Source organism: Neolamprologus multifasciatus, chromosome 6 (genome assembly GCF_963576455.1).
Source record: "Neolamprologus multifasciatus chromosome 6, fNeoMul1.2, whole genome shotgun sequence".
In the NCBI taxonomy this organism is placed as follows: Eukaryota; Metazoa; Chordata; class Actinopteri; order Cichliformes; family Cichlidae; genus Neolamprologus; species Neolamprologus multifasciatus.
Genome location: NC_140444.1, coordinates 30,836,029 through 30,980,207, shown reverse-complemented (window position 1 = coordinate 30,980,207; position 144,179 = coordinate 30,836,029). Strand labels below are relative to the sequence as shown.

Here is a 144,179-nt window from a genome sequence, read left to right as displayed (position 1 = left end):
GTGTGTGAGTGTGTCTGAGCTACACCAAGACCACATAAAGCCCGGTTTGCACCACATCTCACTTTAATTCAAGCTAATTCAAGTCGGTTGAAAGAAGCTTGATTGTCACAAAAATTTGCCAAATGATTAAATGCTTTGAGTTCTGAATCCAGATGTTTAGGTGCCAAACATTCACAAATCTTTGTCTCTGCTGATTTTCCCATTTTAGCCAGCATCTGTAAGTATTTGGACAATGACACATTTTGTGTAGTTTTGGTTCTCCACGCCACCACAGTGGATTTTAAATCAAGAAAACAAGAGCAGACTTTCAGCTTGAATTTAAGAGTTTTAAGAAAAGTACTCCGTCAGCTGTTTAGTACACTTAAAGTTTTTTGATGCTTCTCTCATAGGTTTAATATGTTTTTGCAGCCTAACGACGGCCTCCCTCTTTTGTATCGACATCTCTCTGGAGCTCACACAGAAAGTGAACAGCTGCCAAATGCAAGCTCGACACTTTGAATCGTCAGATCATTTCCATGTTTAATTTGTCTCAGCATAACCAGGGAAACCCGTCTCACCTGTCGTTTGTCACTCACTTGCCAGATTCCTTTTAACCATCTCACAAAAATGCTAATTCAATACTTTTGTTAAACCCCTCGAATTAAAGCTGAGCTCTGCACTTCGATCAAATCTTGTTTGTATGTTTTAAAATCCACTCTTGTTGGGTACGCAGGCAAAATTATAAAGGTATCTTAAGTTTATGGACAAATATTCTCCATTTTGGCTTTTAGGTTCTTTATTGTTTAAATGATCATCTTTTTGTATTTTCTTAGTATTCTGAGCCTTTAGTTCTTTTTTTCAGTTAGGGCTTGTATTTGAATTTACTGGTTCCTAAGTGTTTCCCTCTGTGTTCTGTCTTCTCCTTGTATTAAGTTTACTTTTGTGTCTGAGTTTCTTGGTTACGATATTCTTACCTACTTCCTGGTTTACTTTGCTAGTTACTTATCTTCTGTCTCTTGTACTCAGTTTTACTTCCTGCCCTGTGACTGTGATGATTGTGGGCACCATGTCTCATTTCCTTAAATAGCCCTTAGTGTGTGAGTATAAATAGTGCTGTCACCCCTCATTATGGTGGCCCTAAGAGGAGAAATGCACTGCAACATAAAGTAATAACCAATAGAAATATTTTACAAAAACACAAGTATTTTTGCAGAGACAATAACAGGACAGAACAGCTGCTGAAGTGACCAAAACCTAAACATGGGAAAGAGTCCACTGATAAAAAAATTCAGATAATATGTGCTATAATCTCACAACTCTGTAGATACATGTTAGCTATTAGCCATTTACTGTAAACATGTAACTTCTGCAACACGCCACTGTATCTTTATCCTCTGTTATGCCACCTGTTCACCCTAGTTATTTGTCCTTGTGTCACAACTACTGCTGGATTTATGTTATTTTATTTACTTAATAACTGGAAGTAAAAATCTTATTCCAAACTTATCACATATGGACACCTACAAACAAAATAAACAAACAAAATTTAACCATCTTTAAAAAAACTAAAAAACAAAAACTAGCCGAGTGGTTCTTGGAGCCTAAACGTAAGGCATGAGCTTCCAATCGGCAACAAAGGCTCTGCCTACAGCTACAACATGTCAGTGTGGGTTCTCTGTGGAGCACTAATGGAGTATCAATGCAGTACAATGCTTGGATCTGGAACTGTGTGCAGTCCTCCAAAAGGCCATCAGCATGTGACCAAACAGCAACGACACAATGGACAGACCGGTTGCTGATGGGGTGAAAAGTTTTCCTGAACACGAAAGTGAACCTCAAAAGACAAATTTAACAAGAGGAGAAATAAACCCAAGCAACAGTTCTACTACCATACAAAGAAGGTCTTTATAAATTATGACTTCTGTATAAATGAAGAAGCCTACATATTCCACATATTTTTGTAGCAACTGCTACTGCTGCTTTTTTAAAGGAAGTCTTTGAATGAGGATGTGCTGAATGCAGTAGCAGCAGAGGACGCCTTCTTTTTCTGTATTGATTTATCAAATTGTTTTCTATTTAATTCCTGTCTGATACTGTGATAATGCCACAAATAAAGAGGGTGAAGCACAGAGCAGAGAAGGTTAAAAAAAACCCTGCTTTAATCTAATCTGCTCTTTCAATCCCTTTTATTCTCTTATTGTAATTATGTGTGACAATTGGCCTTTAGGGACGAGACAAGTCTCCTTTAGTGACATTTGCTGTTTGGAAGGTGGCAGGGGAGGGTGACAGAGCAGAAAGACAGACATACAAACCACCGGGAAATCTCGGCAGGGAGAGAGAAAACGAAGTGTGTTTGAATGACATGCAGAAATGGATGTAAAAATGGGCTTTTGAGAGATTATGAATTTACATATCTTAATAGAGAAATGCATGGTGTGGCTTCTCACCCCCAAAAAGGGAAGAAGCTGAAAAGCTCATCTTTGTCGAATGTGTTTCACCCGTGTGTATTTGTGACAAATTTAGGGTGGTGCAACATGGACCCATGGCAGTTCTGTGTTTTAATGATCACTCTACTCTTCGGTTGTTATCCATGTTCAGAACTGTTTGGATGATTTCGCACTAAATGTCATTTTTCTTTCTAGCCTTTCTGAAGAGCTTTTCACTCAGAATTTGCAGCGGCTCACGGTGGAGGTGGGAGGGGAGGTTGCAGTTCAGCTCCGACCCAGCTTGTTTTTGCCCAAACTGAAGAGTTTTGTTCTGAAATATTCACAATTAATATTTAAAAGGTGACACACATTGTGGATTTCGAAAATATCACAATGCTTTTAGAGAGACCCGTGAGCACCTGGTTCCAGACCTCTCAACTGCCGCCTCCGCGTTTCAAATTTTGGAAGTGATTCAGAAAAGTTTGCCTTTGCTCCAGGCTGCGTCCCAGATTAGAGAAAGAATGAGCAGAACTTTAGCTTACAACTTTTTGGCAATATTACCGTGCTGTCACAAAGTCACCGAAGTTTAGATTAATTTTGTTCCAGATTTCTAGTTTGCACATCAATCTGTCACGTTACCATGGTTACACAAAAAACAGGGGTTAAAGTGTAGAGTGAAGGAATGTTAACTACAAGAGAATGTCTGTTAAGAAGTCTAGTCAATGATGACTTATTCTTTGACAAAATATTGTAGGTACGTTTTACTGTACAATCTAGGTAAAATGTCCCAAAACACTGGGAGTGTGTGTTGCTTTAAAACCAGTATATACCTTCAGTATTGATGGTGCCTTTTGAGATGTGGAAGCCGACAATTCCAGTGGCACTAATGCAACCATCAGAGACATGCAGGCTTTTGAACTGAGTCCTGATGACGTCCCCTTTCTCTTTATTTCAGAGAACAAAACATCCATTATCATTATAAAATAATAATAATTTATTTGTCTGATCAGAGAAGAGTGTTCCTTTGCCTCAGTCTTTTAAAATTTCTGGATCATCTTTATATATTTCTTATTTCCACAATAGTAGTTTAAACTTGCATTTGTGGATGGCACACTGAACTGTTCAGTTTCTGGAAGTGTTCCTGAGTGGATGCAATGGCTTCCATGATCCATGTTCCATCATACCTGGTTTTAATGCAATGCCCCCAAAGGACCTGAAAATCACAGACATCCGGTACTGATTTTCAGCTGATGAACATTATTCTGAAATTGTTCCACAGTTTGCAGATATATAGCTTCTGAGAAACTTTCTCTGTGATAGACATTTTCTTTTATACCCAGTCGTGTAAATGACCTGTTGCCAATTAACCAAATTAGTTATAAACTGTTCCTCCAGCTGTTTCTTTCAAGTACCACTTACTTTTCCAGCCTTTTGTTACCCTCATCCCAGCTTTTTAAGATGCGTTGCTGCCATCAAACTCAAAAGGATCGAATTTCTTTCGTGAAACAGTAAAATGCGTCAGTTTAAATGTTTTCTGCATTTATAAAGGAATAGATCTTTAAATCTTGCATGTAAAATATTACCACATTCTAGCAGTTCATTTTATTATTTATAGAAATTTGACAGTCATGTGACGGCTTTGACTAGGTGTTTTTTGTTTTCTTTGGAGGTGGCACTGTAGCCCAGCCTCTCTCCTGACATTTATGGTTTTGCCAGTTTTGTCTTGGTCTTTAAAATCTACTGAATCCCACTGTCATGTCACGTGAGCACGAAAGAAATGTCAGGTCTGGAAATCCAAACGCTCAAAACGTCTTTTCTCTTGTATATCTCACAGTTTTTATTTACAATTCCAAATCAAAAAAATTCCCTCACAAAATGATTTTGGCTCCTGTCTCTGCGGTTCAAAACAAATAAAACACAGAAAGTCAAACGTTTAATCCTATTCCTATTTTATTTTTCTTAAACTCATAATTCACTCTGAAAATAACTGCAGAACATCTAAAGATCGCATTTTTGTATCATCTAAAGCGACTGTTACGAGGTAATTTGACATCAGAGTGACCAACCTGAATTCTCTTTACCTGAAACATTAGCATGGATAAGATCAGTGCACTTTTAACAACTTCATAAAATTCATTTTATTCTTCCACTCCTCTTTACTCTATTAATTTGGAAAATACCACAATGAGGAGAGAAAATATGGCACCAAGAGCTGCAGGAAAAAGAGAAAAAAAAAGAGAAAAAAAAGCGATAAAGGGCAGTGAAGAGCCAGAGTTGAATGTCAGGAGGTTTTGGATGGATAATGGAGAAGTCAAAAGGAGAATAAAGTGTTGATGAGAAGAACAGAAAAAGACAGAGGAAAGACTCTTCTGCCAATCAGTACTATAATCACACTTTTCCAATTTCCTCTTTATGTTACAAAGACTACCACCCAGCTATAGGTAAGACTGCCTCAGTATTTAAGTGTGTGTGTGTGAGACAGAGAGTGAGAGTGTGTGTCAGTGTGAAGGGCAGCTAGGCGTAAAATTGAGTCCAGATTCATTAGGTTCTGTGAGCTGAGCTGCAGTTGGTTTAAGTGATACATTTCCTCTGGAAGTGGAGGTGTGGAGGTGTGTGGGTGGACGGGTGTGCGGCGGTGGGGTCAGTTATACGTCATGGGTCTCTCTCTCTTTCTGTCTCACACCTGTGCACAGACACACATAAACAGACCTGCGTATCCGCACACACAGACAGTTTAGAGGCCTTTATTCTATTTTCTCCCTCCTCTGTCTCAGCAGTGAGTGACACTGTAAATCTGAGCCAATTTCCTCCTCTAATCATCATTAAAAAGCGCAAATTACTCCACTCTCCATTAAACACTCCCACATGCCTGCTGCTATTACGAGCGGTGCAGCCTTTTCCATACGTGCCAGACTGAGGCCAGCCTTCTGCGTAGCTTCGTTCTAACCTCGCTTTATTCATGAGATAAGCACACCAGCATATGTCAAACAGAAAACATGCTGTACTGTGTTTTACCAAAACAGCAGGACTGAACATTTCAATCTCCCATCCATGCAAGCAAAATAATTTTGGAATAAAGATTGTTGTGCTTCTTCTAATGCAAAATAGTCCCTTGGCGCAGATGCAGAATGGGTACAATATTATAGAAGAAGATGAGAAAAGTTGTCCTAACAACTAGAGGCACATTCGTCTGAGGTGATGCTGTGGAGAAGCTAATCTCAAGACCTAACGTACCACACAATAGACCCTGATTCATCACAGGGCAAAATTTAAAGCAACGTGGAGCTTTGCAGTTCACGAGTGAGTCTTCTGAGTCATATGCACACTCAAAGCTGAAAACAAACAACAAACAAAACTTTGACTTCATGAATAGTTGCATGTACAAGCTGTTAAAGGGTGATATAAACAACTCTTAATTTAACTTGCACTTACTGACCATTTCAGTAGGTACACATATTCAACCGTTTGTGAATGCACATTGGCACATTGTTTCAAAAAATGTAAGTCTGCTGAAATTCAAATTGAGCATCTGAAAGGCTGCTTAGATCATCTGAGCATTTCTACTGGAATTTTCCTATATAACTATTTCTAAGATATAATGTAGTTGTCACGGTCTGCGAGGGCAGACCGCGAGGAGGGTGTTTGGAGGACACAGGTGCGGACACAGACGAAGGAGGCAAAAATGTTTACTGAACTTAAAGTGAGCCTTTATTAGGGCTGGTAAACAGTAAAGCAAAAAGAACCAAACATAAATTATGGTAATGACCTAAACAAAGGGCCTAAACTGGGAAACAACTAAAGACTAAGAAAAACTAAGACTCTGATTTAGACTGTAACTAAGAGCTATGCACACGACAAGAAAAAGCAAAGGACAGTCTTCTGGACTGGTACATGAAAGGCTATGAGAACATGACAGGAGCAGATTACTATGAACATGACCAGAACAGAGACTGAAAAACTATGACGTGTAGCTAGAATGACAGGAATGTTAACAGACGACACGACACTGACACAAAGACACACTGGGCTTAAATACACTGAGGAAGTCATCAAGGAATTAGAGAAGGGGAACACAGCTGGGAGGAATAAGACCTAATGAGACAGGGGGAACAAAGCTAGAAACACTGACATAAGACAGGAACATGAACCTTCAGAGTAAAACAGGAAACAAGACACCACCAAACAAAGACGCAGACACGACACTGAGAGACAGACTAGACACTGAACTAAACCTGCAATAAACATGAGAACAAAACCTACGAACTAATCCCTAGACAAGAATAACTGAAACATAGAGTCATAATCATCATTAACATCATAATAAGAAAAGAATCCAAAATGCAAAAACACACCAAAACATAACTCAAAACACTGGGTCAAACTGACCCAGAACCGTGACAGTAGTGGCATTTTGTCAGGCATGCAAGGAGTGCTTGTTTAGTAAAATCTAAAAATAGACATCAGTAGTTTCATTCTACATGTACAATGACAACAAAGCACTATTCTATTCAATAAAAATGCACCAATCTCTTTCTCTTTAATCTCACATAGCCTTCTATCATAAAGCGTATTACCTGCTTGCATTAGTTAACTAAATTATTGCCATCTTGTGGACATAGTTGGCAACTGTCTCTGGAAGCAGGATTAACTCTGCTTGACTCAACTCTCATTGGAAATCCTAGTAGATCTCAATTTCATGGACAGGTGTTTGTCTGCCTTGAGCTTGTTAATCTGAGAGGTCAGTAGCCTCTTTCTAGTTGTTTGTGCATGCACATTTTCTTTGGCAGGAAATTGATGGGAGACTAGCATGCTAGAAGAGCTGCAGCTGGCTCAGGTTTGAAAACTCTGAGCTCAGTTACCAGGAACCAGAGTTATTTTGCTCTAACGTGTTATGTACATTAGTCAAAGTTTTTATTCCTTCACATTAATGAGGAGAGAAAGAAAGCCTTGATAATGGTGAGGGGAGGTCGTCGCTTACAATGTGTGGATTAATAAAACATGCAAGTTGAACTCATACAGGCTGCACTGGCACTTTTAGATTAGTATCTCTGAGAAATCACTTGGTTAAATGAACATACAAAGATCAACCAGTTGTTTTGCTAATGCACTGCCTTCACTTTGTTTTAATATACTTTTTTTTAAATCAAGGTTTAGGCCTGTTTTTATGAGAACATTAAATGCTGTTTATTTAGAGCTCTGTGGTCCTTACTGAACAGCTACACTACAAACACACGATATGATGCATGGCTGTAGTATAACAGTTACACTGGTTAAAAATTAAACATCAACTGCAAATTCTCCTGCAGCAGCCAGAAATTTGGTGAGAACAGACAACCGTTGGTGTGATTATTCAGAAGTAGAAGAAATATAAAATGACCATCAGTTCCCCTCAGTCTGAGCGCCGTGCAAGAGCTTGCCCGAGAAAGGTGATGATCTTTGTACAGTCCCCAAGAATAACATTGTAACATACTGCGCCTTAATGGATTGAATGGACTAAAATCTTACAGCACCTGCAAAATCCCCCTGTTCAAGAACACACATGTATAGGCCTGTCTGAAGTTTGCCAGTGAACATCTAAACAATTCAGAGAACCTTTGGTACCCACTGAGTCTGCAGTGTTTTGAAAAAGAAAAATGGGACAATGGATGCGCCCATGTACCATGAAATCTTGGACAAGAACCTTCTTCCCTCAGCCAGAAGACTGAAGTAGGGTGGATGTGTCTTCCAGCATGACAATGACCCAAAACATCCCACCAAGGCAACAAAGGGGTGGCTAGAGATTAAACACATTAAGGTCATGGAGTGGCGTAGTTAGCCTCCAGACCTGAATCCTAAAGAAAATCTGTGGGAAAAGCTGAAGCTTCCTGAAATTGACAGGATTTAGGCAGTTTACATAAAGAGTGGGCCAAAATCCCTCCTGAAATGCGAGCTACAAGACCCATCTTCCCGCTGTGCTTGCCAAAAAGTGTTTCTCCATTAGGTACCAAGTCATGTTTTACTTGAGGATCAAATACTTACATTCTAATATATATACTAATACCTTCACTCAATGACACACAAATCAATTCATTAACTGTTTTGTTGAAATTCTTTGTTCAATTAAAATTAATGTACTGTAGAAATTGGAGACTGTTCATTTGTTTGTTAGTGAGCAAACAAATTTAGCAGGGAATCAAATAATTAATTTCTTCAGCTTTTCTGTGATTGTAAAGAAGAACAAAAGAAAGCAAAAAGAACGTCTCTATGAATGGGCAAGGTGTTTTGGTTCTTGGAAATGAGCAGTTGTATGTTGGCTTTGTCAAGGTAAACTTTCATACAACCATATGTACGAGTGTAACCTCCAAAGACACGTCAACAAGAAAGAATCACTACTGCTGCTAACAGACAAATTCAGGAAATTAACCTGATGCTTCTGTACAAAACAAAAAATATTTCACACTTTATTTTTTGAGTGTATATTTGGCCCTGTAATTATCATTTGTGTTTCCAAAAGCTTGTTTTCACTTGACGTGTCAAAAGGTCAAGGAGGAATTTAACAAGCAAGCCCTCACATGCTCTCAGCAGCAGTCACAACAAGATTATTGAAGTTTTGCTTAAAACCTCTAACATTTAACAGACCATGCAATCTAATTTGCCCCAGTGATATATCAGACTGATCTTCCAGTGGTTGACTGGCAATGCGTTACCTGCAGGGATCACATGGCAAAGTGTGCAAATTTTTCCCTTAATGAGAAAAATGTGTTGAAGAAATTTGCACTGTTTTAGATCACTTTTTCTTTTAGAAGATAAACACATGTTTTTTGTGCTATCTTGCAAATATGAAAACATGCTGAAAATAACTTGGATAATATTTGATCCCAAGCAGAGCACTACTGAGACTTCACTTCTGCAAATAATTTCTTCAACTCCAGGAAGTGCCCGTATCTCACTGGCATAGTTTTAGGGATAGCCTGCAGTTGAGGATGATGGGATTTCGTTATTGAATATTGTATGTATGACAGTCTCATTTCTTGCCTGTGGCCTGAGTACAGCGCTTGCAATATTCTCGCCCACAAAATTCATTTTAGTCTGACGTTTTAGGCCCAAATATAGCTTCTGTATTTTATTGGTGATCCTAGACTGAAATATTAACGTGCTAAAGGGTGCGCTGTTTTTGGACCATTAATAGAGGAAAAGGCGGCCCAGTGTAGGCGGTCTCTGTTTATATAAACCACAACTGTGTTATAATCAACTCCTCTCTCCTGATTCTGAACTGTGGGCTGTGGGCTCACTGTGCCACGGCCAAATGGCTTCTTTGGTCATGCTCTTCTGCTATGGGGGGGATTCAGTTTTGAGTTAGCCGGTGGCTGCAGACCTGTGCAGAATAACTTGCATATCGTTCTCTGAATGATTCAGTGTTTATTAAAAGCAGCAGGGAAAAGGAATCAAAATAAAAGACTTCATTTTTTTGCAAGTGCATACTGGTTAACAACTGTGCACTCTGTGTGCTTTTCCTTCTTTATGTGCAGGGCTAAATGAGTGAATCTATAGCCCTCTTAAAAAACAGATGACTCTGACATGTGCCATATTGAAGACTGAGGTGTTAAAGACACACCTCCACTCACCCCCTGACACATTAACTCCTCTCGGAGAGCCATAAAGGAGCATTTAACCCTTAATGGAGAGAACCCTGGTGAGCAGAGTCCAGCTGTCCCGTCATTAGCCCGTGTTTGTTTTCACAGTTTGTTTGTTTGTTTATTGCCGTGTTTTTGCACCTGCAGCACAGCCGTGCAGGGTCGTGAGAAAGGCTCACGGTGTCAGGAGAGTACACGGTCACGATGATGTGAAACAGGAGACTTTAGAGTCACCACTGACTAGATAACCTAGCATTTCAATCAGCGTCTTCTTGATTTTGCAATCTATGATGTGGAAAGGCCGCCACGGATCTCCGTATATTGGTTTCTGCGTTGTTGTGTTATAACAGTAAAAAAAAAAAGAAATAAAACATATTAAATCAACACAATATCATGGGAAAAACACAGCTCGGAAATGTGAAACAATACACTAAAGAAGGAATTTAGTTAAATAGAAAAAACAAGCACAAAAAAGTCAAGAGCTCAGTAATATGAATGAGGTTAAATGAAATGAATCGAATGGACGCGTTGTGGCGTGAAGGTCCAGTTGTTTTTGTTGTCGCTTCTTGAGGCAGCGGATGTTCAACAGATGTTAGATGTTAGTACGCCGGGTGGTCAGGATCTATTAATTATCCACTGAACACAGTCACAGTCATTCTGAGGACCTCTGCACCAGCTGATGGAGGGATCCAAATGGTGCATTGAGTCAAACTGGTTTCAAACAGCAACAAATCCCCTCAGTAAGTAATACTCAGGCAAAAGAAATCTTCCTTCCCAGTACCAAGTTTAAGATTACACCACTTCACAACTAGTGAAATCCTGTTGTGTTTTCTCATACTGGTTGGATTAAAGTCTCTGTTCGCCTAACCCACGTGATCTGGGAACTGAGTATGTTCACGTCTCACGACAACGCCGCATCGCTTCATGAAGTCAGTCAAATTGTACTCGCTGTGTTCTCTCATGTCTTCATCAGATCCACACTCGTCCATATTATTGTCCAAACACATCACATACCCGATGGTGAAAAGTGTGAGAGAAGAGCTACACAGCAACTTCAACTTTATGTCAAAAAAACGGAAAAAACAAGATGAACGACATAGTGACCGCTCTACATGAATTACGGGAGATTATACATTTGAGTGTAGTTATTTTACAAGCAGTGTTACTGTATGTGCTTTAATTATTCCCGTTCTCCGAGTTAAACAACCTCACAAGAGACAGAGAGGTCTGTCTTTTGAGACTTACAAAACAAACTTGATGCTTTAGTCAGTATGACCCTGGATCAGTGTCAGATTCCTGTAGACTCTGTAGGAGGAGTTGACCCCTGCTGGCCATTTCAAACAATGCAAAGTTTAAGGCACTTCTGCACTGGTTTCACTTTTCAGACCTGGAAGCTATGGTTATCTAAGATTCTCTCTCATCTCTCCATTGGGCACGATGCCTGTTCGGGCGTAATCCTGGCCATAGCTAACTGTGACATAAGTTATGAATAAAACTGTAGAAGAGCTTTATAAAGTCCATAACCTACTGCGAAGCTGTACTTATATTAACAATATTGCACAGCCACTAACATCAACATGCAAACTTCTCATTAGCACATGTATGCTCTGTGTGTGGATTTAATACTTTGCATGCGTTCTAAGACTGTTAAATTGATAACATTTGATAGTTGATACAATACAGGACACAGCTGAGACTGACAGTGAAGGTACGTGGTCACAAACCCAAATACCTAATGTAATGTCAAAGGATCCCACTATCCCAAGGGAAACATGAATCTACAAACTTCATAGTAACCCATCCAATCATTACTAGTTAGATATTTAGCCTTCAGACAAAAATCAGAGGAAATCATATATATTATGTTAGTCCTTCCTGAAGCGATTAAGATGTTTCTAAGACTACACAGGATATCCACATTGCTCGCCTATCGTTTTTGTGTTGACAGTATGATTATTAGCTCATTTTTACCGCCCTGGTTTGCACTCGCTCACTTCAAAACTGAGAAAATCTTAATTTGAGATCGTCCCACGTTGGGTTGCTTGTTGTTATCTCACCCGTCATCACTTGAAGCTTCTGAGATTCGCTGACTTTCGGTGGTCTCATAAATCACTTCTAAAGTGGATGTCCCTTTAAGGCATTGACCACCATTAAATTGCTGTTGACCAGTTTGTTAGCATGTGTAATACTAACCGTGTGGTGGCTTGCCTGCATTTAGGTTTTCTTGCACTGAAGTAAGAAGCGCTTAACTTTGTCAAATCCAAGAGGCAAAAGAACAAATAAACACTGCAGTGTGTATCCCTCCAGGTTGCAGGTCACGATGGTGCTTTGAGGGTCTCCCATTAAGAAACAGTACGTTCAGTGTGTGTGTGTGCGTGCATGTGTTTGTGCAACACAGGGAGGTTAGGTTAGAGAGAAGATTAAGAAGTTCTAATCTCTTCTAGGTTGGTGGCAAGGCACAGTGTGTGTGTTTGTGTGTGTGTGTGCATTGATAACAGCTACTACTGGATAAGGAGAAGCTCGTCCCTCTGGTATGTCTTGATGGGCTACGTGCATGTGTGAGTACTATAGCTAGGATCTGAAGCGCAGAACCGCAGGCTGACGGCGTGACAGAGAAGCAACATGACACGACAATAACGCGACGGGCAAAGGATGACTTGTTTCTCCCCCCTCCTCCCCAGCTCGCTCCCCGTCCTTACTCCTTACTCCCCTCCTCCCCCTGTAATCACTCCCCTCTGTATCCTCCGTATATAATTTAGTAGCAATTCTGCTCTTCTATTCCCTCTGTCGCCCCTCCTCATGGAGAGACACAATGAGATATGACATTTCATTTGAGTTTCCCACCCGCCCGGCACCCTCGCTCCAAGAAATAAATAAATATTTCATTAGCAGCCTGAGCGAGAGAGGAAATAAAGATGCGCATGCACGTGCGCAACGCGGGACAACACAAACACGCGGGCGGACAAAAAAAAAAACGGGGGAGGAAGAAAAGCAATATAAACGCATTTGCACATTCATGCTCACATACAGGCCTCGGTCATTACACAAGCGGCACCTCGACACCCCACTTGCACACACGTACGCACAAGCACATGGCTTTTGGTTCGTGGAGGACCAGTGCAAACATGCTTTATGTGGACTGCGATAATGCAATCTCTGGCTTGAAATAGACAAGATAGATAAGTAATGAAGATAATGTATCTCCCTCTGTACCTCCTATCATCCCGCCTCTCTCGTTAGACTTCTTTATCATCTCCCTCCCTCGCCCGCGTTCTCTCTCAATCTCTCTCAGGTCTTACCTAGAGACTCTTGGCTTTATTGTCTTAATTAAAACAGAGCCTGTTTAATTATTTTAATCCACACTACTGCACAACAGGGACTCCTGAGGAGAGGGAGTGCTGCAGAGAAGAAGGAGGTGGTGGAAAAAAGGAGGGGAGGGGGTAGCCCTGACATTTCAAATTAAGCTCTTCAAGTTCAAAAGCAAGAGTTCTTATCGCTTTTCCTCTCATTCATTTTCCCATTTCTGCCCTCCTCTCCCTCCATCTCTCCATGAGTCTGGCCTGTTCTTACTGATCTCCTCGTCCACCACCTCCGCTCTCCATCCTCCATCCTCCTTCCCTCTCTCTCTCTCCGTTGCCTTCCTCGTTCCTTTCGTCCTCCTCCTCCTCTTCACTACCTTTGAGAGATTAGCAGTTTGAAGAACAGCCTTGTTGAGAACCGTTTTCAAGTCCAGGACTTCAAACGAATCTGTGATTATTACAATACTGCGTGGAGTCACGTGTGCATCTTAAAAAAAACGCTTTTCTTATCTTAATACACACCCACACGCATGCAGATACCCTCACATACCAAAACCATAATTCACACTCGAGGGTGCAATCACACCGAGTGTGTTTTAAGTGGTTTATTTGAGCTCTAGAAGGTTTATGTGCCTACTTTGGTTTGCTTGGGTAAGTGAGAACAATACTGCGTGAGACCTGGGTCAAAACATGACAGCACTGTGGTCACAGTCATGTAAGCACATTTAAAGGGACACTTCACCTCAGAGTGAAATCTGTTTTTTCTGGCCAGTAAAACTGTTTAGGTGTGACTCGCCCAGTTTGCCGTTATCAGCAGTAGTAGATGTCGACCTTCCAAACCCAGTCACGGCATGGCTGCCTCTCCCTGAGCTCGGCTCTGCTGGAGGTTTTTTCATGTTAAAAGGGAGTTTTTCCTTCCCACTGTCACCCAGAGATTGCTCATGTGAGGGGTCGTTTGGTTGTTGGTGTTTCTTTGTAGTATTGTAGAGCATTATGGAATTTATGGAATAAAAGGAACTTAAGAAATAATTCATGTGAAAAACCAAATGAACTTCAACTATCACATTTGATTTGCTGTGTAAGTAATGAAGTCGCTAACCTCATTCTGAACAACACCTCATGATACCTCATCTGCAGCTACAACATGCTCTTCATTTTCTTATTTACATGTTTTATCGGCTGTTTGCTTTGTATGGAAAGCAAAGAAAGACTTTACCTTGCTTCTTCGTTTTGCCGTCCCAATCAGAAGCCTTTCTTGAGGCTGAAGATTTTGATGTTCAACTGATCAATATCCACATAACAGTTTCCTATCAAGTGGAAAAGATGTTTCACTGAGTGAAATCATTAGTCACCTGATTTATTTCATTATTAGAGTTATGTCATTATGATTGAAGGACACTGACTGGCTAAATTTAGTTGCACCTCAACATTGACTACAATTTTGTACTGAATTGTTATGTATGCTGGATATTTAAGATAAATATAAATAAGTAGCCATTACCTAGTTATTAGACAACTTATTAATTATAGCTAACAACTTGCAATTAGCTATATAATAAATTAGCTATATATTAAAAAAGCTAATAACCTCAGAGTAAAGCGTTGCATTATTATTAATCTCTGAATCTCTTCCACAGCCTGCCTCCCTCCCCTCACCCATAAGGCTGCCCCTGCCTGAGCCTGGTTCTGCCAGAGGTTTCTTCCTGTTAAAAGGGAGTTTTCTTTCCCACTTTTGCCATGCGGTCACCTGATTCTTGGGGTTTTCTCTCCATTGTTGTAGGACCTTTACCTTGCAATAATATGTTTCTTAAGGAAACTGTTGTTGTGATTTGTTGATATATAAAAAAGACTGAAAAACTCAACTAAATTACATGCAAAGTCTGCAAGGTGGCCACGTACATCTTTTAAATACAGTCTATGGTTTCACTGAGGCTTGGTTAGATTCATGTTAACAATCTCTCTTTGCTAGTAATTACAGGGGAATGCATTAGAACATTTCATCCTTATTTCAGGAAAGTAGTTTCTGGCAGGGAACTAGCTGCTTCATTCATGCTTCACCCTCACTATTCATCAGCTGTCTGCCTACCAGCTGGCTGGTCGTACAGCGGGGATTTTACTGTATAAGCATTAACTGTTATGACACAGTCATGCCAACTCCATTTGCTGCCACAGCTCAAAGCTGCTGCTCTCGCTGATTTCTAGTAATGTTCCCGTGTGTGTTTATACAAGACTGAATGTCTTCTGCCATTTACCATAATTCTGTGATGTAACAATCTGTCTCAGACTGAACTGTGGCTGTTATTCTGGGAATTTCCAATCAATTTGATAACTCAAATGTCAGTTAGACGATGTCCCAGGCAGTATGGTGAGCACATACTTTTTTTCCTTTTGGCTCTGCCCCAATAAAGAGGGTTTTTTTTCCACAGTATTACCTAATGTCTCGGAGAAACTGAGGATGTCCACCCACAGATATACAAACAAGCTTCATTATACTAAGCCGACTTTGTCAGTCTCCATCAGAGAGTGTGGGAGACAGTCTGAAGAGTTTTGTTCCCCGTGGACTGCAGAAAAGAGGGAGATGGAGAGGGTTGGGGGGGTGGAGCGGTGATGAAAACCAGCGACAAATAGGAAATGGCAAGGATGGAGGGGCAAGTGCAACGGAGAGGGTACATTACATAATTTGTGTTCCCTCTTCTGTCTTTCTCCCTATTCGCTGTCTGATTAGTGTGACCTTGGTGCAGCCGCAGCTCACCTGCTCCTGTTGAACTCTGGGTAATGAAGCCAGCGTTTACAAATTGAGAAATAAACACCTGGCTCCCTGGGAATGGTAATAAGCTCTCTCTCTTGCTCTCTATCTTTATCTCTGCTCCATGCCCATTCACATTTCTGTCCTCCTCCCTTTATCCTCCTCCTTTATCTCGCTCTCTCACTTACATTTCTCCCTCCTTTTCTCTTCCATTTCCTCTCCGCCTTCCTCCTCCTCCTCCCTCTCTCTATCTGATTCAGCAAGGAGTCTAAACTACCCAGATTTCCAGTTTACCTTCTGATTAAGGAGTGAGTTGAGCGTTTCTATTCCCTCTGTCTCCCTCCTCCGTTCCATCCCTCATTCATGTGCTGCCACGGTAACTAGCCTATTATCTGACAGTTCCACTCCACTGACCTGCCCAATAACAGCTTTCACATCCCTATAAATGCCCTGGAGAGAGCAGGAGAGAGAGGAAGACACAAGAAGGGGGAAAAGGTTGTGTGTGTGTGTGTGTGTGTGTGTGTGTGTGTGTGTGTGCGTGCGTGCGTGCGTGTGTGCGTGCGTGCGTGCGTGCATGCGTGCGTGCGTGTGTGTGCATCAACGTATAAACCCTGGAGATTGCTCCGTGTTATAAACATTTACACCGGGCTAACAGATCATCTCCGAGATCCGGGATTGGTCCAACTCCCCCCGCCCGCCCCCCCGGCGAATTGAAAGCCCAAGATTAGCGAGATGATAGCTTTTCAGATTGGTGAGGAAACAGAGAAATGAGTTTCACCAACTGAGTTTACGGAGGATAGATTGGGACAGTTAAACGGTGGATAAATTGATGGTTCCCTCATTGTCTCTCCGACAGTATAGTGGCTAAATCTATTAACCATCAGCAACCCATCTTGGCAGCGATAGAAAGGAGATACAACAGACGAGGAGAGCAGGGGACCATGAAGGAAAGGTTTGAACAGTAAAAGTAAAAATACTTGAGGAGGGATAAGGAAGGTTAGAATAATAGAAGGCATGCTGTTAAAAGATATTTGACACTATTATTTACTGTATTTTTTTTAATGCACATATAAATACAAATATATTCATGACACATATACACATTAAAATGTGTATGGCTCTGTGAGGCTGTACTACAGTTGTTTTTTGGGTTAAATATTACAGGTTATATAATTTAATACCTAAACAAATGTTAAAATACCTCAGATTTGTGGGAGATTTGTTGCATTGCATACATAAAAACTACACAACTACTGCATCACAAATACAATGGGTGAAAGAGAGATTTTTTCCCACCTCTGCATATCCCCAGTCTCTTGATCACTATGAAGCAGAGACTTCTGAGTTGAACCATACGGTGGCCCTGAAAGGTCAAACGCACTGTAACTTAAGAAAACGCCAGCAAATAGCACAAAACACAACTGAAGTTGAATAAAACAGAAGAGAAATAGAAACAATAAACCAAAAGCACACAAAAACACAACAGAAGTCATTATGCTACCAAATTTATGAACTACCATTCCCAGCACCACAGTGAACTGGATCACCAGTTTATGTGCGTGTACTCACCCACTACTTCATGTTACCTTCAGAACGGGCTCCATTCTTCATGGCACAGATTCAACAAGGTGCTGGAAACATGATTTTGGTCCATACTGAGGTCATAGCATCACACAGTTGCTGTGTTACAGTTAGCGTGAACTCATTCTCATGTTCAAGAAACCTGTTTGAAATTATTTGAGCTTTGTGGCATGTTATAATGCTGGAAGCAGCCATCAGAAGATCAGTACACAGTGGACATGGTCAGCAACAACACTCAGGTAGGTTGTGGTCTTTAAACGATGCTCAGTTGGTAATAAAGGGCTAAAATTGTCCAGAGAAACTATCCCCCACACCATTACACCACCACTGATCTAAAGCACGACGGATCCCTGCTTTTGTTTGTTTTTTCCCTCCAATTTTGATCCTACCATCCAAAAGTCAGAGTAGAAATCTCATGAGACTAGAGAACATTTCCAGTTTTCTTTTGTCCAGTTTTGGTGAGCTCTAAGCTGATTGTAAAGGAGCGTGTAGGAACTCTGATAAGGTCTTTTTCTCAGTAGCTAGAGTATGCTGTGATGTAATGGATTTCTGTTTGATAACAGTAATCTTTTAATTTAGGTTTATATTAAAAGTAATGTTATCCTACACTTATATATCACACAGTTTATATTTTACTAGCAGAGAGTAGAAAACAAGAGTTTGTCTTACACACTACTGCACATACAGTACTGTACTATTTAAACCCAACACGCACAACTAATCCTTCTAGGAAAATTAACTACATCAAGTCCTTGTCACATTAGAAAGCTGATAAATTACATTTGATAAAAGTCTTTTCTTTAGACTGGGTCAATACGCTGTCTGTGTATTTGAGTGTGTGTGTTTCTGTGCAACACATCAAAGTCAGGGAGTTTGAAAGGAAACACTAGAGGATGAATTTAATGAGTCCATTAAACAGAGTGATTAAATAGAGTGACAGTCAAATGAGGAGGATGGTTTTAATAAAAGTTATCTTCCTAATCCCACAATCTGTAACTATCTGCTCCAACTTGCTTAAGTCCACATAAGGTCTGGATTTATAGTTTTACTATGAATCTGCAGTAACATGAAAGAAGCCCCATCATGACTACCCCCACTGCCCTAAAGACACCGTGGAAAAACCAGAACTAGAACTACTGCCTTGCAGTCTCGTGACAACCAGTCAAACACAACTATCTGGATTTTAAAGGGGATTTAATAGGTGGTCACAAAAGATTAGTGTCACCGATTCAAAATCCAACCAAATATGGTCACAATTTCCCATTTTCTTACTGAGATATGGCATTTTTTTCACACCTATGTGTTGTTGTTTTTTTTACTTTTTATGTTTCCTATGATTTCAAAATTTATGATTAAAATGCCAAACACACATTTCATTTCTTCTCTCTGTGCCCTCTGTTATTAGATAACATAATGCATAAACATAATGGGACTGATTCGTTTTATCATTTTTAATGTAACTATTATTTAACCAAAGAGTTTCAAGGGAGACCTGCAACACCATTACAATGTTGCAAGATAAAAATCAATGATGTAACATATTTTACTTGATTTCCTTTGTGGAAATCGCAAATTTGTATTTGTAAATGGATGGAAAATCCTACCCACTCCATTGCAGTATCACTTTCTCCTGAGGGTTTCTGAAGACAGTGGTGTGTGTGTGTGTGTGTGTGTGTAGGTGTGTGTGTGTGTGTGTGTTAGTGTGGACCTGAGGAAGAGAAGGAGAGCAGAGATCACGATGTCTGGGATGTTTTTGAGACGCTCTGAAATGAAAAAGGTGAGAAGGGCCACAGGAATGGTTTCCCATGATCCCGCCTGACCTGACCTGGGCCGGCTAGACTGGTGGTGATGGTGCGTGTGTGAGTGTGTGAGCATGTTGGGTGGTGCTAGCTTTTCGTCTGGCTCACTACTGTAAACAGCGTTACTTCTGGGCAGAGGGTAGAATCCACTTTAAAAATAAAGTGTCTTTTCCCACATCTGCACACATTATGTGGACACCGCTGAGGCGACGTCTGTTTTTAGCTTCAGAGCATTAGAGCATCATCAGTCAAACACCAAAACATTCACAGTTCAGGAGCACCCAATCTAATCTGTGACCGTGTGCATGTGTGCGCATTTGAGTGTGTTAAAGAGGCAATGATAGCTCAGCGAGGATAATAAACCCTGAACCAATCACATATCGGTTTCATCAGGGGAGTTTCCAACATCCCTCGCTCTAATTGGTTATCATGTAATCCGGCATCCCTAAAGACCTGCCTGTCTTTCTAGCCATCCTTTGCTCCCTCTTTCTCATTCTCACCATCTCTCCTTCTGCTGAGCTGTCGGTGCAGCTCACTTCATCCCACTTTTCTAAACTATCCTCCACATTTCCCCAATTTCAGTTAAACTTTTACAGCGATTTAATTTCTCTTCTCCCATTCCAACCTTCTCGAGAGCGTGAGAGGAAAAAAACAGCACCCTTCACTTTTCTTTCCCATTTTTCTCCTCCTTGATGTCTCACACTTTCCGTGCATTGATCTGCTCCCATCAATGTTTCTCCCCCATCTTTTCCATATATCACGCTTCCTCACTTCTCCCCCCCCCCCTCCCTTTCTCTTTAGGGGGAGTCATTGAGTGTGTAATCGCTTGGTTACGGTGTGTCAGTCTGCGTCTGAACCCACCATCTGTCCTCTGGGCTTGCGTCTGGGGCTGCAGACGCACACTCTCTCTCTCACACACACACACGCACACACACACACACACACAAACAGTGCAAATATACAGACTCACACCGTCGAGCCAAGCTCATTCACACCACAATATGATGACAGCTGTATCACCCACCTATTGACATGAGCTGTCAGAGGGGCAGTGACTAACATAACACATTATGACATATCCCACACACCCAGGTGGCGACTCCAGTGTACACACATTGTGATGGGTTAGAATTGTTCTTCAGTTATGGCCTAACCTCATTTTGGTACATGGCTATAATTTGATTAAAGGATTAGGATATGTGAGGCATGAGGCCAGAAATATTTACATGTTCCCTGTTCTGAATAGGTGGTGTCCACCATTTGCTGACTTGCAGGTTAGGATATGAACACCATTAAAGTCAGCAGTGACCTTGGAAGCCATAGTTAAGCTTGAAACTTACATTTTTAATCAGTGAGACAGATTTTTTTTAGTTAGAGTTATATTTGGGCTGATCATTGAATCAGAGGGGGTTTCACTCCCATCCAGACTGTAAGTGCTCGAGCTTTGACGTAATAGTGGCAATAAAGATATGAATAATAATAACAACTGTTATAACAATAATGTGTTTTTAAGTTGTCTCTTCTTATGAACATTCAAAAAACTTCAGAATAAAAGCAAAGAGAGACTTATCATCACAAGTTAGATGCTGTTAGTTATTGTTCATCAATGTTTTATGTGTGGTGTGTGTGTCTTCATGTCTACATGGAAAAGAAGTACCAGGGGAATAAAAAATTCTCAATGTGTCATTTTAGAAAGATGAAAAATTGATGAGCAAACTAAAATCAGTGGAAATCCACCTGCAGCCGCAATCAAGCTGTATAGAAGAAGCAGTGGTACCAGTAAGCAGAGCTACAGAGGCGTCCTCCTTAAACGATGCCATAGACAGCCTAGCGCTAAAAAAAACAGATGGCCAAGCAGTTTGGATTTGGCCCAGTGTTTATCAATGGAAATCAGAGTATCTGTGAGAGCTCAGACGGTGTGAAGGACGTCGCGTAAGTGAAAAACCAAGGATTGCTCCACAGCACAACACTTATCACAACGGCAACATGAAGTTGGCTAAAGCAGCGGTCCCCAAACCCCGGGCCTCAGACCGGTACCGGTCCATGAGTCGTTTGGTACCGGGCCGCGAGAGTTGAGGCTCAGGTGTGAAATGTATGGTTTTCAGGGTTTTTATCGGTTTTCAGCGTTATTTTGTTAGCGTTTTTAGTGTAACTCGGTTTTCCTGGGTCTTTATGATGTTATGAATAAATCTTCTTTTTTTCGGTACCGGTACTAGTTTTATTTTGTAGTATTTATCTGCGACACCTTAAAGGCCGGTCCGTGAAAATATTGTCGGGCATAAACCGATCTGTGGCGCAAAAAAGGTTGGGGACCGCTGGGCTAAAGAACTTTAAAAGAAGACCATTTGTTTTTTAGAAGTAATGCAAATTCTGTAATGGGATATTACACAGAGTTGTAATCAACAACTGGTCCCATGAAACTACTTCATAGTTCAGTTTTTTAAGTAATAATTTACATTGTTTGCAGATAGAGTTTAAAATTTTAATAGATATCTCCTTGCTACTGCTAAATGGAAATGCTTAGGATCACTGGTTTACCCCCCATACTCGTATTAGTAGCAACACTGACTGGCAGTTTATTTTATGCATCTCCATACAAATCCTGGCATGGACCAGTAACCACTAACATACTGAGTCAGAGTCAGCCACAACACCACTCAAAGCTAATTCATAATTAGCTTATATTGTCTTATCTTGCTTCTCTGAACAGGAAGCCTGTTTTGTGGAGCAATTTATACTTCACCCAAACAATATTGTGAAACCTCCACCGGTTGTTGAGGTTACTATAATTAGTAATTAGTATATAAGGAGTAAGATAATTATTGATTTTTTTGTTTGTTTGTTTTATTTTGAAAAGAAACACAAATATTTTGCAACAATTTTTTTTTTGCAACAGGTCAGCAGTGTTGGTCAAGTTACTTGAAAAAAGTAATCAGTAACTAATTACTGATTACTTCCCCAAAAAAGTAATCCCGTTACTTTACTGATTACTTATTTTCAAAAGTAATTAATTACTTAGTTACTTAGTTACTTTTTAAAAACACAATTTACAACCTGAATAGGTGATAAAGTCATAGATCTTTCAGCCCAATTCTACTTTTTCTACAATCCATCATACAAAATGTAATCAAATGGAAAAGTCCCTTTTTAAAACTTGTTTTATTAGTTTTAACCTTTTAACTTTATGCATCAAACAAAAATTTAATTATATGCAACATTCTCTGACTGGAAGAAATTTGTTTAATATTTAAACCTATTTTCTGCACATTCCAGCACATAAAATATTTTTTTGTGTTTACACTCACTCTTTCATATAGATGCAAGTAAAACACAGCAGAAAATAAATAAAGTCAAAGACTAGTGGTCCTTTTTGTCGTAGGGCTGTTTTTGTTGACCCGCCTGTGCAACATTGTGTGGAAGTCATGGACAGCATCAAAAATGTATTTTGGTCTCAAACTATTCATTGATTTGTAAACCAACAGAGGAATTCAGGTCAGGAAAGCCAGGTCACTCAACACACCGGAAACTCATGTAAAGGTAAAGTGATCCAACTTCTGGTCTTCGTTTCTCTACAGATGAAAAAAAAGTCAGGCTGATTTAAGTATGCACAATGTGTCTGTGTGATCCTCGCTCATTATTTGCAGTCATTTCAATCGCTTTTTGAATAAGTGAGGCGTTACCAGGCTGTGGATTCCATCCTTTTGTGCATTTTCTGCAACTTATTCCTGCAGCCGATCCCAGGGCGAGAGGTGGAGTAGAGCCTGGACTGATCGACAGTCGGATGTTGGACAAGCATTCGCACTCACATCCAATTCACGATCATAAACATTCTTGTCCTTGGATTGCAGGAGGCTTCTAGAGTACTTAGAAAGAACCCACACAGGGCCAGTCAGAGCATGCACAGAAGGGCACCAGCCAGCAGATTTGAACCCAGGACATTCTTGCTGTGAGGCAACAGTGCCAACCACTGTGCTCTCTGCCTGCTAGAACCATCAGCAGACACCCCAGAGACATCATCTCACTGAACATGTGCGTGTGCTGACTTTGTGCTTCAGATTAGAAAAGGCTTGTCAGTATGTACTAGTGTGGTTATAGATATAGTGTTAAAGAAGTGGGCCAACACGGCTGTTTCAACAACAAAAACAGTGAAAGAACAAAAGAGAAGAAAAGATGAGAGAAAACACTATAAATTTCCATCCACTGCACAGTGAGGCAAGCTGAGAATATGTGCATAACAAACCAATTATACCTCATCACAGCTGCATGGAAGTAAAAAGGCATCAGTGCATGAAATAGTCTGTTATGATAAGAATTAAAATAGTTTATCACCATCAGATCTGGAATAGTGTGGTGTGATAAGAACTAAACAGCCAGAATATGAATGCGGTACACAACTGCATCCTTTGATACATGCCGCAGGTTTCACATCAGTGGAAACACCAGCCAGCGAGGCCCATTTAGAACACTTAAAACAGTGCTTTGATCACATTAGTTCAGAAGAAAAAGGCACAACTTTTACTGTTTAGTTTCCAAACTAATATCTCAGGCTGAAATTTGTCAGTGTTTAATTCAGCATTCAGCCCGAGTCCCTTTTTTAGTTGCACCAGAAAAGCAACAGAAACAGGAAACAGCGCGGGGACAGTGTGAACAATAAATCCTCATTCTCTGCAGGGTTTTCTAAATTTGACCCTCGTGGCAGTTCAAACGAGGTTTTTAGTATCACATACTCACTTTGGCTCGCATTTAGAGTCCACTGAAGCCACTGTTAGTCCGGTCTGATCAGAGTGGCCATTTGCTTTGGAGGTGAAAGCTACAACAACAACACAATTTTCCAGAGCCAAAATTCAAGCAGTTAAAGTCATATTTTAGAGAAAGATAATAAACCCTCAGCGTTATATTAAATAAATATATTTAATGTGAAGTACGTAGCTTGCTTTTTACAGCAGATAGTTTGATTTTAGTTCCTTGTTACTTATATTCAGAGTAATTGATACAAAATCTAACAAAAGAAGAATACTTGGAGGGATTTTAATCAGCCTGTGAAGAAATTACACAGAACAAAGGTCAAACGATCCACATCGAAACTTGAAGTATATTCACAACCCCACTACTTTTCTTATTTTTTATACTGGGACTTTCTGTTTTAGCTTCTTGTTCTTGTTCACCTTCTTTTTCTTCTGATTGGCTGCCCCTCCTAGCAAAAAGCAGGTGGGCGGGGCTTCTGCACTCACAGAACAGCAATATACTCACATCAATCTACAATCTACAATTAGACACTTCTGACACTTTAGGAACTTCATCTTTCTTTGGCATAAGCTGCTTGAACAGAAGACAAATAGTGACATCTTTCCTGAGAGGGCCGCCTCGTACAGGAGGTGCAAGAAGCACAGCGGTACAGAGGAGAGGGTGCTGGGTAATTTATGCTGACATCGAATCGCCGTCATACTGAAAATCAGTGTGAGAGACACATTAGATGTGTGTGTTTGTGTGCGACTGTGCGTGATAGATGGCTCCTCTCGTCCTGACAGATGCTGTAGAATCACTCAGCCACGCCAGCCCGGCTGGTTACCGGGGGCAACCCTGTAAATCTGACATTATGGGCTGTTGACAGGAGAAACGGTTGTTATCATAACCCGTAGTGAGTTACAGAAAGCACACATCCCTCAAGTTTTCAGTATGGTCGGGATATAGCGTTACGCACGCTCAAAGAGTCTGAAAATGAGAGAACGATGGAGAAATCATTTGAGTTTACGGCTCAGTAGCATATAAAGGTGCGCGAGGTGTAACAAGGTGTGCAAATGTGTGCGTGGAGGGGTTTGAAAGAAATTATGTCTGTATGTTTTATATCTAAGCAAGACCGCTTTGATAGAGTGAAGTGATGAGTGTGGGAAACCTTGAGACGAGCAGGTCACAGGAAACAAGATATCTTACCTGCCCCTCGCTAATCCTCACCATGAAATTACCTATACACACACTCATACATGCACACACACTCGTACATGCACACACACTCGTACAAGCATACACACAACAATCTCATCTGTTATGGATCTGGATTAATTTCACGATTACGCTTCTTTTAACTCAAATACTGTCTGCACGTTCGTCATTGTCTTTCTTTCCTTGAGTCCTGCCTCCCTTTCCTCCTCAGTCTGGGTGTTCCAGTAGTAATGGGGTGTGCTGTGGGAGCAGCAGGAATGGCCATTACCATCCACGGATCACTGGCAGAGGCCTGCACACAGCGGAATCAGAAGAGAAAAGGGAGAGGGAGGTCAAAAAGGTGCCACGAATGGGGGAGGGAGGGCAGAAGAAGGGAAGGAAGGGAAAAGATGGCTTCAGGAGCAGGATATAATTTCATGCAGTTATTATAATGAAGTCATTTCCAGTCGTCGCAGTGATGGAGGATTTCTAAGTAGTAGATAGATTAAACCACTTGATGGATTCAATGCAAATATAATCACACGGGCTGGGGTACTTTGTGCTGCATTTTTCTTGTTGTGACAGGATTTTGGGAGGAAATCGCGTTCAAACGCGCCTCAAACCCAAAGAATTACGAGAGCGAAAACAAGGAAAGATTTATCCCTCTCGGTAATTTTACATGTAATGTATCATATTTTATCTGTTCATCGCGTGACTGATGAAATCAGCAGATGGATGGAGGAAACATTTATAACAGGAGATAATAAAGAGTTATAAGAATTTCGCTCCAGATGGAGGGATGTTAGTGAATGATTAATAAAAGGCTCTTCCTCCACAATATTACAGTATTATCAAGCCTGCACAAGCAGATCTTTTTTTTTCTTTTTTTTCTACAGTGTAACATGGATACATTTATATTCTGTGTGCTATGAATATAGTTCCTATATTTATTCTGCAATGATGGCTGCAGACAAAATAAAGCACGATGAAGATTTTGTGGGAATTGTTTTGGTGCTTCAATGCAGTTAAAAAAAAACATCTGTGGATGTGGGGAAAATGACGAAAATGTCACAATCACTAACAAAAACCACAGTTCACTTGTACTCAGAGATGAATTGGTTATATTTTGGAGGTCAAAGGTCATGGACCCAAGACATGTTTTTGGTCACAACCTAAAAAATACAGGAGTAGAAATCATAATCACAAAGATGATGGACAAGAGAGTGGCTCCAGAAGTTGGTAAATCCCAACGGACTCCAGTGTCAAAACACCCAACTGTACAGCAAAAAGTCAACATTGCAGTACAACAAAAAATGGCTGTAAAGCTGTGTGGCCTTTGGTGGAGCCAGTAGCTGTATGCCAGTTATCACCTCAGCTTAGTTGAGTTACAGACATTATTTCACTGTTAATAGCCCACCTTCCACATTATTTCCACTCAATTTGCAAATATGACTTGCTGTGCAGTGAACTACCAATTCAATTCAATTCAATTCAATAAAACTTTATTGATCTTGAAGGTTGTCCCCGAAGGAAATTGGGAACCAACCCAACCAAGAGGTCTGCAGTCGAGTTTGGTGAAGGAAATTCTAAATATGTTCACACTAATTAGGCCCCAGTCTCACAAGCCTAGAAACCACTTGTTGACTGCTTAGCAAACCCTGGTCACAAGGGACACATGAGTAATTCCCCAATCAGGTTGCAAGTTGTTGCTGGAGGTTGCTTCCTGTCACTAGGTGAGATTAGTCACAACGAGAAAATCTGCTACGACTTGGTTTGGTCGCTGCAACCAAACCCAAAGTTTGCAATGCAAAGCAGGGGTGGAGAATTTTCACCTTCAACAAAAAAATTGGGCTTTTTGGTAATGTCTTGTTTTCAGCGGTAAGACGCCGATTTCACTTTGAAGACAAAAGCTCTTGATTTCTGGTTTGCGTTGCATTTCAGGAATCTGAAACTTCAGGTTTTGCTGCCACTGAGGGGTTAGTTAGCATGTGTTTGCAGTTTTTCATTTCCATGTGAACTATGGGCAACTGTGGCAATCTCCTAGCAACCAAAGGAAGGTTTTTGGTGTAGCATTGGTTTTTATGACTCACCATCGATCATCAACAGTCAGCAACCACTCACCAATTGATCAGGGAACACACATTTTCCAAGGGGCCACCAACCTGCCTGACTAGTATCTTAGCAAACATGCTCACCTCTGGCTCAAAACACCGACGTAACCGCCTCCAAAATGCTAAAACTTTCATATTCCACAGCCGATATAACTAACCAAGCTAAAATTTAACACAGATGTCTAGGAGGAAAAGATGAAGTACTGACTGTTTGAATATAAAGGTCAAAGGTCAAATCTGGACATGCATGGATGTGTCCTACAACCTGATTAGCTGACAGGGATATATAAACAAAAGGCAGTAATTCAATGGATGTCTTGTAAGAGCAGCAAAATAAACACATCACCAAATAATCCACTAAGAATGAGCATTACATGTGAGCGACTGGCCAAAGCAGCAGACAGATCGCAAGGTTTCATTTGGTTCAGTTTTGAAACTGCATTATGTAATACAAGGTAAATAAAGCCATTCAGCTAAGCCTCATAATCAGATGACCAGTGGCTGCAAGGATTTCTGTGAGATGCAAACAATATATTTATGATGTTTACCTCAGGAATATCTCAATAAAGGGTGAAAATAAAAATAAAAACAGACTTTGCAGATTACAGTCTGTCTCATTGTAACAGTTTTATTGAATGGATCAAAAGAATTCATCTGGTGTCAAAACATTGTGCTTTGTAAACTCCACCATCCATGCACTTAGCAAACTAAACTACTTTCTACATCTTTGGAAGATAGAGATCTCATTATTGGGGTCTTTCAAACAGTGCCCTTTTTTGGTCACTAATACTTATCTATAATGCAGTAATAAACTATTCATTAACACAGATGATGCAATTAGTTACGGATTCAAAAAGCAAACAATTAAGAAAGACAGACACAAGAACGTCAAAGTATCCGAACATTCCTTCTTCCAAAATCAGAACTGTTATGAGAGGACTATGCAGTCATTGATATTCTGGTTCTCGTGTGAGCCGCAGCCGTGTGGCAGGTTATACCGGTGCTGACCTTTCTGTTGTAACACCCCCAGTATAAAAGGAAGTGCCATACAAAGAGCTCTATTAACAGAGAAACCAGATATAATGGGGAAACAAGATGGGCCTTTAATGGGGACAGGCAGGGCTGTCAGCATGCATAATGTAACAGTCGTGTTAAAACAACACTGGGCTCTGTGTGCTCCCCCTTTAAACACACACACACACACACAAAGACATGGTAGGAACCCTATATGAGAAACCCAAGTTATTAATTCACACACTGGTCTTCATCTATGAAATATTCTCCATGCACAGCGCACATTTCTCTTGCAAGGATGGGAATCATTGTTGTGTGTAATTATGAAGACAATGTTGGGAGGGATTATCAAAGAAGTAAGGGGGAAGATAAGAAAGCGGCAGATGAAGAGGGTGCGGGGATGAGAAGAAAGGGAAGTAAAGACGGATAGAGAGAACGGAGGAGGTGGTGAGAACGGAGAGACGAGGATGGAGAGAGGAGGGGAAGATTACCCCTTCTTTCTGTTTGTCGAGCTATCGTTCCCTCTCCCGTCTCTCTCTTCGCCTCTCCCTCCTCCCTTGTTCCTTCTTTCTCTGTATTAGCATGATAAAGACGTGGTGAAATAGGGCAGCCGGCAGGTCTTTGGACATGGAGACAATGCTATCGCCAGAACAGGCGTCTATACAGCGGGGGGAACAGCCACCGAGGGACCATACACCAACACACACTCGCTAACTTATGGCTGCAGACACAAACGTGCGCGCACACACTCGTGATACAAGCCCATACAGATAGACAAACATGTAAACACACACAGAACAGTGGATTATAGCGCCCAGGAGGATTTAAACAATAAAGGTAACATACAACCAAAGACAGCAGTCTCCAAACTGGGATGTATAAACACAGGAAATACATGCAGCAGGATTGTCCCTCAAGTTGGTTTGCTAAGTTAAAAATTGTGCTAATTAAAGCTGCTGTCAGTGTTTTGGTGAGGAAAATTTCAGGCCCAAATACTTAATGTGAGTGGGAATCCCCAATAAATGTCTTTTAAACCAGATCTGTGGTTGTTGCTTCCTTTTACAAACTTTCTTTCAAAAAGTTACAGACAAATCAAATAAATGCATATATATATATATATATATATATATATATATATATATATATATATATATATATATATAAATCTAATGGACTTAGATGTATTTCGAGTTAAATTTATATTTATAAAAGGTCCCTGTAGTTTTGTAAGTTTTGCATACTAAAACACTGATTACCAAATGAATAAAATCATGAATTGAATCTCTCTGTTTTTGGACTTTTTTGGTGTAACACGAGAGAAAAATGACAGAATCAATAAAAAACAACTGATTTCAAAACAGCTCATTTACACAAAGGTTAAAAAGAAGTACACAAACAGCCATGGTGATTGTGACAAAAAAAAACAAGAAAAAAAAAACAAGTGATGCTTATTGGGAGTTATAAAATCCACATTCAGAGGAGGTTGGGGTAGATGGATGGGTAAAAATGAATTGACAATGCTAGGCTAACAAAGCATGTGTACATAAATAACTGTATGAAAGTGATTTTTGAACATTTGTAGATTTTCTTTGCAATAAACATGCTCTGACTGGCTTTTATGTTCATGAATAAATTAGCAATACGAGAAACCGCAAACCTTTTTTCACTGGATGTGTTTGGACGTGTCATAGCTGGAAACACACAGTTAGAACTAATGAAACTAACGAGCTTGGTACCAATAAAATATCCCAATAAGTATGCATGACACTGCATTTATGTGCTCCCCTGATGTTCCCATTTGTTGTTTTTCTGCCATTATTGTGTTCATTGCACCATTAACTAAATATTTAAATTCATCCACCATGTTTTCCTCTATTGTATCAACAAATTGCATTGTTTTTCTTAGTCTTGAAATAAATTTTTCCAATTATTCTGATGTTTTATTATTTGGGTGTTTTGTAGGATTTTTGTTAGGCTGTCAAAGTTTGTGCAATGTCACTGTTAACAACTTGGTTGAGGCTTATAATGACAAAATTGAGTGGCTAGTTAAAAAAAACCAATTACAACTAAGAAACTGTACATAACAAAATATACTTACATTTGTTGCCCTCTGTAGTAAATTATTACTCAGGAATGTCCACTTATTGGAACACTGTTTAATAGGCAGATTGTCAGGCTAATCACTGAGATGCACACAAACTTACTCACACACACACACAAACTTGTCTTCAGTGGAGGGTGCATTGTCACAGATCTAGAACGCTCTCCAGGTCAGACCCAGAGCCACAGCCCCCCTGGGATGCCCGGCCACCTCGGTAGCGGAGATCCAGGCCAAAGCACAGCTTTCCTTTCGCCTCCCCTTTTTTTTCTTGAGAAAAAAAAAACACATCATGGGTCATAACAAATCTGCACACACATTTACACTAAAATACACACAGTCACACTTGCATGCAGACACATAATGTACTATGTGTAAACATAGTGTACGCACCAGCATGGATCACAAGCAGTTCATGAACCTGTGACTGTCATCCAACCCTAACACACACACGCAGGCCACACGTGACACACACACACACACACACACACACACACACACACACTCGTACTGTCAAAACATACAGAACTGCACAAATGCTGCAATGATCACCACAAGTGATTCTCAGTCTGTAGCTACTCAGCGGTGAATCAGTAATAAACAAAACTAAAATAAGTATAAGACGTAAGAGGGCTAATCCAAATATACTGTAATGAAAGTGTATTTTTAGAGGGAATTCTCAGTATACAGACCAAACTGCTGCATTTACTGTGTTGTTTAAAACATTAAAACAAACAACAGTAAATTACATTAGAAATTAAACACGAAAATCATATGGTGCAGGCCATCAGGTAGGAGCCGGAATCCCGAATTAAAAGTGCCACTTGATTTTAACACATGTATTGTCAGCTGACTCTAAATCAGACAGCTAGCACTTTGTCTTAGCTGTCCCACAGTCTTTCATCCTATCGTCCTATCTTATCGTTTTAACAACACTTCCTCTTTAAGAGGTCAAATAATTAGCATAAAATAATGCAGCAACTAAAACAAGGCTGGAGCAAAAATGTCAAAGAGAGGCAACAGACCAGAGAACAGCGAATACTGCAATGCGCTCTCATTTTCAAAGTTTAAAGGGTGATGCTGGAAAAGTTAAGATGAAAAACAAAACTGCACTAAAATGACAAACACAGAGAATAATTATTAAGTAGCCTATGTGCTGATAATGAGCACTTAAAACTTTGATAACAAAAGTTCAGTTTCAGTAGCCAAAACAGCAAGTTTGTCTCCAGTGTGTCGAAACATGGAAAATCAACTAAAATACCAAATAATACATGTTTTTAATGCATCTAAAATTGCACTAACAGGGATGATTTTTAATTGTAATTTTCTTTTAAATGTAGGTTTCGTGACCAGAATTAATCTAAAAGACAGTTTTACAATTATTACCAGTTTGGCTGATTAAAAGACATCAACTCGTATTTTAAATTCTTGTAGCTTTGTAATAATATGGTAGTTATTTTTAGGTTATACTAAATTAAATTCAGATGAAATGAAAGCAGTAGTTGTAGATGAACACAAACTCCATGACATAATTTTGCAGTCCAAAGTAAGTTAAATAGTCTGTTTACCTTAACCAACAAATTATTACCAGTTTGGCTGATTAAGGGTTGCAGAATGTGGCTTTAAATTTGAGTGAAAAGCAGGTGTGTGTGTGTGTGTGTGTGTGTGTGTGTGTGTGTGTGTGTGTGTGTGTGTGTGTGTGTGTGTGTGTGTGTGTGTGTGTGAGAAGGTGCACACACACTGTCACTCAGTCAGTCACAGCTACAGATAAACACAGCCATAGAGGGCAGTGATGATGACTGACAGGCAGAGGATAGTGTCAGTCATCCCACGCTGTCATTGTGCTGCCTGGCACCTTGCTGATGCCGCAGATACAGAGCGATCAAAGGAAGAGGAGTGAGGAAGTGAAAGGAAGCTTTGTGACAGAGAAGGAGACCGAGTGTTGATGGTGTCTGCATACGATTACAAGCATGAAGCCACGTAGTTAAGAACAGTTCACTCTTTCTGTTTTATTTACCACATTGTTAATAACATTAACCCTTTAAGACCTACCATAGAACCAAGTCCGGCAGAGCTTGCTTTATATTTTTACATGCTGTAGTGCCATTTTAGGGAGCATTTCAAGTTGCTATACATCAATACAACTGTTGTAGCCCATATTTTAAAAATATGCATGCATTAAGTCATAGTAACTACATTAATTGCAAAAAAGTGCAATAAACTACAAAAAAAAATTGAAAATCATTTTTTGTTTTTTTTACATATATTTCTACTTGGAGAAATTTAAGAGGCTTATCCCTCAAAACTTTAAATGCAAAAAAGTTGCAAAAAAATTTACAACAACAGGAAATTTATTTTGAGTGTCTTCATAGTTTTATTTTTGAGATACACCAATTTTTATATACTGCAGGAAAAACGAAAAACAATCCTATGATGCAAATTTGCAAAGAAAGCAGCATGTGCATCAAAATAAACTATTTAAAGCAGTGCAATTTGAGTTCTAAGCATCCCAGAAACTATTCAGAAAAGCATAAAGTCAAAAGTGACTTATAAAAACACCAGTATAGGCTTTTAAGGCCTACAAGTGAATAACTACATTTTCCGTGAAAATGACTTCTGTTTCAATGTAGGAAGTGTTACGAAAAGCTGATCAGATCGGCAAAGCCTGTTTCTGGAATATTATGTTTTTGTTCCAGCAAGCGCTTTTTATGCAATTTTTGCAAAGCTTTATGTGGAAGGAAACCGTGACCTAGGACAAGCTGATGGCATAAGATGTAAGTACAACTCCTCCGGTTTCTTATGCAAAAACAATTATTGCACTAGCTTACGCGGTTCCGGTTCTACAGGGATTTAAAAGTAGTTAGGCAAAACGGAGCGTGCCCGCTCCGACCGGCTTTAAATGGTTAAACTACAAAGGAAATAAAATTACAGATTTTTAGGATAATGGCAAGAACATTAATGCACAGAGACACATTTTTCCTTTTTTTTTATTTTTTTATCATCATTTATTTTAGTTTTCACATCTAACCTAAGTTAGCATCACTTCTTAGGAAGGTAAGCTAAACTTACCTGTGTAATGTTGTGTAATCTTTCCAATATTTCATTCAGTATCACAAAAAAAAAAAAAAAAAAACAGAAGAAAACAAAAGCAAGCAGGACTGATATCCTGGACTTGTTGTTGGTAGAAGTTATGTTCTTTACTAATTTGCATTTAAAATGTTTCAAAACCCACAGGCCCAGTTCTGCACTTTTTAGCTAAGCTAGCATGTAGCACATGGCTAGCTGCTATAGCTGGCTGAGGTTCAGTATACTGACAGAGTGTTAACTACTTAAAGTAGTCATAATGGGTAGAGTAGTAATAAAGGCCAAAACCTTTTTTGGTTTTGCTTGTTTGTTGGAATTGTTTTGTTTCTTTCTTTCTTTCTTTTTTTGTGGGGGGGACGTCTCACTATGGCTAAGTTTTAATACCTGCCTTATTTTCCCACTTCCATTGTATCATCTTGTCCAAAACATACCTGCAATCTTCAAAAATTATCCAACACTTAGTTGGATAATTTTTTAGCCACTAGTTTTAGCCAAACTTTAGCTTTGACAGCAGGCCTCACATTAGACTCTAGAATACTTGGATATACAGAGGAGTTTATGGTTCACTGAATGGCTGAAAGGTGCCCAGATCCACCACCCACGAGCACTCCTTCACCACCATGCTTGACAGGTGGTATGAGGTGTTGGTGCTGCTATGCCGTGTTTGGTTGGTTCAGTCGTTTTCTAATTCTACTTTCACGCACTTAAACATTTCATAACTGAGGGCTGTAAAGTCTGAGATGTAACTCACGGTCTGATATTGGGGTGAGTTTGTTGCGATGTCCTTGTCCAAGCTTGTGGCATTTTGCTAACACACAACCAGCAAATAGATGTGCTGACACTTTCTGAAGATCAATTAATCAAGCGCATTTAATCAGCAGCACTTGGTTTCTGCTTACCCTCTCAATTGTAGTAGGCTGCACTTGGTTTTTCACAGGACAGAGTTTTTGTACATGTGACTATAGCTGAATAAATGTGCACGAGGCTCAGTCAGAGAGGATCTACTGTATGTCTTTTTCCATTTATATTTGTAGGGTTAGGATTGTACAATATATTTAATGCTTCAAACCTCAGAACCTGCTGAGAGGATCAGGGTCAACCATTCAGCCTATTTCAAGCTACATGATACACTGTTCAGATTTTGGATGTTAGTATGCTACTTGTGCAAGCCTCTGCAACCTGGGGTTACCCATAACGCTCTTCTCTACACATAATCCAAAGTCACTCTTGAGCCTTTTTGCAGAAGCGAGGAAGGAAGGAAAACAAGAATGCCACAACACAAACCAAAGTGGTGCTATAACCCTAATACAAATAGTTGTTTCCATTATTTGTTCCAAATAGTCACGGGTTTTGGTGCCATTGTTTCTTCAGAAACATAAGTGGCGTTAAGCACACAGGTTAACAAAAATACAAAAAATGACTGGTCTTGGTCTCTCACTGCATTTTCGCTTTTTCCTGAATTGCAATGCCGGTCCACACAGAGGTGTGTGTTTCTGTGTGAACAGGAAAAAAAGGTATTAAAGTGTGATCATTGGAGATCTCATCCCCAACGCCTGTCATGCAACATTCATCTCACTGTGTTTTTCTGCGCACACACACACATGTACACACAAACAGGTTTAAGATTATCCCTCTCCGATACATTCCTGTGTTCACACAAAGAGCTTATAAAGCGTGTCCTGTCCTATGCGCATGTTTCGGATACACAAACACACACATTCACTCACAAATGCATCCAAACAGGCAACCCAAGTCCCAGAGCTGAGTATATATCAGACAGGCATTACAGCTGTCATTATCACATGTAAAGAGGTTTCTACACAAACACATACACACACACAGAGGCAGAGATAAGTATGTTGGGTAAGAAGGCTTTTTTCTCCTTCTGAGGCTGAGGAATGGCAGGCAGCAGGAAAAAAACACACACTAACAAAGTCGTACATCTCTCAGCTTAGTGCATGCACTAAACACACGCATATTAAGCGCACATATGCAGCACATGCAAACCTCTACTGCCAATCTGAAACGCAGCCTTAATCCATCTTTTATCCTTCCACCCATCTCCCCCCTTCTCCTTCAGTCCTCCTCTCAGGATCACCTCCAACCCCATCTCCCTCTCTCCCTGTTCACTTTTGTGTTGGCATATCTGTTTCACATGGCTTTTGGAAATGGGATTGCTCCCTCTAGTCTGTGTGTGAAGCGAGGCCATCTATTTCGTGTGCGGCAGAACCTTATTAATGCAAAAAATCTTCCGTGGTGCTGGACATTCAAGAGCATGAATTACACTAAGGTGACTATGAATGGTAATATGACATGAATGTGTTTTCCAGTGCTTTAAAGTCTGTAATGATAACATACTTGAATGTATCATAAAAATGTTAACGTGTATACAGAAATCATCCATATTATAAGGCATTGGTTTCTGTGTGTTGTAGGGGGCTCTTGCTCTGTAATAAAACCTTTTAACTGAACTGTTGGAGTCTCAGTCAGTCTGCTTGTGAAGAGGGAAAGATTTGTACTCTTTCGCTAACATGCTAATGCACTAACCTGTCTTCCAGTTTCAAGTTCCTCATCGGATAATAATCCTTCTCTCTCTGGGGATGAGGTCCCCCTGACAACTATTTATCTGGCCTCTGAACTTTACGCTCCCGATCGTGAAACCATCTATGTTGCTGCTGCGTCAGATGCACTGACACAACTGACAATGAAATTTAAAAAAGCTGAGGAAAAGCATGAAAGATGACAAAAGTGAAGACTTATGAAGCAGGATATACATCTGGAAGAGAAAGGGTAGAAAGAAGGGGCAGACAGGAAGGGAAAAAAGGGAACAAGAGAGGCAGCGAGGGTGAAAGACAGATTGGTTGGTGGCGGAAGTGAATGGAGAAAGAGAAAGAAACAGCTGTTCACTGGAGTCCCTGTGAGGATATAATCAATTGTTTTCACCTGGGGAGCAATAAGTCATTGTCTCTCAGTAAATGTCTGCTCAACAAATGAGTGAAACTAGGTTTGCCCCCCAAAAAAGAAAAAGAAAATCCAGTAGGATTTGACATAATATACTGTGGCAGACGGGATATGATCTATTACAACAGTAATAAATACGATAAGACAACAATCCAGAGAAACCACAACATGATTTCATATTGTACCACATAATACTGAACTAAAGCAAGAAGGGAGAACACAATTAGAGAGTTTGTGTGTTACGCTGTCCCTGAAGAAACTTTAGCAAGTCTGTGTCACAGCCCGTTAAAGGCAAGCAAGAATGGACATATTATGTTTACGTTTCAAGCTATTCCTAAATGAAAATAACGTTTCAGAATATTTGTAACAATAGAATATTTATCCATCGATCCATAAAGTATATATTTTTTTAAATAACTGTGTAAGATTAGTCTAATGTACAACTCAGGACAGCCGTGCTGATACACTGTGTAAAATGCTTGTTAGTAATGCTTTATTATAACAGTATGTGATGAAAATATCTTACAGGAAATCTAATTAAAAACGATAACTACACTCTTTGAACATTAAGCATGTATGTATTTTTATTGTATGTATATACATACATTATTATTACTCTATTTACTAAACTGACTACTGAATTTATTATTGCACTAATATCAGTAATTACATTAAATATACAATTATTAGTTAGTTCCATTAGAAAGAAATAAAACAAACAAATATGTTTTGTTTTTTTATTTCCACAAACTTAAAATAAAATGGTGCACCGGTCTACAGCTTTTGAGGAGTGGAAGCATGGACATTAGCTTTATTTTTAGTGAAAAAAAGGATAAAGACACAATCCAAGTATTGCAAGTATGTATTGCAGTACAAGTATTTGCTCAGAGAACATGCTAACACAAAGCTAGCCGAGAGTGATTTTTTTAAGTGTAGTGAATACAGACTCCAGCCCAGCAGCCAGACCCTGAACTTCAACAGGAAACAATGGATGAGCAGTCAGGCTGCAGTCTTTGTTTCCACCTGTTCATGTTTCTGCAGTAGAATTATTGCTGAGATCACTTTGAAGTGTCGTTGTGCTGGTTTTCATATTTGCTTCGTGTTTTCAGCTTTGTGTTCATAACTAAATACTGAGAGAAAGACGTGTCCTCATTTGGAGGCAGGTTTGTGTTGGTGTGTGGGGCTGGAGCCTAAGATTTATATTGTTAACTGGTAATAATACAAATCGTACTTACCGTAATGCATTATTGTTTTTTGAGTAACCTTAGCATTGGTCACCATCTCGGTGTTTTGACTGTTGACTGTGAAACTGGACAATCACTCCGCCATAGAGTCATGATAATTTGCAACATAGAGTTACCATTTTATTCAGGATGGCCTGAAATTAGCAACTGCACCCATGAACTCATCAGAAAAGTCTTTACAGAGTTCTGGTCGGAGGGCTGTTTTTCCATACGCTTCCACAGGTCCAAGAGTATTTTTGCAACCACAGCTATTGACCCCTTAATATTCTTAATTCTTAATAAGAGTGCAAGTTTAAGCTACATCCTTCTTTTGTATTGTCTCACTTCTAAAAATCTCATTAGGAAATAAAGGGTCTGTGTATTAGCAGCAAGATTTGCAGTTTGTTTACTCATGTTGTAACTATGTATCTTCATGTTAGGTCAACAAAGTGACACTATGAGTGCAGTGGCCGTCAATCTTTAACACAGTCCCTGTGTTAGTATGAAAAATTGCGAAGTGACGCTTTGTGCGTAAATTTTTTGTAACTCTTGTATTCATAATTTTGACCACTTACTGTAATCAAATAGAGTGACTTCAAAATAATGCCCTTTGCCTTCAGCAGGTCAGGTAAATAAAAGCCTTAAATTAAGCGCATAAATGCAGAATATGATGGGACAGGACATGATGCACCACACACTACATTACGTTTATTTTGAAAAGGTATGCAGTGGAACAGCAGAAAACAAGCTAACACTCTTTACAATAACACAAAACCAGCACTAACTGTGCAAATCCCTGTGCTCAATGGCACTTGAACCACTTAGAAACATAAAAATCTATTGTACTAACTGAGCCCAAAGTGATTTCCTGTGACCTGCACTAAGCTGCCATATAAGGGCAGCAGCCCCCCCCCCCCCCCCCCAACACACAGACACACACACAAAAATCACTTCCCCTTGTCTCTCATCCTCCCTGCCTAAGGTGAAAGGTCAGCAAGTCTTCGGAAGCATCCTGTGTGGTGATGTTAGGGGGTAATGTTATGCTCCCCAGCAGGACAGCACGATCACACACACACATCCGCACACAGTCATACACAACATTCACTCCCTAACCTGTCTGACTGGCTGGTCAGTCGGCTTGGGGGAACTAATTGTTTTTAGATGAGGCAACCTGAGGAGAAGCTCCGGAAGGGAGGACAGGAGCAAAGAACGGCAGGAGAAGAGGAGGGAAGCGCCGGGCTGTAAATTACCGATGCGACGGATATTCGGTTTCCACATGGGTTTTGATGAGCAAGCTGCAGACACGTTTTTCAGTCTCTAGGTGCCCCTCAACTTGGCCACACACATACACACACGCACACACATACACACTTCAGTCCCCAATGTATTGTGTTGCATTTTCTAAAGTGTCCAGTTGTCCATCCAGTGAAATTTCAATGATACCCACCTCTAAGAGCCACTCTGCAAAACAAACCACTCAATAAGCTGGAGGTAATGGAGACTGCAGGTCAGGCTTTACAGCAATATCATTACCATACACACACGCACACACGCACTCTCACAGCCCCATTGTCTGGGCAGTACTTATTAGTGCCCATGCTAACAGAGTTTGTCCATAAGTGACCTTAATTAAGTGGCTAGCACCATTAGCAGCCGAGCTAAGAGGCTAAGAGCAATCCATCTGCATGTGATTGTGTGTGTTTTTATGATAATGGCTTTGTTGAGGTGTGTACCAGAATACTAACGACCGGCTGCGCGCAACCGAAATGGATAAATAGGCAGTTGAAGTTGAGTGCTGAAGAGGGGATGGTTTAGATAAGTTACTCATTGTGAAAGAGACAAAAACAGGGAGCAGTGCTGGGGAGCTGCTTTAAATGCAGGTTAGCCCCATTTACAAGCACCAACGCAAGCACACAGCACTCAGCATTTTAAGCCCCCGTTTCACGTTGCCCTATCATTTTTCATTACTTATGAAAACAAGGATCTGAGTCTACTCTCATCAGGTTTTCAGGCATAAAATAGTCATGTTATTGAAATATTAATTTTTTAAAAAAGAGAATTATTAAATATATTTAATCAGTGTCACTGTTAGAATAATTTCTGGCGCTCATAATCACACATCACATGTTAATGGCGTTCCATCACCTGTCCTCGCCGCCGTCTGTCAGCATGCTGGACTTTGTTAAACTCCTTGATTAAAAGTACAACTTGAATGTTTTCCCATTGGTCGCCGTTGTTGTTTTTGTTGATGTTCCCATGGCTAATGGATTCTCGCCCTGCCCGCTTGTAAAGCTGCTAAACTGGGGTCACGCAGTCAGAAGTCATTGCTCTTTCCTTTGATGTGACCCTGACATCCTGAGAGGAAGAGGAAATGGAGGAGGAAGAGGATTCTTCATGGATTAGTGGTAAAGCACTGCACACACACACACACACACACACACACACAGTTAGTAGGGTTCTCAATGTGGCCAAACAATCAATCAGAACAACTTTCTCTTAAAACAAACACACGAGAATTATGACTAGCATGCGTCAAACACACAAACAATCTGTCTCCAAGTAAACGTCTCTTTAAGCAACTAAATCATTATTTAGGTGGACTGGCTGGTTTAGGCACAGTGGTAATGTCTATCTTGACTGATGAGGCCACATATATGAAGTGTAGACAGGAAGTGGTCAAGGAAGTTGGCCAATTCTCCCACCAGAGAGCAGTTTTCCTTCCTCCTTCCTGTCTGCAGTTTGGTTTATTCAACGTAGCGCTTTGCTTTCTGGAAAAATTGCTTTTTTGATCAAATATAATTAAACCTTTTCTTTGATGAAATCACTTCTTCTGTATTAAGACATAAAATAACTCTGAAAATCAGCTCCCTGACTTAAGACAACAAGTTAATTAATAGAAAGGTATATAGCATCCACAGTACACAGTAGTACAGTGTGTCAGAACATTGGAACAAACTAATAAAGCTTTCAGAAATCACATTTCACGCTAGCATTTTATTTTTTGATTCATAAATTAGCCTACTGATAGAAGCACATCATGAAAAATCAGCACTACTTACAGACTGCCATCTTTCTTTTTTCTAAGCTTTTCAGATAAAATCAAAAAAACTACTTCATTTCTTGTTTTTTGTCTGTACGTCAAAATACATCTTTAGTTTTGCTCACATTAAATGTCAAAGATTACGGACATCTTAGTCGCCCTGTGTAGCTTTGCTGTGTTGTATATGTGTGGTACATGTTATTTGAGGTCACGGTTATAGCAGTAGTTGTGGCAAGAAGGACAAAAGGGAAAGCACAACCAGGTGAGCCAGAAGAGTTTAGGTGCTGTAATAAAGATCAAAATCAATCTCCAATCAGAGTAAAGCAACAATAACAGATGCGCATGATTCAGCTGCTACATGAAAGCCGAATGGCACGGACAAGTCTGACACATGCAGCTAAATGCTAACATTGTAACATTAACAAGTTAAATACCTACGGGTATTATAATGCTATTTAAAGGTATTCAACCTTGTATATCAACTGTTTCTCTCCCGAACCCTGTGGATTCACACATAGGAAGAATCTGTCTAACAAACCATAGTAAAGGTAATCAGAATATCTTTATCTGTTCCACATGTGATCTCTTATTGGAATTCCTTTGTCAGTGACATTAACTTATAAAGAGTATGGACAATTCCTAACAAGTATCTGGTAACGAATAAAGTAAAAGAAGTTTTATTTAAAATACTGCGTAAATGTTATCTTGCTAATCATTATATGAGAAAGTTCAAAAGGGACATAAATGTGAACTGCGGATTTTGTGGAAGCCATCCTGAGACTGTGCTGCACCTCCTCTGTTCTCACGCTAGAACGTTTTGGAAAGACTTCAGTAGATTCATTACTGGACAGCTCTACAATGACTTGACTTTGGAATGGGAGAACGCTGAAAAAAAAAAAAAGGTGTTTACTTTATAATAAACTTGTTAGTTATCTTAGCTAAATTTTATTTTCACAAATGCAAATACAGTAGCCAAAAGCCTAATTTTAAACATTACTATAATGATATTTTATGTTAGATAAAATTGATTCGTGGATCACATGAAAACTATTACTATTTGTACTAATTACAAATTATTTGAATGCATGTAACTTTTTATATTACACCCCCTGGCATATGTTAATTTTGTTCAAGTTGTATACATTTTCTGTATACTGCTCCTACTACTCCTTAACAAAGTTTAAAAAAAAAAAAACATCAACAAGTTAAGATGCTCGCTAATGCTAATGTTTATCCTCTATGAGGTTAGCATGCCAGTGTTTGCTAATGTCAAAGCATCTTGGGTTAACTTCTGTTGTTTTAAAGTGTGCTACATGAATACACTGAATGGAATTAAGACTCACAACATGACTTAAATTTGAAACTTTGATTATTATTTTGTGTTTTATTTTAAAGTGTAACTGTAACTGTGCTACAACAAAAGCTAAGTGGAAGACTGGGGAAGCTACAAAGTTAGCTTTGCTACCAATGATAAATGAAAACAGCAGTTTGTGAAAAAATTATGATATTTAATCTATGTTCCCAGAGATAATTTTTTTTAAAACATCGGAACAGACTGATGACAAAGGATTTCTCTCTCAGGAGTTTAAGTCCATCGCAGAACTAGATCCTTTTTATACCTTCTTTAAGTTACGTGTTCACTTCATCTCTAACTCTTGTGTTTTTAGGTTTAGCAGCCACAAACTTCTCAGTTCAAATTTAAAGCATGAAGCTACATATTTAGGGTCAGGCAATAAAAATCTACAGCTCTATGCATTTAATTGGCTTAGTTTCAAATGTAAGAGTTCCCACTTTTTAAAGTTTCCTTGGTTGCCACGGTGACACTTCCCCTGAAGACCTCTGAAAATATTTGTGGTGCTTATAGCAAAAATATGAGACAGTTCATCTGTCCATGAACAAACAAAGACTAATAAAATGCATTTTTATGACTGTTTCACTTTTTGCAGTGAGATCAGGGATATGAATGCCAATTTTTTTGCTCTGGCATTTGTGGTAAAAAAAAAAAAAAAAAAAAAAAGTTTACAAATTAGAATTTTACAGAAAAAAACAGTACTAAAAAAACCCGAGCACCCACAACTGAAAACAAAGTTAATTTATACCGTTTTAAATATAACACTGCAGTGTTTCATGGTTTCTTATTTTTAAAATGTTGCCACAGCACAGAAACAAACCCTGGAGGCTCACACAGTCGGCAAGTAGTTCTTAACAAAGCGATTAGATGCCAGAAGAATATCAAATTTTTCCTACTTCCTCTATGGTCATACGTCCTTCCTCTCCTTTATCCACTTTTAGTATCTCTGCTGATGCTGTCAAATAAAGGCGAAAAAATAATAGTTAAAAAGTTACATTTTTACATGGAAAAGCAGCTAAAAAGTAAGGGAGCGTGTGCTTTCTTTCGGAGGAGGATGAGGGGGCGAGGGTGAAAAGGTGTCCAATGTGTTTTTGTCATTGCACAGTTCACCTCAGCAGGAACTTCCAAAACACCGAAACACTGTTGCTTCAACTGCTTAAACAGCCTCTCTCGCAGCACTTCACACACATTCTCATCTCACCTCTCACCTTCTTCTTCAAAGTAATTCAACATATTTAAATTCATTAGTGGAGCAACAAAAGAAAAAAAGTCAAAGTGCTTTACATTACACAGAAACAGTTGCGCACGAGATCACACGATCAAATCTTCAAAACGCACTCGCGCGCACACACACACACTAAGTGGGGCAGATTACATTCTCCCCAGGACTTGACTTACATTAAAGTTTAAATGTGTTCAATTTGGACGGTCCCAATATTAGAGTGGAGTATCATTACCCACCTTATTGGATGAGTCTGAGCAGAATAGATTTCTGCTGATGAGATGAAGAGGCCTCAGGCACACACACACACACACACACATACAGAACAACACACACATACACACTCTCTCACAGCATAGACACGTGGATCCGTGGACAGACGAACAAAGAAAATGTCATGTAAAATGAAATTGTTCCTAATTAACTGAAAAAATATACGTTAATAAGTGTAAATATTTTTTAAAAATACTGTAAAATTTAAATAAATATTGAAATTTGTAAATAGCACAAAGCTAATTTAGATAATTACAGGGCATGTTGTTGTTTGTAGCATTGTGACATCATACTACAATGTCCTACTCATCAAAAAACACCAATTAACTATTTAATCATCAGACGTGTTATGCAAGCATCCAATCATTCCGTCTCCAGTGAGGGTGGGGGGACTTTGTTTATTGTCTCTGTTGCTGCTTTTGTCAGTCAGTGCAGACACTCACACAGCGGTGTAATTTTGAGCTCTGCACAGTACAGAACAATAATCCCTGTGTTTTTTATGATCCTGTCTTTTCACTTTCACAGAATGCGCATTTGTAGGCTTAATGAGGTGAAGTGTTGCACTACACTGTCAGTGGGTTTTTTGTATGTATGTTCTGTTCCTGTGGTTGGTTGGTTGGTGTTGCAGCACTAATTAAAAGTGGAGCAAGAATTTAAATTCCCCCAAACTTCTGGCCTAAATAATTTACCAAAGATTTTTAGTCCGTGTACTTGTGCACTTTTACATGTTTGCATTTTTTTTCTGATTTCTGATAAAACTCCTTTCATTAAATGAAGTGAAGGGCTGAGAGTTCCCGCAAACAAACCTAAACAGACACACATGCACAAATGGGCTACAGAAATAAACGTTACTGTACTCGATTTGAAAACATCTGTAAAAAAAAACCAAAAAAAAAGTGAAATAAAACCAGTGCAGAGGTGTATCTGTTGTCAAAACCATATGGATATTGAAACACATGTTTATTAAAACTTTAGAGCCAGGAAGCTTTTCTATACAAAGTTGTTAGAGGCGGAAATTTTACACAGACATGTTATTAAGGGAGTTTACTGTGAGATAATACAGTGTGTGGAATAGCTCAGGCATTACATTGACTAAAACGTTTAGCACAAAGCAAAGACAGTGGCTGGTGCAATAACGCATAATGTAGGGGTATCAAACATAAGGCCCGGGGGTCAGAATCAACCCGGCAAAGAGTTCAATCCGGCCAACTGAACAGCTTTGGAAAAGAAGGCATAATAAGAAGGCAGCTTTTCCTGCTGATAACAACATGACCACAGTCATTCATACTACATCAAAGTAGGGTTAGTAATAGATAAACAATGACAGAGAAGCTACTGTTTTTCACCGTCTACTATAGAAATTTTGGTAAAAAAAAACAAAAAAAAACATAAATTTTCATAAACAAATCCTAAATAAATAAATAATAATAAATTTGAGGGCTAATTTAGGGTAGAGGGCTAATTTTACACGTTTATCATGTAGAAAAAAACGCAATGTGCTGTTGTAATTGCAATGCTTTAACATATATTGAGCTATCTAAGGGACTAATTGTGTAGCTAAACATCTTTACACTGACAGAAAGTGCAGTTTTACTCATCTGGCCTAGTTAAAATCAAATGCACTCCACAAATATCTTAATAGCTTTATTAAGATTCCAAATTATATCTTATCTATTATAAGAGAAGACAATATATCATCCTTTAAGGATTTTAAAGACTGGGAGGTTTAGTGAACACTGTTTCAATATGATGTTTCCAGATCAAAATCCAGCCTGTTTTTCATTGTTTTTCTCTCTATCCTTCCCAAAACAGATTTAGTATTCAAAATTTTGTATTTTGAGTGTAGAGTACGGTCTTACTCTTACAATATAAGGTTCGCTGAGTCAACTGTTGAATTGAACTGAATCGAATGAATGACTCTGTAAATGGGTAAAAACACAGTAAATTTGACATGTGCACATCTGTGATTTACACCATTATGCAATCTCACTATGTTAACCATTCTCTTAGAAACATTAGTTTAAAAAAAAACATAAAAAAACAAGAAAACTAATAAGTTCAAGGCAACGTGTCTGCAAGCTGTAATGAAACTACAAGGAAAAACTGTAAACAGAGACAGTTTGCCTTCAAATTAAAAGTTGCACCTTTTGAAATGTGTTAGTTGGAGTGTTAAGGTTCAGCTTTTATTTTGAAAGTGAATGTTGTCATCACACTTTTCAGAGTCACTAGAACTTGGAGAGGGGTTTGCAAGTGTTTGCAGGCAAGTCTGAGTCTTCTGTGCAAACTACTGGCAACCTTCTCGTGACTAAAGCAATTGCAAGGAGGCTTTTATTGTAGCACTGCATACTTTTTTTGCAACCAATTTCACCAACCGGCCAGAAACCACCAGCAACCAGTTATCACGCACACGTTGTTCCCTAGTGTAGTGTAGCCATACAAGTGGCTGCCTGTATGGCTGCCCTGGGTTACTAAATCCTATTAAAAACATTTGAAATCTATTAAAGTATGAAATGCAAATTAATATTTGATACTTTTGTTTCCAAATAAAAAATAGCATCTTTAGCTAAATATATATAAAAAAAAAACAATGGACAGTTAAATGAATCCTTAAAATATCAGTTTCAAATCTGGTTTCCCAACTTTCAGTTTTACTAACGAACATGAAAAAGTTAACGTTTCCGCTTATTCCACACCTGAACGTGGGACTGTGTGACTGAATGAAAGGATGGTGCTGATCTCTTTGGTCGTGGCTCCAGAGAGGTGCATCTTACAGTGCAGAGTGAGAGAGGTAATGGATAGACAGTCTGGGGAAAAAATTCTGACAGTTTCAGAAATTTAGGTCACAATGTGACTGCTACAGCGACCAATGTACACCGCATAGTTGAAAGTAATAGCTACATAAAATGTGTCTGGGATTCCAACAAAGAAGAAAATGTAGTTCAGATGTTGGAGCTGAAGATTATTTGTGTGGTGGGTCCTCCAGCTGAAGACAGCCTGGGAAAAACAGGCATGCATCTTGGCCCGATTCAGCAGATTAGATTATCAGTCGTACAGTCTGCATGCATCAAACTTGATGTCTTGCACAAGATTATTAGATATATGTTGCACAGTGTGGCTTAGAAGGAATTTATAAGATTTCCGAAATCGCACAGTGTGTAGGCCTTTTAGCCTAGCAGCTAAGGAACGATCCAGCTGTGAAGCATAAATGAAGCAGCTGATGCTGTTCAGCCAAGTTTGACTTCAGTCCTCCGCCTAAATACAGTCTGTCTGATCGGGCTTCTTCTTCTTCTTCTTCTTTAAGTAAAATAAGGAAGTAAATTGCTGAATATATCTTTTGTTCGCAAAGAATTAGTAATATTAAACTGAGGAAGCGCTTGCATATTTCTGATCAAAATGCAATTGTAAGATATTTGCATACTGTAGATCCTAATTTATACATGAAAAACAGTTAAGTAGTCAACATAGAGACTGTTTACCTGACAAACACACAGATAAACCCGACATTGTTTCCTTTTAATTAAAATTTAGAATTTTGATCTCGTGGTATTAATATGCAGAAAATTGGCAGAGTGTATTTTGAAGTTTTATTTACAGATACCTGCAAACTTGGCGCATGTATTTAAATAATCCTCTGAAATTAAAAATCAATTCAACTAACATTTAGTATTTAATTTCATGGAAACAAACGTTATCTTATGTTCAGCGCGATTTATCCTTGCCTCTTGAACAAAATACTTTTCCTGTAAGCTTCTTTTCTTTGTGACCTAATAAACTGGGATATCTTCTTGTTGCTTTGATGACTGATTTCTGTGTTTATACAGGTAAAAATGGTCATTTTTAAAATGCACTGTATATAAGTCTTACAGCACTGAATGATACATAGGTTATGTGTGACAAATGCATTTGAGGTAGCGATAGGCCTTTGCAAATAGGAGTCGGTATCACATGAAGAGATCACACACTTGCAGAGGCACACGGTGACAGATCAGTGGGGACTGGATAATACAGGGTGGAAGTCGCAAAAATGAACTGTTCTCAGCCGTCTACTTCACTTTTTATCCACTTAGGACGGCAATGAAGCAGCAGTTTTGTCCTTCTCTCACCTCCACCGCCTCCTCCACCATGTCACAGTCCACCTTTTAAAATAATATCTGCTTCATTTTCTGTTTCCAGCCTTCCTCCCTCTATACCCACTGCTTTCGCGCTCTCCCCCCTAACCATTATCTTTTGGTCTCCTGTCCCCTCCTCCCCCATCTCCTCCCACCTCCTCAACCTCTGTCTTTCTTCCTTCTTTCATTTGCTCTCCACTCTTTCGTTGCCTCTCCTCACTTTGAGCGAAATAGATTTTCAATTACGTGTTGAGTGCCTGGAAGCTTCTATATTTCCCAGCCTGACCCCAATACAGCTGAAGTGACACCCCACGCACCAGAAACACACACACACACACACACACACTCACATGCGTAAATCGACACAACACACTCGCATCTGATACACACTTCCGCCTCCACTTACAGACTAATGGAGTGGAGGAGAGGCTGGAGAATGTCTTCAGTGTCCTGGACAAACCTGGTAAACTACCTGACACACACCAACTCTCCATGAGACAAAAAGAAAGAAAAAGCAAAAACAAGTAAGATAAGATAATTCTTTTTTCCATACTTTAAATGTGTGTTTTATACTCTGTGTTAGACCCAGGAGCGACACAAAGCTCTCTTTGAGGAGATTAAAGTCAAAGTGGAAACTGAAATTACGCATGTGTCCCACATATTATGTAATCAAAAAATAAACAGACAGTTTGCATACTGGCAGAAAGTCAATAATAAGAGCAAGCAGAGGAAAAAAAGCATCCTAGTCTATAACGGTAAAAAAGTTCTTGAAACAAACCTTTCATTTGTTGTGCGACCCTGTCTAAAGGCAAAAACGTTCATACCTGGGTTTAGACAAGTTGGCAATTTGACAAACGTGTCAGCACAGAGCAGGCTGAAGTGAACAACCTTGAAAAACTTGGTTGTGTAAAAAATGCACAATTCTCAAAACTCTTCTTTGCTGAAATGTAGCTGTGCAGAGAGGTTTCGATCAGTTTTTGATAGGCCAGCGACTATTTCGTCTCTTCTCATTGCTTTCTGATGTAAAGTTGTATTTTTGAATCTCATAAAAATTTGACATACACTCATATTCTAAACGCCTTATCCAAAACAGGTTCGCACGAGAGCAATGGTGGGGGAGCTGGAGTCTATCCCAGCTGTCACAAGCTGAGAGGTGGGGTCTTGCTAAGGGTTAACACAGAGACAGACAAGAATTTCCACTCACATTTACTCCAACGTCCAATTTAAAATCACCAGTTAACCTAAAATGCCTCTCTTTAGACTCTGGAAGGAACCGTGCAGGCGCAGGGAGAACATGCAAACTCCAAAGAGAAAGGCCCCAGCCAGCTGGTGGATTCAAACCCTGGACCTTCGTGCTGTGAGGTGACAGGAACAAAAGGAAAGTAATATGTAGAGGCATTCACGCTATGCTACTAAGGTGAGACACCAAAGAGTTGTAAAATGACCATAACCAGACCACACAGTGAAAGAAAGATGTAAAAGGACAAAACACCATACATATACCAAAAATTTCATACATTTAGGCTAATAATTATAATTAGTTGACTTGGAAATATTAGTAATAAAATGAGAGATAGAGAGAAAAAAAAAATACAAGAAAAAAAGTCATCTGGAACTTTTTTTTAACTTTAACATTATATTAGTTTTGTAATAAATAAAAAATAAACACTGAGCAGTACCAAAATCAGAGAACCTTTGCACCAATTAAAAGCCACCAAGATGGTGACCTTCCTGTCTCACACACACACAACAAAGTGCTTCACACAGTTTACAAATGAGCAAGGGAGCCATGGACAGAAAGACAGAGCAGAGCTCAGTTCAGTAACAAGGAGTCACTTTGGCCATTAGTGTCACTGTCATACGGTGTGAATGTATATTTAAAGCTAACTGTCATTGATAACAGTTAGCTCCCCGTCTTGAAACAGCCTTCTCTCAACTAAAACACATGTTCACACCACTGGAAACATGTATCAGTCCATCCCCTATATAACACAATTTACTGTATAGCATGGGTGCCAAACATAAGGCCCTGGGGCCAGAATCAGCCCAGAAAAGTCTCCAATCTGGCCGACTGCATGGCTGTGGAAAATGTGAAGACGGTTGTAAGTTTTAGACTCAATTTTGTTTTCTTGCATTTTTTAACTGTTCCTGCTGTTTAACAGCTAACACAAAACCTTTGTTTTGTATTTACAGAAAGTTTGTGCAGTGAGCTACCAGAACTTTCTCTGAAATTTTACACATATTTTTCTTACAGTTTAAACCCAAACAGTCGTGCTGACGGGTTTCGTTAATTTACAGCAGCATTTCTTTATGATGCAGAAAAACTGAGACGTGTGGTTGAAATTGCAATTCTTTTTCTGATATTTAGATATCTCGGTGATAAAATAAGTAGTTAAACTTCTTTACTGACAGAAAGGGGCGTTTCATTCGTCATGCATTGCAGTTGTTGTGATTTGGTGCTATATAAATAAAACTGAAATTAATTGAACTAAAATGGTTCGGCCCATGTGAGATGGGCTGTATGTGGCCCACAATGTAAAATGTGTTTGACATCCTATTTTCATTTTTTGTTCAAAATCCATTACTAATTTCTTAATTTTGTTCTATAAGTGGAGCTGAAATATGACAGAAACCGCTCTGTTTAAGGGTTATTTACAATTCACAGCTGCGATGTTCACAATGATCACAACAGTATGTACGATGGAAAGAAGCATAATAGGTAAACATCACAGTTTACAGGCCAAAAAAGTGAACTAAAAAAAACATTTAAAAGATTATTTATATTTAAAACATGCCATTTAAATCGATTTAAATCAGAAAGTAAACAACAAATGTTCCACGTTTAAAAGGGTTCTCACACTAGAACTGACCTGAAGCAACAACAAATGCTGCCATGGGCCAAGTGGCAACACACAAAGTGACAGCTGACTTAAAAAAAATAGATTTAATCATCCTCACACACCTCACTTATTAAAGCTGATTCAAAATGCAAGACATCACTTTAAATACAGCTGCTTCATAATGCTGGCTCAATTACCACAAGCACAAACACACACACGCACACACAGGCGTGCTGATTTCATTAAGCAGTTTGCACCTCTTAACATGGCCTCTCCTGGGTGTTAGTGAACGGTTTTCCGCATTAAACAGAGGCTGAGGCCAGAGGTCAACAGCCTAATGCCTTATCTCTGATGCACCACGGCCAACCTTATTACTGCAGGCTTAAAGAATAAACACACACACAGACACAGTGAAGCCGGCATAAATGCACGGATTGTTTGTGTGGTCAAATCCAGCAAGCGCTCCATATAAAGAGTGCCGGAGGTGAGATGTTGGCCTCGGGGCATGTTCAGCACGTGGAGCAGTGCACGCCGGCCACCTACATCACACACATACACACAAAGCGACTTCCAAACACACAGCCAGGTTCTCACTATAAAAGGGGGCAGGATACTGCACGGGTTACCACATAAAAAGCCTCTGTTCCAGGCGGTCAGAGTCTATTAAAACAGCTTGTTCCTGTAACAGAGAGCGCTGACACGACCTTTACAGCCAATTGGAAATTACTATGAAATTATTGTCATGAATTAGCAAATGAACAGAAGCCACGTACCCTCGATTTCAGTTTGAAAACGAGGACGAATGTGGCGCTGCACTCATGTTCAAAAAGCCGCCCAGGCACAAGGATCAAGTCGTGAAGCGTTTTCCAAATGTTCTTTTCCGGTCCCGTTCTCTCTGAGTCATTAAACGTGTCCAGTAAATCCAAGCAGCAGCCACACGGGCCATGTGAAATTTGTCTTTTGCATGGCAAAGGACCACAAATAGACCTTTTTTAAAGCAGAACTCCCCCCGCCCCCCCACCTCCTCAAACATGCACAGAACAAAAATCTGAATTTCCTATTAAACATTTTCAAGTACAAATTAATGTCCAAAGTCGACTGGGCAGTGCGGTTGTAAAATGTGTGTGTATGTGCGGGTGCGTGTGTGTGTGGGTAGGCGTGGTGCTGCTTTGTTAAGGCCTGAATGAGTTGTTGATGGGTACAGCAGCTTGGGTCTCTCAGGGGATGAAGGGGGAGAAGAGGAGGAGGAGGGTATGGGTAAGTTGATAATTGCAGGGGAACTTGGACTCAGTCTGTCAATGTGCAGCCTCCCCATCCTCCCTGCCCAAACACACACATTGACACACACACACACACCAGCTCTCCCTTTGAAGGGGAGGTCCCTTGATTAGGCCACTTAAACACAGTGTCCCCCTTCCCCCCCTTTGTCTGTCTGGCTCTCTGCGTCTGTCACCCACAACTCTCTCTCTATCGCCACGTCCAGTCTCCGACTTCCTCTCCACCTACTTTCACTTTTTTTTGCTTCTTCTCTTTGCTTCTTCTTCATTTCCACCCATCTCTTCTAACTCCTGTATATCCCTACTTTTATGTCTATGCACCATGTGTGTGTGTCTGTGTGTGTGTTTTGGGGTTAGGGGGTGGGGCTGGACTCCTGTCAGGTCTCAGCTGTCGTTGTGTGTGAGGGTGAATTACACGCTGTAGCACAGTGTTGACAGGAGCAGCTGGACATCAGTGGGCCATAGTGCACAGAGTTGTACGTGTATGTGTTTGCGTGAGTGCGTGTGTGTGTAGCTGTGGACCGCTACCCAACACAGAGCTGACACCTTCTGGTCAGCGAGGGCAAAAACAGCCGTCAAACACATGAAGACAAGTTTCTGGTTTTGCCTTTTTTCCCTTTTTTGGATCATGTTTCACTGGAAAGAAATACAAAGTTAAGATAAAACAACAGCATTAACACTGATTACTTTCTGCTAAAGACTCTTTTTGATGATTGACTCTGTATAGAAATGCAAAGGTGATGCAACAATATAAACAGATTTTTTTTAAACACCGTGTGCAGTAAAAAAAATTTGGTGTGACCACCGTTTGCCTTTAAAACAGCATCAGTTCTCCTGTGTGTGTGTGTGTGTGTGTGTGTGTGTGTGTGTGTGTGTGTGTGTGTGTGTGTGTGTGTGTGTGTGTGTGTGTTGGTTTCTAAGCCAGGTATGCTTGCAGAGAAGCTGCCACAGCTGCCTCACTGTCTTTTCATGTAATCCCAGACTGACTCCATGTTGTTCAGATGAGGGCTCTGTGGGGGCCATGCCATCTGTTGCAGGACTTCTTGTTCTTCTCGTCACTGAAGATAGTTCTTTATGTTTAGCTGTAGGTTTTTAGGGTGTTTTAAGGATTTGGAACCAATCAGATGCCTCCATTTAAATGTTTTTGGGGTCTTTTTTACACATTACTGTAATCTAGGAAACCTAGGAAAGACCACAGAAAGAAAATATTCCAAATGCAATCTAGTTGCATCGTAATAAGATATATGTGTCACAGACATATTCAAGTTTGCTGAGATGAAATGAAGGCCTCTCATCTCACCACAACCAAAGATATTGAGCCATTAGTCTTAGTTTGACATCTGTGCATTTAAACACTGCAAAGACGACTCAAGTCTTAGTGATTCAGTATTTTAAACTTTGGAAATATCAAACTCTTGATTCATTTTCTAAATGACAGAAAATAAAATATTTTTACACATAATTTTATTTTATACATTGATGCTAATATAGCTGTGAGACAGTATGAATAAATAAAAATGCATATGATATATGACAACTACGTTTAAAAAAAAAATGTAGACAAAAATAATACTAACGACTGTGACCACTGCAAAGGAAAGGGCAGTAAAAAGGGGAACCGTGTTGAACATAATGAAACCGGAAAGGAGGGGAGGAAAATATATAGAAAGGAGGAGAGGAGAGGAGAGGAGAGGAGTAATGAGTGTGGAGAAGCATGCTGGTCTCTGGCTGGTCGTGAGGCCAGAGACAGAGTTTTGTCACTGCAATCTCACACTCTGCTTCTGTAATGACTCGCCTTGAGGCACAAATGATTTCCTCCACTGGTGTTACTATTGCTGGAGTCACCACAAATTTAAAAGAGAAAGGTTTTGGTGAGTGGGGCATGGGCAGGAGGGGGGAGGGTCGAGCAATAGAAATGGGTGCAAAAACATACACCTAAAACAAAATGTTGACCTGTTTCATCATTTAGGTATTCGGACATCTATTTTCAGAATGATCAAGCTAATATATGTTTACCTTTGCTCCAAATTATAACATAGTCTTCAGGTCGTTTGTCCAGCTGGGCCTGCCGTAGCCATCGGCCAACTGTGGCCAAGTGCCACAATTTCCATTTGCAAAACCTTAAAAATACCACCTCACTCCACCTCGCTTTTTCCACAGCCTCTACTTGGCTCCCTCCCTGTTCTCCCCCTTCCTGCACAGGGATGTGTCATAAAGACATCATCATCACTGTTAGAGGGAAGAGGAAGGAAAGCACGGGTGACATGATGATCTATCCACTGGTCAATTCTCTGTGGATCCGTGTGCCGCTGAATCGACAGAGAAGACAAACTATGAGGCAACAGTACAACAAAAAACAAACAGTGATCTCACTTCTCCAAGATTACTAGTTTAGTTTGTTCCATGCCAAGTGAACTGACAAAGAATCAGCTCTGTGTTTTCCCAAAGAAAGGCTAGGTCTTTATTTTTAAAAATTCAATTAAAATACATTTTTTGTAGCTAGATCAGCGGTTTAGCCACAAAAGTTTATCTCAGTTGAATTAAAAGGCTTGAGTGCTGTTTATCATAATTAACTGTCAAAGATAATAAAAAATATTAATGAAAAATGAATGTGGTGTATTAGCAAAATAGCTGATTAAACTTTTGATTGACAAAGTGATTTTTCATGGATGCTAAAATGTGCTGGTTGAGACTGCAGCTGTTCAACTTGCCTGTTTTATTAAATTGGACATGGCAACAGCTGACATCCTCTATCTTAGATTAAGGCTTTTTTATTAATATGCTAAAGAAGTTAATAAAAACTTCTTCACACTACTCTCAATCATATATATTAGCCAAGGTCATCAGTAAGAGGAAACATATCTGTTACAATAATAAATCAGAGAGGGCTCGTTTACTTGCTAATGCTAGCTTTGATTTCACACAAAGTTCAAATGGTAACTGATCTCAGAGCAGTGAAAGCAGAGCATTGACAGCTTGTCTGAGACCAAGCTCCCATGAAAGATCAAAAACAATTAAAAGAAAGCTTTTAAACAAGCCTCTCAGCTTAACAAACTCAATCCTTTGTTAATAGGACGTGAACACAAAACGAGAGATGCTGCAGATTTCAGTGGAATCTGAGACAAGCAGAGCTGATTCTGCTTCCAAAGACAAGAACCAGCTGTAGCCACAAACTGGCAATAAATGAAAGGATGGATGATAAGAGGAGAGAGGCTTCATGACACAAAAATGTTTAAGATGAAAGGAGATTGTTTCAATTTGGCATGCTGATGTCTATTTTTAGATTTCACTGGGCAAGCACTGGTTGCTTTGCTTGCCCTGATGCAACACCACTACTTAAAATCAAGCATCCCCGTGTGTCTGTGCATGTTAGTACAACATGAAATACCAAAACAGTCTGGACACTGCTGCCTAATCTACATAAGAAATGCAATTTATTCTATACATGCCTCTTGACCCTTTACGATAAAATACCAGACTGCTTATTACTCTTCAAATATAAGAGTAGAAATATTAATTATGGTTTCACTAGTTATGTGATGTCAATAATATGCAACTAACAAAACAGAATATTACAATTTCCTTATCAAATAAACTTTTCCTGTTTTTGTGAAGATTTTTTATTACACTAACTTTGTTATACATGCAAAAAGAAATACTTAAATGGTTGCACTGGTTATTTAACTGTAAATAAAACAAATAAACGTAATTTATCCAACACACATGAACGTGTGCTTAGACTTCAACAAACTGTACAGTGCTTTCTTTAAAGAACATATAAAATGCTTTTACTCAGTTGCCAATTATAGCTGTGATTGTGAAGTTTATTGTGAGCAGGGGCCTCGGTCTGAGTCTTTCCTTTCCTGGATGTCATTCCTTCCACTCTTTCCCTGCTTTTCTGTCTACGCCAAACTGTCCTTTCAGATAAATGCTTTAAAAATGCCTTTAAGCATTGTCATGCTTAATCTAAAGCACTCTATGTTTTGACATACAAGCTTCCACCAGGGAGTTAAAAACATTTCATAGAAACAATGGCTCTCCTCTGGTAATGCTCCACCAATGAGAATTTTTCACCTTGATGGGAATCAAATGTCTCTCTACCTGTATTCTACCTTCAGGGATCTTGGAAGAGGCTTAGGAATCTAAAGGGCTGTGAACATATACATATAAAAAATAAAGCAAAATAACATAAGCAGTTCATTTAATCCAACATATTTAGCGGCTGGTAAATAATCCAAAACGCCTTCTGTCTGTATATATGAATGTTTTGATTTTTGTAATACTTTAAAAGTCACACTTGAATATTTATCAACATTTCTGTATGAAGCTATAAAGATTTATTCAAATTATTAACACAAAGCTGACTTGTTTTTAAAAAATACATTGCAAAGGAAATGGTGTGCTGCAACAGTAGAAATAGCCTGGTTGGGTTGTTTACTGTCGTTTCTTCTGTGGTTATTATTAACAAGAAGGGAACTATAGAATAATCTTAATGCAAATATCCATTTAAAACAACACGTATGACAATGCACAATTTCCCTCTAACTTAGAAAGCCCTCCATACTCAGGAGTACCACTCTGCTGAAAGATCAGTGAAACATCCAGAGAACATAAAGTTGCAGGTGCTTCCCATTGAATATGTATATTTACCATCCATAGCACCAGCATATGATTTGGCAGGTGGACAGGGAGGGAAAGGAGGGTGGGGAGTGTGGGGGGAGGTAGATAGAGGAGGGGGGGAGCATATACATCACTTCACCCTTAATTAGCTGTCATCAGCTTCTCTTCTCAGAGGAACCAGAGAGTAATAATTAATGATCAAACTAAAGTATACTCACTCACATCCTCTTTCGTTCCCTCTCCCCCTTTTGTCATGAGCATTAACAAAGGAGACTGCAGTTGATTTGGTCAGGGAGCAGTGAAATCTGACTGGACAAAAAGAAGCGTTGCTTTTTTAAACAAATGACTCGTTGAAAAGCGGCAGAAATGAGGTAACGTGCGCTCCCTGCCCTTCCCATTATTACTGCTTGTTTGGTGTAAAACGAGCCATGAGCGCCGTCTTTATTAGTGTGGTCTGCGAAGCACGAGGCCGAAATTAATGCCCGCGCTGCATCGTCTGATGATGTGAGGAGGATCCATCTTTACAAGACAAGAACATGCCAGGAAAGGCATAGCAATGTTTTAACAAAGCCTGAGCGTCTGTGTAGACAAGAGCAGCTAATTAGAGAAGAACACAGTGTAAGTGGGCATATGTGCACTGGGGGACCAGTCAGCCAACACACAACAGGATAGCGCTGCGGGGGGACGCAGGCGGGCAGGCGACTGACCAGCTCCAGAGCCAATATGGAGCCGCCATGGAGGCATGTTATGGTCTCGGCGCCCCAAGCCCCTGGCATGCTGTCCTGAAGTGCTGTTTGTAGAAGCAGGAAGGGGTGGAAACTGCAGGCTTTACAGACCCCAGCACAACCTGTCCTCTCTCCAAGACTGGGGCCACTCTGAGCTGTGTTTTTGAGTCTGTGTATGTGTGTGTGCATTTCTTCTTAAGCTGCTCTTAAGTGTTTTAATTGGATTATCCTTAATGAGTAAACAAACAACTACAGCAGCAAAATAATAAGCAAATAAATGAATGTGTCAGGAAGCACTTTGCCATCTTCCCTCCCCGTTTCTTCTATCAGCTTTCACGTCCTGCCCCCTTTTCACTCGACTCTCCGCTCATTTAGTTCCTCTCATGTGTAATTATCCCGATTAAGAATGATTCAAAAACACTGCCGGAAAGGCGTGTGTGTGTGTGTGTGTGAGTGTCACACTCGAGTGAGACAGGCTGTCTTAAGTGGATGCTTTGAAGTCTGTGGTGAGCCCGTGATTAGTCGTGTGATTTATTGACAGGAGAAAGAAAAGGAGGAGAAAACTGCGGAGAGCGGGTGAGCTCCGAGGGTGAAAATAAACAAACGGAGAATTGTGAAATGACATCTGTGAATATTATTAGAACATTAATCTGCACTGATGACACAGATGCTTAAGCCATCTCCTTCTGTTATTGTGGAGGAGGAGAGGAGAAAAACGAAAGCAGGGGGAAGAAGCAGAGGAGAGGAGATGAGGACAGATTGAAGATATAGAGGGATTAAGGAAAAGAAGAAGGAGAAAGTGAAGGGAGGAAATGGGATAGGTGAAAAGGTAGTGCGGAAAATGGACACTTGGAGAAGAAGAGACAAAACGTAAGGGAAGTGATGAGGAGGAGGAAAGCAAATGAGGACATTTGCGAAGAAGAGGTGAAGCTGGGAAAGTGGAACAAGGAACAAGTAAAAAAGAAAATGTGGCGAATAAAGGAGATGTGGGAGTGAGAAAGAATGAGAAGAGGGGAAAAGAAAAAGAGGGCACAGTAAAAAAAGGAGAGGAAGGAAAGCAGAAAGTAGAGGAAGAGGAAATAGAAGAAGAGGACGGGATAGGAGAGAATAAGGAAATGTAAAGGAGGAGAAGTGGTAAGAGGTGAAAAGAGGAGTGAAAAATGAGTTAGGAGGAAGAACGAGAAGCCAAGAAAAGTGGTGGAGAGAGCAGAGAGCAAAGAAGTCGGTGAGAAAAGATTTGACCAGCGAGGAGACGAGAAGCCAAAGCACTTTACTCTTTTAATTCCAATTTATGGTGCTATAAAAAGGGCCATTTCCTAAAAAAAATCTATACAGAAAAAGTCTAAGCCAAATCATTTCATCACTTTCTCTGCCCTAATTGCCGCCATATGCAATTTTAAAGGCTATTCTACCTTCTAATGGTTCCCCAGAGGAAGAAGGGGTTAATTGCTGCAGCTGGTGATGTAGCTCTCTGGTACTAAAGAGGTGAGGTTTCTCTCTCTGTCGATCACTTTCTCTCACCTCAGGGAATAGCTGTCTGATACTGTGTGAAAGAGACAGACTGAGACTTTCTCAAAGGATCATTTCAGTGCACTCCAACTTTATTTTCGTTTTTCTATTGAAACGGATGGACACTAATGATCCCGTATTGTCAAACTTGACCCTGTATCCACAGAGTTTATATGTGATCAGTGTCGCGGCTCGCAGTGTCGCCACATAATCACACTGAATCCTCATTGTGCTTTCGCAGTTTGCGCCGCCCGCGCTAATGAGCGGCTACGTCAACGCTGTAGCGAGTTAAAATGTTTGGCTCTCGAGTGGGGAGAGAGCCGCACCTCTAGAGCAGATTACATGTAAGAAGGGTACATCTGTTTTTAGTTGTTCACAGCATGATCCTCTGTTCTGTACTCTCCCACAGTGCCAGCAGAAGGGAAACCTCTGCTGTTTTTCACGCTGCTCCATTTTAACTTTAAATCTGTTATTTAAAAAATGACTTAGTATTCTTATTATTATTTGCACATACTTAGAAAGATTGGCCAATACATTTTTACAGCTTAGCTTGAAGACTGATAACAATTTCATTTTTAAGCTCGGTGAAATGATTTGTCTGTTCGTTATCTTGGTGCAGAAAAATCGGCTCTTTGATGACCAGGAACATATGTACTGTTACTGCAATTGTACTGAAGTTCGAGTTATTTCTGTAGCTTTATTGATTATTCAAAATCTGCTAACTTTTCATCTTTTTGCTTTTTTATGCTTCATATAGTTTTGAAATTTCCACAGATCTGCTTTTGTGTCATTTTGGACGGTTGTGCACCTTTCAACTTCTAACCTTGCGCAGGTGGAGCTCACCATTGTGACAGCCAGTGCAGTGAGCATGGCCTTTCTATTGTCACAGGCCAGAGACAGAAAAGTCACCAGCATCACCAAGCGGCAGATTTTGCTGGCTGGCTTCCCAGGCGTTTGTGGCTGTGCTGAGTGGGGACTCCCCCCCCTCACAGCTGACAGGATTTGGAGCAAAATAGTCTGTTGTTCACAGGATTTTCATTTTATGCATCAGAAACTGTTCAATAAATTATATTTTGTAGACCTGGTTTTTGCAGACAGTAAAGTTTAGTTAACAAAGATTGCAAATATATGTCTGATTGTTCCTGATCTGCATCTATAGCTGTCTTTTCCTGTGCTTTGTCACGAAAACTATCCAGGGGGAAATAAACATCCCATTTTAGGGATCCCGTTATTAGGATGGAGAGGTTGTGGTGGCATAAGTTGCGTTGTGTTTTTCCCTTGAGTAAGTTTATTCACTAAAAACTACTTGGTTAAAGGATATACAGACTGAACTGGCCAGTTGCTTTTAGTTAAACTATAGTATGCTGCTGGTAATCTGACTAAATCGTTGGCTTGTTACAACTTGTCAATCATGTGACCAGTTTTTTGACTTGTCAGACTTGATGCATTGATCCTGGCTTGATCTGCTTCATGCTTTGATCCTATATTGTCCAAAACTGCTACTAATGAACTAAACTTCAATAAAAATAATAAAAACTCAGTGATTGGTAATAATAGATAAAGTACTTTAAATATTAGAACATTAGAACTTGAGTGTAAAATCAGTGTTTATGTTGAAGATTTGATTGAGCGGTCCAGGTTTTTCTGGATTTTTCCAAACAGGTGCATTGTGCTGAGGGGGGTGGTGAAAGGATAGGAAGCAGGGACTCAACAATCGGGAGGAGGGAGATGACTAACGGGGTTTGTCAAGGTCAGTGAAAGTCACGCTGCAGAGAAGACGGGCGAAGGATGGAGAAACGTTTTAAGGTGGAGGTCCTGAGCGTTACTAGGCCTCCATTCCCACAGCTGATTACAAGATAAACAGAGACAGATGAAGCAGAGGGACGGCGGCGGCCAGTAGAGACGGAGGGGGAAATGGAGAGAGATTACACGGACAGAGAGGGAGCGAACAAAGAGCAGGAAGAAGCAGGAAGTACAATGTCAGAGAGAAGGAGAGGGAGACCAAGGGTTGAACCTGACTCAGCTGTGAGGGGCACCTGTTCACGGTTGGACCACCTCCTCCTGCCAGCCTTAATCAAATTTACCACAGAGACAGACTGTGACGACGCCCCCCTCTAACAAGAAACCCACTGTGTGTTACATCCAAATAATCCCTACGTCTAGCCAGGTTCACACTGCGTGCCACTTCCAAAGGTGTCCCACCTCTAACTACTCACTCATGCCAGGTACCACCGAAGTAATCCTCCTCCTAAACTCTAATTAACTGGCGAGTATTCTGGCGTGGGGCGATTTGTACCGTGTCATACTTGAATCATGTGTCACCACGTTTTGGTTTTTATATGGGAGCTCTCTCTGTAATAATCTATACATTAGTTAAAGAAGACCCACGATGCTTATTTTCAACGTCACATTTTCATTCTGAGATTCCATTAGAGTAGCTTTGCATGATTCGGAGTTTGAAATCAGCTTTGAGTTAACAAAATAAAACACACTTTTCAACTTCACATGTATTTTGTAACTGGGTTTTGTTTGTTTGTTTTTTGTTGTTGTTGTTTCTGAGACTGTAATGTAATGCAAAAACCACTGTAATTTAATCTGTCTCTCTTTAAAGTGCTTTGGCCGAACTTCTGTTGCGCTGTAGGCTATAAATAAGTAAATAAATAAATAAAAGTCAACAGAATCGGCCAACAGTGACATTTTTCATTGTGAATATTGGAAGTTATGTCCAAAACATTTTTTTATTTAACACAGTTCAGTGGGCTGCATGCTGAGAATCGATCCGATACTAATATCCGCGTTTTTATCGATACAATCGATATTTGGATCTATCTGCCAACCTCTGCTAACATTAAGCCAATTTGTACCTTTTAGTGTCATAAAGGAGGATTATCTAGGCTAGGCTGAATGGCTGATGACTTTTGATTGACAAGTGTTTAGCCAATGAGCTTGCATGTTCACCGCCAGATCCACTCCTTCCTCGCTTTCAAAACACCAAGATGGCGACGGTGGAAAGACTCATTTCAAGGCTTCAAAATGGAATTTCACAAACCAGTGGGTGGCATCATGGTAGCTACATATGTCCATCTTTTTCACTGCCTATTGAGCGGTTATGGTAAACCTCCCAAATAACACAATTTCTCTTTGTGGTTTGAGAGAGACAGCTTCTCAAATCTGTTTATGTTTGAGCCCAAATCAGATCAGAACATTGAGAGTTCACAGCCTGAACATCAGCACAACAACAGTCCCAGAAGGACGGATGTTTGGTGGGTGTTATGCTTGTTTTTGTGACATGAGGGACAGATTCGTTTTTCAATCATGAGCCAAGTATGAAAGCTTTATTATATATGTCACTGTCAGAAGTGCAGGAAATGCTGACTGAGGTAGAAAACCTCTGTGAGAAAAGTCATCATGAAAGTAGAAATAACCCTGGAAGAAGAGCAAAGTGAAGCCTGAGCATTTGGATCACGTTTAGCTTCATATACAGCAACAGAATACTATGGAAGCTCGTTTCCACCCCCAAAAAAACAAAAAGTATCCATAAGAAAAGTAGCTCGAAATGTTGACTTAGTTAATAACTCGAAATTTTGAGTTAGCGCTGCCAATCAGCAATCTACATGATAACGTCATTTCCTTGTTCCTGAAGCCCTCAGCTACACATGCTACAGCTAAGCTACCAGTATTACAGCCAGTCGTGAATGCACGCATTGCTGATTATTTTCAGTGTCGCTTCACAAATGATGAAATCCTTGTGTTATTAGCTGAATCACATGGTGTTACTATCAGCAAACGTACTCTCGAAAGCGCCAACTTGTTGTGATCTGGATTTGAGCGCGCATTCCATGTAGATTACTGATTGGCAGCGCTAACTCAAAATTTCGAGTTACTTTTCTCAAAATTTCGAGTTAATAAGTCAATATTTCGAGTTATTGATACTTTTTTTTTGTGGCAGAAACATGCTTCCGTAGAATCCCGTATGCAGGTACATTCCTGGACATAAGGGATTTTTGGCGCCCACATGCAAGTGTTGTTAAAGGGGCTAAATAGTAACAATTTTTGGATAAGATGGTTTATTCGTTTATTTATTATTTATTTGAGTCTAAACTGAACAACTCGTATTCAAAGAGGTGCCAGACAATTTGCTAATAAGAACACTGAATCAATAAGATGGCTTACTTTGTGTTTGAAGAGCTAAAACATCCCCCAAAATGTCACATCGTTTTTAATCTTTTCATTTATGTACCATAAATCCTGATGCGTCTCAGAATAAGTACCAAATCTCGAATGACTGCAGTTTCTATCGTGTTCCTCTTTCCTTTAACAAGCATTATCTGCACCTCTGTGTCACCCATCATTCCTCATCCTTATTCCCTACATAACAGATTGACACTACTCACGGCGGCCAGCAAAATTTATTAATAGCATTTTTCTTGTAGATATGATTCAATCCATCAGCGCTCCCCCCTCCCCCCAATCTCCTCTCCTATCTCCGTTTCTCGTTCAATCTGTCGCTCCCTCTCCTCCCACTCTCTCTTATAAGAGAGAGAGGTGTCAGTTTCAGTGAAACAACTTAATTCTGATGTCAATGAATTAATTAGATGTGTTAATGAGCTAGCGACAGCTAAACCAAATTAAATTAATACCGTAATGGCCTCAGACAGCGAGAATTAGCTCCCATTTCAGTAAACGCTTTCTGGAGTGTACACAGCCGCCAAGGATAGGCGCACACTCATACACACTGACACACACACACACAGCTCAAACAACATCCATCCCCCCGAGCAGATCACCATCCAGATGTAATTAACTGACTAATTACAGGAGCTCTCACTCGCTCCCCCTCCCCTCCCTGTATCTCTCATCTCTTTCTAATGCTTTGACTGGCTGTCTGTCTCTATCTGCTTTCTCATGCTCTGTGATTTGACCCCTCTCAGATCCAAGTTTATGTCATTTCCTTACAGCTCAGTTACTTCCTCTATTCCTCTGTTTTGCTTTGCTTATTCATCACGCGCGTAGAGCTCTGAAGAAGCGCGTGAGTGGTCGTTTTAACGTCTTGTTGTCAGTGTGGCCATGCACTTCCTTCCTCTTGCTCCTCTTGTCATCACACTTAAAGTCTCATTACACACAACAGGCTTGACTTAAAAGCTGTTTAGTCTGCCATTAGCTCTAATAGTGACTCCTCCACAGTAACCACGCTCCAGTGGACCTGCTGATGGGAAGCACCGCCACCAGACTACTAATCTGATCTCAGAGGCACAAAATGGCTGCTGTCTACGTGGGGTTGGACGGCCAGGGAGGAAAATGGTGTCACCGGTTGGTGGATTTTGGCTTTTGGCACAAGCCAAAAGTCACTCAAGGGCCGGTGAGAGCAGCGGACTCCTGGCTTCATTGTTTTCAGACCCCGCTGTCTTTCGCTACTCAGGTCAAACATGATATATAAGTCACTCGGATAACTTAAAAATGTAATTGTTTGGCTTTTTTCTGTGTTTTATTTGTTCCGGAGTATATCGGTTTGGCTGAGATCAAAGTTATTAGATTAGATTAGATTAAATAAAGCTTTATTAATCCATCAGGTGGGTTCCTCCGGGATTTTCACACAGCTGTCCGGGTCCCCCGAAGGATGCGGCCTAGGTTTTGGGACACCGCTACAGCCTCCTCAGAGCCTGGACCTCAGTGTGGGATCATCTTAATGGAGAACAGAATCCAGGCAGCCAACATCCAAAGAAGAGCTTTGAAAGTCCTTCAAGAAGCCTGGAGAACTATTCCTGAAGACTCCTTTAATTACAAAAAAGTGACAGAGCAGTCGCTTTTGCATAGAATAAAGTTGCTCATACTCAATATTGAGTTTCACTAATCGTGCAAGCTCTGTTTTGGGTTTTTTTTGTATACTGTATTACTATGTATGTTTGTAAATTTTTATAAAACGCTGCACCCATTTCTCATTTTCTCAAGAAAAAGTGAAGAAATGAGGGCCAACTTAAGACTTTTGCACAGTGCTTTATGCAAAAGGCAGCTTTCTTTTATAAACAGAATGGTGTTAATAAATCTCCTTGGTTATATTTTTCTCTCTACACTGTCTTGGTATCTCTTTCCCTCGGTGGTCTGTCTCACCTGGTTGTGTTGTGAACTGGTTGTGAACAACACAAATTGAACAGGTTATAATCCACTCAGACCCTGTGACGGTGTGCTACTCCTCTATGTATGTACAAGTACAGTACGTGTTTGTGACTGTATGTGTGTGTTCGTACCGTGGGCCTGTCTGCGTTAGCATGAGCGTTTTCCTGGGGTGAGACTCTGCAGGGAGCGAGCTTCTCTCACAAACACCATCTGTCAACAACAGGCTCACCTGCTAGCAAACATTTAGCTCAGGATCCATCTCCCCGCTCTCTCTCTCTCACACACAGACACACACACACATCACAATACAATTCAACGATGTCAAAGCAGAAAATAATGCAATTTCCCACTTAGTCCACTTGACAATCTCACCTGCTTTGCAGCCTCTCCGATCTCTAAGGAATACGCTCGGTTATGTGTGTTTCCTGGAGTGCAAGTGAGAGAGAGAAGCATATTAAAGGGATACAAAAGCACACAACAGAACATTTGACACCTTGTCTGAACATGAAAATTGGTTGGGTGGAAAGCAAAAACCACGATGCAGAGTGGGGAACAACTTAGGGAGAGAGAAGGTGAGAAAGAGGGAGCCGAAGATAGGAGGGGGAGACTATTACCTGAGGTGTCTGACTAAATTAACTTCTCATCATCACTAATTAGCCCCTTGTTCCTCTGTTCCCTCCAGGTGAGTGCTACCTACATTATTGTGTTTCTGCTTGTGTAGTGTGAATATCTGTGTGTGTTTCCCATGTTCATTGTTTGATTTGGGAAAGGCAGTCCCTTTCTTTAGTCTCTGTTCTTTTGTGTGCATGTTGAAATTTTTTTTAACATAAATCAATATTTAATAAATATTTTATTGTGCTAGTTATCGTTTTGTGTTTGTTTACTACTTTGTACAGGGTTGCAGGGAGAAAATAGCTCATATTCCAAGTTTTAACAACCCTGGATATCAGTGGCGTGCCGTGACTTTTGCAGAAAGGCAAGCAGAGCACCACCACCAAAAAATGTAATTAAATTTAATGAATCAATTTTCCTTCACTATTTACAGATTTAACAAGATAAAGTCGATCACATGGACATCATTTTCAGCACTCCTCCCTGGCTGAATTGTAAAATAGTATTACTTCTTTAGTTGAATAAATATCTACTTAATTAAAAGTATTTATTGTTATTAAGATTGAGCTCATTCTAAGTGGATATGGCACGATACCACTTTTTTATGTCCGATACCGGTATCATAAATTCTGATATCTGCCGATACCGATATGAATCCAATATAGTGTGTTTTTTAATCAATAAAACTGTTTTTTTTTTATATCTTGCTGCATCAAGTTCATACTCAAGTTTAAATAAATAACAACACTAAAGCTATTCTGTTATACCTGTATGTAAAAAATACACTGCACCCAAAATATTTCATAGTTCAGCAATACTGATCAATCTAATAAACTTAAACCTGCTCCATCCTCCCTATTCTGGTATTTTAAAGAGTACTTAGCAGAAATATTAAGCAACCTAACTAATAGGGTTGCAAAGGAAAAAGTAGTATAGCTTACTAGGGTATATTAGACTTAACAGTTACTATATACAGTAATAGACTTCTATACATTTTACATCATATTAAAATTTTGGGTGTAAGAGTCAGATAATTATTTATTAAAAGCTACACATTTTAAATGAGAATAAGAAAGAAAAGTATGTCTTTGTGCCCCCTTTTCCCTGTTAATACCCTATCGGCCCCCCTGGCTAAACTTTGCTAGATCCGCCCCTGCACAGTTACCAGCCGTCAGCTATGTACAGAAAGATCCTGGTGTAGAAAGTAATATTAAATAAATTCTAACAACAGATTATCAAGCTTAAACGTGCTGTTGTTGTTCCGCCGCTGGTTTCCTCTTTCTGGTGCAAAGTGGGCCAAAAACAAAGAAGAGAGAAGGACTCGGACAGAAAAGCCGATCAGCTGATCATTGATCAGCTTCATGATTGAAGTAGCAGCAGGAGAGGGAGGGAGAGAGAAGAGCCAGTTGCTCCATATATCGGTTGTTAAGCTTAACGCAGGAATGCTTTACAAACATTCAGAGATGAACTTACACTCTTGCTTTACTTCTCTCTGGGATCACTTCCTCGGAGATGAAATGCTGGTTTGGTAGCGAGGCTACAAATGCACACAGCCGCTCTATCAGGTGACGCACACTGCTCCAACGTGCTACGGTTATGAGCCGAGTTACGCTGTGTTGCAAGTTTTGTGAGGTGCTTTTTTTATATTTAAGGGATCGGATTACATTTTTTTATTTCTCTCCGATATCCGATCCAGTCATTTACGTCAGTATCGGACCAATACCAATATGTAATTTCAGATCGGTCCATCTCTAATTCTAAGTACTTTATATTATGTTTAATTTACAGCTTCATATTCTATAAATCACATGTTTGTTGTGGCTGTCCTGTGAAGACCACATAACTGTGAAAAAATGTTTGTCATGAGCTTAGAAATGCAGGCCTGCACCTAATCAACTTGCCTGACCGGATATGGTCAGAACTGCCACTTCTCCATCATAGTTACAGCTTTCCTTGTTAAGTTAGCAAAAGAGTTATTAACTTTTTCAGGCTCTACGTGAAAGTCTTTTTGTCAGTGTGCAACTGAACAGTGGTCACGCTCTTCTCTGCATTGCACATGTTAGCCAAGGTGATTAGCAAGCAGAAACTCATCTATTACGATGCTAAATCACTGAAGCTCGTCTACTTGCTAAAGCTAGCTGTGTTTCCACACGAAGCACACATCGTAACTGACCTCAGAGGCATCCTGCCTTGTACTCTGGTCTACCTTGTTCTTACCGTCAAAGACGGTGTTTTATCAATGCACATGCACAACAATTAGACAAAAAGCTGCTAGCCTCTCAGCTTTCCCAGATCCACTCAGTTTAATTAGCTTTACCTCTGTGTTCAAATGAGGTTTTAAGTTAAGTATTCCACATATTACCTTTGGTATATTAGTGAATGGTGACAAAAGATATTTAAGCTATATATTTCTGCTTTCTTGCCAACATTTTTTTTATGAATAATCAGATTATTCAAATAGATGTTAATTAGACTTCTACCATCAAAAGACAGCATTATTGGGAGGAATAAAAGCGAGTCATCTCTGAAGAGTACTCTAATGCCACAAAAGAACCTGCGTGGACATAAAAACAACGGCTCTGTCTCTTTTTTGTTTTTGTTACATTTTTATTTCCACCAATTTTCTTTTGTCTTCACTCAGTGTTCTTCTGCTGGGATATAATTTGAAGAGGAAACAATGGTGCTGGATGAATAACCTGATATAATACATATTCATGGTGTTTCAGAAGCGGTTGAGTTGATCCACTTGTTTGAGACACAACAAAGGTAGCTTCCGCTCCTCCGTTATCCTCTCTGCTCCCAATCCTTCCTCCATTCCTCCTTCAATAGTTTCCCTGTTCGTTTCTCCTTAATTATCTCTTGAAATCCCCCCTCTATTTAAACCATTGTCCTTTTCCCACGTGAAACCTATAAACAGACAGAAGCAGCTTTCTAGGGGGGATCGAGGAAGGAGGAGAGATGGAGGAAATTTCTCAGGGTAATCTTTTTCTTGCTAAAGTGAATAATCAGTACAGATGTTTGTGTTTTTGTAACATTGTTAGCATTGCAAAATTAACCAAATTAAGTCAGCTAGATATATAAAACATAATAACGTGATTAGTAAACCGTCACACAAACACTTGCCACTATATTAGCCATGCAATGTAAAATAACAACAGACTAGAATAGCTATAAAGCTGGTCTCATTGCTTAAACAACTGTAATTACAATAACATTGTCTCGTAATCCTTCTAAATAGGAGACGAAAACTAAATCGGTTTGATGACGATGCAGCTCAGCTTAGTTGCCTTTCACCGGTTTGTATGATAATCCTCATTAACAAAACAGTAATCCTCTCCTTCATGCTGCCATGTTTTCTCCTATCCCCATCTTTCAGCCACATGAAACTTCTCCAAACTTCTCACCCTAATTTATTGGAGACAAACTAGTGGAACTTGAACGTCTTCTCAGGCCGACACAAGAAGGATTGGGCAAAGTTTTGATGCCCAACAAGCTCAGAGATCAGCTTCTTACGCAAACTCTTCCCCAAATCTTTGTGCTTTCACGGTAAATCGTGAATTATGGCTGTTTTCATGTTCCACATGTAGCCTGTGAAACATGAAAACTGGGAAGGTTCTCCTCTTGTTACTTGATGTTAAGCAGTTGACGTCTTCGAATTGCAACTTATGCATCACATTTGGATTAGAAGGATAGGAAACGGATGGATGGATAAGAAAACACAAGAGTAGCCTACTGTTTGTGGACCAGCTCGTGGCTAAACAGCTAGCTGTGTTTTAGTGTTTCTGACCAATGAAAAGAAAATGCAATTGATATTCAATATTTTGAATACGTGGATGCCTGTTTTATAGTCTTTATGGTTTTTGCTTTTCTTTCAAACATGTGGTCAGGTTTGCTGACCTTTTCAACAAGCACAGTGCCCAATCTGGAACTGAAAAATGTCTGCAGCCATAGCCAAACATCCAAAAGTTACATGATACCACTGCAAATATGGTCAGTTTTTACACTTTCTTTTACACTTTCTATTTTGGACATTTTTTAATCCACTGAAAGCTAATATTTGTGAAAGCTCCCTCATGCCTAGAGTTTTATTTTTGCAAAACTCACAGTGCTGCAGTGTGGACATAAGCTCTGGACCCATAACCATCAGGGGCATTATTTCCATTAAAGTGACTGTTTGTCCAGTTGCCTTTAGTACATTCATGACCACCGTGAGACACAGGTGGCCTGTTTCACAGCAGGCAATTTGTCGGAGTAGGAAAGCATTTCCAATTCCAGTGCACTAAGGATGTTTTAATCATCACGTGAAAACAGACTTGAATGTGCAACAAGGGCGTAAATACTTTCAAGCTTATTCTGAGTCCTTCAATCGCAACAAAAACACCTCCATCACGCTGTCGCTTTTAGGCAATAATGACGTCCTCTCATAAATATCCATGGTGCACATCAGCTGCCTCTGACTAACCTACAGCTGGAGACTCTGTGCCTACAATCCTTTGCTCACTAATTATTCAAAGAGCAGACAGGACTGAGAGCTGTGATTCGCCAGCCCTCTTCAATTAGCGTTGTGTTAATTAAAGAGCATCATCAGGTTCTCGTTAGTTATTAAACACTCGAGTGTGATTACTTAACTCAGCAGGACTCCTGAGGAATCATCTGTCCCCTGATCCCACCGATGAGTGCATATATATGTGTGTGTGTGTGTGTGTGTGTGTGTGTGTGTGTGTGTGTGTGTGTGTGTGTGTGTGCGTATTCTTTGTGCATGTGTATTTCAAATTTAGCAATGCTAAGGCGCCAGCAATGGGAACAGATTCTCCCTCTCGCGCTGCATGTCAATGCTGCAATGAACGCCGCATATGCAAAGCTGCGAAGAAGTGCGTATGCATGTTTGTGTGTCCGATTAAAAGGGGATTTTTGTTCACATGCTGATGAGGTGTCTGCAGTAAGTTAATTGCCTATCAAGAGAGCAAGCCAGCTCTGCCTCTTGTGGTGCGTGTGTATGTGTGTGGAGTTGTGTTTGTGTATTTGCCAGGGCCTTTGTGTGCATGTCTGTGTTGCTTCACGAGCTAATTGCCTATCATAGGTCCACTCAGGTCTCTGTCCTTCACTGGGATCAAGTGTACACTGATCTACCACAACATTAAAATCACCTGCCTAGTATTGTGTTGGTCCCCTCGTGCCACCAGAAAGGCTCTGGCCTGTCAGAGGAGGGGCACAGGACCACTGGCTGCGGTGCTGTAGTGGTTGCCACAGAGACAGATGCTTGATTGGATTGGGATGTGGGAAGGTTTGGAGGCTGTGTCAATGCACCTAATGCTTTTTTGAATTAATTTTTTCAGAGGCATGGAAAATTATCCTGCTTCAGGCCCATTGATGGAATAAGGGCAGTTTTACAGTTTTACTAATATGCAGGTGCACTGCAGTCAGTCTTAGATTGTAATGTTGGGGTTGGTGGGACTGCTCTGATATTCTCGATAAACTCATGAATTCTGACTTCCAGCTTCAATCGGAACGTACTATCATCCTGTGGATTTTAGTGGCTAGCGGATTCAGTATTTCATGACTAGCAGGAACTGCTACAACTCAGAACTCATTCAAAGTCCAACCTGCATGATGACCTGCTGGACAAGCTACGCAATCTCTGAATGGACCAGTTCATTGGTGTCGGATGAGAAGTTGCAAGACATTGCATGAGGAAGCATAAGTCCTGCAATAAGTAGGCTAAGAAAAAAATCCCTTGGCTGGCAACCCTTCCATTACTCCTGCTCTCCAGCAGCCATATCCCAATGCATTTACTGTTTCACTCAGTGCTTATACATAAGTCTGACTGACTAAAGGCTACAACCATATAGAAATACAGTCTTTGAGCAGGCATACGTCTTCTTTCAAGCTTTGACTCACTGTTTAATTTTGAGATACAAAGTAATGTTACACTATGGTACAGACCAGGCTAGTTGGTTAGCATGCTAACTTCTGTAGCCATCCCTGCAACACAATACATAAAATCTTTGATATAATATCAAAGCTATTCATTCTTCCTATTCTGTTAACAAGTTTCAATAATCTAAACATTTTAAAGTGAACTAAAAATTCAATGTATGTGTCCATTTAGGCTTTTGAAGTAGTATCATCATTCTCTAATGATCATAGCAGATCCATGTCTGTATGTGTGCTCCCAAACTCCTTAGACAAATAGTTTAATCTTCATGCCATTTAGCCTATACACTGTACTAAGATTCATAACATCTATATGGTGATAGGAGTCTAAACGGAGTCTAGATTTTAATGGTCACCAGAGGGTTTAAGTTTTAAGAGTTGGTAAGTTTTTATTTCCTATCTGGTGCGCTTTATTTCATCCTACACCAGCCCCGCGTCAGCCTGTGGGCCTGCCCAGGATGTACTCCGCCTCTGGCCCTTTGGTAGCTTGAATAGGCTCCAGCACCCCCGCGACCCTGACAAGGATAAGCAAAAGAGAATGGATGGATGGATGGATATAAAATAGTTTATTCTATACTTTGTAATAGAAATATAAGCTAATTTTCTGCCCAGCAGTTTACTAAGTAGGTCCAGGGATTTCCACTTTAACTGCATTCATGTTTCTGTAATAAGAATGCAGTAATGTACAATGAAGTATCACCATGTGAAAGCCCAGTCTCCAGGCCATAATTGCATTAATTAAGTAAATAATTTTAATAATACCCATAGACTCATCCTAAGCACAATTTTAATTTCACACTTTTATTTCTCACTAACAAATATGAATGTTTTCCACGCATGTGTTTGTGTGTTGCTGTGGTTCCCACCAGAGCGGTTTTACCTCCAGAGGCCCGAAATGCTAATTAAGATGAATCCACCTCCGGTCTTTGTTGTCCACACCGCTCTCTCATATGCAGCAGTGTTATGTTAATGAGCATGTGTAAAATCTTGGGCCACTGTCCCATCTCACTCATCGTAATATATAGCATTTAATAACACTGTGCACATGCACACATACACATAAAATCAATATCCATGATTTAATAAAGCAATGTACCGATCCAACTGGTTTCACAGGCCTTATTCCTGGTCACTGGAGCATTACCACGACAACAGGCAACAGAATAATAGATCTGCTTCAAGTGTATTAATTGAAAGCGTGTGTGTGTGTGTGTGTGTGTAAGTGTGTGCATGTGAATGCAATGAAAAAATGAGCTGGACATTTTTCATCTCTGGGATGATGAAGTAGGATTTAATAAACTAGCAAAACACACATTCACATACACACGCACGCAGATTCCCTCAGCAGGTGAACGTAGCTGAGTTGACACTCTGTCAGCACATTGTAATTTGACATAATGAATGCAAGCATCGTTACTGCTGTTAATTGGCCAGACTAATTATACTCCGAGGACGTCATTAGAGAGAACCTGCCGCTCCGTTCTGTGTGTGCGTTTGTAGATGAGTGTAGCTGTGTGTGTGTGTTTGTGTCGATGAGTGTGTTTATGAGTCACATTGGCGCAGACGGTGGGAAAAGTGCAGGAGACTGGAAGAGGTGGGGTGTTCTCATGAAGGGAGTGGATGAAGATGAACAGTGCAGGTGGCCAGGACTGATGAAGAGGGAGTGGCAGGGTGAGGAAGGGTATAGTTTAGGTGCCATAACGGGAGGTGAGTTTAGATTTCAAGCCAGGAGAGGCGATGAAGGGTTCAAGTCTGTCAGGTCAAAACAATCAAAGTCCTGAAAAGTTTGTTAGTCTTTGCCAAAGTCAGGGTGCGATGCACCACGTGGTTTAAAATGAATCCATTTTAACAAGCATAGTCATTCAAGCTTCTTTCACTAGTTATTTTTTTATAATCTCACATAAAAAACTTCACTTACTCCATTTATTTTAATACCTTTCTGTATCAGATTTTCACTATTTTGGTGACTCGTTATACTGTAACAGTAACCCTTCCTACAAACACACAAACCTGTTAACTGAGTGGGTCAAATACTAGCCCACCAGCGCTTTTGAAAGCAGTATTTGGTGCTCTGGAAATGAAAAGATGCTGGATGTACAGATCTTAGTCACATTGTTGGTACTTATTTACCATTAAGCACAGTTTCTACATGTTATAAACATGGAGGGCAGGTTTATTACTGCCCATAACCGTTTATAACTAGTTTGTTACTGTCACATATAAATAAACTGTCTGTTTTTGATGCACTCTTGGCTTCACGGAATAAGACGTCTTTTACTACATGCTGTGCTCTGTGCTTACAGTGTGAAATTAAATCTCAACTTCTATACTTGGCAAGCTGTTTTTCATTTTTACGTATGTCTGTGCCCGTGAGGCATTGCATTCCTCTCTTTAGTACTAAAGTTTTGATAATATCCTTTAACTATCGTTTTTATTGTAGTAGTGTGTATACTTTTATAGATTTAAGAGGGGAATTAATTACTGTAGTTTCTCCCTATGTGCATGAATGGCCATTCATCTGCTAACTTGACTACCAAGAAGAGGGGCTGCACTGATAATATTGAGTAAGGTGGGAGCAGACGTTACAAATGTGAACAAAGGGCCGATCTCCCATTCAAGCTCACCTTCTTTTGCACCTCCAAACTATTTTCAACATCTTTTTTTCAAACACTCTTTAACTACTAGCTGATTGGTAGTAGGAGAGATCATTAGAAAGAACATGAAAATGATTTACATGTTACATAATTCAATGAAACTATTTGGCGATTACATTCCAATCGCCCATCCCAGAAGAATGAAATCCCAGTGGTGATAGGAATTACGGCAGAAATCTGGTGGTGGAGGTGAGGATTAAGGCTTGGATGGAGCCTGAGTAACACGGGAGAGGCGGGGATGGGAAGAAGGTGGGTTGCAAAAAGGCGTCTGCAAGGGAGAATGACCAATGAGCTGTGAGATTTATGGTACAGCCAGTAAGATGATAGGACTAGACCAGTGATGTTGCAATGAGCTTGACAGCGTGGGATCGAGGTAGTGATGTAAAACTTAGATTAACCACCAAACACTAGGAAGCAGAAAAGTGTGTGACTACAGATCTTACTTAATGAATTTATGCATAAGCTTCATTACAGCTTGAAAAAGTTCACCACAAACCAATAATGGAGAACATTAGCGAACAAAGTAAAAGCTGAATCTTTTGAAAAAGACATTCTGCTTTAAACTTTTACTTTGAAGGGGAATGTTCTCAGTTTCCATTTTGCGGCTTGCTGTATACAGTTTTGCAACCACGTAGCGAGTGAAACTGAAATGACACAGTGTTGCTTTGCAACTACGGGCAATCTGCTAGCAACCAAGGCATTCAGAAGAAGGCTTCTGGTGCAGCACAATATTCTCCAACTGTTTAGGAAATCCCTAGTGACCTGTGATTACCTGTTGGATAACTGATTAGTCTGTAGGCCTGTGCGACTTTAGCATCTTTACCAACTGATATTGCAGCAGCTGCCATCAACCTCCAGAAATCACTCACCGACCAGTCGGAGAATATACATATTTTCCTTGTGATGTGGTTGCAAGATGGTGACCATGTTCAAGGAGAGCGTATCTGGGAATTATATTGATGGTGACTGACAGCTAATAAAATGCTTTTTAATGCAAAAAAAAGCAACAAGTCAATCTAAGCTGTTTATCTGAGGATTTTTTTCTGCTCTGGTTCCAGTTCAGCACTCACATTAGGGTTTAGTTTTCACCAAAGCACTACTGCACAACTGGTTTTAGTTTAGCCTGTGACAGTAACGGTCTAACCATTAGCCCTCACATGGCACTCAGAGGAAAAATTAAGCTGAAACAATCTATGTTTAATAACAAATCAGTCAAAAAGGTAATTCAGTTCTCTTTGGCATATCCTTATCAGGGTGGCAGGGGGCTGGGGCCTATCCCAGATACCATAGGGCAAGAGACAGGGTACACCCTGGACAGGTCGCCAATCTCAGGGCTAACACAGAGACAGACAACAAGTGGCACTCACATTTACTCTTATGGTTAATTTAGAATCACCAATTAACCTAACCCCACTAACTGCATGTCTTTGGACTGTGGGAGGAAGCCAGAGTACCCCAGAGAGAATCCAAACACCACACTGAAGGCCCTGGCTCGATGGTGGATTCAACTGCAGGACCTTCTTGCTGTGAAGGAACAGTGCTAACCACCACAACAACATGCTACCAAATCACAACAACAGTCATCTAGAGGTTCTTTATATAATACAGAGAAAACCCCAACAATCAAACAACCCCCCATGAGCAAGCACTTGGTGACTGTGGAAAGGAAGAACAGCAGAACCAGGCACAGGGAGGTGCAACCATCTCCTATGATTGGTTGGGCGTCACAGAAGATGGCTGGATCATTCTTCTTGCTATGTGGCAAATCTTTGTAAAGTACTAAGAAGAATTATATTTTTCTATCTTACATTTCACCTGCTCCCGACACAATATATCTCGGAGCTTCCATCCAAATCCAACCCTCGATGGTGAAAGATTTGTTACTAAATTAAATGAATGAATTACATTTAGAAAAAAAGGTAAAACCTACAGTGAACAAACAGTGTCCTCACAGTGAACATGCTGATGTCTCTGGCCTGAAGCAGCATCAGTGGAGTATTTACTTATCCAGTCATTACAGCTGAGAAATTTGAGCAAATTCTGAGAAACAATATCGGCTCGCAGTCCGCCAGCAGGGAGGGAGGGGTGGCTGTGAGTCTGTGACAGAGAAACGTGTAATTTCCTAATTCTGATCTTGCAAGACAATCCGTCCTTATCAGTGTCTGATTCCCACATTGGAGGAAAAGTAGACGGAGAAGCTGGAGGCCATTTCTCTCTCACACACACTCACACACGCGCTAAATAGAAGACAGAGGCATGAAATTACATGAAGGAAAGGGATATAGATAGAAAGGCTGAGAGACTAGTGAGAGAACAAACAGGCCTATCAAACGACCACAGACCCAGATAACAAGATAAGGCCTAATCAATCAATCCTTGCACACGGAGAGAGATTGCGCTAAGTGGCTCATGAGTCCTGCTGTAAATTAAATCTGCACACTCCTTCAAGTAAGACAGAATGGAGCGAGTAAGAGTTGGAGAGAAGAAGAGAAAGAGAGAGGGGGGATAATAGGGGCTAATTTCATCACCGTGGCCCATGATGAAGCTTTTACACGGTGGTTTGAGAGGCCAAACTAAAAGGCTGGAGGTTTGGTGATATTGAATATGAGTGGTGTGTCATGATTAGATTTGTAAGACGATAGCCAAGAATTAGATTATAGGGTCTAATGCGGATATCTGAAAGGGTGTCGGATCTTAAGGGTTTGGTGTATGTGTGTGTGTGTGTGTGTGTGTGTGTGTGTGTGTGTGTGTGTGCGCACGTATTTGAGCGTGTGTCTTGTAATTCTCTTCCTGGAGAGGAGAAGCCAACAGACAATGGTCTAACACTCTCTGATTCACTTTAATTCACTCAGTCCAGCATCATACATCCTCATCACTGCTGTGCGTGTGTGTGTGTGTGTGTGTGTAGACTGAACGTCACCAGGTTGCTAAAACAAAAAATACTTATAAAAAAGGAAAAGCAGTGAGCGGCAGACCTGAGGAAAAAAAGAAAGAAAAGAAAAATGTCTGCGTTTGGTTAAACAGAAGCGCCAGTGTTCCTCAGCATGATAAATCATTTTGCTTGGTTTTCTCTCTTAAAGCTACAGTGCCAAAGCGTGTGTTTCACTTGGCGCGGCTTCATTGTTCAGTCACTGGAAAAATGCCTTCACGAGGCAATAATTAAGACTATTCAAATGTTTACTCTCCATTTATTCTGCTTGCCTGTGTGAGCGTGTGCGTGTGTGTGTGTGTGTGTGTGTGTGTGTGTGTGTGTGTGTGTGTGTGTTCATAACCCATCTCCAACTTTGAATATTTATCTAGGGAAAATGGCAAGACAGCATAAAGTATTAGCAGAAACTCATCGTCCCGATGATGGACACATTAGCCCATTTGTATCTCTGTAGACGCTCAGCGTCTCCAAGATCGCAAGTATTAAGTCATGGAGCAACTCTTAAGCACACATGCACTACAGCTCTGGACTATTATACACATTACCTGACAGAGTTATACTTCAAGTGTTCTTCATTAAACACTGTACACCTCTAACGTGCCAATCACATGGCAGCAATTCAGTGCCCTTAGACATGGTCAAGATTACCTTGCTGCACCCAAGGTATGCAGAAAAGCATCTCTGAACGCACAGAACATTACACCCTGAAGGAAATGGGCTGCAGCAGCAGATGGCCACACCAGGTCGCGCTCCTGTCAGCTAAGAATAGGAAACACAATTCACTTTTTCAGCTGCTGAACATTTGATATAATTTGAGTTAATTTTGGTTTGCTTGGCTCATATATTCGATCAAGGTTGGCCAGACCAAAACATTTTAACCTAAATATTTTTGATAACCTCTATTTTTTTTTCATTCTTTATTGGTAATATAAACTAATTTAAAATGGTATTTTCAGTGGTCTACAAAGTAGTTGCCTGAGCTAAGCAACTGAGGCACTATTTGTGAAGGAATTTTGATTCCTTGAGGTTCAGGCTGAACTCTGACCCCTCTTCAGAGGTTTCTTCCTCTTAAAAGGGAGTTTTTCCTTCCTACTGTCACCAACTGTTTGCTGACAGGGTCTCTTCTGATTGTTGGGGTTTTCTCTGTATATCTTCTGTATTGAGGCAAATGTTGTTGTGATTTGGTTCTGCATTTGTGAAATTGAATTGAATGTAGACAGCAACAAATTTGCAACAGATTTGGGATCTTTGTCAGTTTACTGCACTGTTTTATCACAAACAGATTGCATGCATTTGCCAACTTGACCCTATTCAACCCCAAACTGTCTCCATCTTCTTGCCGTTTGATTTCACTCTTGATGCAACAAAGCTGCTTTTGAAACAGCAACTGACTGCAAGTACTCACAGGCCCGATCCCTGTCAGCTCAATGACCATTGCACACAGTCATAATTGCTTTGGTTGTACCGCAGTCTCCAACAACTATTTTCTATAGTGTTACTATTGCAATAGACAGCAAGTGAAAATTAAATTTAAAACAATATAAAAGAGAGTAAAAAAAAAACAATCACAACATCACAAGCTGCTGTCTCCAGTCTGACAAGTGTGTGACTTACTCAGCTCATCCAGCCTGCGAATGCTGACTTTATCTTTTTTTTTATAGGAGCACTGTTATCTCTCAGTGTCCAAAGTTGCTGCATATAGGTGCAGACACATTAGCCACAGCAGTGTTAGCCATACTCCCTCTGTCACAGAGGCTAACATGACCTCATACAGCCACACAGCAAAGCAAAAACAAACACAGCGCAAACGCATCCAGCAAAACTGGAAATGCAACCAACAAATCTGAATTACAAAAAAAAGGGGGGGGGAACTGCGGCTCATGGCGAAGACCCCACAACTAAAAATTAACGACCACGTGCGCGTGCGCTTGCTCGTGTGCTTGCTCGTGCGCAGACGAAGTTGTTCAAGTGTTGTTTGGCAGCGAGGGCAGGCGGGAGATTCATGATTTTTAATATGCAGAGCAACTGAAAAGTGGAAAAGCAGACACTCGCTCACACATACACACACATATGAACTATGAAGATGTTTTTCCATTCGTGTGGTGACAGACAGCAGCTAACACACAACAGATCGCTCCCAGCAGAGAACACAGAGCCCTCACATCATTAACACCTCCTGCTGCGTATCGCCAGCCTTCAACTGTCTGGGGACACAAAGCCAAGGGAGGAAAGGAACAACAGATGAACACTTAGGACACGAACGAAGAGGTGCTATAAATGCATGTGTTTGTGTATGCGTGCATACACATTTGCGTGCGTGTTTGTGTGCTCTCTATCTCCCAAATGCCTCAACTCATCTACTAATTAGTCAGGAGCAATTAGGTGCACTTAAACTAACCGCACACAGTGGCAGGCAGAACACACATCCAGGTAAACAAATAATCGCAAACAGAACAAGTGACTCACTTTAACTGCACGGGTTAATAAAAGCAAAAGGCGTCCTTTGAATAGGAACAGAAGAAAAGACTAAAATGAATCTCAGTGAATGTAGTCGTGAGGGACAAAAAAGGCAGACAGAGGGGAAGAAAAGAGTAATAAAGAGAGATGAAAAAAACGAGGAGAAAGAGATAATCATAAGTCCCAATGGACCGATTGAAGGAGGGCGGTTTCTATCACGTGCTATCTCTCATTTATATGCTAATTTACACTATTAACAGAGAGTGGATGAGAGAAAATGAGTGGAAAGAGGGACTAATAAATACCTACTGATTGCTGTTTGTTCATTACTAGCTGTGTGATCTTAAGGAAATTTGTTGCGAGCGGCCGGGCAGATGTTGTCATTCTAACTAAAGACAAACTGTGTCTCATATTGTCTCGAGGAACTCTTAAGTGCAACAAAAAGGTGTAAAGTGGGTGTTTGAAATGAAATGGGGGAAATAATACACAAAATAAAGGCAGAAGAAAGAGATGTTATCAGCGTAATTCAATTTGGATTAACGCCGCAAATCATCTCCTTTCATCCTTCCTCCCTCCCTCTCCTCCTTCACTTTTGTTCCTTTATGATACCGATAGCCACTCGAGTGCTTCTCTCATTTTCAGCATTAAGCCTTCGCTGCTGCTGATCTCAGTTCAGCTCAATTAACAATAACTCTGAGCTCACACATACACCACACTTGGCATACATTGCCAGTTTACTTAAGCGACCTGCCTATATTTAGAAGGTAAAGGATCATATTAAGTGGTCTTTTGGGCCACGCTGGGTTCTTTGGTTTGTTTTTTGGACCTCTGTAATTATTTTAATCATGCCATGTTTTTCAAACAGCACATTTGATATAGCTATCATACATGAGCATTACAGTAAAAGGGGGGAAATTCATAAATACACATGGATTTTTGGACATGTCATAAGCGACATATTGACACAATATACTCAAATGCGATTTTCGGATATTTCACAAGTGAAATCTAATTTCAGTCTCCCAAAAATCTCCTAACACTCCCTTGGAAATCACTTCTTTATTGCATAAACCTCCTGCTCACATGTCTAAATTTCCCTTGGTGTCATTTTTTATTTTATTTGTGTATTTTATGGTGGTTCTCTAGTCTGAATCTAATGTGTGCTCTCTTTAAAAAAAATTGAAGCTCTTATACTTGTGTTTTTTCCTGACCCATATTCCCTGTGGAAAAAAGAAAGAAGAAAACTCCAAGTTGGTGGAAATGTGGTGAGGTTGGTGAGGCAGCACCCTCATGCTAGGGTTCCCAAACAAATCCTGTTCCAGAACTACAGCTTTTCTAGTAGAAAACACAGCCTGAGAGAGCTGAAGTCATGCTGTTTCATCTGGACTATCCTCTGTTCTGCTAGCTGCAGACCACCAGCATAGTATCTTTCTTTCACTTGGTCCAGATCAATTAAACTCGCTCAACTGCTGTTACACATACATGCCTCAGCTAGTCATGATCCTTCACACAATCATGATTCTGTTCTTTTAATGTCACATTCATTATGTGACAGCTAAGAAAATCATGATCTCTCATCCGCAGTAGCAGCTACAATCTTCTTGTCTTGTTGCTTCTCCCTTTTGGGATGATACACGTTCGTTGTCCTAGTATGCAATCACTTTTCTTTGCTCTAAGGGTATTTTTATACCTGTGTCATTTAGTTCATTTAAATTGAACTCTGGTTAGTTTTCCCTCGTTGTGGTTTGTTTGTGCAGGTGTGAACACAGTAATCACACCCTGGAATGGACCAAAACAACCACAATCTGGACTGCTTTGATGGAGGCGGTCTAGGTGTGGTTCTAAATAAATTTTATGGTGTACGTGATCCGACCTTGATCTGCACCAACTGCCAGGTGTATCTTGCAACTTTGAGCTAAAACAAACTTCCTGTAGCCAGGTATACTTTGTATTCTAGGATGTTGAAGGTACCACAGATGTGCAAAGTTTATTAGCTAGCTATGAAATGAATGAAAAATCTCCATGTTTTCCACTCGTGCAGAACGCAGCACCTCTTTCCTGTATTTACTTTTGTTGCTCCCGTCCCAGACACATCTGGCCAAATAGGAGACTGAACATTCTCATGTGGTTTGTAGTCACACATTTTGGTTCGCTTAGAATTCAGTTTTTTTTGCTGTGAGACAAACAAACCAAACCATAGGAAAAAGCTGCAAGTTTAAAGACTCCTCAACTGATTTGGACCAGGGTAAATTAACTATAGGTGTGAAAATTACCCCAAAAAGTCTAATTTCAATACTGTATCAGTCTTATGTGATGGTTGGTGAGTTTTTCAAGAACTGCTCTTCTTCAGTAAACCTCACAATATATATGACATGAATGTGGTATAATTTATAGGACTTAAACCCCTGTAGCACACGCCTAGGGATAGGTCATAGCCAGCAGTGGTTTCGCCATGGTTACTACTGGTTGCTAGGGAAAAATATGTGTTCTGCAACCACTTGGCAAGTAGTTGTGGGAGGTTGCTGTTGCTAGGTGAAACAGGTTGTGAATAGGTATATGGTTCTGCACTTAAAACCTCTTTCCATTTGTTTTGCTCACTAGCAGTTTGGCACTGTTGCTCATAGTTGCCAACTTGTCTGCAAACAGTCACCAACTACTCGCCAATTAGTTGCAAAACTGTAAAAGGTACAATGTTAATAGGAAACTGAGACCATTTGCCTTCAAAGTCAAAGTTGGGCCTTTTAAAACTTGTTGGTTTTATTTATTTTTGTCAATCAGGTGTTTCAAGAGCCTCTTGTCTCGTGTAAAACTTGTGTGTATTACTTTGTTCTTTGTTAACTGAAACCAATTCAAGTAACAATCGCTAAGAAAATCAAAGGACTTCTAGCCAGTGTTGTTGCAGGACAAATGGGTGTCATCAACAGCATAATCATCTAAAGATCTTTACTGGTATCTCACCACAAGTTAATTTTTTGTTTGTTTATTTACCAAGGTTTGATAGAGGTTGACAGGACACGCTGCTGCAGTTATTTGACCGCTGAAAGGTGTGTGAATCCCACATTGCCATGTGCCATTCTCAGGCCTAACCTTTAACCAGCTGCTGATGAGGGCTGCAGCGTGTTAAAACATGTCTTCATGATTCTCTATGATCTCATGTGTCCCATGAATAAAAAGCTATGTGGGTCCGAAGCTTTTGGAATTGCGTAATTAAGCGATAACTAAACGAATGTAATGTGGTGTATCTATATAGAGTCGGATTGTCTTCATGCAAGACTGTGTGCTCCATTAATAAAATGGTTTGACAATTTGTGGCTGCCACATTAAGTCAAAAGCCAAAAATTAATTAAGGAAAAGAAAACGTCTCCTTTCGAATTTAAGAGACACAAGTTATCAGACCAATATTTGAGCTTTCAAAGAGCTTGAAAATGTGAGTGGAAATATTTACCCTGATAGATGGTGTTTGTGATTCATTGAGCACATATCCTCTCTGTCTTTCGCATTACTCATTCACAGAAACATAAGTATCCATCCGTGGAAGAGCTGATGTGTGCACACAACACTCACACACTGATCATTACCCTGCTGGTTTTTCACAGACACTTGGAGAAACACAAAGAGGGAGACCTAAACCCAAACCCCGAAATGATTTTCCCTCCTGTCACCATCACCACCAAGTTTGTGTGCAAGTTTTTACTGTACATGTGCGCCTGTTTGTGTTGGAGACCACATGCAAAGGGTTTCCACGGGCGACATCCAGAGGTTCTTGGGGGGGGGATCCCCAGGTTATGATCACTTTTCCAGCAGTGTTGTCACAAAGACACAATTATACTAAGAGCAAGCTCTTTGTCGAAACATGAAGACGGCGAATCAGACAAAAACAAAGGAAATGACAAAAACAAATCAGAAGCAACGGTTCACTCACAACCGTTTGGCTCTGCTTTATATTTATACGCCTCACACCAGTTCTAAAAAATCATTTTGCTACAGATTCCATTCACATCAGCTTCCTTTCTTCCTACATGCTAGAATCTGTCTCGCTCTTAAATCTGTCGTCACTTTTACACCTTATTCTCACCGTTTTGCCAGAGCGGAACATATTGTGCTGCTGTGTGTGAAAACAAAGAAACGTATCCAAGCATCTAAATATCTACAGCATTTTTTTTTTCACTGCAAGCAGGGTGAGCTCGAGCACCCCTAAGATCCTCGTGTGGTCTGCTTTATGACCTCCCGCTTTTTAAAAAAAATCTTGTGAAGTTCACCAAAATAAATACACAGAGGAAATTACACATCTTAAGATCTCACAAAAGCAATTGTAGGGCAGATCGATTCACACCCGCTGAAAGAAAGACTCGTTAGCAGAGTAAGATCTGAACAATACAGTTGTGGGGGCCTACGCCATATTGGTTTTTAGAGAGCAAAAGAATTCATATATATATATATATATATATATATATATATATATATATTGTATATACATAGGTCACGTGTTAGAGCTTATCAAAGAAGAAAAAATAATGGTGTATTGTGTTTCAACTCACAATTGGTTAGGTTATCATGAAGATACATCTCAGCTGTGCTATCAGACAGTAATCTATAAAAGAGACATAGTAACCAGGACATTATCCACTGGTTTTAAACATCATACATCAAAGCTTCAGTAGTAATGTTTTGGCCCCCACCATGTTGCATTTTAGAAGCCAGAAGTTAATTTACGCAGAAGAATGTCAAGTGTCAATTTGTTAGCAAATGGTAACTAGCTTGTTAGCAAGCTAGCTGTCTTTAGGTAAAATCAGTTGAAATGAGTCTTCTTGAACAAAAAAATTCCTCATGAGTGCAGTATCAGATTGATGTGGTCACGTGTAGTTTGCATGGAAGACATTGATACTTAATTAGCAAGTATCTGCAAACATTTGTTAATTAACCACAAAGTGGTATTAAAACTTTAAAAAGCACTACCACATACTAGAAATGGAGAACATTCAACTTTAATGTAAAAGTTGTGCCTCACCGCCACAGCCAACACACTTCAAAAGGTGCAGCATTTACTTTGAAGGCAAAAAAATCTGTTTCCAGTTTTCGTTCCAGTTTTCACACAATGCCACTCAAGGAGTAGATGGCATGCTCAGGGCTAATTGCTGTGACCACAGCAACCTGCTAGCAACCAAAGTAATCGCAACAAAATTTTCACTTAATGGTCAAGGAATACACATTTTCCTCTAGCATCCAGTTGTTGGTCGATGGTCGCAGACAAGTCTCCAGGTTTTTGTAATTGGGCCTTCACATATTCAAAATGGCGGAAAATTTCACGTCGCATGTTTAGTGGTTAGGTGTCAGCAATATGTTAACACAGGCCAAGACGATTTTGTACCAAGTTGTAGATATGCTTTTTAATGCTATAAAGGTGAGCAATTTCACACTGGAGTCAATGGAGACTGGCTCCCTTTTGTAGCTTTAGCTCCTTCCAAATTTGTTTGGATTTTCAGTGCTGAAGGTTGTCCTTTAGGGCTGCATGTACTGCACACGGCGCAGCAAATCTTACAACTCTTGTTGTGAATTGTTTCTATAAAAGAATTTAATACTGCACAGAATATACAAATAATTAATAATATATCTGTGATATGCAAATACCAGCCAACTAATATATATCACTCTGGAGCTAAGTCTTCAAATGTCACAGGAAATTTGCCTATATTGTTTTAGTAATCGTAATATTCAACCTTATGCTAACGTAAGAAAATAGAGTGAAGAATGTCACTGGACTAATGCAAAACATCCACATCTGAGTGGATCTGAGTTTATCAGGCAAAAAGCACCAGATATATGCTTTTAAGGTGGAGGGTGGCGTCAAATAATACTTAAGAGAGTTCAACTCCCAAAACTGAGGCTTCTTGGGTTTTAAATAAGACAATGCACAGATGGTAGAAGAAAATGTTGACATGTTGTTGAGCTGAAAGCAGAATCACATCTTCACCACGAGCAATAGCGAGTTAAGTCACAGAGCGCTTAAGAGAAATAGTGGCATGTACACAGTGTGTCAAATTATGAATACAGCTTCTCTTTAATCTTAACAAAAAAGTGAGGAAAAATGTACAAAAGAGTGTGACACAACAGTACCAACAGGCTGAATGTACGCTAATGTCGACTTTATGTGACTTTAACATGGATTAAAGAGATAGGGGCCGTGAATGGTTCAGTCACATTATGTCAGAGCAGAGTCGAGCCTCACCGAAATTCACTAAACTGTGTAAAAAGTCTGCGTGAATAAGTACGCGAGGGCCCACTGTGTTATGTAAATGAGCCACCTCAAAGTCTCCCGTGTTATAGCTGTAACCTCGCCGAGTCGACTTAAAGGCAAATTTTCCCCCCTCCCCTCACCCCCTCCCGAAAGATAAACATGTTCCAAAGTTAAGCAGAGACATGATTGATTCAGACACACAGCGGCGTAGTGATGGAACATTTTATCACGGTTTGAGGGAGGAATCAACAAACATTTTCACACATAACAACAGGAACAGATGCTGCTTTTAGAGAGAGGAAGATTACACAGTTTTGTATTTTCACACTAACAGACTTTTAAAAAAGCCCAAAAAAAAAAACAAGAAAGCTCGAAGTCAATTTCCCTGCTCTTTTATGCCGTTATTGTATTATTTTTTCTTCTCCTCTTCACTCCTTTAAATGGATATTTTAACTGTGGCAGAGAAATTGTTCTTGTGTTTCAGAGCTTTGTTTTGTATACAAAACAAGTTTGAGACCAGAAGATTTGTGTGTGTGTGTCTTAAAATCTGAAAAATGGAAAATAAATCAAATGCTGTGCATTGTGTTCACCAGTGTACTTTGGATCTACAATGGCCTCTTTGGAAAGCTGTAAGTTTGTGAGGATTCTGCACATTCTGAATACTGTAGCTGACGTGGAGGCAGTTATGGCTATTTCTTTTATTATTTAACCTCCTAGGACCTGGCGTCCACATATGTGGACATCACATTTTGGGTTATTTAGACCAAAATACTCAATTTTGCTCTACAAGGGCTTGATATCCACTTACGAGGACATTATACTGCTACTGTTCTATCAAAATTTTAAACAAATATCCTCATATGTGGGTCTTATTTTTCTTAAAAACAAAAATAAGGTAAAAAAAAATCTGGTAATTCTTTGTTTTTACATTCATCGGGCCCCATTATGCCCCAATATCAAAGAGAAATTAAAAATGCATGCTGTGGAAGAGTTCGGGTCCTAGGAGGTTAAACTGAGGCCCCAAAACCCGTAGATAGCTACAGCAACACAAAGAGTCGCAGTCACGCTAGCTTCCGCTTGGTAATGAAAAGGACATTTTGTTTGTCCTCTGCAAGAAATATGTGTCTTATTTGTTGTGATATAAAAGAGTAAAATAAACCCCACAGCAGCTTAAAATGCATGGTTAGGAAATCTGCATTTCTTTCTTTTTAAGTGTATGATTTGAACAACAGAAATTAAGCAGCTTCTGTTGTGTTAAAGCAGTAAAAGTTAATTTAGAAAGAGGCGAGAAATATCTGACCCGTTGACGTGAAACTGGTTCCATTAACTTGTTTGGCTTTGCAATTTTCTAAGAATTCTTAAAAATAAATAGAAAAATGAAGATAACTAAAGAAAACTGACAGCTTTTTGTTATTATTATTACAGATGATAAACCTGCAACCTCGTGTTTGTTATGTGCCTTTAAACCTGTTTAATCGGTGCCTGTACTGATATGAAACGGATGTCATACTGAGAGCGAGGGTGACATGAAAAGGCCCATGCTGCCTCCTAGTGGTTTTACAGAGACACTGCACTTCACTTTGTTTAGTCTTGGAAATGAAAATGATTCAGTACATTATAAAGAATAAAAAATAAAGTCAAATTATTTGGTTAAATAAATTCCCCCCCCCCCCCATTCAATAGGATCCTGCAGAGAGGAGACATGAAAGTGAGGCAGAACAACACGCAGGAAATGGTCTGAGGTGGACTCAAACCCAGGCCCCTACAGCGAGGGGTCCAGCCTTCAGTATAGGATGGGTTTCCAGCTAAACCAGGTGAGCCATAGTGGCGACCCAGGCATGCTTATTACTAATACTTGAGTTTCACTGTGCACTGCATTCACCAACTACATCAACACGGTCCGTTAATTTTTACCATCTTTTTTATTAAAGTAAGAATATTTAAAACAGCAATTAATTTAAAACCCAGGCAAGTTTCTCCTTTTAATAGTCAGACAGCCACCAAGGGGATGAGAGCATAAACATACACACAACATCTGGTCATAACACACAAAAGAATTAAAAAGTTGCTTCAGAATTACATCAATTTATGGCACTCAGACAGTACACAGTCAGTTTGGCTCAGAACTATTAAAACATGTACAAATCAAGGTCCAATGTGGACCACTTCATGCATTTCATGCGCTCAATAAAAACAAAAACAAATAACGGGCAAACGACTGAGTATTTATGAGACGTTCAGGTCACATGACGCAAACCACACGCATCCTTTTCCTCTACTGAGCCATAAAAGCAGCCCTCGTTACAGCTTTCATATTTATCTGTAGTGACTGTGTCTTTTCTGACTCAGACCTCCTACTCCCATGACCTCCCTTTGGGAACCACTCATCTAGAAAACGCCATTAGATATCATTAAGACATAGCTAAAGAAGCACAGTGGTCACTGTCCAAATGCAGTAAACAGACCCCAACGTTGCTGATGTGGCTTGTTTCACGATGGGTTTGAAGGACTTTGACTCCCACTTGTATCAGTGTTACTGTATACAAGCAACATTTCAATGAGATGCACAAGCAGTGAGATGTAAGCAGACAGCAAGTGTGTGTGTGTGTGTGTGTGTGTGTGTGTGTGTGTGTGTGTGTGTGTGTGTGTCAGCATTAAGGAGACAGATTAAGACTAGAAGGGGATTAAAACTAACAACTGGAACATTGAACCCAATCACATCACGACTGGTGAGTCATTAACCCCTCGATGCTGTGAGTGTGTGTGTGAGTGTGTGTGTACAGTGGAGTAAGGCAGGAGAAGCGTCAGATCTTGAGTGACACAGCTGACAGAGGGAAGGGCATATTTCAACAAGTGTCGAGAACGACAGATTGCACATGCTCACACATGCTGTACACTCAAACGCACGCAGCATCCGTGTTATCCCGCAAATCACAGGCTGAGCACACTGACGTTAAGCAGCACAAACATCAAAGGAAGACCGAAAGAAAACAGCAACAGCAGCAGGGCTTTGCAGAGTATCACGCTTCCTTCTTGTTTCCCCAGCCGAACAGTTTGGACATCGGAGACTTTGACTTTTCCTTTTCCTTCTTTGGTTTTTCCTTCTTAATGTCTGTGTGATAGAAAGCGAGAGAGTGAGAGCGAGCGAGAGAGACATTATTCAAATTCTTACTTTATAAAGAAAAAACAGTTATTACATTGCATTGTGAACACACTGTCATGATGGTGAATTTTCATGTTTTCAAATAATCCTGTGAGACAAACTGTTCATCATGTTTCAGTGTCACTGGCTTTATTCGCTCTCAATGTAGGTGCAGAAGCCCCACCCACTTTCTGGCCAGACCTTCTGTTTGCAAGGGACGGTCAATCAGCAGAAAGTTGCCTCAATAGGAAGAGGAGTTAAAACAACTTGTTCAAAATGGGGGGTAAACTAAGAGGGTTGTTGCCAATAATTAATATAAGTAAAATATCCTGATAGGCTAAAGGCACAGAGCTGCACTATGACCTGATTCCTGAAGAGATTTAGAGTCTGAGCATCATCAACATCGACAAACATCCTGTTCACACAGTAGTAGTCATGATTCAGGCGACTGCGCCACCCACAAGATGGCGAATTGTAAATGTGTTTTTGAAAAAAGGAAATTGTTTAATATTCCTGAAAAGCAACTTTAATCCTTCTGAGCATTTATTTTGAAAGTCCAGTGTAGTTTGGCTAAAATGATTTTAAAGGATGAAACAGCATGTAGGAGCTGTTTGTAAGTGACTAAGTATTGGGGGACAGATAAAAATGTTAAAATGTCACTGTATTATTAAGTGGGCTTTATTTTGTATACATAATTAAACAGCTCCTTTCATGAGCCCATTTAAGTGTCTTTAATATTGCACCGTGATTCAGAAAGCCCCACATTTGCAGCCAGCTAGCAGACACAAAAGTCTGACTTAGTCACCACTACGGATGTCCTGATGCCTGCCATCCAGTGGAAGACAGGGGATTTTCCACATCTCCATCGCATGGGACACGGCACGTGTGTGTAAACGGACACACAACTGCACTCGGAGTGAGAACGAATTGTGAAACTTTGGCATTAACTTTATGAATACATTAAAACTGAAATGGCTAGTCTTTAGCCCACGGTCGGCGTTCGCTCGCTGCAATGTAATGACCTTTCACTGAAGTTCAATAAATCTCCTCAATTTTCAGCCTTGCTTTGCCGGTCATGAATTGCAAATGAAGCCGGATCCAACGCTGCTCTATCAGAGGGTCAAATTAAGCAGCTGCATTATCCATTTGTCTAATAGGGACGCTGCTGACAAAAAGAGAGGGGGGAGCATTTTGTTTGATGCTTTTTCCATTAGCAGTCAGTAGATCAAACGAGATGAAAACATTGCCCAGGCGCACCCTTAAAAAAAAAAAAAAAAAAAAAAGCACAACGAGTCCACACACACACACACAATTCTATCTACTTCAATTAGAGGTGTCCATGATGGAAATCCTCAATTGGATAATTTATAAGCCAACTAAGTTGCAGTGACACTGAGGGTATGGTAACTAATGAACAGTGTGTGTGTGTGTGTGGGGGGGGGGGGGCTGTGGAGGTGGTGCGGGCACTCACTGAAATCCAGCATCATCTTGTTTAGCTGCTCGTCCTCCTCTTCCTCCCTGAGAAGATGAAGCAGAAACACACAGAAGACAGACAGGTCGGTCAGCAACTGAACGCTACATTTAGAGCAATTTGAATAATCAGTTTCATTACGTTGTACTTAGTCCACAAAATGTGGCAAAAAGTGTCCCTCTCAGTCTCCTACGGGCCAGAGGGCCGATGTTCAAGTTGATTTTTTTTCTCTAGTTAAGCTGTTTAAAATGTACTGATGAACAAGCTTAAGCCAATTTGCTACATTTGAGACAAAGTAAATAATAAATACAAGACATTTTTCCTCAATACACAACTAAAACTGTTATATTTGTAATGCATTCACTACGTGGTTGATTTGCTGATAGATTACAGTCACAGAAGTGACACAGGATAAGAAGTATAGTCAGTCATCTCGTGGGATGCTTTTAATATCTTTGAGTTTTAAGCAGTTAACTCGGTTTGGAGTTAAACATTATCAAATCCAAACTTTTTACACACACAACATACTCTGCTCTGCACACACCTGAGTCTGTCCTCATCTAGACCCTCCACGATAGCGTTTCTATCGTTGACAATCGCCACCAGTTTCTTCATCAGCTGCTGTTCTTTCTTCCTGTCCCAGGATGTTTTCAGATGTTCTGCACACACAAACATATTTCAGGCTCAGATCAGCGCTCTGTTTTCCTTTTCCCCTGTTGTGCACTCTGCTCAATTTCATCCCTAAAAGTCCTCACCTGGTTTTTCCATCAGCCTCCTGAGCTCTTGCTCAACAGTGGGCTGCTCTTCCTCCAGCTCCTGGGTTCTTCCACTGCACATGTTTGAAAATAGAGATGACACCTAATTCATGGCTTTATTAAAGAGTATATCCTTTAGGGAGCAGGTTAAGATGGTCCACCTTAAACACATTCACAGAGACCTCACGCGTTATTGTCGACGCATCTGAAACTTTCAACGTTTTTAGAAAAACACTGCGTCATCCTCTCCATATTTGGTAGTTCTTGGGATAATTCTGTATCTTAGTCAGAATTTTTCAAACATCATTTGGCAACAGATGCATGTTTACGCATCCAGCAGGTGTGCAAGTCTTCTCGCGCCACCTGACAAATGTAAATCTGACATTCAGACTCCCAACAGCTCCGTTTTGGCCTCCACCTCCCCCCTGAGATTCTCAGCTCTTGTTTCCTTAGCTGTTGACATATTGACACAAAAGCTTTAAGAATAAGTTTCCACTCTGTTAAAAATATAGGTGTACCCAATGAAGTGGCTGATAAGGGTATACTGTACTATGTACAAATTCATTAGGTACACCTGTTCATCTGGTTGCTAATGCAAATAGTCAATCACGTGATAGCAACTGAATGGAGTTAAGTATGGAAAAAACTACCTGCTGAAGTTCAAGTTCACGAGAATGAGAGAGAATGAGAACATATCCAGCGAGCGGCAGTTCTCTGGGAGAAGAGGTCAGAGGAGAAGGGCCAGACTGCTTCGTGCCATTAGGAAGGCAACAGATAACCACTCGTCACATACCGAGGTATGATGATTGCCGAATGCACATCACAGAGAACCTTGACACTGATGGGCTACAGAAGACCATACTGGGTGCCAATCATGTGACCTAAGATCAGGAAACTGAGGCTACGGTTCACTCAGGCTCGCCAAAAGTGGACAATAGAAGATGTCGCCTGGCTTGAGTCTCAATTTCTGCTGAGACAGACAGTAGGGTCAAAATTTGGGGTAAACGACATGAAAGCATGGATCCATCCTTCCTTGTCTCAACAGTTCAGGCTGATGGTGGAAGTAGTACCAATTGAGCACTGTGTAAATACCACAGCCCACCTTACTGATTGTTACTGACCATGTCAATCCCTTTATAACCAGTGTCAGCGGGATAACACACCATGTCACAGAATTCAAACCACTTGAACATGACGAGTTCACTATACTCAAACGGCCTCCACAGTCACAGGATCTTAATCCAATACAGTGGATTAAGTGGTCCAACCCATTACGGACAAGGTGTACCTAATAAAATGTCTGGAAATGCTTTATAGCTACAAGTCAGTGTTATATCCATCTTTACCATTTATTTATCAAATGAGTATTTTCAGTGGAATTGTCGCTGTTGTGTTCAGCAGCGTCGTGCTTCACACTTGTGTTTGGACACTGCAGACAGTCGGAGGTTGGTGGGGGTGGAAGGGGTGAGGCGGGTTAGCTGCTTAGTTCCAGGACACCCTGCAGTGACTCGGAGGAGGGAGGACACTGGGAATTCACACTGTCAACCTTCTGGCCACAAGTCTGTTTCACTAATCGCTAAATAGTGGCATGCCCCCTTCCTGAGTGAGAGTGTGTGAGTGTGTGTGTGTGTCTGTGTGTGTGTGTGTGTGTGTGTGTGTCTCTACTCACATGTAGACCAGTTCAGACTCCCGGCGCATGGCCAACTGTTTGTTCCTGATCAGACCAAACCACTCAACCATGAGCTCATCCGTGAGAGTGTCATCGTCACCCTCTGACGAGGAACACAGAGCACACAGTTAATCCCAGACACGTGCATTAAGGTTTCTTTTAAATTCACAGCACGTCCTGACTGAAAGGCCTTCACAAAACACACAGCTGGCGCATGCATCCCACCTTCTTCGCATTTGCGCAGCTTCACCTCCAGATCGACTCCCCTCTTTTCCAGCTCGTTTAAATTCTGTTCAATCTCCTCAAGCTCCTTCGTGATGTCCTCTTTGGGAATGTAGTCTGGCTTCATCTACAGACGCAAACAGATGCAGAGAAAAGTGCATGAATGACATGCTCATTTAAAAAAAAAAAAAAAAAAAAAAGCTACAGCAAACTTATTTTCAGAGACCCACTAGCTTCTTTGTCTCTGACTTGGTGCCATTCTTTGTTTGCCCTTTCAGACCCTCCTGTAACCCTAAAAAAAAGGTGGAGATAAAAAGCAGAGAATAAATCAACCAACAAAGCTGAGAACGGATAAAAATTAGAAAGGCACGACTCACAGTAAACTGTTAGGAAGGTTTGTTCCTGTAAATGTTTGGTTATGACCACGCTCTTACCCTTTGATGTCGGTGGCGTGACAGAAATACTCAGGCTGGGAAACTGAGAGGAAGGCCTCGCAGAAATCTCTGAGGTCTTCGGAGCCTCATTAGACCCTGGTTTAGTGGAAGGGCCAGCAGGCCTGTGGGCGGGAAGAAGGACAAATGGAGAGGATTCGATTAACCTACGAGTAGACTCTTTCCCGTCTTACTACAGTTTTGATTCATGAGAGCGAGAGGAAAGGTCATTCGTGGAAAAGGAACTCCGAGCACTGAGCATATGTTGCACCACGGAGGACTCGACTCAGTCCCGACACCATTTGGGGCTCGCATGCATGTGGCGGAAGAGGAGAGACTGAAAGCTCTGACTACAAATGATGGCCGAGACATTTGGAGGAGCAGCAGGTACAGGCTTCCTGTGGGAGGAATGTTTGGTGAGACGGATGAAAGACTGGATCACACGATGGATGGATGGACAGGACATCAGGAGGAGGGGGGGTGGGCTCATACAGTTAATGCACGATGTCGATATGCTGAGAGGCCACCCACGTACATACACTCCCTGCTGTTATCAGGAGCACGAGTCAATAAGGAAAAGGACTCATCGAGAAGCATAAGAAGTAAGAACCAATTAAATCAATCAAACAAGTCTTACTTGGTTTCTTTGGAGACGGGCTTGAGCTTCGACCTCCAGTCTGCAGGAGACTCAGTCTCCTTCACTGCTGCGGGAAAGAAAAAAAAATCAATTGAAACCAGTTCAGTTCCCTCATTAGACATCCACTAGTCAATGTCAGTTCCTAGTTCTGTTGGTTTGTTGTAAATGCTATTTGTTAAATGGCATTTTTACAACGATGACAGCAAATGCACAAAAGCCAAGAATGATATTACACCCAAAGTAGCTCCCAAATAAGCATATAAGCAGCAGATTAGAGACACAGTATTAATAAAATAATTAATAAGAAGCAGTGTGGGAGTACAAACCAAGGCAGCTCACTCTCTGGGCAGCATTTATATATATATATAAGGAAATCATATTTTATACACAAACATGATGTAGGAGTAGGTGATGGATAATATGTATTGATTTGTAAATAACTTGAGATTATTGTATATAAAATTATACTATAGTAGATTTCTAACAGGGCAGCTTGTTCTCTTTCTCTCAACAATACTTTCTTTAAAGACAGAACACATTTCGGGGTCAACTTGGGAGAAAGGCAGATGTGAAATGTAAAGGTTAAATGTGTGTCAAAAGTGTGTGTGAGACCTTGTGTATCAACTCTCTGCTTGTAAAGTGTGTAAGTTTAACCTGATGTGTTGGGTAATGTACTGCCCGTCTTCGAGGGTGCCCTGTCTGCAGTCTTGGCCTTGAGCCCGCTCTGACTGCCCGGGCTCTCAGAAGAGTTCGTGGTGTCTTCAAACTGCAGGTCAGACAGGATCGATGGGTTCACTTTCAGCTTCACCTTCCCTCCAACTCCCCCTTTCTCCTTCTGTGGTGTCTCGACTTTAGGTTGAGATCTGAATAGAGGTGAGTGAAGAATGCAACTTAAATGCCTCTCTTCACCAGCAGAGGTCAGGGTAGAGCAGGATACAAAGTGTAATCACATGTTTCTGGGAGTCTCAGGTTAGATTACTTACTTCTCAGTTTTATTTAGTACTGTAGTCGCCCACGATTGCTTTTTGTTGTTATTGTTGTTTTCCTCAGACAGTTTTTTGGAGATGAAGGCTGCTGCTGATGCTTTTGACTTATTACTCTCCTCTTCCTGTTTCACCTTCCAGCCAGTGCCAGTTGTTTTAGCTGTATTCCCACCTTTGTCCAAACTTTCATTTACCTCTTTTTTTCCAGTACCACCGACATTTATGACCACAGTAACAGCTTTCCCTGCCGTGGCCTGTTGTGCCTTACCACCAACACTCTGGCTTTTGTTTATGTCCACATTGAAGGTTGAAGTCCTTTTCTCCTCCACCTTTGCCGTGTTATCTTCCTGGAAGAACTTGAGCTTGGACTGGAGTGTTTTGGCAGTGGTTGCCGAGGGTCGAGGAGTTTCAGCCGGCCTGGTGTTGATAGATGGGGTCACAATGGTAGTAGTGTCACGTGAAGCTGCGGGTCTGGCCGAAGAGTTAGATGATGCAGCCCAGGGGGCTGGGGACGCAGAAGTGGACTTGGGAGTGGTGGGTTTCTCCGACACCCATGAAGGACTCAGACTGGAGGATGTGTAAGTAGGAGCAGGTGTACTGTGTTTACTCGAGTCTTTAAGAGGAGTGAATTTGGAAACATAGGAGTTTGGGGTCAAATCTTGAAGAGGCGTGCTTGTGTTTGCAGATGACAGCAACCTGTGAGAGAGAAAGTACAACACACACAGAGGTTACAACAGGGAACATAGTCACAAACCAGGAACATAAACCTGCGGTTGGTGCCATTTTAGCCTCAATACAACTCGTTTATAATGATGCTAACCTGCAAACCCAAGCTACAGGAAGAATGTATTGGTTAAAAACGTAAATTAAGCTCAATTTGGCTTTTTTTAACATTTTATGTTAATAAATGAACATTCTGAATTCATAGAAATGTGTAACGTTTGCAATTTTAAAAAAATAACCTACATTTAGCGGTAACAGTGTTCTGGCTAGTTTGCTAAAGCTACTCATCTTTCTTTTCCTCTTGATAGAAAAAGCAGGACAAATTAAGGTCCTATGTAAAAAAACAAAAAAACAAAACAATAATATATCAAAAATGAACAAACAATGAAACAATTTAAGCTTTTTATTTAATGAGAAAAGTAAAATAGTCTTTGCTAAGAAGAAACTAGCTAAGTTTAACAAGGTAGCGGCAGAGCTAGCAGTCAATAGCTAACAAAATCCATGGATTTATCTGATTAACAGACTTCTGAAATATTTAAATGTGATTTTTCAATTATTAAACTAGTTAAAATGTATGAAAAAGGAAAACTAGAATATTTTTTAGTTGTTTTAACCATTTTTCTTAATACAAGCGATTAAAAAATAAAAAACTGTTATATAGAGGCATTACAAACACAATAATTAATAAGAAAAACTAAAATAAGTATAATGATTCTCTAGCATTCTTACACAAATCAGTCTTTCCCTGTTCTAATGGCAGACTTGGAATAAACGTAATGGACCTAAATGGCGCCAACATTAGCATTCCTATCAGCTTACTTTGCACAGTTCCTGTGATAAAGCTTCCCATCCACTAGATGTCGCTGCACCAGGTGAACATGCTTATGACAGGATGCACATGTGCTACTCAGGGTGCCTGCCTGAGATTTTCCAACCACAACCTCCTAGAAGAAAGAAAGAGAGAAAAGAGTGTGGACAAGAGGGGACTTCCGCCATTACAACTAACTGATGTCACGCAATGTGGGCCTTTTTTTTTTTTTTTTTAAAGCAACTACGTCATGGCGTAATCATCTGCTGACACAGAACAAGTGACCTGTCTGTGTAGTTATTTGGTCATTGTTGACGTGGATGAACGTACACAACCTTGGTCAGTATTTCGTAAATGAATTACTTTTAGACTTCCGCCCCAATTTAGAAATGTAATAGTAACTATTCAAGTTTACCTGTGTTGAAGTTTTGCTTTGATTTGGGGAAGGAAGTGGCTTTGTGATGTTGGAGGATGGGGGAGGGCTGTTCTCTCTGGCAGGCTTAGAAGAGGGAAACACCTTAGACGTCACCGCCTGGTTCTTCTTCCCTGACGGCTCATCGCTGGGGCCGTCGGCTGGACGCTTTATACCCGCCATTCCACCGACTGTATGCAAAGACAGATGAACAGATGAGATGTGTGCAGATGGACAGAGAGGGATACAGTGAGACTTTATTTAATACTCACTCGGGGAGCGTCCGTGGAAGTAGTTGTAGTATTGGGAGACATAAGTCAGGATGCTGAGGCGGTCAGGAATCTTAAGTGCCACCATGTCTTCTGCATCCAGCAGCGCTGGAATTCCCAGTTGTTCTTCTGCAACACTGAACGCCTGCAGATAAAACCAGTTTTATCCAGTGAGAAAAGAAACAAGACTTTGGGTTTTAAATCTAGACGAATGCAATGCATTTATAAATCATAAAAGCTTACGTTGTGTGATGTTTATGAAAGACTTTCGAGATCTTTAAGGACACCAAACATTATTCTGCTCTTTAGATGTCCCAAAGAAAAGCAAAAGAAGATAAAGGTGGGCATTTGTTTCAAAAATGCATGCATTCTCTGAGGTTTGCAGACAACACAAGTTTAATTTGAAAGAGGAAGAGATGTTTGCATAGTGTGAACAAACCATTTTCATTGTTCTATTGTCCCTATCTACGTCAAATACAAATCACCAACCCGGATTTTGTTGAATTCTATTCCCTCTACCCTTTATGTGAGTCACTAGTGAGAAATAAATCAAGAATTTGCACACTACACTAACATCCAGCAATTCCACGGAAGAAACAAGCAGTGGCAGGCCAACGAGCACCAGCATTGTTGTTTAATCGGTAATCAGATAATGAAGAGAGCCACTCAGATGCTGTTTACTTTGCTGTGCCCTGTTAATCTCTTACAGTGTTTTCTTATTTGATTGCCCAACATGTTGTTTCAGCTTTGAGCTAAAACCCAGAGCAGCGTCAAACAGTTCCTGCACTTTAGCTTTATTCTCTGCTGGCCCAAAGAGCAGGCGTTTTGACATGTCGAGCTCTTGGCACTCCCCAAGTTCAGTCTAACAATGAAGAATCTGTGAAGAAAAAGAAAGTGAAGAATGCAAAGTCCCCACATTGAAGCAGTCTGCTTTTTGCCACCACTTCTCTGCTCGCCCATGCTGAACGTTATTTCCACAATTACCCAAGATCCCACGGTGCTGATGTAAACCGAACTTTAGTCTTAAACTCAAGCTGACTAACTTAAAGTCTGTTTTCTTGGAGTACTGAGCTTCATCTGTGTAGAGGAGCTGCACACTCAGCTGTAAATCTCAAACACTATCAGGGGCACAGGTGTGGCTCCTGTGGTCATGGTTCATTTACCCCATGAAGATTACCTGCTTCCTTGCTGGTTATATAAATATGATGATGTTCTTCAATGTCAGATAGCAACACTGAACTTTTCATGTATCATTAACTATTTCTCCCATAAAGACGACACCCTTAATGTCGAGCTTTGACACCGTCAATAAAGCTGTGACCAGTGCAATAGGTACCAGGGTTTTACAAGGGTAGTCCTAGTTAGCAGATCATCCTCACGAACTTCTGATGCAAACCTTTGTTCTGGACATGGCCTGAAATATGACAGAAAAGAGAGACAAGGGTTTTCCCTAGCAGGCGTCACAGGGCAAAAGAGTTAAAGTCCAGGGCTATGAAGTGGAGTTAACTCATGACTCCTTTTATAGAGGAGAGTCATCAGAGTTCAGCAACTGGTGAAAGAACTGAAAATGAAACTGTATTTTTACTTCAGAGTCCAGCCTGATCTGTCTTTTGAGCCCAGACAGGCACTGGCTTCAACTTTTACACCAGTGCTGGATGTTATTTATATGCACGCATCATTACAGTGCTTTGGTATGCTGTATACTGCATGTATGCTGGATCATAAAACACTGAGACCGATTACAAACCTTAAAGCTTTCCCCCACGATTCGAGGTTGTATACTCAGGTCAGATGGTCTAGCTTATCAGTGTCATTTTAAAAGCTATTCTCGCTTTGCTTCACTCATTCTTACTGACCTACATTCATCAAAAAAAAAAAAAAAAAAAAAAAAAAGGAGCATTGAATGAATAACACATTCCCAAGTGTTATTCATTCAGTCTTTCCTGAATGTTTACACTGAATTTGGACAAAGAACGCTCATATTTGCAGCTTCCTCCTCCTGGAGGGGGGAAGGATGAAAATCAACTAAGTCTGATGGCGCTGGGCCCCGTTTTTTGGCCCGAGACAATTTCCACTGATGTTTGAGGTTATAAATTGTGTCTGTTTTTATATTTTACTCTTCATCCCACAGAGACTGGTTTTGTTTTGGTTTTCTGCTGTGTGCAACTGTTGTGTGTCTTGGCCAGGACATTCTCACAAAAGAGAGAGTCATGCTATCCTTTCTAAATAACAAATATACCTGTGCTTTCTAATGACACCGATGGCCGAGTTACTTTTATTTTGTTTCACAACAAACAAGAGGACTAATCACCAGCCACCGCTGGTATTCTGTTTGTTTTCACCATCATCACCACCTGATATTTGACAAAAACCCCATCCACTGATAAGGATCAGCAGATGTCGCTGAAAGTATTTGGAAAACTAACACGCAGGTAAAAAAGAAATCAATAGTTACGTTGACTGAATTCACTCATAAATGGGATGTACAAGTTAACATTAGGTGAGCAAACAGCACCACACACCACGAAAACAGCTTCAACAAAAACTAGCTTAAACTCATTAGCCAAAGTGGCTGCGTCCGTCTTTTATTTACAGTTTGTGGATACAGCTAAGGATTTATTTTTTTAAATGATGACATGGCTGCCTTGGATGATGTCATCTTTTATATACAGTCTACGATTGAGATTTAGATTCAGATTTATTGTCACATGGCATCACCATATTTTAGATATGTATAAGAGAGCATCTGTCTGGCAATGGAATAAAAACAAAAGTAAATAAAGTCATGATTTATTTAGTGACTTGACAGTGGTTGGAAAATAGCCCTTCTGCATCCTGCTCCTGTAACTGAGGATGTATTTATAGTTTTCTGGGCTAGGACTGGAACAGGTTACATTCAGAGCAAACTGGTTTTCAAAAAACAGACTGATTTATTAACTCGCATCATAAATGATAACTAGGGTGGTGATTTTTGTCCATCAGCTTTTAATTATTTAAATAAATCAACAAACTCTATAATTTTTGCTAAAAATACTAAGAGTCTATAGGATGGCAATGCAGAACCATAGACTCTGTATAAACAGTGCATGCAGTCACCAGTTGGTGGGGATATTCTGGCCTTCACCGTCTTGGGTTTTTATAAAACTAGATGTGACGAATGAGGGCTGGGTCTGATTGAGAAACTGAGGACAATGCAAGCGTGTGTGGTCAGTTACAAAGTAGCCACGACTGAGGGATTCATTATTTCCAAAACAGGAATGTTCATATTAAAAGTTCATTTCAATCCATCAAATAGCTGCTGACATACTTCAGTCTTAAGCTGGCATTGTCATATTCAAGAACAAAATAAAAAAAGGGGAGGATTAAGGGAGCCTTTGTTGGATTCAGGAAATCGGTTTGTATAAACAAAAAAAGTAAGTGTGAGCATCCAGAATGGAAACGTGTCTTACCAGCTTGTTGTTCTCATAGACATCGTCCTTCTTCAGCGAATCAAATTTGCTGCAACAGAGCAGGAAAAACCCAGAAGTTACAAAACACATAAATCAACTTCCCTCCTGACGTCTTCAGTTTTGAAGCAGCGCAGACTAACATGTGTTAAGCAGTCATGCATTGCTGACTCACTTCTGCATACATCACAACAGCAGCGTGACACCTGCCTCACTGATCCCACACTGAAGATCTGAAACTAACATGAGGTTCAGCCTGCATTAATCACACGGTCACGACTGAGCACGCTGAAACTGAGCCTTCAGCCACTGTTTACTGCTGCGGCTCGTGTAAACATGGCAAGCGCCTTCGCTCTGCTCTGGCTCGCCATAAATACTGGAATGAGGCGATTACAGCAGCTGTGTCTTTTCTGTCAAATGGTCTTGCTGAAACAAAAGCAGGCATCTCTGCGAGAGTGACTGGCCAGGAGTCAGTTAAAGATGATGAGAAAATACTGCTTAGAGGCTTGGGCATCAATCTTGCAAATCTTCTGCAGTGAACAGTGCAAGTCTTCAGATTTTTATAGCAGGTACTGGAAAAGTACAACTAACTCTAAACGTAGACATAATAATGTAGCTCATTGTCCAATTGTGATGATGACATTACAAAACTTAGTTTCTGTTGTGACTGGAATTGAACTTATCAAGGACACATAGTTTAAAATGGGACAGTTTCTGAGGACAGATCATCACAAACTTGGACACGACACATGTGGCCAGCAGCAGTCACAGGGATTTGTAAAATGCCCAATTCCATTACGCAGACATGCTGATCGTTGAAATCGAGAGCAGATATGTAATAGTGCTATCTTGAAATCACCCCCCAGAAAACCATAAGTGACCGTCTCTGCAACGCTCTTTGGGTCACAGCTCAGCTTCGTCTCCTGCTTCCTACAGATCAGTAAATGTTCGGATTTGTCTCTGACAAAATAACACAAAGAGAAGGGGGAAAGCGAAACTCTGCCATTAAACTCGGAAGCAAAATCACTGACTTCAATCTTCCATGAAAATAGTTTTGTGTTGTCAACAGACAAGTCAGGAGTGCATCCAATAAGTTTCACTTATTTCCTGCTTTCGTTCTCCGGTCCTGTTTCAGGTGTACTCACATGAGATCGGGTCTGTGTTTGTGGATGAGGGCGCAGAAAGCCAGTCCGTCCCTGAAGGACGTGGTCATGTTGGTGATGGAGACATCCCGGTAGCCCTCACACTGGATCCGGCACCACTGCTGCAGAGCCTTCACGGCCGCCATCCCGGAGCTCGGAGCCGGACTGATCCGTGTGAAGAGCGGAGCAGTGCCTCTGGAAGCTCACAGAGCTCCCTCCTTTCTTCGCTCCTCAGCGTCCAACAAGTAAAACTTTAGAAACTTTCCACAGAAGCCCAGACTGACGCCTTATCCGGGAAACTGGGAAGGCAAGTCTTTTAGCGTTTGTGTGAATCACCTCACTGACTCTGAGTTAAGGAAAGAACCTGGACGTGACACCTGCGAGAGGTCGACGATGACGCGATGGTGTGGGTGGAGCTTGTCTTTTAACTCTTTGTGTTCATCTGCCGAGTGACACCGCAGATTCTGGGATCCGATACCAAGCAAATACAGGGCCAGTGTACCGATACCAATACCGATAATTGTAACCTACAAACCATGAAATGAGATGAATCGTCATCAATTTGCAAATTTTGAACAGATTTTAATGACCACTGGGATTTTTATTTTCCACAATAATTAGTTAACACAACAAAACACACCTTTCAGCTTTTCATATATTTTGAAATTAGTTTTTTTGGAGAGCTGGAATGTAAATTTTAAAGCACTTGGTCGGGTTCTGTATTTTAAATGTGTTGTAGGCTATGAATAAAACAGATGTGACAGTCAACAACAAAAGGTTATTATATTCAGACATTTTTCATAGTGCATATTTGATATTTTGTCAGTTTAAAAACATTATTTTATTACAATTCAGTAGGCTACATACTGACCGTAAAGTATCGATCCGATATCAACATTTAGTTTAATCCACCCACATCTATTGCATCTGCCTGTCTGCTATAAAGCCAAGTCATAAATCCAAATTTGTACAAAGAGAAAAGTAGCCCTCTACTTACTTCCCTAAGTGCTGTTCCAGAGAAGACGTAGAAACCACAAAGAGAAAACCATCATGTGTAATTTTGCGTGTGTTAACTATGTAATATAAACGTGACCTCAGGTCATTAGACTCCCACAGATACCCAGAAACAATACTGGGGACTTGCAGCTATGTGAAGGATTTCCATCCTGAGCTTAACAAACAAAAATCTATAAGTACCCACATCCCAGCTAACAACAGGAACACATGCCCCAGTATGTACTTAATGTCTGTAATAAGCTATTTTAGTTATAAGGGGATAAAGAGTGAAAGCTAGGTGTGGTTTATTCTTGTGTAAGTCAGCTTGCCCGGTCTTGTTCTGTCTGCTGGGTGTGTTGAAGGAGAGGGGTGTAGTCTCTTCACTGAGTTACCTGACACCTGCAAAATCCAGCAGGGTAAGACAAAAGAACAGAGGGCCGGGTTTACTCATTCAAACGTGCAAGGATCCATTTTCACCCACCTTTCTGCCAGGCTTCTTAAAAGAATTCAGTTAAATTAGATGTAGAGAAAAAATGATAGAGGCAGCAATACCTGATCATAAGATACAAGTGTCTGTTAAAAACAAAAACAGTATAACCTGTATCTGCTGGTATTAAAGGTACTTTCCACTGCTGTCTAAAGGGTCACTACTGTGGATGGATGGATCCACATGTTTGGATTTGGCATAGATTTTACACTGAATGCCCTTCCTGGTACAATCCTCTCGTGTATCTTGGCTTGGGCCCAGCAGTCAGAGTAGACAAGTCTGTGACTTCCTGAGGTCAGGAGCTCCTTTGTGTCTTCTCTGGCTTATGCATCCAAGGCAAATATGATCATCTTTTTTCTGCTGACATGATTTCCTATATTGTGTGTGTGTGAGAGAGAGAGAGTTTTAAAAGAACAGTTTCCCACCGTCTCTGTTTTGTTTTACCCAAATTTGATCTGCATTTCAATTCTTTTTTTCATTGCATCAGTTCACAATAGTTGAGAGTGGGAAGGAAAAACTCCCTTTTAACAGGAAGAAACATCCAGCAGAACCAGGCTCAGGGAGGGGGCAGAGAAGAGAACAAAGAAACCAAAGCAGAGTCTAAAATAAAGTGCATGACATGCAGTAATGGCATGTAACCACGTGAGGTGTGAAAATGTTGGTGTGGCCAAGAAATGCTGAGTCCATCGTGGGAAGTGCCTCAGCAGCATAACTAAGGGATGGCTCAGGATCAGCTGATCCAGCTCTACATGCCAAAATAGAACTTTCAAGACTAATTTTAATAATAGACAGGGTGCCTGTCTCATGAATCCAAGGAGTTTTTGGAACACCCGGATAATAAATTGTTACAACAGTCCGGCCTAGAAGTAACAAATGCATGAACTAGATTTTCAGCATCACTCTGACACAGGATGTTTCTAATTTTAGCAATGTTGGAGATGAAAGAAGGCACACCTACACACTTCTTTAATGAGCACGTTTACTCCAAATCACTGCCAGGTTCCCTGCAATGTTACAGGGGCACAAAGTAATGACATCCAGAGTGAGTAGCTGGTTAGACACCACATATTAAACTGTCACTGAGATTTTCAAGCAGAGTAAAATAACCTTGGCTTTGTTGGAGCATTTTAACAAACCCTTAAAATATGAGTTTGTTCAATCTACAGATGCAGAGCTCCTAACTTGTGTGCACAAGATTTTTAAAAAACTCTCACCTCTGTCTCATTTTCCAGTCGCTGGTGTTCAGATTCTCATAGGCGTTGCTGTATACATTCACATCTGAACCTTAACTCTCAAACAGAGTTACCGCTCAACGCGGTAGTTCCTCCGAGCTCTCTCTGATTTGGTTCATTGTGTTTCGTTCATGATTCAGGTCACGGTTTTTATATGAGCATTATTTTCAGTGGCAGAGGAGTTTTTCCGAGCTGTTTTTTGTCTTGAACAACTGGTGGAGACCAAAAATAGAGGTAAAAAAAAAAAGGTAATGATTAACGTCTTACTTTGATGACTCCAAGCTGTGAATGTGGGGGTTTCCACCCAATAGCAGTGATGTAGAAGCACATCTCTTGGAAATGACATGTCTAGCTTTCACCCTCCAACCAGAAAAGGATAGTGAAACTGTGGTTTTTAGTTGTAAAGCATAATGCACCCCTGAACATGTTTCAGACATTCATTGGCATAACTTAGCATTTAAAAAAGGGTTATATTCTTACACTTACAATTTGTGTTGAACTAAACTTTCATTTTCTTGACTACTGCTTTGGTTAATTTGTAAATGGACTGATTCTTATATAGCGTCTTTCCACTCTCCTGGAGCACTCAAAGCACTTTATACAACATGCCACATTCACCAATTCACATAAGCACTGATTTCTATGGTTTGCATCAGAGAGCAACTTGGGAAGTCAGTATCTTGCCTGAGGATATTTGGTATGCAGACTGGGGGAGCCGGGGATCAAACCACCAACCTTCCGATCAGCACATGACCTGCTCTACCTCCTGAACTACAGCCACCCCTATTTTGGCTTACTATTTCCCATGAAGAGGATTTTCTGGGAATTTTGAGTCAGCTGTATGTACTCCATGTGTGTTGAATCATCTTTTTCCTCTCTCTGTTTGAGGTCAAATAGGTTTTTTTTCTCCTGAATTTCACAGTTAGATGCTGCTTGCCTGCAGCATACAAGTTTTTCACGGGAACAGTTAAATGGATGCCATTCAGATCACAAATAATGAATCCAAGCTTCAGACCATCAAGGAAATCTTTCAGCTTGATAGGTGGAATTTACTGGACTTTCAGGCTAAAGTTGGCTTCTGCAGAGAGCAGATGATGTGAGCATGAATCACATAGCAGAGGGCAAACAGAAAGCAAAAGTAAGGAGACAAAATCTGATAATGAAGTAAACACTTGGCTTGATGTTGGGCTAACTGTCACCGAGCAGTTTTCAACACACCTTTGAGCAAGACCAGATTTCAAAGTCTTACCAAAATAAACTGACAGCCCCTGAGTAACAACAACAACCTGCAGAATACTTGGAGCAGCCCTAACTTTCACATACGTTTCTGATGCCAGGTGATATTTTGGAGATAAACTTTTATCTGCTGCCAGCACAAGATTCACATTCCTGGTTTTGATTGAAATATCTTGCAGTGCATCAGAGGGATTCTCACGCAATACCATGAATGCATCCACAAGCGAAACTAGTGACTGAAAGTGTTTACCATGGACAAAGAGCAAGAAAGCCAATTCCCTTTTCCCTTAAACTTCTCCTGAAGACTACAAGAGTTGTTAGCCATGTTGGACATGATACCAAACCACTGGTTCCTTGGGAAAAGCGTATTTTCCAAGACTGGAAAGGTTGGCAAGTTGCTGGCTGTGGCTGTGTGAAACCAGTTGTAAAGAAGGTGCTGCACCAAAAACCTTACTGCGATAGCTTTGGCTGCAAGCTGACTGACACGGCTGACTGCAGTTTCCATGTTTGTCTACAAAGACTTGTTAACTACTAGCCGAGCAGAAGTAAATCTTGAAAAGTTTCAGAGCAAGAGAGAAATGTAGAACGTTAGCCTTCAAAGTAAAAGCTGCACCTCAGGGCTACAGCAGGGATCTTTCAAAAAGTTCAAATTTTACTGTGAAGCCAAAAGGTGCCCATTTCTGTTGTGCGTAGTATTTTACACTACAACTCATGGAGTAGTTGTAGTGTTCGTCACTTCCATACACACTTCAACCGACAGCAAAAATAGGGAAATTTATGCTAACTATTTAGCGAACACATTTTTCTTATCAGCAGGTAGTTGTCAGGGGGTGATCCATTACTGGTCTGTAGACCTGTGTAACTGGAAGTTTATCAGTCATTTCTCTAGTGACTGCCATCAACCTCCAGCAAACAGTCAGGGAATACTCATTTTCCCTCACAAACAGTGGTTGCCAAATGGTTGCAGACCAGTCTCTAGGCCGGTGTGTCTGAGGCTGTTCTGGCTTGATCCATACCACCACAAAATGCCATGTTTTTGCAAAACCTCAGTACAACCCAAAGAATTTTTGCAACCATATGCTGGCAAACCAAAAGAATGCAAGTTTAAGGCTTCACTTTTCAGACCTACCATACTACACATCCAACTTTAATGTGTCTGTGTGTAAAACACGGTGCCTTCATAGCACCACCAGGTCAGATTTACCATCAGTCAAAATCTACTAATTTAATCTACTTTCCTTTTCAGGAAAGTCAGGTGAGTGAAGCATTAACATGCAACATTTTTGACATACTAAACAGCACAGAGGCTCGTCCATGTGTGACTTTCTTTCCTTTTTTTTCCTGATTTTTCATTGCTGAAAACGAACTGCACAGAAACCTGTACAATCTTTAGAGTCAGGTCAAAAATCAAGACTTCACATAATAGCCAGCTTTGTAGAGTGAACAGAAATATGGTAAAAATGGTAAATGGCCTGTATTTGTATAGGCTTTACTAGTCCCTAAGGACCCCAAAGCGCTTTACACATCCAGTCATCCACCCATTCACACATTGGTGATGGCAAGCTACATTGTAGCCACAGCCACCCTCTGACCACCACCAGTAGGCAACGGGTCAAGTGTCTTGGAAACAAATGCAAGTGCAGTAAAAAAAAGAGCTTGGTGTTGTCGCTGTCCCATGTCAGCAACTCTTACTGTTAAAAATATCTCCCGCAAGCTGCAAAGGAGCGTTCGAAGTGAACAATGAAGCTGCATTTAACTTCTTCCTTTTTTTTTATACACAACGAGGCCTTCTCAGTAACACTGCTAGTTTAATTTAAATTCAGTTTCTGCTTTATGTAGCATACAGCGAAACTTTAATGTGAGAAAGCAGAAATTCAGAAAAGCCCGACTGGAACACTATCTGGCAGCTCCAAGTTTTTTCCTCAGACAACTGACACTAAATCACTGTTTGCCCTACAAGCAAAGTTGCACACATCAAACACGCACAAGAATCCCACAAAAAGTCTTGTGTGTTGGTCCCACTATCCACATGCAAAGCATACAAACACCCCCCTACGCACGAATGCCTAATCCTCCCAAATCCAGACAGGAAATGCCCTCGTCAGTAGAGCTGAATGCTTTTGACAGACCCCTGCTGCTCTTTCTCTGAGCACTCTCTCCTCCCCCTTTTGCTGAATGATATATGTGCTCTCCTCAAAGTCCCATCTGGAAACAGTTAGCCTGTGAACATTTCCACACAGCCAATAAAAACACATCTATTGCAAGCCTAGTTTATCAGCAATGGAGGACAATTTCAGCATGCAATTGTTACTTTCACTTTCTGGAGCTTTTGTTGGTACAACGAAACAATAGTTTACTGTCATGACTCAGAGATCCGGTCAAAGGTCTGGCTTAGCGTCAGGGCTCCTTTTCCATCATGTTTTCCAGTTAGTTTGTTATGGTGAGAAACACGTACTAGAACATGCAACACTTAAGAGTCAAAATGATTTATAAGAGTCCTCAGATGACCCCGGTATCTTAATGACGGACATCCTGAGACTGTTATCTAAATAACTTCTGACTTTCACAGAGTGGAAAGTCTAGTCTAGTCCGTAGACGCAATAAAAGCATGAGGGTTTTAAAAGGAAACAGCATTACAGAGAAAGAGGTGGAAAAAGCAGAGCAATAGGATGAGAAAATAAGAGGAGGGACAGGAGAGTGGCCTTATAATTTGCGCAAACACACATACACAGATCTCAACCTTGTTTATAGCTCCAGGAGTAACTATGAATAAGCATAAAGTAAACATTAACCGTACAGCTCACAGTTTCAGTTAAGAACAATTGTCATTTCCTGATAAGAAATATTTCAATGTGCAATGACTCTTACTGAACATTTGCTGGTGATAAAGTGCTACTCCCGGTGAGGTTTTGAGGGGTGAGAATGTATTATTAAGTTTCTTCTCATGTTACAAAGTGTGTCAGAAACATCCTCTGTTGCCACAGTGGCAATTACACCGTTACAGCCATGTGGAAGAAAAGGACTCCACAGTCCCTTATAAGTACACCTTTACTGCTTCCATAATAATTAAGGTGGTGAGAAGCAGCCAGGTGGTGCTGATCAAATGCACTTGATGAGGTGATCATCAGCAAGTGTGAGTACCTTTATAAAAGCAGGTTCTCTGGCAGATGCACAATTGTGCAAACTTCAGTGAAGTTGCAAAACACCCAAGAGCTACTCTGTTATATCAGAATCTACAGGCCTCAGTTAGCATGCTAAATGTTAAACTTCATGATAGTAAAATCAGGAAAAGGTTTGAACAAGTGTGCCTTATTTAGAAGTCAGAAGATGGCAGCACAGCTTAGGTTTGCCAAATTGTGTCTGAACGAACAGCAAAACCTCTGGAGTAATTTTCTTTGGACATGCAAGACCAAAGTAGAGATTTTTGGCTTTAGTGTACAGCAACATATTTGCTGAAAAACAAAACTTTAGAACAAGTGTGATGCATGGTGGTGGAGGGGTGATGATTTGGGCTTCTTCTGTAGACACAGGACCTGGGTTGCTAAGTCATTGAGTTGACCTTGAACTCCTCTGTATACCAAAGGATTTTAGAGTCAAATGTGAGGTCGTCTATCTGACAGTTGAAGCTTGGCTTGGCAATTAGGTCATGCAACAGGATAATGATCCTGATGACAGCAGCAAATCTGCAACAGGACAGGTGAGAAACAGAAGGATGAAGGTGTTTCAATGATTCAGCCAAATACCTCAGCTGACTCCAATGCTGTGAGAGTGATAAAGTTGCAGAGAAACTGATTACTTCAAGTTCTTGCTGTTGAATGTGATTCTACAACCTACTGAACATAGGATGTACTTTGCTTAGTCCTGTCCTGGTCATTGGGAGACCGTGCCCTCTGCTGGCGAGTTTACTTCAGCACTTCAAGAAGCAATACAAAAAAAATAAATAAAAAATATGTTCACTACTTTATAAGAGAAGGCCTCAAAACTGTACATCAAGTTAAAACACAAACAAATAAACAAAACAGGAAGTCTTTTTGTTTTGAAATGTTTTATTGTCTGATGTTACACTCAAATAAAAGTCAAACTGAAATTCAATTTGAGCACATAAAATTTATAATACCTTCAAAATAAAATCTGTAAACTGTCGGTGACACTTTGTGAAGTATGATTACATCACACGAACACGCATTCATGTCGTTGTCAGCATATTCTTTTCCAGTGTTGCCCACAAGAATCCGTGAGAAATACTAATTCACGGCAAATGTACTAAATCAATTTCAAATTTAGGCAGAAATGAACAGTGCTGATCTAAAAACAAGGAAAAGGATCCAGTTTTAGCTTTCATTTGTATTCTGCTCTGTCAGAGCGACGAGTCACAGTAAAATGATTGTACAACACTTGTAATCAGTAAAGTCCTTCTTGTGTTTAACAGTAATACGGTCTTCAGTGTTGATAAGGGGCTGACGTTATAAAGCAGAGATGCTTAAAAACAAAGAAAAAGAAGAAACGGAATCATAAGGCACACCCACCTGTCCTATATTGCAGTACTAATTAGTGCAAAACAGACTGTAAACAACTTTCAAGCACATGGAACAAACTACATGATGAACTATGCTGTCACATTTTAAGGAAGCTAATTTTATCTCTCACTCATTTATTGCACGTCATTTTTCTGCTCACGAGGACTTAAAAAAGGGAACAAAAGTAAAATTAAAAATGCAGTGTTGATTACATTAACTTAGTATAGACTACCCAGACCAAACTATAATATAAATCAGATACACACAAAGAGAGTGGTCTTCCAAAGACATTAAAGCTGCGTCTAAACTGCTATTGGTCAGTGATGACAAGCTTTTCAAAGCATGCCGAGCACAGGAAGGCGATTTTGTCTAATGTGCAAAGCCTGCATTAGGATGATATTAACACTACAATATGACCTCCTCACTCCTGAGTACGTTAAATTTCACTCCTAACTGATGGACACTTTGCTTTGGCTCTTTATACCTAATCATCGGGTATAAACTCTTAACATTCACGCAACCTTTGTATTCAAGCGCGTTTGCATTGACATGAGCAGCTGTGATCTTTTTTAAGTGAATCCCTCCCTTACGAAGCCTACGAGCAAGACACCCAATGCAGATGTGGAAACACTGACAAGGACATCTGAATGGTGAAAATGTTGAGCCCCAGTGATTTCATTTCTACGCTTGCTGCAGAGCTATACAGGCATATCCCAAGGAAAGGTTTGAAGAGTTAAGTGAAATACTGCTCTTTACAGGGCGACGACCATCAATGAAGTAAATTACACGACATCCCTGTTTCGCATCGAGTGTCTTTGAGTCAAGAGCCAAACTAATTTGAAAGAAATGGCTGTTCTTATTCTCGGAGATGGTGTGCTGTGCAAGCTTGTAGCTTCACGGCTGCTTACATCCAGCTGATGGTGAAGTTCTGACTCAGGCTGAGACCCAGATCAGAGACTGTTAACACCTGCAGAGAGGAAGGAAAGCATCATTACCGTTTGAAGAATATCTTCATGTGAAACCAAAGCCAACACTATCTGCTGTCTGCATTAAAGCTACAGAACACGATGACTGTAACACATGGCTTCATGAGCACAAGTACTACAGGGTTTTAAAGCTAAAATCTACTAATTTGATATTTTATTCAAGACTTATTCAATAATATTATTGATCTCTATTTCTTTTATTTAAATCACTGCTTTTTGTCCATCAATCTATAACAATGCCATCAGAAAAATTCTATAATATAAAACTAAGATAACCACTTTAAATACATGGTGCTGCCAGTTTTTCTGTGCTGGACTAATGTCATAAAGTTTTGCATTTCTCGAAATAACTGATCAAATTTATTATTTAATGCCCAAATGCAAAAAAAGAAAATGACAGCTTTTACTGTACAGACTGTGTGACAAACATGTAAAGTAACAATCAAATGAATTTAAAAATATTTTTAATTGAAAATAAAGGAAGAGGAAAAAGATGGAAATACTGGGTTATCATCCAGTTTCATCCTGTGCTAGAAACTGAAACAAGGCTGATTTATGAAACCTAGCGGCTTTAACAAGGAAGCATCTTTCAGCTCTTTCGGTAAAAACCGAAGGTACCAGGTTATTTTTAATTTTTTTGGAGGGGGGGGGGGTCTCTCTTTTGCAAAGGTGGGAAAACCCAGTAGATACTTGAGTGAGATACTGTTGTGCTGCTGATGTGGTTGTCTCCAGTCTGTTAAACTGAGAAAGGTCGCTGTCCTCTCATCTCTGTTGACATAATTGTGATGCTTTGCAGACCTGGTTCACCATGTGCACTTCTCTGTTTGCCCTGTCAGTCTTTTTAAGTTTTTTTTTTATGATGTGTCACCGTTTTCTTTTTCCAAACCTAAAAACAAAGAAACAAAAACAAAAACTACCCCACATAACTCAGAACCTCACCTGGTTGTTTCCGTAGGTAAACAGTGCATCTTGGGAGTTCACCAACACTCTGCTCGGCTTCTCCTTCACACCATAGAAGGAGGCCGACTCCACAGTGATGTATGACGCCTCGATGTGGTTAGAGAGCACCTGGGATGTCATTGTGTTCTACAAAATAAGGTAATAAAAAAGCTCAAACCATTTTTCAACAACACGGGTGAGATTCTCTGAAAAGCACAGCTAAATTAAACAGGTCCAGACACAGTTTATCTACACGAGCAGCGGCATGATGTGTGAAGTCAGATAAAGTAGGCTGGAGCAAACACGCAGGGTAGATTACTGTACTCTACTAAATAGATGAAGGTGAGCACCTGAGCAATGCTGAAGATGATGTAGGCGTACTGGTTGGTCTCATAGGTGTCGATGGTCTCTCCATCATCCCAGAACAGATCTCCACTGGCTAAACCATCTTGAGAGAGAGCTGAGACGAGGTGGAGAGGCTGACCGGTGCTTACCCACAGGGTCAGGTTGGGTACCTGTTCAAACATGCACACAGAGAGAAAACATGAATGCGAATCAAGTGGAAGACACACACACACACACACACACACACACACACGTCTGACCAGTAGAATCACTAATACACACACACACACACACACACACACACACACACACACACACACACGTCTGACCAGTAGAATCACTAATATACACACACACACACACACACACACACACACAAAAAAAATTACATTACATCTGAATGTGTTTGGATTAAATGTTATATTTTTTATGTTTGAGATGCAGAGGTTTCAAAAGGTTCAAATAATGAAATCCAATAAACCATGTATCAGGGCTGATCAACTCCAGGCCTCAAGGCCGGTTTCCTGCAGGTTTTAGATCTCACCCTGGGTCAACACACCTGAATCAAATGTTTAGTTCATTACCAGGCCTCTGGAGAACTTCAGGACATGTTGAGGAGCTAATTTAGTCATTTAAATCATTTGTGTTGGATCTAGGACACATCTAAAACATGCAGGAAACTGGCCCTCGAGGCCTGGAGTTGAACACCCCTGCCAGATATGCACTGATAGATATCGGCGACAAGTGTAGATATGTATGTGCTTTCCCTTCATATCTAGCACACAACAGGAGATTGTCTGTTTCAGACACGCTGGCACTTCTGGAAACGCTCTGTGGGGTTTTGACGAGAAAGCTGCCGAGGTAGGGCTGCCTCCCCCGTACTCAGTGTAGTATGGTCTGTGCTGCTTGCTACACAAGGTTTACTGACCGGCTGGCAGGTTAAAGACTGTTTGATGTTCAGTCTGAGTCAGACATTTGCATTCTCACCTCGGCCAAGGTAATGTGAAGCAAAGTTGAGTGCTTCAGCGTGAAAAGTCCCATTTTAGCCTAAATTTCCTTCAAACATCGCAAAAATAATAATATTGGAGTTAAAGGCAAAGATTTCACCTTGTTCTCTTACACTTTGCCACTTTTACTGCTGAGTGCTACTGCAGAGTGGATTGTTTATGGTGTGAACAGGATCCAACTTCTATCCGAACAAACTAGCAGGTTCACGCTGCAAGTTTAGCCTACAGCAGCTCCTGTACCCACTCTGTCATGCTTTGCATTCTGGGATCTGAGAGAGTACCATACATATGTAAAGGTCAGTACAGCCAATCAAGTAGCTGTAAAATGAGCATAAATTCTCCATGTTCTCTACTCATCCAGAACACAGCACCTTCTTCCTGTGTTTACTTTTGTTGCTTCCGCCTGGCCAATCAGCAGACTGAACATTCTCACATGTTTTCTTTTATGACAGATTTTGGTTCGAGTAAACAAACTGCAGTGTAAGATGCCCTTAGGTTTACAGGGATTACAGCCACATATTCTGACTGTACTATTTAAAAGTCTGCCCATGGTTAATTTGAGCATCCAGCATTGTAACAGGCCCGTTTTAACTGAAAAACCTTCTACCTGTGTTGGTATAATGGAGCCCTCGCGCAAATGCAGGTTGATCTTATCTAGAGGCGCATTGAGTTGAAGCTCTTCGCCCTTACTGGTCACACACTCGCCCTGGGAAGTAAAGGAACACACATGATATAAGCACTCTGATCAAGTCACCATACGCTCCGTCCGCTCACTATCGCTCACAGAGTCTCACCGTGTAATAGTCGTACCACAGACCCTCAGGGAAGTAACCATCCACGTAGTCCACTCCAGGATCCAACACTGGTGTCACCAACAAACTCTCCCCCCACATGAACTGCTTGTCGATGCCGTAGGCTTTCACATCTTTGGGAAACCTTTTGAGTACGTAAAGTTATGCACCCCGGAAACACACGGAATACATGAAAATCTGTGCTTTTAGGATTCCTACTCACTCGAACATTATTGGCCGAGCCACTGTGTGTCCGTGCACATGCGCGTGATGGAAGAGAGTGTAGAGAACAGGGAAGAGAGAGTAGCGCAGCAGCAGAGCCTCCTTCATGGCTGTGCGAGCAAGCGGGCTGAAAGCTGTCGGGTCTTGAGGCTGTAAAACCACAGAAATAAGCCCCACACACAGTAGGAGATGCAAAATAGAAAAATGAATCCATTAGTAGACATGCAGTTACATGTTTAGACTCTCCAAATGAAGTCTCGAGCTACAAAACAAACACTGATGTAAAAGTTTCAGGTGTCATCGTGAAACTATAAATAAACAAATAAGTACAATTTTCAGAAGCACAGCTAAACCTGTAAGTGATAGACTGAAGAGGACACTCTTACCTTCATGCTGATGGCGTTGTGGTTTCGTGTGAACGGATAGAAAGCTCCCAGCTGAGTCCAGCGGACGCACAATTCCTCCTGCGTCTCCTCGCTGAAGCCACAGACATCTGCTCCCACCAGCGGGATGCCCAAAAGGTTAAAGGTCAACATACCTGCACAGAAAGAAATGGGAGTTAAATATCCAATGATGAGACTGACAATTTCACATGAAACATCCTCAAATCCAAAATGATAAATAATAGAAGAGATTATCCAAGAATTCAAATAAGCAGTTTTACGACAACAGATTAGCCACAGTGTCGTCATTTATGCATCAGTGTGTATGATCTGTATCTGCTGAACTTCTGACCTGCTATAGAAGTGTAAAGGTCTTTCCACTGACTCCTGTTGTCTCCAAGCCAGTGACCGGAGTACATGCCCTGACTGGGGAAGGTGGAGCGAGAGATCACGAAAGGTCTCTTTGCCACAATTCGCTTCAGAGCGCTGAACACGGGGACAGAGAGGAAGTGAAAACAACAAGACAAAGTGTGTAATGAAGAAGTATTGTAGTGTTTTATTTCCGTTGTGTGTGTACATGCGAGTACTGAGAGCATCAAACCTTGCAGAGGCTTTAGCTTCCATCAGTCCATACAGACTGTGCATGTTGTAATGTATGGACTGCTTCTGCTGCGCGGTGGCACACAAGGTTTTGGCTCTCAGCAAACCTCCCAGTACACCTGAAAGCAGAAGACCCCATGAAACCCAAATGTATCGTATGTTTGTAGTGTGATCTCTGTTGTAGAGCCAATCTCCTACCTGGAGTGTAAGGAGGGTTTTCAAGATTGTTTGTTGGGCAGCCACTGGTCGATCCATCCAGGAAGTTTGATGGCTCATTCATGTCCTAAAACCAAGTGAAGTGTTGTCAGATCTTTAAACAATCATAAGGAGACATCTAGGCAGGAGTCAGTGATTACTTATTTAACAGCCTGCACTGTTCTCATACTTACAATCCATAATCCATCAAACGCCACCTTATCGTGGAACATCTGTAGGTTGTCATACCACCATTCATGTGTCACTTCATCAGAGAAATCTGGATATGCCGTGAGACCAGGCCACACCTGGAAATGGGAGGAAAGAATTTTAGTTTAAATTCATGCTTAACATTCAAAACCATGTTCATTTATTATTGGGCTCGCCTGGCTGCACTTAAGAACCGGTCCAGCTGAATTACGTAGATCTAATGAAGCTGGATAACTTTCAAAAGCTTTCAGCTATACTGTAGTACCACCCAGATTAATGAGTGAGTGAGCTGTGATGAGCCTAAAGTCAGAGTTTTCTGGTACATGAACGGGGCTCTCTTTTTGTCTTGCTAAATCGCCATGGTAACCTATGTTTAATCTCCTAGGACCTGGCGTCCACATATGTGGACATCACATTTTGGGTTATTTAGACCAAAATACTCAATTTTGCTCTACAAGGGCCTGATATCCACTTACAAGGACATTAAACTGCTACTGTTCAATCAAAAAATTTAAACGAATATCCTCATACGTGGCTCTTATTTTTCTTAAAAACAAAAATACGGTAAAAAAAAATCTGGTAATTCTTTGTTTTTACATTCATTGAGCCCCAATATCAAAGAGAAATTAAAAATGCATGCCGTGGAAGAGGTCGGGTCCTAGGATGTTAACATAACCTGGTCAGGAATAGGTTATGTTCTTAGATTTGGTTTAAAACTCAGCTGGAAGCACCAAATATTGACAGCGTCTTTCAAGTGCAATATAGATTCCCTGATAGGGAAATACATTTTATACGTTTAGGTGTTGTGTCATTGCATTGTCACAGGACGTTAAGAAAATAACCAAATACTTGATTCTAATCTGCTGCTCAGTCTGTTTTATACTTGATACATGACAAAACTGTTCAAATTTATGTCACTTTGTTTTATCATCATCTCTAATAATGTAGGGTGTTTACCTGACAATGTAAAGCACCTTGAGGCAACTGTTTGTGCTATATAAATAAAACTGAATTGAACTGAATGTACGGAAAAACTAAAGTGATTTCCATGATCCTTTATTAGGACAGGAAGCTATAAAGTTTAAATGGATCTGGTTACAAGTTACAGAGCTTTAAAATTTAGCTGTAACTTGGAAATAAACAGAAGTGAGAGCGCACTCAGCAGTTAAAATATATAATATTATTAAAATGTTATTCAAGCTATTTTCCCCAAACTGCAGCATCTTTTTTCCTATTTGCAATAATGCTGCACTTCACAGTTATATATTTGATAGATTTTTAAGTCAACATCTAAAAATGTCTCTGACTGCACTCATAGGCATCACTTTGTGTCACAGACTAGATCACACAAAGAGTCATATGATAAGTGAAGCGCCCCCTTTTTATGTGTGTAAACAGGATCTGAAGCAGGACTCCTGGCTTATCTGAAAAAGCTGATCATCACTGTTGTGACCCGTCATCTCCAACTGGGGTTTCAGGTTTTGCCAAATCACCTGACTGTGGCGATCTCTGTTCGTAATGTACCCCTCAGTTGGCACTCCTGAGCCAGAAGTGTCAGAGACTTTCCACTTTATATAGCCACTAGGAGAAGATGTGTCAATGAATTTATCACCAAATATAAATGTATCTTCACTGCTGTGGTGCTCCTGCTGTTACTATTCACGTTTCCACATTTCACTATTGTTAAATTAAAACGAGTTCCAACAGTTTATATGACTAAATTATTCTTTCAATGCCATTTTCACAATTTAAGATACACTAATCAATGATATTTTCTTCATAAAAATGTGAGTCCTAATGCTTGATATTTACTATATCAGCAGCTAAGTATAATCACACAATGCACAGCACATCTGCCAAACAGTTCTTTCAACAATTATCTGTCATGACACCATGATCGCTTTCCATGCTCAAGACAGAAAGTTTATGTATTCTCACATTCTGTGTCAGGACACTGAACACTTCTATTAAAACCTCTGAATCAGTGACGTCTACATGGGTTTAAGTGATCGAAGAACTGGTGGAGTAAGAAGCTGCTTCAGTGTAACTCTTTTCTTTGATTGGGGATTTGATTTGATTTTAGACAGCAGGCATCACAATGATAGTTAGCAGCTTTCAAAGAAAGCCCGGGGTCTCTGCGCATGCTAAAATAAAAGCAGGCATCTGATGCATTATTTGCATCTTCTGCACAAAATGAACCAATTAAGTTCTGCCCAATCAGTCAAGAGAAACAGCAAGAGAGATAAAGGATGTAAAGACTTATTACAGCAAAACACAACATCAAAGTAGAGAAGAGGGGAATGTTGCAGAAAACTGTTAATCCTGTAAATTCATCAGTGAAAGTATTTATTTTACCCCTGGGTGCACTCTCAATATTAACATTAGATAAGTGTATTCAGGTCTGACATGGCCTCCATAATGAAGGAATGAATATTCTCTGTGATAAATACCAATAAAAACATCTTAACAGCAGCAATACTGATTTAGCAGCAGATTAGGCCCAGGCATATTTATGCTTAAAATTCCTGTGAAACAAGACGCACAACAACAAACATCTCTGCTAAGTATCTACTGTGCACTTTGATTATTTCATCAGCAAAAGAATCAATGAAAAAGTGGCTCAAAAATACTTAAATCTACTCTGGAACAAGAAAGCCCAGCACCATCATATACAGGCTCTAGGCTCAACATGTTTCCTAACTCATTAATCCTGCGTCACAGAACATGCCTCAGTTAATGTTGTTGTGTGGCTTCATGTCTCACCTTCCCAATAAGCGTTTTCCCTTCAGCATCTTTAATAAAAACTCCTCTCTTTACACCTTCATCGAAGGGCCAGTATGAGCCCTCGGGTTGTGTGCTGCTGATACCCGGGTCCTGAAGGATTAATAAACGACTCACTTAAACACTCACATGCCAAAGCAGACACAAAACACATGAGACCAAGTACACGTGTGTTTGCATACCAGGATCATGACGTAGCGTTGGTTATGAGCATGTAGGTCCCTGACCAGTTCAGGTAGTGTGTCAAACTTTTTTGATTCATACGTAAAGTCCATAAATTTGTCCATGTAGTCGATGTCATTCCATTGGACATCCTGCGATTAAACAGACTCATTATTATTAATAATAAAATTAATTCACTCATCCTAAAGCTACTTAAGAGAAATGCATGTTTAGGGTTAATTACAAAAGAACAAACACTAAAAACACTGACACGTACTACAAAAGAAATTACCTGAGGTATCCCATAATTCCTCATGCTCTTGACAACCTCCCACGTAGAATTACTCGTGTCGTAGCCCCATCGGCAGAGATGGTATCCTAAGGCCCAGTAGACTGGCATTGCTGGGTATCCTGTGTCAACAAAGATGGATGAAAAGAAAGCAGTGATTCTCAAAACAAAAAAAGGACAAACTCAAGGTGACAGAGGCAAAAGGCTGGAGTTATTTATATAATGGAGTTCCACAGGGTTCTATGCTGGGACCAGTTTGTTTACATTTCACATGCTTCCCTCAGGCCTAGAATACATTTTCATTGCTATACAGAATGTCTTCTTCCTTAATTCTTCTTCTTCTTAATGCTATACAGTAATGTCATGAAGACATAAAAACCTGGATGACCTCCGATTTCCTTCTTATAATTTGAGATATTTCCAGAGTAAGTATCTGTCTTACCAGATTCTTACTCTGGATCTATTACTTTGGCCTCCAGTAACACTGTGAGGAACCTTGGAGTCATTTTTGACCAAGACATGTCCTTCGATGCACATATTAAACAAATATGTTGGACTACTTTCTTCCATTTGTGCAAACATCTCTAAAATTATCCTGTCTCAGGGTGACGCTGAAATTAGTTCATGCATTTATTTCTTCTAGGCTGGACTACTGTCATTCATATGACTGTTCTAAAAGCTCCCTGAAAAGCCTTCAGTTGTTCCAAAAATGCTGCAGCAAGAGTTCTGACAGGGACTAGAAAGAGAGAATATTTCTCCTATACTGGCTCCTCTTCATTTGCTCCCTGTTAAATCCTGACTCAAATTTAAAATCCTAATTATCATACGGGGTGATAAGTCTATACAAGGTCTTGAATAATCAGGCTCCATCTTATCTTGACATAGTACTATAGTAGTGCATCACCCCAGTAGAGCACTTAAAAGGGAGTTTTTCCTTCCCACTTTTGCCAAGTGTTTGCTCAAAGGGTGGTTGTCTGATTTTTGAGGTTTTCTCCCATGAAAACATGGATCAGGGTGCAGTACACATGCCTACATATATGTGCATCTCATCACAGTGCTACTACTGACCTACAACATCCACATATTGCTGAACCACTGAACCAGGATCAGGACCAAGGAAAATGTAAAAGTCAAGGATCCCACCAATAGTACGCCAGGTAAGGGCCGGGGTAGGCTGGAGGACCACGTCTGACAAAACAGATAAGAAACTGATGAGACATTTTTCATCAAAAGAAATGTGCACTTAAGAAAAAAAAATAGAGTAAGGTATCAGCTGATTATTCTCATTTCCTAACTACATCTTCAGTTTGTGAAAGAACAACACAGAAAACACAAACACAGAAAAGAACAAAGGTCTGTATAATAATCTAAAGGTGATTTTCAACATAACTTAGTTCAATGGCAAAATGAAACAAATCTTATTAAAACTTCAGTACATTGCAAATCGTTTTACAGTTTGTGTTGGCAAAGCTCTGAATAATCAATATGACATCTGAGTATGATATTAAGTTTATCTTCACACAATGGAAAGTCCATTTGTAACTTCTGCTTTTATGAAATTGCTTAACTTTGTCAGCTGCTGTCATGTGAACTTGACTTGTAAGCTTAAGCATTTTATTCTGCTGCTCCTGAGTGTTTGTGTATGTGACCTATTGCACATTGTGAAACCAGAAGGTATTAAGGTGACTAACAGACTGACCCATTGCATTGCTGTTCAGCAGGAAGAAGCCGTGTGCGTTCCCTCCATCCTCCATTGCCAAGTAAAATGGATGAGCCCCATATAGGTTTGTCTGTTCCTACAGTACGGAAGAATGCAAAGATATTACAATACATTTCATGTAATCGGCAGTTTTATCCAGCCAGTTAACAAAATTAATTCAGCCTCCTGTCATCCTCCAAAGACAGCCTGCAACAGCTTTGTGAACTGACTGCAAACGTGAGAGCATGGCAGCAAAGCATCAAAGACAATCAGACACAATAACTAACTGATCATTTCACTGACAAAAACTATATTAACGTGAACATCTGTGGGATCACACAGCAGCTGTGTCTGTGACCAATGGTTACCGTTGGAGGCACATCTCTAGCCCACATGGTGAGCGTGTTCCAGTGGACATCGTGCAGGAAGGTGGAGCGATGCTCACCCAGGCCATAAATGAACTGCGTAGGTAGGGAAGTGGAGAACTGGAGGAACTGATCCGCGTAGAAGAGAGGCGCCACAGTGGTGTTCAGACTAACAGGAAACATTTGGACAAGCATTAATGAGACTGTTATTTCATAACTGAATACATATATACAGTTAAGAGTATCTATGAATGAGGAAATCTAACTATAGCCCTTTTCTTCAACGTAAGCCAAATGAGACCTACAACACAGAGCCGCAAGTGGAAAATATCCCTCTGAATCAGATACTTTATTCCTCACATTTCAGAATGTCCCATTCAGCTCAGACTTACAGTACTGCTCCTGTTGAGCGCCTCTTCACCACAAGACCAAATGGTTGCTTTGAGAGCTCGATGATATAATCTGGGCTTTCTGTCTTGTTGGTGACAGTGGGGACGGAGATGGGAACTTCAAACCGTGAGCTTGAAGGGTCGGTGATCTTGATGGAGAACAATTTGTGGTTAACTAACAGTAATTATTACAAACATTTTATCAGAATTAAAAAAAAAAAAAAAAAAAAACTTAATTAATCAAGCAAATTTACAGGATTAGATTTGAGCCTGATGAAATGAAAAATGACATGCAAAGGAGAGCAAATTTTGCTCACATCTGTAATAGACAGGTGTAGTTTCTCTTATCTTTATTGTCATGAATACTAATCAATAAAATTATCACAGTGCAAAGGTCAACATGTTTGTTTTATATGTGTCAATGGAAAATTGTACTTGGTAGTCAGTATAGATTTTTAATGATATAAGTTTGCATATGATAGAATACTGCATGATGACCTTTTAGATGTGTTAGACTGTTGTTCACTACAAAAACTTGTTCTGTTCTCTTTCTTAGTTTCTTCCCACAGCGATAATAAGAGCTGAACCACTCTTATCTCCACTCCCTTCTGAATCCCACAACACACACACACACACCTGCATACACACTAACATTCCTCAGTCTATGAACAGATGTATTCACTATTGTATTACTTTTGTATATAAATAAAGACTAGAGCGGTAACAGAGCGCACTTCACAGGGCCCCCACTCTGATGTGAGCGCTCTGTGACCGCCCTTGCAAGTAAAATCTGCAGCGTGTGTGTCTCCACTCTCTGACTCTCAGCTGAAGAAGTGTCTTTTAGAATAAATCTCTTGACAATATGCAAAGCAAGAATCAACAGATGTGTGCACTGGAAGTCCATCTGCCCATCTTTTTTCCACATTTAGGTTTCTTACAGTGTGACTCAGTCATTTCATATAAAGTTTCTTAACTATCGCTGTCCAACAATCATGTTTATTTAAGACTATAAGGCAGTTTAGCCTGTGCCAATTTCCAAATTACAGCCTTTACATAATACCCTTTTATTTAAACCAAATACTAATTCTTTTATTGGTCTGTTGCTTCCTCCAATTAAGAAAATGAAAAACACAGAAACAGAAGATCAGTGCAAAAACGCAGCATGAATTATAAGTTTTAAAGGCTCTTTAATACATGAACATGAGCAAAATGTATTCATCAACTTGTAAGTTTCCAAAATTTAGCCCTTCTATGTTTTCCATGACTAAATGTGAAACCTCTACTCACCCTGACACGCAGCCGCTTGTCCGTCTCATAACGCATCTCCACTTCTATGGTGAGGATGTCTCCAGGGTAATACGTCTTCACCTCCTTCACGAGTGTAGCTTTCTGTCCCAGCAGCGTGTCATTTAGTGACACAAGCGAGTACGAAGGGAACTCTGAAGGATAGAAACACCAAGGGATTCCATTTTTCCCTGACGGGCGACTGGCAGAGGAGGAAGCGGTGGACGCAGGGATAAAGCAGCAGTTCCTTGCCTCGCACAGCTCTCGGGTCACAACCACCCCTCTTTCAGGGTAGCAATCAAACCTCCACGCCTCTGGTATCAGACTGCATGCCTCACTGCGGAAAGAGGCAGCAGTATCGTTCGCTGATGTTTGCACTTTGGGGCCCGGTGTTTGTCCTGGGCCCGGCAGCGGCGGTTTATGCTCCTGTTGGTTGGGAGTGTGCAGCCATAACACAGCACCCAGTAGCCATGCTCCACAGAGCACCAGCAGGAGGCAGCCGATCACCAGGAGGCCCGTGGTGACGGAGCATGAAGGTCCACGTTGAAGCAATGAGGCGTCCTCTGGCTCCAGCGCCTTGAAACACAGGAATGAAGTAAAAATCCAGTTTAGTGAGCAGCACAGTAAAATACAGACTTTGCTCATAAAGATCCTAATTATTGTGAGTCATCCTAATGAAAGAAATAATACACTAAAACGTAAGATTGTAAGGCACAGTATTTCTGCTCTACGGATTATAAAATGACAAACAGATTCATAAACACAAGCTAACTCACTGAAGCCTCGCCTTGAACAGGCTCTTCTGACAAAACTGCGCTGGAAAACTGGACATCTTCAGGATTCAACTTCTTGTACGAAACCATTGTGGCAATAAGAGTCTATGACAGTGAGAGACAGAGGAGAGCAAAATCTTTGTGTGAAGCTGCTGGAAGAAGTGCATGACAAACAGTGAAGTGAAACTTAGTTTCTCCCATTTCAATGGATGAGCACAATGGAAAAAATATACAAAAAAACTACAGTGTCTGTGATGTCTAATGTTTAAGCATTAGGTTTAACATTTAGGCATTTACTCAACTGTAATAAATGTCACAATTAATGTGCCTCATACCACCATACACCAGCTGTTCGGTGACTAATATACTGGGGATGCTGCATCTTGAACTGCAGCAAGTTTAGCCTTCAAGTAAAGGTCACACATGCGGAAAAAACGCGTTAACTGCAGTTATATTAGCTTATATAAACAAAGAGAGGAATTTAATGAAATTTATATTTTAATATCGTAATCCAAGCTGCGGTGTTATTCCCAGTCACACTAATGAGAGGTCCTGAACAACTTGTGGCTAACTTATGCTAGCTACTGCGTAGATATACACGTGAATGTCAAAGTTCACCTAGGAGACGTACGGCCTCTAAATTCATTCCAGATTTATTTACAGGTGTTAAGCAATAGATAAAACAGCTGCTCACCCTAGCCTGCTACAGTGGTACGCTATTGTTTTTCATTAAGGTTACGTACGTTAGCGTTAGCTTACTTTAGCAGCAGTCTTAAGTTTAGCAAACGTTTACAGACAGGAGTGTTACCTTTAGCGACGTCCAACCGGATATGCTTTATTCTCTGCAGGCGCAGAGGTGCATTATACAGCCCAAAGTTAGCTTCAAATTACGCGTTACGAAGCTAAATTTTTCGTAGTGTTAATAACCTCTGCCACCACAGCCTGCTCGGCGCGGTGTGCGTTTATTTATCTCTCCGTTGCTTTCAGATTACCTCGTAATTCCAACAACTTCCGTTTGACGCAGTCCCCTCCAACAAACTTTGAGCATACAGCCTTTATGCTCTACAAACAAATATCTCGTGTTGAGATATATATATATATATGGTCAGTAAAATAAAAATTACCGACCATATGTTAGTAATTTTTTGTTTCCCAACACTGGTCAGAAGAACGCTTGCTCTCAGCGGTGCTGCCTTTAGGAGCAGCTGGGACTTCTATGAAAGTGGTGGCAATATGTGGAGGCGATTAGATGACCAACATCTATCATGACCGAAAAAAACATAAGTACAAATTTCAAGTTATTACTGCAAAATTTCAGCTTGGTATCCCAAAATTTCAAATTATTTTCCCAATTTCAAGGAATCAGACAGACAAACAAACAAAAAAATTGAAACAAAAAAAAGGAAAATCAGTTAAGAAAAAAAAAAAATGTAGAAACATGACTGTCCCAATTTGAAACATTTTTAGTCTCAGGTGGAGAAATATGATTTACAGGTTTTCATTTATAAAACTTGTGATGCACAATAGTGCAAACAGAATTTTGTGTTGGATAATTGCTTTGCAAAGTATAAAAATAATAAATAAAGTAAAAAAAAATACAGTCCTGCTTTATAGCTTAATGGGGCTAAAATTAAATGATCAAAATATATTCCAGAGTAAACATACTCCCTCACTGTAGAACGTTGCTTTTCCAAATCATATGCATTATATTATTTGTTCACTGTAGCTGGTAATCATGTTACTTTATTCCACATATTGTCACTGCAAGGTTCTTTTAAGTTTGCCATAAACTGCATCGTTCTGGTCTTTGCAAAAACTACAATATTAAACCTGCCTAGCATATTCAGGTCCTGAAATCCCAAACAAAGTAGTGTTTAGAACTTTTATTGTTCAACATGACATGTCCCATACATTTAGACAGAGGCAGCACATGGCATAATTAACCACCTACATGGCTTCAAATTATTGCCTTTAGCATCACAGAATTAGAGGATGGTACCTTTAATCATGTCGGTTACTCGGCCTTTAAAAGACGACAAAATCAGGTGAACCCGAATTGTTATCTGGCTAATAAGTAACAATCGAAAACAAGACTTAATAAGCATTCGCCACTTACAGAAGACTGGCTTCATTATTGTTTATTTTATGACATTTCGTTTCATTTCTGGCTAAATGTCTGAAAGAAGGTTCAGATTAACCTGATTCTTAAATTCTTAAACTGCTTAATGGGCCACTATAATGCTTAGTACAAAAATATTCAACCAAATTTCCACATACACTATTAGCCTGATAACAAATACTGCATGAAAAACAAGTGTAATCACAGACTTTTAAATCAGTCACTCATAATAATAAGTGTGAGTGGACTATTCCAGTGGCTCCAGGACAGATAATCAGTGACAGAGTTAGGTAAAAGTGACCTCCAACATGTAGAATTTTAAACACTTTCCAAGATGTTACATAAATTAGTAGAAATATGTTTGGTTGGTGTTAATGAACATCACTTGGTGTGTATCTATTTAGAAGCCTGTCTACACTCTTCAGGGAGTTAAATTTTTTAAAGTTAGTATTATTTTCATGTAAATTCGGGAAAAAAACTAATGAAAATAAAATCGGACCAGTCAACCAATGTGAGAAAAAAAACTTGTGACAGTAAAATTTCAGTCTAGTAGACGCACATATACTGCTTGTGTACTTGAGACCCATTTAAAACAGCTAATCACATTCTTTAAATGTTCAACCATATTATAATGCAGCTGAAATGTGTGCTGAGCTGTGTCTAGCACTGCCCACACAACGTTAGTGTACAAGGTTAGTTTACCAAGTGTGGCTAACGTTTCTGTCCGTGCAGGTAAACGTCCACACGTCTGTGCAGACTGTGTTCATGCACCGCTCCAGTAGCAGTTTCTGCCATGGCCTACATGCAGCTGTTCACTTTTTTAAAAGATCAAAATTTCCATACTGCACTGGTTAGTGCATCTGTCGTCTGCTTGTTTTTCACATTGCTTGCTTTCAGGTTCTTGTCACAGAAAGAGAGGCGTGCTGCTGGGGCTACACTCCTACATAACACCTTAGAACAGTTTACTGGCATTATACATTAAGAAATATGTATATTTTGCTTATAGCGCTAACATTTCTTGCGATGACTAGTGAAGAAAGCAACATGTAGTCGCCTGCCCGACTAGTGCTGCACATCCCTAGTGTGAAAAACCACACAAAAGTATGAATAAAGTTCTAATCACAGAGGTAGTCCCTTATTTCCACATCACCTTGTTCCTGTTTTACTGTCTAAAGTCTTAATAATACTACAGGTACATGTCTTTTAAATACATCATCCATCTTTCTTGTCTGTTATGCACATATTAATTGGAGAGTTATCATCGCTGTGTGAGAAGTCATCATTCCTCATATTGAACGCAGACTCCTCCTCAGTCTGAATCTGCTCGTGTTTTCGTCTGTGGAGCCTCAGGCTTTGTGAGCGGCTGAAACCTCTCCCACAGATGTCACAGCCGTAAGGCCTCTCTCCTGTGTGGAGCCTGAAGTGATTCTTTAGGCTTGAAGCTCGTGTGAAACTCTTCTCACACTCAGGACAGTCAAACTTCTCACCTAAGTGGATTTTCTCGTGTTCCCTCAAGCGGCCGGACTGGTTGAAGCTCCTGTCGCACACGGAGCAGTGGTAGGGCCTCTCTCCTGTGTGTGTGAGCCGATGTCTGTTCATGGCCCCCGAGTGGGCAAAGCTCTTCCCACAGTCCGGACAGGAAAACGGTTTCTCACCTGTGTGAACTTTATAGTGACCTTTGAGTTGCCCTTTCTGGGTGAACTGTTTCCCACACAGGGTGCAGCGGTACGGTTTCTCTCCAGAGTGAATTCGCATGTGAATCTGAAGCGCAGACATCTTGTGGCAGTCTCTTCCACAGAGGCCACAGCAGTAAGAGCTCTTTGGTATGTTGTTATTTGACTCTCCCCGCACTGGCGGTGCTGGAGGACATTCTTTTTCACTGTTTGCAACACGCTCGGGATCTTTTCCAGACACTGTGGAAATGTAAATATGAAGAGCTAAAACAAGCCATTTGAAACCACCAAAAACAACAAACAAAAAGTTAAAGCTACTAGATATTGTATGTTGGAATACAAGTTTGATGCAATGTCTGCCATTTGTTATTTCTAAAATGGAAAAGCATCACATTTAGCTAAATTACACCTAACAAGTTTCCTGTTACATTGTCAAGTAAAATTACTGGTTTAAGATGTTGTTGTTGCTTTAAAAAAAAGTGAAGGCTGTCATCCAACAGCTTTCACCATTGAAAGTCAAAGCCCAGAAGAATTATGTGCAACAATAACCTATAATTACCTTCCCCCCCCCCCTTTAAACGACTGCTATGTAGTGTTACTTAATGCTGCTCTAAATCTGGGATAAAGAACATATTCTTGCCCAGCCACTTTAGAAAACACATAGACCTTTTCCACTTGTGCCTACTTGGCTCAACTCGACTTGATTCGGTTTTGGTTGTTTTCCACTACAATCGAGAACCACCTAGTATACTCGGAGTCGTTATAGCAACACCAGCGAAGGTCCAGCGAAGGTCTGCCAAAGGCCACACCAAAGGAGTATGACAAAATGATGGTATATCTGCTGCTCAGTGTGTGGCTTTTTCTCAGACTCGGGTACCACTGTATTGTTTTTTGTGTGGCCATTTCCCTTGTTGCCAGGTTTCAAAAATGACGGATTTGATTACCAGGTACTATCTCCTAATGGGAAACCTTAAAAACCGAGTCGAGCCCAGTCAAGTAGATACTAGTGGAAAAGGGATATTAGATAACCTAGTTACCCACGTCCCAGTTAGTGACTACTCATCAGCAGTAGGATTTGCTGTTGTGTATTCTTACTATTGAGAGGTTGCTGTTCTTCCTCCTTTACTGTAATACTAATTTCTGTGGTGCTTTCCTGACGCTGCTTTTCAGTTTCTTCTGGTATGGTACAGTCCTCACCAACAGACACCTGCTCTGGAGTTTCTTCCACTGGGAAAAAACAACAACACCACAAAAACAGCACTGCTGATCAAACATGTTTACACTCCTCTTAATGCGTAAAAAGACACCCTGGAATGTCATGTTTACTTACCGCACAATGGTTCCTCTTCTTCCTCCTCTTTCACGATTACATTCATATGTGGGGTGGGAGCAGTGTCGTCCGGCTGGCCGATGGGTCCTTCCGGGGTATTTTCACACTGAGCTGCTTTTTTAAAACCCTCTGAGGAAGTGGGCTCAGTTGCACAAGGCACAGTCTGACTGACAGACACCTAAAAACACAATTTCAGAAGAAGAAATGGAAGTAAATAAAACAAAGAGATACTACTTTTGCATATCTGTGTACTGCCACTACCTCAGAGCTGATGCTGCTGGCCAAATCTTGCTGGGAAGATTCTTCAGCTGCAGCCCGAACTAAGTCTGACACAACCTCTGTATCCGACTCCTTCTTGCTCTGTGTGCATGACCGTTTATGGTTTCTGAGAGTTCCTGCCAATGAGAAGTGCCTCCCACAGTCTGCGCAGGTGTATGGCTTTTCCCCAGTGTGAATCCTGGTGTGCCTCCGAAGCTCTCCAGGAGCAACAAAAGACTTATCGCACTGCGTGCAGCTGTAAGGTTTCTCTCCCGTGTGAGTCCGCATGTGTGTGGTCAGGGTCCACTGCTGTGCAAATGTCTTTCCGCAGTCAGAGCAGTGGTAAGGCGTGATGCCAGTATGGAGACGCTCGTGTCTTACAAGTGTACCGGACAAGGCAAAGCGTTTGTCACAGAAAGAGCACTGGAAGGGTCTTTCTCCAGTGTGAGTCCTCTGATGATCCCTCAATTCAGCAGCTGAGTTACAGCTTTTCTCACAGTCTGAACAGGGAAATTTCTTCCTCGTAAAGCCTGCGACAACCTCAGAGTGCATTGCCTCCAAGTGCGTTTTCAAGTGCCAGTGACGAGAAAAGCTCTTTAGACAGATGGAGCAGTGGTAAGGCCTCTCACCAGTGTGTGTCCGCCGGTGTAGCCGGAGCTCCCCCTGACTGGCAAATCTTTTCTCACAGAAAGTGCAAGGGAATGGCTTTTCCCCAGTGTGAACCCTTTCATGGATCATGAGAAGCCCCTTTTCTGGAAATCTCTTCTCACACATGGAGCACGGGAAAGGCCTCTCTCCCGAGTGAGTACGTAGGTGACGCTGAAGCTTAGAGGCATAAGGAAAGTCTTTCCCACATACTGAGCAGGTGTGAAGAGAAGGCGGTTTTTCATTCTCGCTTGGTCCAAATGTTTTTGAGGGAGCATCTGCAGGTATGGCGCCAGGGATGGCACTCACTCCTGTGGAAACACAAAGAACAGATCAGCAACCAAGAATCTGTGTGAACAACTAACACCATGCTTATAAGCACTTCAGAAATCAGGTTACCAGATGTTGTCTATAAAGCTGACTGGGCGAGGGAACTGCCAATATTTAATTTTGAAACAGTTCCCAAATAACTAAAAAATTAAACAATAGAGTCAGTAGCCTCTCCACTGAGCTTTCATCCTGCACACAGATTCCAGCTCCACGTCCTTCGAATGTAGCTGCTGAAGATGGTCCTCATTTGGACCGTACAATAAGTTCTGTCAGTGAAGCTGGCATCTGTCTTACCGTGGAGGAAGAGACTCTCTGGAGAGACAGCTTTAGGATATCAACAGCAACGTAACCAGCCTGCAGACATGGACACATGAGACAGGAAGTGCCGGGGCCGGCTGATTAGCAGCCACTGAGCAATCAAAATGAGAGCAAGAGGATTGCTCACTAGTCAAACTAATCATGGATTGCATAGTTCTCTCTGATCGTCACCAAATACACAGTCACATGATTCATGACCAACATTAAAATTCTGAACCAACTGAGGTGATTGTCTAAAAAAAATTAATTATCTAATAAACTCAGACACACTTTGTGAAGATGGTCAAAAGTGATGGATTCTTCCCCATCTTAGATCAAACATTATCACTACTGTTTTTGCCAAAATCCAAAAGTGGCTATATTCACTTATTTTAGTTTTTCTCTTACCAATTTATTTAACAATTTCAGAAGCAGGCTATGCTTCTTCAAAAAAAACAAACTAGTGGCAGGTCGGAGCAGCTGCAGGACCTTTGGAAATAATTCTTCTTGAGAAGTATATTAGAGCATTTTTCCATCTATAGTTTGTTTACTCTGGTGTAAATCAGTTTATGAGTTTGTAAACTTGTAGCTTTTTCCTGTGATTTGGTTTCTTTTCACACAGAGGAACCAAATGTGTCACTACAAACCCATGTGAGAATATCCAGTCCACTTATTTCCTGAAAGTAAATACAGGAAGAAGGTGCTGTGTTCTGGATGAGTGGAGAACATGGAGAATTTATGCTCATATCACAGCTACTTAATAGGCCGTACTAGAGCTGGGCGATATATCGAGTTTTTAAAAAAATATCGATATATTTTTATACGAGATATAAGATGTGACAATATCCTTTATATCGATATAGTCTATGTTACGTTATAACTATACTTGTGGAGCCGCAAGTTTGCCTCTCTTTCGTCCACTTTTGTCTTTACGCAACATTACTCGGCCTCGCCCCTCCTTCACTGAACACAAACCCCCTCCTCCCCCATCGCTTCACCTGCAGGAAGCGACAAGATGTACACGGCAAATCTCCGTTAACGAGTTACTGCGCATCGCCCCGTGCGTGGGGCTGGACGCCGTCAACGTGTTAGCTAGCTAACCACGCTAACGAGCTAACCACGCTAACGAGCTAACCACGCTAACGCCATGCAGCCCAGAGGCGCTGCACAGCCTAAAATCCTTTCATTTTCTCAAAAGTTGACAGCGCGCCTTATGTATGAATTCTGGTTGTGCTTGATGGCCGCGAACCGATTTTATGTGGTACACAGCGCTCAGCAATCTGTCAAAAATGTTTTAGTACGACTTTGGTAAGCTACGGTGCTGCACCGGTTGATGGATTGTCAGAGCATTACGGCGACCGAGGAGCCTCGCGGAGTGATACGTACTGTGCTTCAACGTAATATTACCCTACTGTGTATAAGGACCATAAATGGCACCTGTTAAGAGACGTGGTTACGAAGAGGATTTCAAACTCAATGCTGTCAGTCACACAGTAGAAGTTGGGAACAGAGCAGCTGTGAAATCTGTAAAAAATATCGAGATATGAATTTTGGGTCATATCGCCCAGCCCTAGGCCGTACTGATGTACTATGGTACCCGCCCGCATCCCAGAATGCAATGCATACATGGCTAAAGGGAAGTGTTTAGCTCTAACTTGCAACATATATCTGGTAGCTGGGTCAGATTGCATTCATGCTATAAATGAAACGCTTTACAGTTTGTTTGGAACTGAACTGAGACCAAGGGTCTCGGTCCAGCTGTTTTCATCCACACCAGCGTGCGATCACCATGTTCACATCTGCACAAACAAACTGCAACAAACCACAGTCTGATTTTAAACAGAATAAACACTGCAGGTGTAAAACTGTACTTTCTTTGAAACTAACTAAATCTGAGAGAAAGAAAGCCAAAAATGCCTTTTCTGATAGGCCATTAATTAGGAGAGGACATGCACAGATAATAATAATAATGGATTGGATTTATATAGCGCTTTTCAAGGCAGCCAAAGCGCTTTACAATGCCACTATTCATTCACTCTCACATTCACACACTGGTGGAGGCAAGCTACGGTTGTAGCCACAGCTGCCCTGGGGCAGACTGACAGAAGCGAGGCTGCCATATCGCGCCATCGGCCCCTCTGGCCAACACCAGTAGTAGATGACACTCTCTGTCCAGTTAATTAGATTAACAAATGCGCCTAACGTGAGAACTTCCAATTTTCCGCACACAGTTATACTGCTACTGTGTTGAATTATGTTGAATAATAAAGGAAGGTACATGCCTCACACAGGAAATCACCACAAACCACAAGAATCAAAACTCCTACGACTCACACAGTATTTAAAACATCGCTAGTTTCTATTTTTCTTGTCGCTGGTTAATTTTTGCTGTTGTTTTATTACTCACTCAGATCTGAGAAATCCACTTCTTCACCATCAGAGTTAATCAGCCCTCCAATCTCTTGCTGATCATCTTCAGTAAGGATCACAACTGAACCAAAGTCTTCTGTGTTTTCAGAGCCCATCTCTCAAATATACAGCCTGATAAAGGTGAATAACTGTCAGTAAACAAACACCAAAGTAATAGTTCACACCAAACTACTGTCTGCAGTTGGCCAAAAGCATCAGACTTGTTTTAGACTCTTTCCTTTTGGCCCCTATATTATAGGTCTAAAACATGCATTTGAAGTAATGACAGCAAAAACATAACAAGTATTTTAGCATTACACTACAAAGGGACATCTAAACATAATTCCCTGATTTGGCTTCCTGAGTAGTTTTATTTATCATAAATATAATTTTCTCTCATTTCCTGATTTGGATCAGCACATTGTGAAGAAAGGGAAAAAATTATTGTATATATGTATGTATGTATGTATGTAAGTTGTTTACTTGGATGATAACGATTCCAAATGTCACAAGCACAGACCACACAGAAAACATATTTCTTTGCAGAAACAATATTCAGGGTACTTCTTATTATGATTAAATGTTTATCAGAATTAAGCATGACATACTGGCAGCAATAAAATAGATGTGTATTACAAATGCATTAACATATCAGGCAGACATCGGCCTTGGCCAGTGTTCTTGCTGACTGCGATTGGCAGATGATGAGATTTACTGTTGGCAGTGGCCGATGTTTATCTGTTGTGTCATCAATTTTGTGGTGGCTAAATGTTCAAAGACAGTGTGATGAAGAGCAGAAAGATGTTTGTTTTTTTGTTTGTTTGTTTTTTAAATAAAGATTTATTTATTTCTCTGGCACAAAAGACAGAATAACAGCTAAAGAATAAAAACACGTATTAAAAACTAGTATGGGTACATAAATTCACAAGTGGGGCATCTCAAATGATTACAGTGTTGTTTCTGATATTATTACATTTCATAATGAGCCACAGATTTTTATTTAACCCAGCTGTGATTACCTCATTAGGTTGATTTTATTTAATGCCACAAATAACCCACTGGGGCTCACAGTGACTGATGTTCTCTTCATTTGGTTGCAGTCTGCTTAAGTTTAGATCCATCTACAGATGGATCTGAGTAATAAAGGCATTCTTGTCACATTGAGCAAACTGCCTCCATCGTCCTGCTCAAGGACACTTGGGCAGCTTAGATGCTGCTCTGTAGAGGAGGTGAACCAGGCTGGGCCTTTAAATCTGAGCTGCCTCTTCAGTGACCTATATTACTGTGAATTCTGTGTAAAAATAAATAAATAAATAAAATAATTCAGCAAGCTCTGAAGTGGTCTGCAGTGGGGGAAGCTGTACTCATACATCTGTGTCAACTGAGTGTCTCGGCTAGCTCAGTAGCATTAGCTCGGAGGGGCTAATCTGTCTCCATCCATGAAGTGTCACATTAATGTTGACTTAAGTTAAGCAGCAGCCTGAATGACTGACCTGTTGGTGTATATAAGTCGTGGCAATGAATAGCCATCTCAGCCGGAGCAGATGCACATAGTACAGACAGTTTGACCTCAGGCTGAATGATGGCTGTGAGTCGTGACGCGGCGGTGACCAGCGCTTTGGTCAGCCACCATCTCTGCCTCCATCTACTGTTATTAAACAGCTAGCCACTAACGTTTACCAGCTATGCTCATCTTAGCAGGTAGCTATCAGCCCCCTTAAGCTACAACCGATATTCAGCAACTAATAACAGGTCCCACCGTTTCATGCTCCGACGTTAAAAGTGATACATTTGCGCAGACTCCCCCTAAGCTCTGCAAACGACGCTAACTCAGCTAGCTAACACTTAACAACAGACAATAGACATTTTGACCAACCTCTGTATAGATTTTTCCCCCAGGTAAAAAAGTAGTCGCGCGACAGAAGTTTATGGAGACGACCTGGAAATATTTCTACATCTCCCTTGGGTTCATGCTCATGTGTTCACACAGTGTGTCAAATTAATGTCAACTAATGACTTACGGCAAATAAGCGTTTGGATTTGATGACAACCTTTCTAGCTTTAGCTTCTAGCTTCAAGTATCGTCGGAACTTCCGGTTGGCCTTTTAAATCACAATAAAAGCCTCGGTAATAACATTTCGTGGAGCTTTTTTGTCAATTCGCAAACATGCAAAACCGTTTTGAAATGTGTTAAAACCGCACAGCAGTCAGTCATTCCTTAAATATTCAAATAGAAGAGGCTCGTCAAACACAGATGTAACTATTGGGATTCTCTGCTGCACTGCACTAATAAATGCAACATACAAAGATTAATGCATTCACGAGCTTCTGCTATGACGCATTCAATTATGTCTCTATTTACATGCAACATTTTTTTTTACTTTTCAAGTGCTGCAAATGTCAAATGCATGTGAATAATGTGCACTCACTGGCCATTTCATTAGGTAAACCATGTCAACAACTTATAAATATAAATATATATTCACCCAATCGCATGGAAACAACTCAGTGCATTCAGGCATGTAGACATGTTGAAGAAGAGCATCAAATCACTTCAAACTCAATGAGGAAGAAAGCCGATTTAAGTGTTTTTGAATTGGACACAGTCAGAAAAAAGAGAAAATATCCTGTGAGCGGCAGTTCTCTGGTTGAAAATGCTTTGTTGACGTCAGAGGAGAATAACCAGGCTGCTGCAAACTGCTAGAAAGGCAATAGTAACTCAGCCACTCGTTACAACCAAGGTATGCAGAAGAGCATCTCTGAATGCACAACACTTATCATTTTGAAGCGGTTGTGTTACAGCTTTCAAGAACACACCAGGTGTCACTCCTGGCATCAAGGCTCACCAAAATTAGACATTAGAAGATTGAAGAAATGTTGCCTGGTCTGACAAGTCTTCATTTGGACAGTAGTGTCAGAACTTGTTGTAAACCGCATGAAAGCATCCATCCTGGCATGATGTCATGACATGGGAATATATTTTTGGCACACTTCAGGTCTCTCCGTACCAACTGAGCCTTGTTCAAAGCCTACCTATGCACTATGATGACCATGCCTATCGCTTTAATAACATGAATGTACCTGCGTTAGAAAGTCTATGCATAAGATAACCTAAAATCTTTCTGGAAGCCAAACACATCTTTTCAGTACCACGTTGGACGGCCTTTTTACCTTCAGAACTGCCTTCATTCTTTGTGGCACAGATTCAACAAGGTGTTTGTAACATTCCTCAGAGATTTTGGTCCATGTTGACATGATAGCATCACACAGTTGCTGCAGATATGTTGGCTGCACACCCGTGATGCAACTCTCCCACTCTACCACATTTCAAATGCGCTCATTGTCATGTTTCAGAAACTCTAATCCAACGATCAAGTTTGGATGAACCAAAAATACAAAGAACTTGTTTTTTTAAGAACCATTGACCAAACTATGGACAATGGAAGTGACCATACAAAATATACTACAGGAATACTTTTTCTACTTGAGTCATCTGAGAGATTTTATTTCAAATTAACTCTTTTCAGACACTGGATATGTAACATTGCTGGCTTGATGAATCTGTTCAAGTGACAACAGACTGCTACGTTCATTACAACACTGATGGGACGAGACACCGTACTTGCACAGTATTGCGTACTACTTGCGAGATATAAAGATACATCAATTGGCATACATAATGCACGAGGTCAGAGTCTTGTCATCAGCTCTTTAAAACAGAGGCCACACTGTATGTGCGATTACGGGACTTTAATCAATGGATCAGACAATCTTGACCAATCCTGTCTCCATTTTAGGGTAATTATTAAACATCAGATTAATGGCATTGTGCCACATTCATAAGTATGCATATATCTCTTGAAGCTCAGAAGTCAGATTAACAGAAAGGAGTACATGTCTTTGTTTAGGTTTAATAATCAAAGGCTTCTCAGACTGCTGTAAATGTTCTTGATCACATTACTGTTTGTTTATCACTATCAGCTGCTGTTTCGGTCTCCCCAAAGTTCTCATGGATGTTTTTGGCTTCTTGTCATGAATCTTCACATGCGCTTGATAGCCCTGATAGTAATAGAAACACTTCCCACATATCTTACACGCATACGGGTTCTCTCCGGTGTGAACTCTCAGGTGAACTTTTAGGGTATCTGCTCTGGAGTAACGTTTCCCACAGATCGAGCACAGAAAAGATCGCTCTCCGGTGTGAGTCTTCAGGTGCAAATTGAGGTTGTAAGATTGCAAAAATGCCCTCCCACACTGATCACAGTGATAGTTCTTTTCTCCAGTATGGGTTAACTTGTGTTTTTTAAGCATTTCCATCGTGACGCAAGTCTTCCCACACTCTGAACAGAGATAAGGTAAATCTCCTGAGTGGAGGCGCATATGCATTTTAACACTCTTATTATGTTTGAATCTCTTCCCACAGTCACGACATGCGAAGGGCTTCCAGTGAATCTCGCGGTGTTCCTCTAGCTTATGTTTCTCAGGGAAGTCCATTCCACACTCCCCACACATGTGAACTGTAGCAGGAGATGCTTTAGGCTCGCTCTTCTCTTGAATTAATGTCCACTTTGGTAACTCTCCTGTGAAAAATACAAGCATATACACAATTAAAAATAAAGTAAACAAACAAACAAAAAAAAAACAAACCCCAAAACCTCAAGCTCACAGACAGGTGAACTGAATAAAATTGCTCATGATGTTACACAGTGAGAGCCTCTGCTTGAGTTTACACTAAGTTCTCATTACATTTGCTGAAGAAACTGATGACTCATCCTGCTATGTGGAAACTACCAACCAGCAGTTGGCTGAACGAAGATGATGTAATTGTTTTTAATTGGATTTCTTTGGTTTTTTTTCAGTTGAATAAAGGGTACAGTGTGTAAAATCTCACTAGTAGATTGCTGACTGCAGTCAACTGAATTAAAAAAGACCTTTTAAAAGTAGTCCAATATGAGTCAATGACTCATTGAAACTCACCTCTATACGATGATAGCAATACTTAGGTGAGTTGTTGGATATCCTGAACTTTTCTGTTGGTAAGCTGCTGCTGTTGTTAGCAGCTGTTAACCTCTGTTAGCTGCTGTTAGCCAGGATTAGTGAAACTTTCTTTGACTTTGTTGGACTCTGATGCTCAGTGATTGTGATCAAACTGTTTATCAGTGTTGTTCACTGTCTAAAGACGAGAGGATCACATATTTAATCTGCTGACAATAATTAATTGTGACAATATTGAGAATAAATAAGCATGTTCACGGATATTTTCATGTGTTAAAAGGCCTGACTTCTGCTGACGGCTTAGAGGTCAGAGTTGAGGAGGAAGAAGATGACATTTTGTCCAGATGCTGATAATGTTTTCTCTTTCCTTTACGTTTTTGTTTCTTTGGCACCCTTTCTCAGATGATAAAACACAGTTATTGGATTGGATTGGATAATGCATTTGTTTGTCAGTTGCAGTTGCCTGCAACTGAGATGACAAACCTTGCCGACCGTACTTACAATACACAACTTCACGCTAGGGAGACAGGTCAGGCTAGGTAGCAAAAGGAAAAACAATGAAATGTGTAAAACAAAAGGTCAGATCAGGAGAAAAAAAAAAGAATTTCTGTTCATACTGATCCTTAAAAGGAGTCAGCATGAGGAGAAGACAAAAACTCCAGCACATAAAAAGCACAAATATCACATCGTAACACCATAAAAACACAAGACAAGCAACATGGGGGGGTATGCCAATGTGCACAGCTGTTGGCATACCAGTTCAGCCTGAGAAAATGTCCTTTCGCCCTTTAGGCGAAGATCAACAGTCCGCAGCCTACACAGGTGGCCTCGTAGGTTGGGCAAGAGAGACAGTTCGTTCTCATCATCATATCTCTTGGAGAATTGTTGTTGTTCTCGTCGGCAAGTTATGATCCTTTTTTATCTTGAATCTAAGGGTTGCAGACATCAATTAAAAGGACACCTATGAGTTTTTTTCTCCCTGACTGTTGGCCTAATACAAATGTGGTTGGTCTCTAACAACATACAGCCACAATGAGATTAGGCGGAACAGCGATCTCGCCCACTATCTCGCCCACTATAGTCAAGTTGGTGGGGCAACATGGCGGCATCTACAAATCAGCGTCCGCTCTTATGCATTTTAATGGATTTTTTTTAGGTTTAGGAGAGTGCATCAATTTTTCGGAAGATGTTATTCTATTTATGAGTGAACACTATTTTTTTTTTTTTAAATTAAACTGACTGTAATCTTTACACAGCTCATGCTTGTTCGACCAGTAGAGACTGCCCTCTGCTGGCACAAGCCGTGCAAAATGCATCACCTTAACATCAGTATTTGAAAGAGGAGCAGCTGTATTTTTGAAGGTACTGAAAAGCATCAAAACACCAAAATGTCTAAACACCCAGGTATTCAACAAAACCGTGATACCAGTCGAGTCTACTCAGCAGTCCATACATTTTTTAACTGTTCTTTGTGCAGCTCGGTAAAAGATGAGTAAAGAGGATTTTCAACTGCCACAAACATCTAACTGAAACAGGTTAAAGTGTCCTGAGCACAGCGGGAGGTTCCTCTCACCTCTGTGAACTTTCATGTGTGTCTTGAGGTTTCCACCCTGGGTGAATCCTCTCCCACATATGAAGCATTTGAAAGGTCTTTTTCCCGAGTGAATCACGAGGTGTCGTTTCAGGGCGTTGTGCCGGGGGAACACTCTTTCGCAGGTCGGGCAGTAGTACGTCTTCTTTGGTTTACAAAGCTCCTGGGAGCTGCTCTGTACACTGGTAGGTTCTAGAGTGAGAGTTTCTCCTCAAAATACAGAAATATCAGTGTGAAGTTGTTGCACTGCATGCATCGTGTGTGTATGGTTTCCATTTATAATCAAATTATGATATTAAAGTGTGTGTAGATCTTTCTCTTATTTCAATAGTTTTCAGACATATAAAGCATAAAAATCGACTGTCTGTTACTTTTGATATCTTTCTAACAGAAGGCAAGAAGTTAAACCACAAATTAAATGAAGCTCAAAATAATATTTATATGTGTACCACAAAAAGAATCTTTTATAATGAATGTTGGTGAAGCCCAAGACATGAACATGATTTTTAGCTTCATCTTGTGCAACACATGTACTGTCGGTCAGTCTTTTTAATACATTTTAATAACACTCCATCACCTGTGGGTGCCGTGCTGTGATCCTGTGTTTTAGGTCTGTGGTCTTCACTGGGATTTTCATCAGTGTTTGTCTCATTCCGGTTTATTTTCTTTGGCGCGTTGTGATGTGAGACAGATGGAGTGAGCTCCAGCTCATACGATGGAGGTCTGGAGGAAGCCCCTGGTGTCCGGGAAGACTGATCTGCTGAACAGGTGTTTTCAGGTTTTTGCTCCTGATCCTGTGAACACACAGAGAGCTTTAAATTCTCTTGCTTGAAAGCAGTGTTTGCTGTGAAATGGTGGGATTTTCAACATCTACAGGATGCATTTTCTCCCAACCTTGTGTTGATTTCCAAGCAGATGGTAAGGCTTGTTTCCTATATAAACAAACGCATTATTATATTACAGCAACTGACAAGGTTACACAGAAAACGGGACCGTTTTCCAGACAATCATGACTGAATAATGAATCCAGTATGACCAGTGTTGCTGTCCTCACTCTGAACGTGGATTGTTTCTGCTCCTGGTGACTGTTCTGTTTGTTCTGCATCTACAGCATCATGCACGGTGACCTGTTTGGTGACCGACTTGGGAGCACTCAGGCAGGCAGCGCTGTAGGAATAAGAAAAGGTCATGAAAAAAAGTCATTTTTATTGATACAAACTTCTGGTTCAGAGCTTACCGAACATGTACAGGGGAAACGTAATCCTGATCATCGTTGTCATCATAGCAACCATCCTTTTTTGCCGTTTCCTCTTCTGATGTCGAACCATGTTCTTTGTACTCACGTGGAAAACAAGTAATTTCCTCTGTCCTGTTAACATTTTGTAAAATGCAAAATATATTATTAGACAGTTACGACCCAATAAAACACTGATGAACACAATATACGCTGCTTTATACCCTGTTTCACATGTCAGTGCAGGCTTGCACACGCTGCTTTTCAACGAGCTGCACCCAGCATAAGTTAAATTAAAGGTGCCACGTTGTCTTCCATTTCCATTTCCATGTGGTCACAGCTTCTGAAACCTTTCCATTCAGAAATGCTGTCAATAAATGAAATCATCATTTTAAAACTACATTTTTTATTAACTAAGGTTATCTTTGTCTAATATTAAAATGTATTGATGATGCAACTCTTCAACATTTGACAAATATGCAAAATTCTCAGAAATCAGGGAGGCAGCAAATACTTTTACATAGCACTGTAAGTCTTGTAGAAGTGCAACATACATTTGAGGTTAACTATTAACACAGCTGAAACCATCGCTCTAAGTTATGGAGGCATTTATTATGTTCTTTTCTCCCAGCCCACATCAGAGAGAGACCAGATCAAAAACTACTACACTGACCAAATCTGGACTAGTTTATTTGTTTAAACAGTTTCTGATTTGTAAAGAAAGGCTGCTTAAAGACACACTAACAAACTGAACAAATGTTTCAAACATCATTCGGAGCTTTAATTAAAAAGTCCAACAGTGTTTTAAAGAAAAAAACAAAGCAATACAAAAATAAAAACCCTCACTGCTGTACTTTATTTGTTTTACTTTCTTTTCTGGTAACTGTTAAATCAGAAGCTACCTTTGTGTGCCTATGTGCTTTACAAGCCAGGGACCAATCACTTCCCTCTTTGCTATACAGTCTAGCTGTTGCGTCGCAAACCCTGCAGGACACACCCCCTGAGCCTAATCAGGAAACGCCCATCTCACTACCGCACACGGTCAGTGGCTGCAGCTGGACTACTGCCAGATACTCATAATTGTTAAAACCAAACCAAACCCCTATGCTACTCAGTGACTTTAGCTTTATGATGACGCTAACGTTAGCTTGACTACAACATGACAGTGATAGACCACGGCGTGTTACATTTGACATCTTAGCTACCTTAAACACGATTCAAGCACAGGTAACTACCTGTCCAGCAGAAATGTGGCGAACTCTGCATCTGTTTTGAATCCTTTCTGTTCCCGTACGTGCTTCCACCTGTGAAAAACAGCTCCAATGTTTAGTCTGTTTTTGTCTCGGGCTAACGCTTTCGTTTCAGCTCGCTGCTTGTCGGGAACCTTCCCTTTAACTGGCTCTGTTGTGTTCGCTGGCATTAGGAGAAGGGGGACGGGCGTTTCGTCGCATGCTGGAGGTTGCTCCTCAGCCATTGTTTGTAAACTTTTCCCCAAGATTTGGAGCTAGAGCGCATGCGCAAGGTAGAGGCGGTGCGCGGCGCGTTCACGAACCAGCTGCTTCTCGCACTGCTGATGTTCAGAGAAACCCCTGGTACTGAATGGTTAACGAGAGGGTATTTTAAATAAAAGAGAGAACAAATTATAACTATATTGAGAGCATACTGGCCATCAACATGGAAGTAATCATGGCTATGGGTGACAGTGCTCTAACATAGACTCTATATAAAAAGTGGATGCAGTCACTGTGACCCCTTTCAAGACATCAAGATGTACTGCATATTTTGAAACCTCAAGACTAGGTTTCAAAAGATCTATTTGGATAGGGTGACCATATTTTGATTTCCAAAAAAGAGGACATGAAGAACTTTAATAATACTGTTTGCTTAAAGAAAACTAACTATGTAAACAATGCCTTCTCTGTGCAGTTAATGAATGGTGAAATACAAAATGTCCCATAAGCTTTTACAAGTCAACAAGACCTGGTCAGAACCCCCTCAGGTAGGTAGATTGTGGTGTTTAAATGATGCTCACACCAGCATCCATCCTTCCATGCAAGGCATGACGGATCCATGGTTTCCTGTTCTTTTTCAAAGTAAAACCATTAGTCTTTTTAGTCATTTCCAGACAGTTCTCTGTAAACCCTAGGGTTAGATGTGTGGGAAAAGCCCAGTAGACCAGTTTCTGAAAAAATCCGGACCAGTCTGTCTGGCACCAAGAAGGACACAACATTCAAAGTCACTTAAATCACATTTCTTTCCTGATCTGATCTTCTGCAGGCCATCTTGACAAGTGTAAATGCACTAAGTTGCTGTAATGTGATTGATAAGCTAACCTCACGTTCAGGTGTGATTGGCTGATTGTTTTCAAGGACAAAAAACAAATAACAGTCATATTTCTAGCTTCACTGGATTAAGCTTTTGGCTTAATGGTAAATCCTTGTATCAGATCCACTGAGTCTCCAGTATCTGGAATAATCAACATTAAGTTTAAGAGTTTTGTAAGACTACAATTACAAAACACACAGGAACAATTATTAGGATTGTTACGGATTCAAATATTGGGAATGGATACAAGAGGAAAACCAAAATAACCACACTGGTCCGGCCGGGTCAAGTCAAACGATGATTTAATGAACACACGCGTGGGAGATGGACACCATACAGCAGACAGCATCAGATCTCAAAATGGTGGAGCCTTGATCAAACTCTTATAGCCTCTAGTGGCCCCCACCTAATCATAAAAGCCTAAACATTCACATTCTTTCTCTCACACAGCGCCTAAGCTACAACCTTGGCTCCCTGTTTATCTGCTCCTGCTGATGGGGCAGAATGCTCTGTTCTCTTCTAATCAGACAAATGAGACGATGACTTTCTGTGAACAATATTTTCTTATAACTCAGCAGTATAATGCATCACAAAACAATATCATTCATTCACAATAAATCAACAGTCTAATATAATGCAAATCAGTTTACCAAATGTAATAGTTATCACCTTCTTCTAATTCAGGAGCATAATGCAAACTAAAACTACATAATAATTCACAATCTTTAATTAGGGGTCTAACATGGCATAAAATAATATCATAATCCCACAATTCCCCCTGATGAGCTCTTTAGACATAAAGAGCTCACTTACACCCTGCAATCCAGTGTTGCCGGGTTCATTTCTCCTTACTCCTCAGGCCTTTTGTCCCCCTGTTGGGTGAACCATATGTGAGATGACCTCTGTGTTTACTCAGTTCAGATGCAAGAAAAACTTTTATTACAACAACAACAGTAGGTATAGATGATACTCCCATCACTCCCCAGTTCTCCCACAGCTTTATTTCGGTGCTACCTTATACCCTCCAAACGTACTCGGACTAGAACCTCTGTCCGAGGAGCTTTTAACCTTTATTTTATTGCTGTAGGCACCAATGTCTTCCAGTCAGGTGATCCTCGGCTCTTGTTTCCTTCAACATCAGGGGTTAGACAACCCTTCAGTCGTTGCACAGATCAGGGGATTATTCTGCCCCGATTTCAAACAATGATCTGTGTATTCTGG

General features: G+C 40.5%; 4 protein-coding genes across 14 annotated transcripts; all 4 read right to left on the bottom strand.

Moving 5' to 3' along the window:
- Nucleotides 1-88,447: 88,447 nt before the first annotated feature.
- Nucleotides 88,448-102,306, bottom strand: micall2b (mical-like 2b). Of its 3 annotated transcripts, none has more exons than XM_085162266.1 (16): nucleotides 101,868-102,306; nucleotides 100,726-100,774; nucleotides 97,280-97,421; nucleotides 97,011-97,198; nucleotides 96,607-96,731; nucleotides 95,065-95,760; nucleotides 94,736-94,944; nucleotides 94,082-94,145; nucleotides 93,448-93,569; nucleotides 93,249-93,305; nucleotides 93,017-93,142; nucleotides 92,792-92,894; nucleotides 91,123-91,196; nucleotides 90,912-91,026; nucleotides 90,368-90,414; nucleotides 88,448-88,866 (listed from the first exon to the last, which is right to left on the bottom strand). In XM_085162266.1, the coding sequence occupies exons 1-16, from the start codon at nucleotides 102,008-102,010 to the stop codon at nucleotides 88,775-88,777; spliced, it is 2,352 nt and encodes a 783-aa protein (XP_085018392.1). In that variant the 5' UTR covers nucleotides 102,011-102,306; the 3' UTR covers nucleotides 88,448-88,774. The 3 variants fall into 3 exon arrangements, with proteins under 3 accessions (XP_085018392.1, XP_085018391.1, XP_085018393.1); XM_085162265.1 differs by having other exon boundaries at nucleotides 94,082-94,148; nucleotides 101,868-102,304; XM_085162267.1 differs by lacking the exon at nucleotides 101,868-102,306 and adding an exon at nucleotides 100,898-101,859 and having other exon boundaries at nucleotides 94,082-94,148.
- A 7,535-nt stretch (nucleotides 102,307-109,841) lies between these two features.
- Nucleotides 109,842-124,754, bottom strand: gaa2 (alpha glucosidase 2). The gene is made up of 21 exons (XM_085162256.1): nucleotides 124,561-124,754; nucleotides 123,756-123,857; nucleotides 122,983-123,555; nucleotides 121,699-121,844; nucleotides 121,310-121,475; nucleotides 120,942-121,038; nucleotides 120,311-120,430; nucleotides 119,246-119,364; nucleotides 118,974-119,105; nucleotides 118,774-118,884; nucleotides 115,995-116,108; nucleotides 115,804-115,888; nucleotides 115,607-115,724; nucleotides 115,358-115,491; nucleotides 115,009-115,160; nucleotides 114,624-114,772; nucleotides 114,404-114,545; nucleotides 114,217-114,315; nucleotides 112,608-112,772; nucleotides 112,258-112,404; nucleotides 109,842-111,299 (listed from the first exon to the last, which is right to left on the bottom strand). The coding sequence occupies exons 2-21, from the start codon at nucleotides 123,840-123,842 to the stop codon at nucleotides 111,237-111,239; spliced, it is 2,919 nt and encodes a 972-aa protein (XP_085018382.1). The 5' UTR covers nucleotides 123,843-123,857; nucleotides 124,561-124,754; the 3' UTR covers nucleotides 109,842-111,236.
- Nucleotides 124,755-125,620: 866 nt separating this feature from the next.
- LOC146517324 (uncharacterized) lies at nucleotides 125,621-134,929 on the bottom strand. 6 transcript variants are annotated; one of them, XM_085162269.1, is made up of 6 exons: nucleotides 133,833-134,929; nucleotides 132,812-132,945; nucleotides 129,136-130,088; nucleotides 128,875-129,052; nucleotides 128,640-128,771; nucleotides 125,621-127,784 (listed from the first exon to the last, which is right to left on the bottom strand). In XM_085162269.1, the coding sequence occupies exons 2-6, from the start codon at nucleotides 132,927-132,929 to the stop codon at nucleotides 127,084-127,086; spliced, it is 2,082 nt and encodes a 693-aa protein (XP_085018395.1). In that variant the 5' UTR covers nucleotides 132,930-132,945; nucleotides 133,833-134,929; the 3' UTR covers nucleotides 125,621-127,083. The 6 variants fall into 6 exon arrangements, with proteins under 6 accessions (XP_085018395.1, XP_085018397.1, XP_085018394.1 ...); XM_085162271.1 differs by having other exon boundaries at nucleotides 134,307-134,929; XM_085162268.1 differs by having other exon boundaries at nucleotides 134,690-134,929.
- A 1,619-nt stretch (nucleotides 134,930-136,548) lies between these two features.
- On the bottom strand, nucleotides 136,549-143,180 carry LOC146517323 (uncharacterized). Of its 4 annotated transcripts, none has more exons than XM_085162278.1 (7): nucleotides 141,869-143,180; nucleotides 140,637-140,768; nucleotides 140,454-140,566; nucleotides 140,294-140,331; nucleotides 139,977-140,193; nucleotides 139,382-139,609; nucleotides 136,549-137,393 (listed from the first exon to the last, which is right to left on the bottom strand). In XM_085162278.1, exons 1-7 carry the CDS (start codon nucleotides 142,105-142,107, stop codon nucleotides 136,771-136,773), a joined length of 1,590 nt encoding a protein of 529 aa, XP_085018404.1. In that variant the 5' UTR covers nucleotides 142,108-143,180; the 3' UTR covers nucleotides 136,549-136,770. The 4 variants fall into 4 exon arrangements, with proteins under 4 accessions (XP_085018404.1, XP_085018405.1, XP_085018407.1 ...); XM_085162279.1 differs by having other exon boundaries at nucleotides 139,382-139,591; XM_085162281.1 differs by lacking the exon at nucleotides 139,382-139,609.
- Between the last annotated feature and the right edge of the window lie 999 nt (nucleotides 143,181-144,179).

What these genes read in the sequence shown, in the direction of transcription:
- gaa2 (XM_085162256.1), bottom strand. Translation starts at nt 123,842, where the DNA reads ATGGTTTCGTACAAGAAGTTGAATCCTGAAGATGTCCAGTTTTCCAGC. An exon ending in CTGTTCAAGGCGAGGCTTCA is followed by an intron (nt 123,556 to 123,755) that starts GTGAGTTAGCTT and finishes CTGTGTTTCAAG; the next exon opens with GCGCTGGAGCCAGAGGACGC. An exon ending in ACAACGCCATCAGCATGAAG is followed by an intron (nt 114,773 to 115,008) that starts GTAAGAGTGTCC and finishes GTGGTTTTACAG; the next exon opens with CCTCAAGACCCGACAGCTTT.
- micall2b (XM_085162265.1), bottom strand. Translation starts at nt 102,010, where the DNA reads ATGGCGGCCGTGAAGGCTCTGCAGCAGTGGTGCCGGATCCAGTGTGAG. An exon ending in CCCGTCTCCAAAGAAACCAA is followed by an intron (nt 93,570 to 94,081) that starts GTAAGACTTGTT and finishes TCCCGCCCACAG; the next exon opens with GCCTGCTGGCCCTTCCACTA. An exon ending in GAGTCTGAACTGGTCTACAT is followed by an intron (nt 91,197 to 92,791) that starts GTGAGTAGAGAC and finishes AAACATGTGCAG; the next exon opens with TGGAAGAACCCAGGAGCTGG.
- LOC146517323 (XM_085162278.1), bottom strand. Translation starts at nt 142,107, where the DNA reads ATGGCTGAGGAGCAACCTCCAGCATGCGACGAAACGCCCGTCCCCCTT. An exon ending in GTTTCCCCTGTACATGTTCG is followed by an intron (nt 140,567 to 140,636) that starts GTAAGCTCTGAA and finishes TTATTCCTACAG; the next exon opens with CGCTGCCTGCCTGAGTGCTC. An exon ending in ACACATGAAAGTTCACAGAG is followed by an intron (nt 137,394 to 139,381) that starts GTGAGAGGAACC and finishes TATTTTTCACAG; the next exon opens with GAGAGTTACCAAAGTGGACA.
- LOC146517324 (XM_085162269.1), bottom strand. Translation starts at nt 132,929, where the DNA reads ATGGGCTCTGAAAACACAGAAGACTTTGGTTCAGTTGTGATCCTTACT. An exon ending in CCAGCAGCATCAGCTCTGAG is followed by an intron (nt 129,053 to 129,135) that starts GTAGTGGCAGTA and finishes TTGTGTTTTTAG; the next exon opens with GTGTCTGTCAGTCAGACTGT. An exon ending in AGAACAGCAACCTCTCAATA is followed by an intron (nt 127,785 to 128,639) that starts GTAAGAATACAC and finishes ACATTTCCACAG; the next exon opens with TGTCTGGAAAAGATCCCGAG.